The sequence below is a fragment of the Rhinolophus ferrumequinum genome, chromosome 11 (genome assembly GCF_004115265.2).
Source record: "Rhinolophus ferrumequinum isolate MPI-CBG mRhiFer1 chromosome 11, mRhiFer1_v1.p, whole genome shotgun sequence".
In the NCBI taxonomy this organism is placed as follows: domain Eukaryota; kingdom Metazoa; phylum Chordata; class Mammalia; order Chiroptera; family Rhinolophidae; genus Rhinolophus; species Rhinolophus ferrumequinum.
This window is the reverse complement of record NC_046294.1, coordinates 36,263,908-36,377,079: the sequence shown is the minus strand read 5'-3', so window position 1 is coordinate 36,377,079 and position 113,172 is coordinate 36,263,908. Positions and strand designations below refer to the sequence as shown.

Sequence of the window (113,172 nt, the reverse complement as noted above, 5' to 3'; positions counted from 1 at the left end):
TTCCTGACTCCTAACTCATTCTCTGACAGAATGAACCAAACTTTGATGAATATCCCTCGTCCAATTCTTCAGCTTTTTTGTACCCTCCTTATTAAATAATAATAGTTTGAAAAATACATTGTCCATCCCAGCAGACATTTTCTGTCTTACAGTTGTTCAAAGGAAAAAATATTTTTTGGAATAGAAAGACCAATACAAGAATTTGGCAATCTCTGAGTAGAAGAGAAGTAGCGTCGTTTATTGTTTCTTCATTACTTTTGCCTGGATGATATGAGTTTTAATTAAGTTGTTTCCTCTCTATGTACTCTCCCATTTTCCTACTTTTGTATTGGCTTTTCCATTATTGTGTTTCTAATGCACCTCCCCATCACCAGAGAAAACTTGGAGGGATTTAGAATGTTGCAGCACTATTGTCAGCTGTTTTAAAGTTTCATAGCCACCAGCTTCATGAGGTTTATTGTCAGGCCTTTCAAATGAATTCTCTCCTTTCCTCACAATCCCAAACTATCCATCTTTTCTGTAAGAGAGTGTTGTATTACAAATTAAGATGCAGAGGTGACTTTATTAAAACAGGATTAATTTCCAAAAGATTTATATAAAAGACAAAATACAGGGTAAATATTTTACTTTAAGGATAATAATTTGAAGCCAGTTAGTGCTAAGAGTGACTATTTCATTCTTTTGTGGTGGCTCTGGTGACTTCCGGATAGTTTTATCTGCATCTCTCTATCCAGTTTCAGAGCCTAAGAATGAAAGAGACTTGGAGGCTGAAATACTGTATATGTAGCCAAGGTGGAGGAAGGAGACCCTTTTTAGTATAAGGGGCTTTTTTCTCTGAAGCTATTAGTCTAGGATCTATTAGCACATCTGAAAAGTTATAAGCTCTTGCATCTTTCAAGGTATCTGTCTGTGTACCAATTTATATAGGCTCTAATTGAAATACCATATTTTAGGAAGAAATACATGTGATCAAAAAATATGGTCTGTTTAAATAAAAAAAATATTACAACAAAAGACACATTGCAATTACCCCCTTCAAAATACTCCCCCTCACTTCGAACACACTTATCCCATCGTGTGGCAATATTTCTTGCCACTTTCTGAAGCAGTTCTGGAAGTCCTCTTTCGTAAGTGTTTTTAATTACACTGTTGTGGCTGCCTCGATGTCCTGAATAAATTCAGAACATTTTCCTTTCATGGTCATTTTGACTTTGGGGAAGAGCCAGAAATCGCACAGTGCCAGATCCAGTGAATAAGGCAGATGAGGACACACTGTAATGTTTTTATTTGACAGAAATTGCTGTACCAGAAGCAGTGTGTGACACGAAGCATTGTAATGATGGAGGATGAAGTAAAAACACGAAAGAGGACTTCCAGGAATGCTTGAGAAAGTGGCAAGAATGCTGGGATAAATGTTTTCAAAGCAAGGAGAGGAGTATTTTGAGGGGAATTAATGGCAATGTGTCTTTTACTCTAATAAGTTTTTTTTATTTAAACATTCACTGTATTGTTTGATCATACCTCATATGTGTTTATACATAAGCTTGTGCCTAAAGTAGGTCTGGAGGGAAGATGATTAGTTATTCCACGTCTTCTGGAATTAAAACATGAAAAAAATTTTTTTTCTTTGTTTCTTTTCCTTTTCATGAAGGAAACCAGTAAATATTTATTGATAAATAAATATTTATTAAATAAAACCAATAAATACTTATCAATATTTATTATGTTTAAAAAACATTTAATAATGATGGTTTATACATCCTATTTTAAAGTTGGGATTTTAAAGACCATTTATTTTATTTATTATTACTACTTTGGGGGATTTTGAAAATTTTTCAATTTACATGTTGAATTAAAAATTTAACCTTTTATAAATGTGTGGCCAAAAATGTTTTGTTAATTTTAAACTTTGGAAAGAAATTTTATTAGTGTGGAGTGTACTTAGATTTAATTCTTCTTGGTTTATTTAAATAACTGGACAATTTTTAAAACTACAATGAAATAATTAGATTTTAATTTGATATCAGGAAGACATAGAGACTTTATACAAATTTGTTATATTTCAATTTTTTGACTATGTGTTGTGAAAATTCTTTCAGTGCAATATTTGTTGGAAAATATTCTAATCATTTGTATAGGTTCATGTTTAATTACATTAAATGTAAAATTAGAAAAATATGTGATTTTTAAATAATTTTCTGGAGAAAAAGATAAATTTGACAATGTTTGCAAAACACTAACATTATAAAGTCATAGAATCAGGGCCTGAGAGATCAATGAAGGAACTAGCATTTCCCAGGAGACTCTTTATCCCGTCCCTGCTTCTAATCTTCTAGTGATAGCACTAAAGTGGAAATCGCAGTGGTTTTCAGGCTTGTCTGCATGTTGGAATCACCTAAGAGCTTCAGAAAATACAGATGCCTTGGTCCCATCTCCAGAGATTGTGATTTCTTTCATTCTTCTGTAATGTGGTCTGAGCTTTGGAATTTTCAAAAGATCTCCAGGTAATTCTAACGTGTGGACAAATTTGGGAAGTGCTGGTAAATCGTGTGGAAAACCATATCAAACCTTTTTAAGATTAGAGAATCTACAATGTGTAGGAAACCTGACTGATGATAGGAAGGTTCTTCTATAAACATTCAGATGTCACTTCAGAGGATTTATAGCTACACACATGCACACACCCGTGTTTGTGTAATATGTAGGAAACATTTATTTCCACTTACATTCAAGAACCGTGTAAGAGGAAGATATCACAGTGTCAGAGAATCTGTAATGATGGTGTTGCAGAAGGTAGTAGGGACTGGCTGTTAGGACTCTGGGTCTGTCATTTTCTAACTAGAGTTCATCCCTAAACAACATGGGTTTGAACTGTGCAGGTCCACTTATATGTGGATTTTTCCCAATAAATACTGTAAATGTATTTTCCTTATGATTTTCTTAATAACATTTTCTCTAGCTTACTCTGTTGTAAGAATACAGTATATAATACATATAACATCCAAAATATGTGTTAATCGACGGTTTATGTTATTGGTAAGGCTTCCAGTCTACAATAGGCTATTAGTATTAATAGTTAAGTTTTTGGGGAGTCAAAAGTTATATGCGGATTTTCAATTGTGCAGAGTGTTGGCGCCCCTTGCATTGTTTAAGGGTCAACTGTATGTGATTTTTTTTTAGAGTCTAGAGAAAAAAATTTAGGAGTTCTGGACTGTGAAGGTTTAATTTTATTCTAAATTTTCAATTTAAAATTATTTCAGATTTACAAAAATTTGCAAAAATAGTACAAAGAATTTCCATATTGCCCTTCAACTAGCTTCCCCAAATGGTAATATCTTACAAAGTTATTAAAATTAGGCAATCAATATTAATACACTTCTACTAACTAATCTGCAAATTTTTCCAATTTTCCCAATAACATACTTTTCCTAGGCCAAGAACTAACCCAGGATCACACACTGCATTTAGTTGTATGTGTATATGTGTGTCTGTTAACTTTGGGGGAAAAAAATCAGACCTATTTAAAAAAAATTACAACACTAGTACAACTAATTCTAGCATGCCCTTCCTTAGATTTATCAATTGTTAGCATCTTGCCACATTTGCGCTAGAGCTCTCTCTCTGTATGTTTTTTTTTTCAATTGAAGCATTTCAGACATAATTGCAGAAATCATGGTCTTTTAACCTAAATATGTGAGTGAGCAACTCCTAACGACAAAGACATTATTTTAATAACCATTTGTAATGATCAAATTCAGGAAATTTAGCATTGTCACAATACTATTAATCAAACATATGGTCCACATTCAGATTTCACCAATTGTCTTAATACTGTCTTTTATCATAATTTTTTTCACAATCCAGGATTTAATCCAGGATTAAGCTTTGCATTTAGTTGTTCTGTCTTTTTCATTTCCCTTGACCTGGAATAACTCTTCAGCCTTTCTCTGTCTTTCATGACATGGATAGTTTTGAAGAGTACAGGTCAGTTGTTTATAGAATTGCCCTCAATTTGCATTTGTCTAGATCAGTGTTTCTCAAAGTCTGGTCTGTGACTGGAGCTGGTCTATACATCAATGTTACCCACAGTGAGGAGTCATCATAGAAATTGAAATTACTTATGCCTTTGGATATAATTTTATATCAGTTTAATAAAAATTGGGGGCTTATATTTTTGTCTTTTGAATTCATTTTTCTAAGAATTCATTTTTATTGTATTTTACAAAGTGTCAATCCTAAATGGGTTGGACATTTTCTTTAAAAAGGGTCCTTCATTACAGCTATTTTGAACAGCACTGGTCTAAATAAGCTTTTTGAGGCTAAGGCCTATGCTGTACTCACCTCTGAATCCATGACAGACCCTACTAGGCAGAATTCAGTAAATGTTGCTGTGGGATGACTTGAAATGACCCATTTCTTTGTTAGAGAAGCTTTATCTTAATGGAGTCAAAATCTGTCTCTCCATAAATTCCACATAGGAACCTTACTTTTGCCTTCAAAACCATCATTTAACTTGTCTACTCATATATTTAGGTGATAGCTTCTCAGAGATTTAAAGACTGATATTGTGTCTTAAGCCCCCAGCGTACTCCAAGCAAAACTGGCTCCATTCCTTTTACCATTTGTAGTGATTAGGATGAAGTTCTGCTGAAAATGAGAACACCTCAGGTGAGGGTGGATTATTGACTTTGTTTCTGATGTTCTACAAGTTCAGAGGTACCATTCTGGGCTTGTAGGAAGTTTTACAAGTCATCAGAGACCCAGCACCCCAATTTGTTGCTGTCCCATTGTCCTCAATGTGTAACTTCTACACTATGGTCCAAAATGTCTGCTCAAGCTCTAGCTATTATATCTGCATTCCTGCCAGCAGAAGAAAGGAGGAAAGAAGAACACATCCCTCCCTTTAAGGACAGTTCCCAGAAGTCACACAAAACACTTCCATTTTTATTACTTTGGTCAGAACTTGGTCATAGTGCCACAATTAGCTCCAAGAGAGCCTTGGAAATACATCTTTTACTCTGGAGATCCCTGGGCTCAGGAAGAAATTGGTGGCTTTTTTTTTTTTTAGCTATAAAAAAAAGTTTATTAAAAAAATAGACAATATGTAAACATCTTTTTCACTCACAAGGCTTCATAATACAGCATATTAGGCCCAGGCCTCACCTCTGCAGTGGGAGCACCTTAATTGTTGACTAATAGAAATCAGCTTAATTTATCTTTCAGTGAGCTATTAAGTCTATATGAAAATAAATAACCAGATTCTGCTAAGTATACACAGGAAAAATCGCAAATGTACAATAGATCTCCGCCAAAAATAGCTATCTGCAGTAACATGTGAGAGCAAGTCCTTAAATTGCAATTATCTTTTTAAATAGCTTCATTTCTAAATTAATTACAATGTAGAAATGACTAAAATAAAGCTAAACAGGAGCAGGCCAAGAGTAGAGGGACAAGACAGATGACATGCTGCAGGCCCCCCACCCCGCACAATGTTTAGTAAAAGCAAAACTGAATCCAGTTTCCGTATCTCTTCTTTCATGTATATTGTAGGCACCCCCTCCCTTCACTTTTGGCTGGAACTTACGTGCCCCGAAATGACTCAGTACAAAGCACTGGTGGCTTTTTTAAGGGAAACAGATACTTGTTGACAATATCTACCATCTTTGCTATATTCTCCTTGTATGCATGTTATTGTGTAATATGATTACTTGTTGGATGTTTTCATGTACTTAAATATGGTTCCAAATTGTATGTGACATCCCAAAAGCAAGCTGGACATAATGTGTCATGTATAAATGACCTCAGTGTTAACCAGCATTTGAGTACTATGTCTCAACGCTATGCAGCTGTAAAGGACATGCATAGTCAAACTTCCATAAACCCCTAAGAATATATATTCATTTGTTTGAGAAGCACTTGTGAAGCTTCTGCTGTGTGCTTTGGGGTTGAATGAAAAATTGGCAAAAGTATTAAAAGATATGTTTCCTTGCATGTTTACAGGAATTCAATAGAGGTAAAATTAGTAAAAATGATAACATAAGTATTTAACATTTTATGTTTAAATGTTAATTTAAATGCTAAAACCTGCTAATTTTACTTTTTTTTTTTTTGTACTTTCTTTGATTTCCTACAGGGTGATATGTATGTGCCACAACTTTGTGAATTACCATTCTGGGCAAGTATAGAGATTCATTTTATATTTCTACTGGGGATATGATTTAATGAGTCAGTAATAGCAAAAGAGGATTCTCTTAGAGTAAGGCTCCCTGGAAGACGTAGCAGTTGAGAAGAGGTGTAATTTAGCATTTTAGAATTCTATAGCTGGACCTAAACTTGCAGAGCTCTACTTGTTAAAACTGTAGCCCAGAAACTGTGACCTTCTGAAGGTCCCTCAGCTAGTCTATGTCACTGTGGGTACCCACTTATCAACCAGTTCTATGTCTTTCCACAATGCATGCTGTTTGTTTGCAGGTAAGTAAGAATGTAAATATTTGCTTAGTGACTGCCAGTTCCACTAACTCTAAATTCACTATGCCAATAAGACTACTCTATATTGGGGATTTGCTCCACACCCTACCTGATTCTGAAGTCTTACAACAGCTTTTCAGGGAAGATACGACTCTCGCTTTTAAAGAAGGGAAACTGAGGCAGGGGTGTGAGGTAACTTGCCCACTGTCCCACAATCGTCAGATGACATATCTGGCATTTGAGTCTAGGTCTTCCTGTGGTTTTCTGTAGATTACACTTTTTTAATGATGTGAGACAAAAATTAAGTAGGATCAATGAGACTACTGTAATGCAAGATACTGGAGAAAGAGGAGGGTGCATTTATAATAATAGTAATGCCACTTGTGTTCTGAACTTTGTAGTTAAATTGATTATAAAACTGGTCTAGAGGTGGTAAAGCTTCACTTGTGAATGAAAATTTTGGGTTTTGCTTGACAAGGTCACAAGCCACCTTTTGGTTAGTAAAAGGAGGGGAAATTAGGGGCTGCTTTCAGACGTGTGACCGAAGCTTCCTGGAAAAAATAAATTTAGCTTTTGGCTGAAGTCACATAAGCTTTTTTGGGTGGAAACCAGCTCATATTTAATTGTGCCATTTTAAAATTGTACAAGTGTTTTGACATCTGCTCCGTCCCCCCATATTTAATCCTTCAAAATACAAGGAAAACACCAACCAATCACAGTTGTAATGGGTTTTATAAGTTTACCACTTCAGTTCCTATTTGCAGCACCCAGTATTCTTTTGAAACACCAGACAAAATCAACAGTGGCCAACAGTAAATTTCAGACGTCCAGAATTTAAAAGTTCAGGTTCTCTGAGCATTCTGTGTTGCAGTGGCACTTGTCCAAAATTGGTACCTCCCTGTACTTGGGGAACTTTAAATGTACCAGTGAAAAAAGCTTTTTCCCCTTCAAGGGGAAGAAAAATCACTCTTCAAAACCCTGCATATCTGGCTGAGATCTTCTTTTCCATCTCTTCAGGCTTGCTTTTTTTGTTGTTTGTTTTTGCTTTTTTTTTTTGCCTTTTTTTTTTTTTTTCCCTGCTGTGGAGCAGGAGAGACCAAAATTTAACCTGAGTTACAAGAAACAAGACAGCGAGGTCTATAACGGGAGTGACCAGGAGCAATTGAAATATTCCTTTACCTCCCATATCTAATATATGTACTTTACAAAAATAAAAACAACAGGTCCACAAAATACAACAGCTAGAATTACAAAATCCATTCATTCAAGGATGGTGGAAGGCAGGAAGGGGAGATAGGAGGGTAAATGGCACAGTGAGAAAAAATATTCCAATCAGTCCAGTCCTGGGGCTGGCACATGCTAGAAAAGAGCCCCCGAAAAACCTGTGGTCCTTTCAGACTCACAGATGTTAAAAATCCACATGCTGGTCTCAGGAAGATTGTGCCTTACGTGCACAAGAGACAAAAATCCCAATTCCTCAGAGAGAAGGGAATATGCAGAGAGCCCTTGGCATAGTGGGTCCTGCCTTCTCTGGTGGGGGAGGTTAACAAGAAAAGAGCTGTACAGCTTCCTTCCAATCCCACTCAGCCCCTTTGGGTGGCAGGTGACTCAGGGGCCTGCAGCAGCCTTCAGTTGGCAGGAAGTTGATTCCGTGAAGGGAACTTCGCTGCAGAGGTGGAGGTTCTCAGGGCAGACTGCAGGTAGACCATCTTGTGTTGCTTAAGAAAACGACAAGGAAAAGAGGAGCAAGTGGAAAAGGTATGCTTTGCCAGGTGTCTTTGCTTCATTGGTGCTGATGATGAATATAGGAAAAAGAATAGGGAAGAGGCAGCCACTGATAATGTAAGAGGACTGCATTGCTGTGAGGAAAGCCAAACCAAATCCAAAGTAGTAAGGCCAATTCCTCTCCATGTTTGACAACTGTTGGTGCATTTCAATTCCTTCATTGAACCAACGATATTCAAAGCAGGATAGTGAGTGGACAAGGGACATATGCGGGAGACTAACCAGCGGACCAAGATGGATAGGAAAGAGACTCACAAACATCCCCAGGATGAGGAAAAGAGCCTGCAGCCAGAAGTTTGAAAAGCGTGTCAGCAATGATGTTGCTGACACTAGGGAATGGATGAGGCTTCCTCCAAGGTACCTGAATGCCACATCAGCTGTATTGAAATCAAATGGCATTCACAGCTTTGCTAAGCACAAACGGGAACTACCAAGAGCACTGAAAATTGACGTGATGAAGAATTCCAGTCACGACCAAACATCTCTATGTAGTAATGGATCACCAATAACTTGGGCAGTTACTGACTGAAGCACAGGAATAAGCACTGGATAAAACAAGAGGAAACCGAATGAGAATACTCCGCCATTCCAAGCGCAGCACTGGAAAATTCTAACAACAGGTGGCTCACTCTCTTGCTTCCTCTCTATGCTCTGGGCTCTCTGTGCCAGGACAGTACTTGCCCTTCTTCCATGCTCCTCTCTCTTTTGTGGAATTCGAGCATCTAGCTTTGAGATGGTAGAAATTCCCCAAATGGAGTCTTTGATTCCCCTGACAAGGTCCTGGAGAAAGGATTTGACACTGTCAGCCATCTCTTCACCACCTAAACTACCAACTACACAGAGGAGAGAGAAGCATCTTAAAATCTTTCATCGTGAAAGAGCTGGCACCTCTGCTGATGCTGGTTCTGGTTCTCGATCCGGCCCAGTCCAGCCCCGCCCTGCAATCTCGGCTCACTCCTTGGTGCCTGACCACGGAGGCCCCCTGCGCCACACTGGGCATGCGCCAGACCGGGCGCCGCAGTGGGAAGTCCTGGGTCTCAGAGCCCAGCCGCCCCAGCTTTTTTTTAAAATAAGTAATGTAAGCTTATGCTTTCGGTGGTAGGAACAGTCACCCCCATCCCTTGTGTAGTGCTCTCCTACGGCATTCACTAACTGGTACCGACCCCAGCCGCCCCAGCTTTTTTTTTAAATAAGTAATGTAAGCTTATGCTTTCGGTGGTAGGAACAGTCACCCCCATCCCTTGTGTAGTGCTCTCCTACGGCATTCACTAACTGGTACCACCTTTAGAAACGATCCTCATTGGTGCAGGCCCAGGGCTGCGTCAGGGCTTCCTCCACTTGAAAGGGCCGCGCGCACACGCCCTCCAGCGCTCCTGGCTCTTACGCTCCTGCGATCCACCCCTCCAGCGCTCCTGGCTCCTACGCTCCTGCGATCCACCCCTCCAGCGCTCCTTGGCTCCTGCGCTCCTGCGCTCCACCCCTCAGGCGCTCCTGGCTCTTACGCTCCTGCGCTCCACCCCTCCCGCGCTCCTGCGCTCCTGAGCGCCTATCTTCCTACGCGTGTTTGGAGGTCTGTAAGGAGGTCTACATAGAGGAAACGAAATGAAGTCAGCGATTGCAGAAAAGGCCTAAAGACGTAGGAGTACGTCATTAAGATAAATTCTTTCTACAAATTGCGACACCGCATAGAAGAGAGTTTCTTCCGCCAGCTGCGTCTTCCGATCCCCCCCCGCTTTTCGTGGAAGCTTGCCCAGCACGGTCCAGGCGTGAGCCCGCGGGAGCGGGCGTGGGCCAGCGGGAGCGGGCGTGAGGCGGCCCAAAGTAGTCATGGCTGTGGATCTAGTAGGCCGCATATCGTGGGGCTTCATGTTAAAGCTGCTGGTTCTGGTTCTCGATCCGGTCCTGTGGCGCACGCTGCCCTCGGCAGGTAGGACTCTGACGGAGTTTGGGGGACGGGGAGGCGGGTGGGGTGGTGGTGGTGAGGTTGGAGGCTGGGGAGTGGGAAGGCAGCGGGAGGCAGGGGTGGTGACTGTGGTGGGGATGGGGGCTGCGGGGAGGCAGGCGGGGCGGGGGTGAGGGGTGGGGGTGGGGTTGTCACCAGGCAGCCCCTCGGAGTCAGCGCTCTCAGGTGTCCTGCCAGAGGACCTCAGTTATACTTTAAAGATCCCAGACTCTGAGCTCTCCTTTGTGAAATTGGATTCATCTATTCATTCAATAATTATGTATTGACTCCCTCTATGTGTAGAGTAGGCACTTGTAGGAAACTATGACTGAATGGCTCTTACAATTTTGTGCTGAGTGCTCCGCTTAAATTTCATCATCCTAGATCAGGGGTGTCCAAACTTTTTTCATCGTTTTTCACCAAAGGCCATATGTGGTAAAATACACAAACAGCTGGGCCACTCACTGGAGGTGAAGTACGAATTGCCTCACCTGGTTTATTTAAATAAACTAAATATATTTTTCGAATTTGCTACAGGCCAATTAAAAATGGATTGCAGGCCGCAATTGGCCCGCAGGCCGCACTTTGGCCACCCCTATCCTGGATGCTGGAACTGAGACGTATAGGTAGGGGATGAAATATGAAAAATACTCCACCTTCATATCAATGAAGCATTTAGACTTTTACTATAGTCTTTATTGAGACTGAGTGGTGATATTCAAACATTCTCTTTTTACCTTTTCTGAGAACACTGATGGGCAGGTTACTAGTTACTCAACAGGAAACCAAAAGCCTGGAAGTCATATGAAGAGATATTGAAACTCAATTACTAACCAGAGAATAGAAGTTAAAGCAATAAGCTATCACTTGACATTTATTAGACTGGCTGGAATAGGCTGGGGATGCCAAGTGGTGCTGGTGGGGATGTGGGAATCTAGGAGACCCTCTGGGGGTCCATCACCGGGGCTGTAGGTGAGCCAGATGTGGATGCTCACCATGGAGAACTGGGCAGCAACTGCAAGTAAAGGACTAGCTGTACACATAGCAATGTGGAACCTTCTGGAAAGCACAGTGCCAAGAGGGGAAACAATGACATGTAACTTAATACCAGTTCTGTAAGTTTGAGATACAAAACAAGATGGTTTTGAAGAACAAAAATGTAGACGTTAAACATCTTAGACTGGTTGCCAGATGGGGGAGGGAAATGGAAATAAAAAAGAATAAATAGTATTTCTGTTAGGTTGGTGCAAAAGTAATTGCGGTGTTTGCAATTATTTTTAACCCTTAAACTGCAATTACTTTTGCACCAACCTAATACACTTGCAATGAGCAATCCGAAAATAAAATTAAGGAAACAATTCTATTTACAGTACCATCAAAAAGAATAAAATTCTTGGGAATAAATTTAACAAGAGGAGCACAAAACCTCTGTACATGAGACCCACCTCCCCCCAAAAAAAGGAATTTGTTTTCAATTACATGGTAGTGTTTGAGAATACAAGGTCTATATTTTTACCAAGGGTTTCCCATAACTGAGTTCTCTTACTGTCACAGCTTTCATGGAGGTGGAGATGGTAGGGAGAACTCAGAGCGTGTTCCAGAATGACAATGCCACCATCGACTGCAAGATCCCTGGTTCCCCACAACTGGACATCAGAATTATGGGTGTTACCTGGTTTAGGAAGAATCAGGTGAATGAACCAGAGAGCAAGGTGTTTGAGTTTTTTGGAAACCACCAAGCGGCATTCCGACCAGGAGCCACTGTGTTTCTATGGAAGCTGAAGAGGGGGGACGCCTCACTGCAGCTTCCTGGAGTCCAACTAAAGGAAGCAGGACAGTACCGATGTGAGGTGGTGATCACCCCTGAGAAGGCACAGGGAACAGTCTGGCTACAGGTTGTAGGTGAGTGCCTGATGGCAGTGCCCTGTGGTTCCCATGGTGATGGGGTATGGGGTGGAGATGTGGGTGGGCCAAGTGGAGCAGAAGTTTACAGAATGGGCCTAGGAGTCAGATAGACGTGGGTTTGAGTCCTGGGCTTCCATAAACATCTGGACAACTTTGGGCAAGTTATTAATCACTCTGAACCTCAATGCCCTTCGCTCTAAACAAATGTCATGGTACCTACCTAAGAGGATTGGTTGTAGGAAAGAGTACAAAAAATGCAGGTAAAATGCTTAGCATATGCATAGTGTTTGGCCTATTATTAGTGCTCAGTAAACGATAGCCATAATTTACCTAGTGTGTGGGCATTTTGTTCAATGAAGAGGTGCATCTGAAAGGTAGCTGGGAAAGGAGAGAGATGCTATGCTCTGGCTCCACAGATCTGAATCCTGTTCTACCTTTGCTGCTTCCAAACTGGGTGGTTGGGCCAGTCATTTAACATCTTTGGATCTTAAATTTTTCACTGTACAAAATGGGGTGATCAATCATACCTGCCTCATAGTGTTCCAAGGATGACATGAGACAGTGTATGGAAATGCCCAGCTGAGTGCTGTTGTGAGGTAGGTGCTCAGTCAAGACTTATTACAACAATATCCCCTAAATACCTCTTTGAGCTCCACTTTCTTATATTATAAATAGGTCTGATAATACGTGGATGAGCTTGGGGGTTGTATTAGTTTGCTAGGGCTGCCATAACAAAATACCACTGACTGGGTGGCCTAAATGACAGAAGTTTATTTTCTCACAATTTTGGAGTTGAGAAGTCTGAGATCGAAGTGTCAGCAGGGTTGGTTCCTTCTGAGGCCTCTGTGGTTGTAGGTGCCCATCTTCTCCCTGTGTCTTCACACGGTCCTTCCCTCCGGACATGTGTCTCTGTCCAGTCTCCTCCTCTTACAAGGGACATCAGTCAGATTAGGCCCCAACCTAATGACCTCATTTTAACTTAATAACCTCAATAAAGACCCTACCTCCACATACAGTCACAGTCTGAGGGACTGGGGTTAGGACTTCAACACACGAATTTGGGGGCGAGGTCCACAATTCAGCCTGTAACGGGGCGGGGGGGGGGGCAGTGTCTGGGAGCCCTCCAAAATTGTACTTAAGACTTTGAATGTTTTGTATATATTAATTTTGGGGATGGCAACGTATATTAGGATTCATTTCCTCTGCAACTGACAGAAAGCCTAAAATAAAAGATTTTTTTTAATTAATAGACTTTATTTTAGAACAGTTTTAGATTTATAGAAAAATTGCAAAGATAATAGAGTTCCCATATTACTCCTGCCTCTGCGTACTACTTTTCTATTAACATCTTGCATTAGCATGGTATATTTGTTATGATTAATGAACCAGTATTGATACATTCTTATTAATTAAAGTGCATTATTTATTCAGATTTCCTTAGTTTTTACCTAACATCCCTGATAATTTTCCTTGTTCTGAAGACTCCTTTGAAGTTCATAGAGTTACTCCAGCTTTCTTTGAATTAGTGTTAGTATGGTATGTCTTTCTTAATCCCTTTCATTTTAATCTATTAGGGTCTTCATATTTTTTTTTTCTTTTTCTCCCCCTTTTTCTGCCTCCCCCTCTGCCCCACTCTGGTTCAAGCCGTTGTTTCTCAGTCTAGTTGTGTAGGACACAGCTCTCTACACTTGCTCTTCTCTTTTTATGCCCTCTCTGGTTTTACATGAACATTCCATGGTTCCATTTTCTCTCTCCTCTCTTTGTATATCAATTATACTTTAAAAAATTTTTTTAGTGGTTGTTCTAGAGTCTGCAGTGTACTTTTACAACTACTCTAAGTCTACTTTGAAATAACACTGTACTGCTTCATGGGTAGTACAGATACTTTATAACAGAATATTCCCAATTCTCCCCTCCCACCTCTTACAACATTACTGTCATTCATTTCACTTATCCATATGCTATACCACTCAATATATTTTTGCTATTATTATTTTGAATCAAAAATTATGTATTAGATCAATTAAGCATAAGAAAAATAAAGTTTTATTTTACCTTCATTTATTCCTTTCTGACACTCTTCCTTTACATAGATTCTAGTTTCTGACCCGTATCATTCTCCTTCTCTCAAAAGAACTTCTTTTAACATCTTGCAAGGCAGATATGCTGGCAACAAATTCCTTCAGTTTTTGTTTGAGAAAGCATTTATACTTCACTTTTGAAGGATAATTTTTCTGCGTATAGGATTCTAGATTGGTGGATTACTTTCTTTCAATGCTTTAAATACTTCATGGGCCTCTCTTGCTTGCATTTAAGCAGTCTAGTGTCATTCTTAACTTTGTTGCTCTATAAATAAGTTACTTGTTTTCTCTGACTTTTTTCAAAAATTCCTCTTTGTCTTTTGTCCAAAAAAAATGTTTTTGTGCATTTTGAGCATGATATGGTATTTTCCTACTTGGCGTTCTCTAAGCTTCGTGGATCTGTGCTTTGGTGTCTATTATTAATTTTGGAATATTCTCAGCCATTATTTTTCAAAATATTTCTTCTCCTTTCTTCCTCTGGTATTTCTATTACATGTACGTTATTCTTTTTGCAATTGTCCCACCGTTCTTGAGTATTCCATTCCCTTCTTTTCTCCCCATTCTCTTTGCTCTTTGCATTTCAATTTGGGAAGATTTACTGACGTACTTAAGCTAGTTGATTCTGTCCTTGGCAGTGTTAAGTCTACTGATGGGCCTGTCAAGGGCATCCTTCATTTCTTTTATAGTGTTTTTGGTTCCTAGCATTTCCTTTTGATTGTTTCTTAGAGAGTTTCCATCTCTGCTCACATTATCCATCTGTTCTTGCATGTGGTCTGCTTTTTCCACTAGTCCTCTTAACATTTTAGTTATTTTAAATTGCCTATGTAATGATTCCAAAATCTGTGTCATACCTGAGTCTGGTTCTGATGCTTGCTTTGTCTTTTCACACTTTTCAGCATGCTTTGCAATTTTTTGTTGAAAGTCAGATATTATGTATGGGTTAATAGGAACTGAGGTAAATGGGCTTTTAGTGTGAGATTCTTTGTTAATTTGGCTAGGGGCTGGGCCGTGTTTACTGTCAATGCCACAGCTATAGGTGACAGGGATTTCAGTTTCCTCTAGTGTTTTTTCCCCCCTTCCCTATTTTCTTTGAGTTTGCCTATGAACTTCTTCTTAAATAGAGTCTGTATCTTCCAGCTCTCCAACTTATAATCTACTGTTATACTGGAGCCCTGTTGGTGTGGTGGTAAAATGGTGTGGAAGGGAAGCAGTCTTATCATCTTATTATTAAATCTCATTCTTTGAGAGCATACTTTGTTATGGGGAATTCACTGTTTCCTTTTCCTCTCCTAGCTCCCCAAAACATGAGGGTATTTTTCTTGCAACTGTGAGAACCTTGTGGGTTTCCTGGGAGAACCTTGTGGGTTTCCTGGAGATGAACCCATGAAAACCCCGTAAAAAAAACCCCACTAGTTCTTACTCCTGCTAGTCCTCCCTCATCCTTTAGTAGTATGTCAAAGCTGCTTCTTAAGTGCTTTACCAGTTTATGGCTCTAGCACCTTCTGCTTCTGCTTAAGGAAATATGACCTTGGCTGTGGTTCTCTTAATCTGCCTGTCTCTCTAGTTTTCGGGTGGTAGTTTGCCCTGTCACCTCAATTCTCTGATGGATCTAAGAAAAGTTGTTGATTTGCAATTTGTTCAGTTCCGCTTTTTTCTTACTATGAGGCTAGGAGTGGCAACTTCCAAGGCCTTTTCATGTCAGAGGGGAAAGCAGAAGTCAACAGTGGCTTTTGAAAAGGTAGTTTACTTTTCTTTCAGAAAAATGTAGCCAACCTAGGGCAGGCTAGGTTGCCTAGGCTGTGATCATCTGGGACCCAGGATCTTTTTATCTTGTCACTTCGCCATCCTCCACCTGTAGCTTCCACCTTGTGTTTGGAAAGGGCTTTTCCATCTTACCCCATCACATGGTATTCCAGCCCTTCCATAGGAAGGAAGAAGGGGAGAGGGAGAGAAGGGCACAGTTCTTTTCTTCAAGATACCCTATTCTTTAAAGATACTTCCTGGAGGTTGCTCTCGCCACTTGTGATTATATTCAAACTACTAGACCCTGAGTTCGCATGGCTACACCCGGCTGTAGTAGAAGTTGAGAGCTGTAGCTTTGAATGTGTCACTGGAGAATGGAAATGGGTAGCAGTTAGCAGTCTCTACCACAAAAGTGTTCCAAGGCTTCCCTCAGATTCTCAAAGGTTTCTGTGATACAAAGTGGCTGAAGACACTGCTTTACAAAATGGCTGTGACAGTCGGGTCATGGCCTTTCAGCACCCTGCTGGCACTGAGACCAACGTACGCAGAATATGTAGCCTAAGCAGAATCCCATTTGGTTCATTCACCTTTCCTGAAGGCTTGCTATGGGTCAGACACTGAATTGATACTAAGCTAGTCCCGACCTACACTCAAGTCAAAGCATGACTTCTCTCTCTTGGCAGCTAAGCCAGTCTGCAGTTTGTTTCAGGATCCAGCCACAGTGAAAAATAATGAAGAAAAACATATTTTGTGTAAGGCAAGTGGGTTTTACCCAGAGGACATTAACATAACGTGGACTAAGCGGACCCCTGAGAATCCCCAGTATGTGGAGTTTTCTGAGGGCATCAGCACTGGTCCACCCGTCAAGAATGAAGATGGCACCTATAATGTCACTAGCGATTTGAGCCTGAAGTCCTCTCTGGAACCCAGTGTGACCGTGCAATGTGAGATAAATCACATTTCCTTGTCTACGTCCGAGAAGCGCAACTTCACGCTGCCTGGGATAGGTAAGCATCCTCCTAGACGTCTCCCCTGCTCTCCACCTTGAGGGGGTCTGACATAACAGTCAGCCTCGCAGGCAGTCTGGGGGAAGACGGGGCCAATGGGGAAGGAGGGAAAGCGGTTTGGCCTCACTCAGCCCGCGTCAGCAGTCCTCACTGAGTCCCTGAGCCAGGGCAGATGGTCTGCTAGGCGGAGACGTGACAATAGTCCTCAGGGGGAAACAGGGCTACTTGTTAGCTTATGGCAGCTTGAGTGATCTGGGTGGTGTGTATGCCTTGGAGTGGGAAGCTTGCCTGCTGCTAGGAGAAAGGGGTTAGCATCCTGTCCATGTGCCCTGAGAATACGGCTGTATCGGGGGCCAGTCACCAGACACCCTGCCAGCAGCTCTTCTGGTCAGGCTGCAGGTCCACTGCAAACAGTTGGCTGGTAGTTCTGTGCGTAAGCTAGTGAGGGGATCCTGCAGATACCGAGGCTCTCCCCAGGCACACCGGCTCCTCAGCTGAGGATAACGCAGCTTACTTCAGAACCCCTCCTGCGGGTGGGGTGTGATTCACTGAGCTTATATCCTGGCTTCTGTGGTTATGGCTCTGGTCCTGCCTGGGGATGACCCGGCTGGTCAGTGCATCTGCCTGGCACTGAGGGGTTCGGAAGGCAGGTGCTAACTAGAGGCCCTGGGGACGTGGTTTGGCTATGCCAGATGGGGCTGGGATGATCCTGGAGGGGGAGAGGAATTGTTCTTGGCAGGAAGGGCCAGGGATGTGTGTGGGTGGTGAGTGCACGGAGGTGTGCAAGGTAAGGGGGGCATGGGGACTATGAAATGGAAATACGCAGTATGTATATATGGTACAAGAGGTTTGTCTGGGTGACGTATATGTGCCTTAGTCTGTTTGGGCTGCTACAACAAATTGCTACAGACTGGGTGGCTTATAAACAATAGGACTTTATTTCTCACAGTTCTGGAGTCTGCAAGTCTGAAATCAGTGAGCTGGCATGGTCGGGTGAGGGCTCTCTTTTGAGTCACAGGCTTCTCATCGTGTCCTCACGTGGTGGAAGGGCTGAGGGATCTCTCGAGGGTCTCTTATAAGAGCACTGAAATCATTTATGAGGGCTCCACCCTCATAACCTAATGACCTCCCAAAGACCCCACCTTCTAACACCATCACATTGAGTATTAGGATTTCAATAGATAAATCTGGGGGGGACACAGACATTCAATCTGTAGCGGTATACAGTGATGTAAGATGGTGTAGTGTGGAAGTTTTGAACATGTGCATGGCATGTATATGTGGTATGTGGTGTTCCGTATTGCTGTTTATTTCTGGCAAGTGCTAAACACACTGTTTGTTGGATGGAGGTGTATGAGATATGAGGGGAAGACGCCAAGACGTGCAGCAGAGGATTGGTGGTTATAGTAATGTCTCTGACAGGGAAATGACACACAACCACACAGCTCTTAGCAACGGTTGTGTAGGTCTCATTGGCCCCTGACAGTAGGTTTCCTCTTAACATTTTCCTTTTCTTTCTCTCTGCAGATTCTAAGAAGTCACTTATCTGGAAGATTGGTCCTGCTCTTCTCTGTGTTGGAGGAATCTTAATTGTACTGTTATGTTTTTTTTGCAAAAGGTAAGAGTCCCAAAACAAAGTTTAGCTCTCTGTTTTAGCCCCAAGTTTAGTATTTTGGATTTTGCTCTGGGAGTTTAGGGATCACAGCCAGTGGGTGGTGTTGGGGCGTTCTCTGGATTGAAGCTGGGGGATTGTAAGTGTGGCGTGTGTTTATGATATGTGGCTTTTCTGATGTTGTGTTGGGGAAGAACTTTCTCATCTGATCTCTATGTGGTGGCTTGTGATTCTAGAGATGCATTGGAAAGCCCTTCTGCCTCTTCATAATATACAGTCTCGTTGTGAACCAAACCTCACATTATGAGTTCAGACCACGCCTTTGAACCATATATGGGCTGCATTATTATTCTCACACATAGAAACCATGGCTCAGATGGGAATTCCTTCCCCCAGGAGCTCATATTTTGTTAGTAGCTCAATGGGATAACTTACCACAAGATTTCACCAGTTGAACCAAGAATTTCCTTTTTTTTTTTTTTTTTTAAAGATTTTATTGGGGAAGGGAAACAGTGTCTACTTCCAGGCCTTTTTTTCCAAGTCAAGTTGTTGTCCTTTCAATCTTAGTTGTGGAGGGCGCAGCTCAGCTCCAGGTCCAGTTCCCGTGCTAGTTGCAGGGGGCGCAGCCCACCATTCCTTGCGGGAGTCAAACCGGCAACCTTGTGGTTGAGAGGACGCGCTCCAACCACCTGAGCCATCCTGGAGCTCAGCGGCAGCTCGGCTCAAGGTGCCGTGTTCAATCTTAATTGCAAGGGGCGCTGCCCACCATCCATTCCTTGTGGGACTTGAGTTGAACCGGCAACCTTGTGGTTCAGAGCCCACTGGCCCATGTGGGAATCGAACCGGCAGCCTTCGGAGTTAGGAGCACGGAGCTCTGACCTCCTGAGCCACCAGGCCGGCCCCTGAACCAAGAATTTCTAATCGTCAACAGGTATTTCCAAACTAAGACATGTTTCCAAACATGTTTATCCCTAACTGTGGTCCAAATAGCAAATAAAACAGCGGAAGCTGTAGAGGCCCAAGAGACCAGTGTAAACATGTTGGTTAAAATTATTCTAGATAATAAAATTGCCTTCAGTTGTTTATAGGTCAGCCAAGGCAGAATCTGCAGTAGCTGATACATCTCATTTTAAATGCTTTAAGAAAAGTAGAATAATCAGTTAGTCAAGGTAAAAGGCTGTTTGTTTATCTAAAGGTGTCCAACTGATTCATGGGACTTGTTCTCCGGATTGTACTTAGGCCAATGTAAAAACTGGATGTAAAGTGGTATTCAAATGTTTCAAATGTGAATGTTCTCACATTTCTTGCCTTCCTCTGGCTTCTGGTATCCAGGTCCTGTCGTCGGAGCTGAATATTGGACAAGGATACGTATTGAAAAAAGAGACTAAAGCCTTCATGACCTGCCTAGATTCTGTGATGGTTTGCAAGGACAGCTCCAATCCGTCACCCTTCCCTATATCCCTTGCCATGTGACTGCATTGTCATCCAATCATTGGCTGCCCCTTAACATTTGGCTCAACCTTGTGACTGCCCTGACCAGTACGATGAGACGGGGTGGAAGAGCGCCAGTTCTAAGCATAGGCCTCACGATGCCTCGTGGATTTCCATTTGCTTTCTTTTGTGCGTCTGGTATTAGTGAGAGGAGAACATGTGCACGCTAGCCTGCTGGGGGATAAGAAACACTGGAAGCTAGAGCTAGTTGCTCTAGCAGAGGCGATCTACAGGAAGTCCTCACTTAATGTCGTCGATAGGTTCTGCAACTGGAAGCAAACTGACGTATAATTAAACCAATTTTATCATAGGCTAATTGATATAAACAAGAGTTAAGATCCTACAGCATTTCATCAGCATTATAATGAGACGACATTGAAGGAAACCACATTATTTGAGGACCTGCTGTAGATCAGTACAATCGCCCAACTCCCAGAGATGTGACCAAATTTAGCTGAGCTCATCAGTGCCAACAGAGCCAACTCTCAAATGTGTGGGCAGTAAATACTAATTTATTTTAAAGCCACTGCATTACACAGCCAAAGCTAACTGATACATCTCCTCAGGAAGCTGAGTTTTGACCAAAACGTGTGGTTGGTTGCCACGGAGATGTGCTGCTGAGACGCCCCTCCGAGAGAGCCTGCTATGAAGAGGGTACTCAGCCAACATGCTATCTCAGGGACCTGCTGCACTTTTCAAGCTTAATGCCATGCTCTCGTTGCGCAGCTCCAGTCAGTGGCTGAACAAAGCAGGAATCTTTGGAGCTCCCTGCGGGAGTGGCTTGAGACTTTCTCAGAGTTGCATTGTACTCTGAGGCTCTTGCTGCCCAGTTCTCACTACTTCCTTCACAGACATCAGACCTACATCATCGTATGAAGGCTTTTCTCAACTACTTGTGCACCTTCTCCCCTTCATCTTTCACAGGCCTTATCCTCAGTAACTCTCGTACTCTAACACCATCCTGAAAACTGCTTCCCGGAAGACCCAAACGAACACAAGGAGTGACTGAAGAATTGTAACGGTGCTTTCATTATGGTGCATTCACGGCTTATTCAGATGCAGGAAACACTGGGACGCTGCCAGTTCTTACAGAGAGAGACAGCACAAGGTGTCTCAGAGAATGTGTGAGTAACTTCAAATTAGTTTTCCTGATGACCCAGACAGCTTGCTCAAGAGCAGACTATTCGAGCTGCTCTCCTTGATAGCCTGCAGCCAATCAGTCTGCCCAAGAAAAAGAAAAAGCAGCAGTTACCCAGAGAAGAGATACACATAGCCAACAGGTACATGAAAAGGTGCTCACCACCATTAATCATCAGGGAAATGCATATCGAAGCCACAGTGAAACACTACTTCACTCCTGTTCGAATGCATATTATCAAAAAGACAAGAAATAAGAAGTATTGGCAAAGATATGGCGAAAAGGGAACCCTTGTGCACGGTTACTGGGAATGTAAATTGGTGCAGCCACTATGAAAAACAGCATGGAGGTTCCTCACGAGATTAGAGCTACCGTATCATCCAGCCATTCCATTTCTAGGTATTTATTTGAAGGGAAGGAAGATACTAACTTGAAAAGATATCTGCACCCCCATCTTCATTGCAGCATATTTATAATAACCAAGACATGGAAACAACCTGAGTGTCCACTGATGGATGAATGCATAAGGCAAATGGGATATAGTCACGTGTCCCTAACAGTGGGGAGACATTCGGAGAAATGTGTTGTTAGGCGGTTTGGTCATTGTGTGAACATCATAGAGTGCTCTTACACAAACCTCGATGGTGCAGCTTACTACACACCTAGGCTGTATGGTGTAGCCTATTGCTCCTAGGCTGTAAACCTGTACAGTATGTTACGGTACTAAATACTGTACACAGTTACAGCATATGGTAAGTATGTATCTAAACATAAAAGAAGTACAGTAAAAATGTGGTATGAAAAATGGCCCACCTGTGTAGGGCACTTACCATGAATGGAGCTTTCAGGCCTGGAAGTTGCCCTGGGTGGGTGAGTGTGAAGGCCTACGACATTTCTGTACACCACTGTAGACTTCCTACTGTACACTTAGGCTACATTAAGTTTATAAAACAATACGAAATGAAATTAAGCACAAGAGAAAATGACGCAATCAAGACATGCAGTAAACTTGAGGCTGCCGCCAGCATAGTGTTTTAAGTATGTAAGCTTATAAGTAGGAAGAGTATACCCTAAAGTAATAATAAAAATAGCACAGTAAGTATGTAAGCTAGTAATGTATTTATTTATGATCATTATCAAGTATTGTATTATACGTAGCTGTATGTGCTACACTTTTGTGAGACTGGAAGCAACAGTGTGTTTGTTTACACCAGCATCACCACAAACACGTGAGTAATGCATTGCACTACATGTTAGGATGCCTGTGATGGCACTAGATGATAGGGATTTTTCAGCTCTGTGAGTTGCTGGGACCACTGTTGTATACTCAGAGAGTCTACTGTTGACCAGAATGTCGTCATGTGGTGCATGACTGCATACACAACGGCATGTTACTCTCTCATCAAAGGAAGGAAATGTTGCCATTCATGACAACACGGTAGACTGTGAAGGCTGTATTTTAAGTGAAATAAGTCAGGAAAGACAGATCATAACCTCATTTACATGTGGAATCTCAACAAAACCAAAAAACCTCATAAATACAGAGAACAAATTGATTGTTGCCCAAGGTGGGTGATAAAGGGGTTGAAATGGTAAAGGGGTCAAAAGGTACAGACTTCGAGTTTTAAAAGAAGTAAGTTGTGGGGATGTAACGTATAGCTCGGTGAGTTTATAATATTATACTGCATATTTGCACATTGCTAAGAGTAAATCTTAAAAGTTATCATCACAAGAAAAAAAGTTATGACTGTGTGGGATTTCTGGATTTTACCTGGATTTATTGTGATGATCATTTTGCAATATATACAAGTATTCCATCTTATGTTGTACACCTGAGACTAATATAATGTTATATGTCAATTATATCTCAATTCAAAAGAGGAGAAAAGCAACCCTTATTGTTTCCAGATTGTGCCCCATTTCCATTTCAAATTCTACTTCTTTGTTCATTGAGACCCCGCTGTACAATCCATATGTGAATAAAAGCGGTCAGTTGCACTTTAAATTTAATGTCTCTGAATTATTCTTTGATAGAAGATAAGTGACTTGCCCCTCATGCATGGTCTCATGGCTAGTAGAGGGAAGAGCTTGGTTTTGTGATCAGTATACCACCAAGGAAGAGCCAGGGTGGGGTTGGGCTGTGAAGGAGAAGCTTGACCGTTAGGTCCAGAGGAGAGGCTCACTCTGTACCGTTCTAGTCTGCTCTTAGGCGCAGGGACCACAGATTGGGTTGTGTGGCCCGTGCCTTATTCTGTAAGTGAATCAAGGTGGCTGATGCTATTCCTAATTGGGTATAAGTATGGGTACTTCATCCAGGACAGAGGTTGACACGGCTGTGGAGGGTGTGATGCCAGGTGATGGTCGGGGGTAAGATACAGTGGTTCTGAGTGCAGTTATCAGGGAGAGGCAGTTGTATTTCACGACCTTTGTGGGGCAGAGAAGCCCTTTTCCCTTCTCTGCTGGAAGTTGGAGTAATGACTCTGAGAAACAGTTCTGAGATCACTCAGGAGGGGCACCGAGCACACGAGGATAACTTAACATGGAAGTCTCTTGGCTTAGAGAGATGAATAGAACAGACTAGACTCCCCATAGCTGTTTCCACATGAAGGTGATTTAGAATGCCCTCTTGTGGCGGCACACGGGGATTGCAGCATCTAGTTGGTGCCTATTAAAATTAGAGGAACCAATAAATTTCAAAGTGGAGAACTGGAAGGAAGCATATGGCAACAGTTGGGACTATGGAACAAATGAAGTAGTCCAAAGCTGTTTACAGTGGTTGAAAGAGAGTGGTTGAAAGAATGACACCCTTTGGAACAAAGTAGAAAAGCAGTTGAAATTTTATAAATTTAGTGAAACAAATTATAATTTTGTAGAGATTGTGATAGAATAGTAAAATACAAGGGAAAAAAATGAAATACAATTAGATGGGAAAACCACAAATGGGATCTTTTTATAGGATGATGAAAATACGAGAAAGATGTAAAATGTGGGGGATTGTTAAATGGAGATTATTCATTGGAAGAGAATCTATGATGTAGAAAAAAACAAAAGGCATCAAGGAGTTACTAAACTCTGAGATAAGTATGGTGGGCAGACCTTGAGAGACATGAAGAGAAGTACAAAAGAGGCAGAATAATGGGGTGATTTTCATTGTTCTACTTCCATGATGGATAGGAAACCATGGCCACAGCAGGAATTTAACAAAAGAATCAAAAAGCCTCGGAACTGTAGTGCATTTACTTCTCTGTGGGTTTCCCTGGAGTAACTTCCCTTCCCCAATAATAATAGCCTTCTGAGAACAACTGGAATTGATCTAATGAAGTAAAGGGGACACAGGCAGGACTACCCCAAGTCTGGTTTCCTTCACTTTGGGTGCTAATGGTCTGCAGAGAAAGTTTGGGATGTATTTGTGCTGCAAAGAATTATACCCTTTCATGAAGGGAGGGTGGATGACTAACAAGAGCTAAAGAAAGCTCTGGGTACTGTTGAGCTGACCTGTACTCATACACCCTTGCTTCTCCCACTGAAGGAAATAAATTTTGTAGTTGCATATGCACTTTGCATTACTCTTTCACTCTTGGGAATCAGTGCCTGGAAGGACCTGAAGTCAGAAGGAAGGCAGAAGTTTGCACTCCTGTACCTAAGTTGGCTAGCCTAAGTGACCTGCCTTTTGCGTCACTTCAGAGTAGAAATAGAATAGGCTGTAGGTGGCACCTGCTTCCCTTTCCATGAATATATAAATTGCTCCAGGTAGGCGGACCCGGCAGAGAGGATGCCAATAATTTAGATTCTAGACCCCCTCTCTGGAACCCAGTTCTGACTTGAACCCCAGTGTCCTGCTTTTCCCCAGCTTCTTTCAAGCTGGAACAGATCTATTGTTCTTCATACCTGCCACAGTGTGGGGTTAACAGGACTTTGGCATGCAAAAATTCGTATCTTCTTCCCCAGAGTCTTCTGAATGTCCTGGAACAAGATAGGGTGTCTGATACCTGGACCTGGGGAGACATCAGAGGTGAGCCCCGAGACACATAGGGATCCGGGGCTACTCTACTCCTTGCAGCACACTCCCTAGGAAAGTTCCTAAGGAAAACGGTGGAGTTCAAGTGCAAGACGGAGCTGGGAGGATGCCACCTGTGGAGAGTGGGCTCTGTAGAAGCTGGGTGAGTTCTCTCCAGCAGAAGGGCCACGTGTGGGCCTGCGGTGACTGGCTAGAGATGCCAAATCCATAGGCATCACCACAGCTGAGTCTGTCATCAGTCTCATATCTGGGAGCTCAGAGGGGCCAAGGGGCTTCCCGGGTTACACTTTCCCTCTTGTTCTCGATCTAGAGACAACTGTCTCCCTGTGGTGGATTTGACGTTTAGGAAAGGTGGCACCCTTGGTAAAAGCTCAGGTCACTGGGACTGTGCAGCAATCTGAAACAGACTCAGGTCCAGATCTTCGGACCCGATCTGCCATTAGCTAGCTGTGAGATCTCAGCAAGTGAATGTCACTTTTGATCCGGTTTCCTCATCTGCAAACTCAGCAAACAGCACTTCCTTCAACACGGGACCACAAAACAGTGCCTCCCTCAGCACCGGACCACCGTGACAAGGTACGTTGGTCCCCTTTCCAGGGGGCCTGGAGGAGAGCCAGTTCTGCACAGCGTGGACTGGCAGGGACTGCTCTGTCTGCTCTTATGTGATGTCCAGTGCTGTCTTGGAGGCAGAATACCAGAAACTAAATTCTCACGGACGTTTCTGCTGGACTGAGGGGAGCTCAGGGGAACTTCCTTGGCCAGGTGAGTCCTTAAGGTGGAGGGAGCACTATCGGTCAGCAAGAGCATTCAGAGGGGTCAAGGAAGACTTGGTCCAGCTACCTCTCTGTGCCTGGAACTTTCCAGCTCCTCCCTAAGCTGAGCCTTAAAGCTGGGGCGGGTGGCATGGGGGGTGTTGCTCTTGAGTGGAAAGCCTAGGACCAGTGGCCCTCATTTTCTGGGATCAAGTAGATCTTCACTGTGGCCAGCAGGTGGTGCTAAGCCCTCACTTCTGCCAGTTCACTGTCACCAGGGGCTAAAAGTCTGTGAGGCCTGGTGGAAGGTTACTCTAGATGGGGTCCCAAGGATGGTGCTGCCAAGGGGTTTCTCAGCGAGTCTGGCCCCTCCCCGGGCCTTAAGGACAGCCAAGCTAAGTCCCAAGAGCCAGGCTCTGCCCCCAGAAAGTCTGGGCTGGCTCTGAGTAGTTTCTCATCCCTTCCTCTAAACCAGAAATGGGTCAGCTCAGCAAGGAAGGGAATCAATGCTGGGGGACTGTGTGGTGCAGGCAGGGGGCAGCTGAGAGCTTGGAACCGCAGCAGCAGCTTCCTGGCCCCTTAGCCCTGTCTCTGGATTAGCCTGGGACAAACTCTCACGGATCCAGCAAAAGCCCTCTGCAGGCCTCAAACACAGCAATAACCCTGGTTTCTCCTGCGCACCATCCATCCATCCATCCATCTATCCATCCATCCACCCATCATCCATTCATTCATTCACTCATCACTCACTCAGTGCCAGGTACAATGCTAAATCAGAAAGTCCCTGAGCTCAAGGAGCCATGAACTTGGGGAGGGGGACACAGACCTATAAATACAAGCAAAAGTAGAATGCCTACAAACACAGAGGGACGGGACCATCTCTCTCCAGAGGAACCAGGGAAGGCTTCAAGGAGGCATCATTTGGACTTTTATGGATTTCAACAGGCAGAGATGAGGCCTGGGTAGTCCAGGCAAAGGGAGTAACAAGCAAGGCTCGGAGGCAGGAGGGCCAATGTTATATGCAAGGCGGGGATAGGACAGCAGCTAGGGGAGTGGGAGGGTACACAGGGTCCTGGCAAGAGAACTGTGAACTGTAAGGCTAGAAAGCAGCCACAGCCTGAAATGGCTGGCCCTGGGATCTAGCCTTGACCCAGAAGGCGACGGGGAACTACTGACATGGGAGGGGATCACAACCCTTTTAACAAGACCACTGGTGGCTGCATGGCAGATGCACTGAGGGGGTGAGATGAAGACAAGAAGACCAGGTAAGTGGTGCTGCCACAGCCCCTGTGATCAGCTGGGAGGGGGCATTGTGAAGAAAATAAGACCAGGCAGAGAAACTCATCACTGAGGGCAAATATAATAGCACCTTCTCTCTTAACATTTGCTCGGTCGGTTGTCTCATCCTGTGACTGATTCAACAGCAATCACTGTAGTTAACATTTATTGAGGACGTATTATGGACCAGACACTTAAGCATTTTACATGTTTCTCATTTACTCCCACAACAATTCTGAGGTAGGTGCTATTAGTATACCCACTTTATAGATGAGACAACTGAGGCACACAGAGGTTGTTACTTGACCAAGGTCTTAGAGCTAGATGCCAAATCCACAGACATTACCACAGCTGAGTTTGTCATCAGTCTCAAATCTGGGACTTCAAGGAGGCCCAGGGCTTGAACCCAAGCAGCTGGCTTGAGAGCTTATGCTATAATCACTACACTAACGCATGTGACCACCCGCCTCTCTCCCTGAGCACCTCAGCCTTCCAGCAGATTCCTGAAAGTAGAGGTTGGGCTATAAGCCTGGTGGGTGCCCAAAGGTTGAAAGGCGGGATGGCAGGGCTGGGCTACCTGAGGCAGGAGAGGAAAGTCGCCCTGAACTGGGGAAGAGGGCCAGACTCAGGTCCCTTCCCAGTCCTGCGGACTATGGCACCTCTGGAATAGGGGCTGGCAGCTCCAACCCCTGCCCTCCATGAGTATGCCACCTGCCTCCCCAGCAAGAACAGCCCAGTATTTAGGTCATGAAAGAGGGAGGCTTTATTGACAAGGGAAAAGGCAGAATTCTGGGCAAGTCCACATAGCACTGTTCTGCGAGTTCAGGCTTGGGGTCAAGCGCTTCAGGGCCAGAGGCCTCTTTGCCTCAGGGACCTCGCTCACCCCCACCATCCTGAACTTTCCAACATTTCCTTTCTGAGGAACCCAAACGCCCTCCACGGTCATCCTCTGGACAAAGTGAGTGGTGAGGGGCAGCCACTGCTGGGAGCCAGGACCAGAGTTTGGTCTGAGACCCACCGAGTGTGTGGGCCAAGGACCCCCATCTCATCAGCCCCTTTCTGTGAGGCATGACAATGTCTGCCCCCGCCCACGCCAGCCTCTGAGGGTAGGGGCCAGAATGGGAGCAGACAGGTACAGCAGCCACAGCCCATGTGTTAGGGCGAGGGCTCAGGGCCCATTTCCTGTTCCCTGTGCCTGAGCAGGACTCAGCGAAGCTGAGCATCCTCATGCCATTTCCTCCCCGCTCGGGCCTGCTCATGGAGGGGAGCCCTGCCAGCCTTAGCTTGTCCCTGTCTGTGTAGGCTCCACATAGTCCAATGTCCGCTGGAATGTGCTCCCTCACGGTCTGCCCTTCCCACGTGGCTGGGCCACTCTTTAGCTCATCACGTTTTCAGGGACAAGGGCTTCTAGGGCCTGACCACAGGCACATCTCAGGGCCACAGAAACACAGCAGCAGGCCTCCGACCTTGGGAGTGTTCTTCCCCAGCCATCGGCCCAGCCTGTGGCCAGTCCATCATGGAGATCCAGGACTAGCTGGAGACCCAGCTTCAGGGCCTGACACTTCCCACAGCTTCCCCAGCCTTGGGTCAGGGGAAGGGGACCAGCCAGTCCTGAGCTGGGGCTGGGAGGAGCAGGGACAAAAATAAACCCAGTATAGGCTCCTGCTGCGGCCAGAAATAGCGTAGTGACAAGTGCCTTGTAGCACCCTGGACGAGCAGCAGGGGGGGAGGCTGAGCCCGGAAGAGCCCAGCCTCACCTCAGGTCCTGGCCTGGCCAACAGGCCCACACTGTGTCCACTCTGCACACCACACCACACTGCCCATGTGCACACACAGGATGTGGGGGCTCAAGGGACCATGGTTCAAGACAGGGAATCTGGAGCTATGCTAAACCTGGGCTTGGCCTTGGCCACGGCCACGCTACGCTTGCGCAGTGGCCCACGGGCTGAAGCGAGGGTCAGGGCGTCCAGCAGGCTGCGGTCCTCATCGAGTTGGTGGGCCGTGCAGAGCGGCGTGGGCACTTTGATGGTGTTGCCAAACTTGGAGTAGTCCACGGAGTAGCGGCCATCCTCCTCGGCCACAATGGGTACAAAGCGCTGGCCCCACAGGATCTCGTCGGCCAGGTAGGAGGTGCGGGCTTGGGTGGTGATGCCCGTGGTTTCCACCACACCTTCCAGGATGACGATGATCTCCAGGTCCTGATGGTGGTGCAGGTCACCGGGCGCCAGGTCATAGAGCGGGCTGTTGGCGTCGATGACGTGGTAGATGATGAGGGGTGCCACCAGGAAGATGCTGTTGCCACCCACGCCGTTCTCCATGGGGATGTCCACCTGGTGGAGGGGCACCACCTCGCCCTCGGGGCTGGTGGTCTTGCGCACCACCTGCATGTGGATGGTGGCGCTGATGATCATGCTCTTGCGGAGGTCGCCCACGCGCAGCATGAAGCAGAGGCGGCCGTGGCGCAAGGCGATGACGGCGTGCTTGCTGAAGATGAGGGTCTCAGCCCGCCGGTGGGCCTGGGCCGTCTTCATGAAGATGCAGCCCAGCATGATGGCGTTGATCATGAGCCCCACAATGTTCTGCACGATGAGGATCAGGATGGCCAGCGGGCACTCCTCTGTCACCATGCGCCCGCCGAAACCAATGGTCACCTGGACCTCGATGGAGAAAAGGAAGGCAGATGAAAAAGAGTGGATGCTGGTGACGCAGGGCACCGTGGTGCCCTCGCTGGGGGCCAGGTCACCAGGTGCCAGGTCACCGTGGGCGAAGGCGATGAGCCACCAGACCATGGCGAAGAGCAGCCAGCTGCACAGGAAGGACATGGTGAAGATGAGCAGCGTGTGCGGCCACTTGAGGTCCACCAGCGTGGTGAACACGTCCTGCAGGAAGCGGCCCTGCTCCCGGATGTTCTTGTGGGCCACGTTGCAGTTGCCCTTCTTGGACACGAAGCGGGCCCTCCGCTCACGGGCGCGGTACCGGGGCTCCGCAGGGTCCTCTGCCAGTCGTGTCAGCACATACTCCTCAGGGATGATGCCCTTGCGGGACAGCATGGCTCCAGCGACCCCCAGGCAGAGGCTTCCCCCATGGGGGGTGCCCCCCTGACCAGCCTAGGGCCTCACTGTGGGGCTCCCTCCCTGAGGACCCTTCCACTCTGGGACCACCCTCAGTCTGTGCTGGTCTCCCCAACCAGACTCATCCTCTCTGCCACTGGGACCCTGCTTCACTTCTTTATACCAGCCTCACACCTCAGGCCACCTGCCCATTGCCTAGTGAGCCCCCACCCTGCCTATTCCCCACCTGGCCCTGGATCTCAGCTCAACCCTCGTCCACCTGCTGACCATCCCAGGGCCACGCCCTAAAGCCCCTTCTCCCCACCCAGCCTTCCTTCTCAACCCCTCTCCCACCTTGGAACTTAACACCTCCGATTATTACCAACTGAGCAGATCTCACACAACCCCAGTGTCTCCCGCCTCCCCCATTTCTGTCCCCGGCTCCCCTCCAAGCTCCAGTTTCATGTCCTGACCACCCCCCAGTCTCACCTCCTGGTATGCCCCCTCCTTCCTACCCCACACCCCGTAGCTCTCGCCGCTCTTCCGATCCCCCTCCAGCTTTCGTCCTTTCTGTCTCCTTGGGATCCTGCGCCCTCCAGAGTCACCACCCCACCTGGTTCAACACCAGATCCCCTCGCCCCCCGTGCGACCAGGCTCGGCTCACTACCGAGCGGAGTCCTCCCGGCTCCCGGCTCCCCGCCGGACGCAAGCACGCCGGCGCCGCGCCCCCGCCCCGCGCTCCGTCCCTGCCCAGCCTGCTAGTCGCCGCGGCACCTGCTCCTGCTTTTCAAGCTGCAGCCGTCGCCTCCCCGCCCCCTCCTGCTGCGCGGTCGCTCGCGGCGCGCAGTCCTCCTGTCCGTCTGTCGGTTCGTGGAGACAGACTAGTGCTAGGTGGGGGCAGACGATAGAAGGCAAGGGGTGTCTGAGGAGTGGTGTGGGGGCAGAGGGGCCACCAGGGGGAGTCCGACCTATTTGTGAGCTGAAAGGAGGCGGGCACAGGCTCAAGCCCCGCCCTCCTTCGTTCACCTCCCTCTGTCTGACTTCTGACTTCTCCAGACTCACAATCTTCCTTGGGGGGTTGCGCACTCTGATGTACCAAAAGAGGTCCCTCCTGCCCACGGTCTATGAATTAGGGCAGGAGCGAGGTGAAGGGAGTCGTGACCTGCCCTGCCACTCTGGGGACAGCAGCCCCTGTCGCCCTGGCTGCCCTCCCCAATTTTCCCATTCTCAGTTGGGTCAATATCCGCCTCTCGGCGGCGCAGCACTGGGCTCTGCCCCCAGAGAAAGGAGGCACGGAGGGGCTGCGTAACCAATTGGGTGACGGGGAGATTAGGAGGCCCGAGGACTTCTCAACTGACTGCTCCTTCTCTTTGGGGCTGCTCGTCACCTCTTCTGAGTCATGGCTGCTTTGAGAATAGTATGAAAGCCATGGTCTCCCTCCCCAGAAAAACTAGTGCGTTAGAGGATGTAGGAACACAGTTTAGCAGCTACTACAAGGGAGGCTGGATGCAGCAGCCCAGAAGCCTGGGTGGTTACATTTTCTCAATCATGACTGCCCCCCCAACCCCACCCCTGCATTTTAAACAGGGTTTGAGCTACTGACACTTGCTTTACACCTACAGCCTGATTTCTTCTACCTTAGGTGATGGGAGGCACCTGGGTCTGAGGGGCTGTATGAGGGCGGTGGCTTGGGCACTGGGGAACCCAAACTTTTGGCCTGGACACGACTGGTGTTTTTACTACAGGCATCCGCCTAGCGCTGCCCCAGGGCTTGGGCCCCAGATGGAGAGCCCCCTGTTATCAGCTGACGGGAAAGCCTGCTAGGTCTCTGTTGTGGCAGTAATGGCCCCAGTCCCTCTCTGGGGGCTCAGATCCTTATGGAGAAACCCCTGACCTATGTGTGTCTATTTGTTGGAGTGGGGCTTGAAGCAGGGGCTGGAAAGATAGGGACAGTGGGCATGTGGGCCACAGTAGGGCAGCGTGTGACCTTTACATAGAGTTTTCCTTTCTCTCCCATACCCACCAGCAGGCATAGTGAACAGTACTACTCAGGATAAGTGTGATCTTGGGCTATATTACTAGAGGTGCAGTGCCTAGGGTGGGGAGGGGAAAGCAGGATGAGCAGAGTGGGGAGCTCAAGGAGGCAGGGTTATACAGGAAACCTCTGGGGCAACTGCAGCTGTTTAGCCATCAGAAAAGGAGGCTTGAAGAGCCCCCCAGGGAGTTTGGGCACTATTGCAGAAACCCTGGGGGTCCAAGGAGGGTGGACTAGTAGTTTTGTGTGGCCCCAAGTGTAGACCCAGTATAGACACTGTGTGGAACAGAGGCAGGTTTTGGTTTCTCATATAGAAGAGTCAGTTCTAATAACCAGAGATAACTTACATCAGTAGGGTATCCAAGTCAAGGTTGGCAGACCATCAGGGACGTTATGGAGGGGTTTGGGCTGGGCCGGTCTTGGGCATCCCTTCAACACTTCAGTGTGGGCCCTGCCCTGCCCTGCCCTGCTACTTCCCTTCAATTCCTTGAGGGGTGGTGGGCATGGGAGGGGTGGGAAGCCTCTTCCCCCTCCCAGACCCTGCTCCTAGGAGGCCCCACAGTGGAGGGAGCTGCTGGGCCCCCAGAGGCATCTCAGAGCTGGAAAGGCCATGCTCTGCCTCCCAGTGTGGCCCTGAGGCCTCAGCTATTCCCTGCTCCACCCTTTCCAGGAGGGTGAACCCCCCCTACCCAAAGGGTTCAGCCTCCTGCCCCGCTCCATCCTTCACCTCCTCATACTCATCTCCTCCAAACACCGCACTTGGCAGGCCCCTATCTCACTCAGAAAACTTCTTCCTGTCCCTTTTGTTCAGAGGTTTATCCCAGATTCCTTGTCTTGCGATTCAAGGCTCTCTAATCTTATGCCCTCCACCCCCACCACACACACACCCTCCATGGGCCCTTTTCTCTAACTTCTCTAACTCTCTATCTAATTCCTACCCTTCGCATGCCCATGTCAAATCCTGCCTCTCCCAGGCAGCCTTACAGGACTCTCCCTTCCTGAACTCTGGCTCCTGGAATATCTACAAGGATTTGTTTTGTGTTGAACTCCTCTCCAATGATTGGTGGTTTTTCCTTATGTTGCCTGGCTCTGACCCCCTTGTAAACGAGAAGGACATAGGCCCAAGACGCCTGGGGCTGCCTGCACCCCAGGGCATGTATAGCGAGTAAAGAAGGCAACATGTAATGATAATGAAATGCTATGTAAATGAGCACCTGCCATTTCTTGGGCAAGGGCAGGTGTGGACGCCTGTTTTATGATGCAGATGGAGTCTGAGAACAGTTGTGGTTTTGGTCTCCCCGGTGTCTGGACTCCAGCATCTCCCAGCCACCACCTGGCGGGCTTGTGGTATATGCACGGTGCTTTCCCTCTGAGGGACCACCCTTCCCCCGCTTCTGAATGCCCTTGTGGGGGGGGGGGGACACAGAGACGGGGACATGTGATTCAGTCCTAGCCAATCAGTACATTCCAGCCCTCTGACCACAGCGATTGGGTGGGAGTGAGGATATGACCCAACTTGGTCCATGGAGATTTGCTACCAAGATTTTTGTGGGAACTATTGGGAAAAAACATCTTTTTTTCAGAGGGGTAGGATATAAGCTGGAGCTGCTAGTGGCCATCTGTTATCGGGGAGGGAGAGGAAGATGGAAACTAGAAACAGACACATCCCTGATGTCAAACACCTGGATCCAGCCATGCTTGAAGTCGTACACCTCCTGCCCTTCTCAGTCACATATGACAATAAATTCCAGTTTTTGTTTAAGCCACTTGGAGTTATGTTCCTGTCATTTGCAAGGGAAATAGTGCTAATCCAGGATACTTGGGGCCCAACAATTTTAATCCAAGAATTAGGAGAAGAAAGGGGGGCCAAGCTATATAGAGATCTGCTACCTTATCTGATGAGATAATCACAAAAATGCTACAACTCTTGTTATGGACTGAGTTGTGTTGCCCCCCAAATCGTATGTTGAAGCCCTAATCTCATATGTCGATCCCCCCAATGTAACTATATTTGGAGCTAGGTCCTGTGAAGAGGTAATTAGGTTAAATGAGGTAATAGGAGAGGAGCCCGAATCCAATATGACTGGTACCCTAACAAGGAAAGGGACACCAGGATGTCCACACACAGAGCAAAGGCCGTGTGAGGGAGGCTACAGCTGGAAGGTGGCTATCCAGAACCAAGGAGAGAGGCCTCGGGAGAAACCAGATCTGCGACCTTGATCTTGCACTTCCATCCTTCAGAACTGTCAGAAATACATTTCTGTCGTTTAAGCCACACACGCTCTGGTACTTTGTTATGGCAGCCCTACGAGACTAATACAACCCTCATTTCACAGATAAGGAAACCCCCTGTGCCCACGCTCACAGCTCCTACAGGTCTGCCTAATGCCCAAGTCACGCTGGCTCCACCGGCCCCACAGTCCGCTCCAGCCCCTGCCCACCAGGACCAAGGCCTCGGGTAGGCCTCTGTATTTATAAATCTCTTTATTAATAAGTGATTTACAGTTTGAAAACCAGGTGGGAGGTGGGGGCAGGGTGGGGCATGGGATGGCACTTGGGCTCTGGCAGGTCACTTGTCTGCGTGGACGAAGGAGGCAAAGACGCTGTCCTTCCGGCTGAGCAGCTTCTCTGGCTTGTCAAACTCCAGGATGGCACCGCGTTTCAGGACAATCACCAGGTCTGCGCTCAGGATGGTGTGCACACGGTGCTGCGCCAGGCAGGAGGGGGCAGGTCAGGGTGGTGGGGGACGGGCGGGGCAGCTGACAGCACCCCTCCTGTAGCTTGGAGGAGGAGGCATGTGGCCAGAATGTCCAGTCTCTCTGGGGACTGCCCTTTCCTGGGGTGGCTGTGAGTCCAAGCCCTCCATCCATTAATAACCCCTTCAGCCCTCAGCAAGTCTCAGCTTTGCCCCAACCTCCAGGTTTCAAGTCTCAGAGATCCCCCCGCCTCCATGTTACTTCTATGGAGAAGTAACCCTAGCCTAGCGCACAGGGCCTTGGGACAGGGGTGGCCTTGGAACCTGGAGAATGAGACCGGAGGTCTGAGGGACATGTAGGTACAAATCCTCCCTCCCCCAAATCCTGCAATTCAGGCTCCCTGCAAGCCTTCCGGACTCCTTGCCCTGCCTAGCTCCAGGGTCCTTTGATTACCAGGCCCCAGTGATCCCAGGGCCTGCCCACTGATGACAGCCTCAGGAGGCCGGCCCTCTCTCTGGGTGTCCCCCTGCACCCCGCCAACAGGCCCCTTACCGCGATGGTGACCACCGTACGGTCCGCGAAGGCTGTCATCACCACCTTCTGGAGGATGTTTTCCTGCCAGGTAGGAGCAGCAGCTGTTGCTCACCTGCCTGGTAGATGGGGTCTGGCCTGGCTTTGGGGATGTGGGGCCCAGGCTTGCGGCCCAGCTCCCATCTGACCCCAGTCCTAGCTCTGCCCCCTCCCTCTGTCCAGCCCTAGTCCCCATAGGATTGACTAGGTTCCCAGCACTAAGGGCCGGATTCAGCCTGTTGGGAGCTCAGCTCCGTGCATGGATGTATGCTGTGAGTGTGTCTGGGGTGTGCTGTGTGCCGGGGTGATGGGTGTGAAGTCTCTGTGGGTCTGTGTGCAGCTTGTGTACATGTGGGTTATGAACAACAGACCCTAAGATGAGCGCGAGTCAGGGTTCCGGCCTTTTGCCCTTTCTGCCAGAAATGGCCCTTGATGCTAAAGGCAACTTGAACTTCAGGACGATTTTGTGCAAACTTCTCCCTAACACCCCCATAAAGCCCTCTCCAAAACCCCCATCCCATGGACGTGCCCAGGACCAACCGTAGCCATGTCGATGGAAGCCGTGGCCTCGTCCATGATGAAGATGCTGGTCTTCTCACGAAGGCCCTTGCCAGGCAGAACAGCTGCCTCTGGCCCTGGCTGAAATTCTCCCCGCCTTCTGTGATGATGGCATCTGAAATCAGCCCCAGGGAAAGGAGCAGGGCTGAGTGACTCCTGCGCTGAGTAGAGGCGATGGTATGGCTTGGGGGGTGTAGGGAAATGTGTGTACGGTGCCCATCTGTGGGTGTGTGTTGTGAGTAGTGGGGGTTCCTGTGCCTTAAACGACAACACGGACTACATGCATTACAAGGAGAAGAGCACGCTCTGGAGCTGCATGTGTGCACTGAGTGTGTATGTGCTTCATGTGTGGGGGCCGTGGTGGGCTGATTCTCTGAAGTCAAGGCTTGGCCAGCCTCTGCTGTCACAGGGGCTGCAGCAAATACACCAAGGCTCTGCAGCCTGCTGGGCTGGGGGCACAGTTGTCCTAGTAGCCTCGATGAGTGCCTGGTGCCCGGGATTTCCCAGTCTTTCCTCTCCTTCGTCTTTCGGGCAGCACTGGGCATGCAGGTGGCCAGGGAAGGACAGGGCTGAAAATACTGCTCTGATATCAGGGACTTGCAAGTTCCATCTCACAGTGACCCCTGTTTCCCGCCCCTGTGCCCTGCAGGAGGGGTCAGACCTTGAACTGACTAGTTGTATGACCTGGGGCAAGTCAGTTGACCTCTCTGAGCTCTTGTATGGTGAAAGGTGGGACTAAATGGTATCTGGAGTCCTGCCAGATGCCAGACTCCAAACTCTGGGAAAACCTAAGACCTGAGTTTTCCCACTAAAGGGGGGCCTGACCAGCTGCTCAGCCAGCAATAGTTACCAAGGCCTCCTGGCAGTGCCTTCACCACCAGCTTCAACTGGGCTATCTCCAGGGCCTCCCACAGCGTGCTGTCAGAGCACTTCTTCTCTGGGTCCAGGTTAAATCTGGAGGGTGACACAGAAAGCGCCCTTAGGGAGGGGCTCCATCTCCATGGGACTTTCAGGGAGTGAGGCTGGGAAAGCGAGCTGTGAATGAGAACTGACTGACTTGGGCGCCTGGCTGTGAGGGGGCACCAAGATGGTGGCATCTCAGACCTGCGGGTTTGGGGTAACCCTACCGGTGCCTGTCTAAGTCTAATGGGAAAGCGAAGGGCATGAGTGTGAGACTCCTCTGGAGAACCATGCCAGCCCGTCGTGCCTGAGCCTGAGCAGGACTGCCTGCCCAGGGAGGTGGGCATCCAGCTGAGTGCTCCTGGCCTCGCCCAGCCCCCTTCTTTGGGCTCCAGATCCCATGGAGCTGAGCCCAGTCTGGGGCTGTGGTGGCCTGCTGGCTGGGGGGACTCACCGGATGGTGCCGCTGAAGAGGACAGGATCCTGCAGGATGATGGAGAGGCGCGAGCGCAGGGTGTGCAGTGGTAGTTTGGCGATGTCAATGCCATCGATGATGATGCGCCCTGCATGGGGACAGTGTCACGGGCAGGGCACCGCTGAGGGGAACGGTGGTGCTGGGGCATGGTTCAGTCTGGGACACGGGTCCCAGTGAGGATGCAGGGGGAGACAGTGATTGCTGGGCCTCCTGTAATGTCAGAACATACGCCAGGACGGAGGTCCCGTCTCATAGCTGTGGGTACCTGTGGTGTGCCCACCGTACCACTCACCTTCGAACATGTCCACCATGCGGAAAAAGGCAAGAGAGAAGGAGGACTTCCCACTGCCCGTGCGGCCACAGATCCCGATCTAGAAAGAGAGGGGCAGGTATGTTGTGGAGGCTCTGGGGGTGGTTGGGAGCCTCTGCTGCTAGCTCTGGGGGTGCACAGGCATGGGAAGCCATAGCATGTCTTCTTGTCCTGGTTCTCTGACCAGCTTCTCTTTGGTCAGGGCTGAGCCCTGGGTTGAGTTTGTTTCCTGCAGTGGGCCCATGGGGACCCACAAGCAGGGGCAGGATGTAGACGTCCATCTACCTGAGCGTGGGGGTGGGCCTGGCTGTGCCTGATACTTGGCTGCAGGGGAGTTGGGGCACTAGTGTTCTGTGTGCATGTGTGGCAGGAGGGCATGGGGTGGCTGAGTGCCGTGTGCAGGGATGGGTCTGTTCGTCCCACTTTAAACTGGAGCCATCTCTGACCCCATCACTTCCTGGCCCTTGGGTACCAACTGAAATGACAATAAGGGACCAGTACAGAGCCAATGCTCATGACAAAGAGATGGACCGAGATGGGCAATGGCAGAGAGAGCAGAGGTGGAGTGAGGAGGGAATCAATCAGAAAGGTAGGTCAGAGTGCCAGACAGTGGCTCCCTCCCCAAGACAAAGGCGCCCCTAGGCCCCTGCTCTGAAGCTCAAGGGGCAGTGCTCTGGGAGAGTCCTGACCATACACAGTGTGTGTAGGGGGCTGACAAAGCCCCTCAAACCAGGCCAGTCAGGTGCCTGTCTCCTTGGTGGCTGAGTGAGAGCAGCAGGAGGAGAAGGAGTGAGGGAGGGAGGGGGCAGGTGGGCCGAGCCTTGTCAGTGTGAGTGGCCCAGGGCCAGGAGACTGGCTGTGCGGCATGCAGGGCCCTGGAGGGCCATAAGCCCTGCGAGGCTGCCAGCCCTGTGCTCTTCCATCCCTGACCTTCTGTCCTGGGGAGATGAGGGCGTTGACGTGCTTCAGCACGGGCTTCAGGGAGCTGTCGTAGCGCACGCTCAGGTTCTGGATCTGAATCTCCCTTGGTCCGGCCAGTTCTTTGGGATCAGCGATGGTTCTGGGGGCCAGGGGCGGGTCAGCCAGCAGGCATGGGCCACAGCTGTATCCAGGGGTGCTACCCTACCCCCAGGCTCCCTTGTGGTCCCCCTCAACCCAAACACGCCCCTCGTCCTGGCCGTCTCCCCAGAAGCCCTCCTGTACCCTCACCCAACAGCCCCTCGTAGCTCTCTGCCTCAGTTTTCAGGAGCCCGTGGATGCGTTTCACGGCCCCCAGCTGGATCTCCATGTCCGCCAGGTTCCTCACCATCCAGTTGAGATAGTTGGAGACCTGTGGGAAGTGAGCCGGTCACAGGCAGTGACCGTGTGGTTCTATCCGTTGTCATCAGGATGCTCTTCCTACAGCTGAGGGAGGGCCGGGGACCCTACTGTCTTTTGCTGCCCCCTGGCTGGCTGTTCGGGGTGGCCCTTCCTGGAGGCATGGAGAGAGTTACAATGAACTTGCCTCCACACCCACCACCCGCGTGGGCCCTGGGCCCTGGGTGAATGCCAGGACCCTGAAGTCAGCCCTCCTGCCCCATGCTCCCTGTGGCATCAGACTCAAAGTAGCTTGGGGTAAGGCTTGGGCGGCGTGCGGGGTGGGAGTCTCATTTGGGGAAGGTGCCCTGGGATTCCCTGGGTGCTGATGCCTGATGCTCCCCTGCCCCAGCCTGCTGCCACTCACCATTAGGGCATAGGTGAGGCCCAGGCCCACCAGGCCAGCAGAGAGCTCCCTGTGCAGGGAGTTGGAGATGGAGGTCACGGCGGCGATGAGGACCACACATGCACCAATGTACTCCTGTGGAGGGATGGCGGCTAGCCTGGGCCCTCGGGGTGAAGCCACAGTGTCCCCCCAGCCCCGTCTTCAGGGCAGAGCGTAGCTCAGCGGAGACAAAACTCACGTACATATGCAGGAGGCCTGTGAAGGCTGGAACTCCAGGAGACAACACGTGCACACAGCTTAGGCTCCCCCTACTCCCCACACACCTGCACACAAGCCTCACCGGCTGGCCCACACATGTACGTAAGGTATGTATCAGACACACACTTCTCACAGGTAAACACACACCGATTCTCGTTATTGGCACACACCTCAGATATACAGCCCCCAGGCAGTGATATGGAGAAGATGGGACTCAGGGCGGATACCAGGAGGGCTGGGAAAGCGGAGGGCTCTGTGCCCGCCCTCTGTGCACACGTGAGCTGGTACTCCACCCTCTCCTCCCACCTTCTGGTCTCTGTTGGCCCTTCCTGTGGCTCCACACCCCTATCAGAAACCCGTCCTGGGACCCGACGTGGGGTGGGTGGCACTTGCCATGCGGACTTCTAGCCATCTGTTGGCAGCTGTGAGGAAGAGGGAGGCGATATTGTTGGAGTCCGTGTACTCGAGGAGCTTCTGCTGGAAGCGGGCCTCGTACCTGGAGGGAGGGTGAGGAAGGTCCGAGGGAATAATCTTGGTCCAAGCGGCCCCGGGAACCTTCCCTAACCCTCTAAGATACAAGGTAGCTCTCTGCACAAGGGATTCTGGAGGCCTCTTTCCCACCCTCGTGCCCTCATCACACTCTCTCCTGAGTTACTACGTGTGGATCTGCCTCCTCTGTCTGACCAGCCTGGGCTCCTGGCATCGCTCTCCTTGGCCGTCCCTCAGACCTGGCGGGCTTGGGCCAGGCCCAGAGGAGGTAGGAATTCTCATTTGATGACGAACGATGGAATGAATGAAAGCCATCTCAGCTCTGGTCTCAGTGACACAACTGAAAGGACTCGGAGGTACTCATGACAAGCCTCGTTGGGCATTTGCTTTTTGCTCCTGGAAGATGTTTGTTCTGCTCTGATTCTTTCTTGGTGGAAGGCCTGTGCATGAACCATGTGTGTGAGGAGAGTGAAGTGAGTCTCTGAGGTGTGAGGAAGGGTGTGATTGCAGAGCCGCAGGGTGGATGTATGTGGATGGGTGAGGTGTCGGAGGCAAGGGTGAAACCATACACCCAAAGGGTTTCATTAAGTGTGTGTTGAAAATGTGTGAGTGCACGTGTGCGTGACGGGAGAGTCTGAGGGGTGTGTGATTGGCCTCAGGGGTGACTGGGCATGAGGGTGTGTGTGAGCTTCTGTGTGTGATCGGTGCATGACGGTGCGAGGACGTGGAAAGAGCCCCTGCACTGGGGCCTGCAGACCCAGGCTGGAGTCCAGTCTATTGCTGGCTTTGTGTCAGACTTTTTCCTCATCAATACATGGGGATAGTAATAGTTCTTACATGGACTGAAACAGCTCTGAGCCCAATACTGCAGTGCTGGGTACCATTGGAACATTGTTTGGGAAAAAGCAGGGGCTCTTAGAAACACCACAAGGTCAGACAGCTCTAGGTTCCAGCCCGGCACCAGCTTTCACTGGCTGTGTGGCCTCAAATTGGTTGCTCAGCCTCTGGGGGTTTCTTCTCTTCACTTTAGAAGGGGGCTAAAGTAACTGTGTCGTGGGGCTTTTGTGAGGATTAAATGCAACGAAAACATTTAGCACAGGGCCTGGTGCAATCAATAAATGCTACTTAGCTTTCAACAGGGCTGCTGGGCAGAAGCCAATGAATTAAACACATCCATGGGATGATTAAAAAGTTCATTCATTTAAAAACCATTCCCTGTGTCAATGCAGGATGGAGGAGGGCTCGCTGCATAGCAGTTCCGCTGGCCGACCACAGGCCTGGTCTGGGGCTGGTCGTAGGATGCTGCGATCCACTCGTGTCCTACCGAGAGGGTCTGGCCTCCTCTAGGAAGCCACAGTTTCTCCCCTAAGGCCCAGCCCGAAGGCCTGCAGGACTCCAATTATAAGAAAGACTTCACCAAAACTTGGAGTTAGGCCCAGGGGTATTGAGGGACCTGGAGGTTGAAGGAACTGGGGAAGTTCAGTCTTGAGAAGAGAAGGAGGCTGGAGGAGACCCCTGAATCATACTCCTGGCTCCAAGGAGCTTCTTTGTGGAAGATAGCACAGGCTTGCTTGGGAGCAGGGGATGTCCCAGGAGCAGAGCTAAGGCTGGGGCCGACTCTGCTTTGCATTCTTTACTCAGAGAAGATCTGTAAGAGGACCTTCCACTGGCCCCAGATGCCCTAGGGTGTGAGCAGGGGCTGCAGGGCTGCACCAGGGACCCAGGCACCTCTCCCAGGGCTGCAGCTGGACTTTGGGTGTTGGAGGATTTCAAACCTCCCTGGACCCTTGATTGGTCCTTGAGACCTAGGGTTACTCCTGGACACAGGGATTGGTGTAGCATGGTTACCGTCACACCCTGCACAGCTGTGCCATCCTAAAAATAACCTGAAATCACTCTCTCAGTGAGGCTTAGATACCAGAGCCCAGCCATCTGGGTCAGGGGGCTGGCCTGTCTGGATGGAGGAGAGATGCCTTAATACATGAGATGGAGACTGGGGCAGGGAACAATAGCACCCCTACTCCCCAGGCAGCCTCAGATGCTCCTGTCCAGCCCAACGTCACGCCTCAGGGTGGCAAAGGATGGGAGAGCCGCTGAAGTTTTCAGAGCATTCCTCCTGCCTGGGAACTCTTATTACCCTTTGAGTCCTAGCTCCAATGACACCTCCTGCCTTCTCTATGATGCCTTCCATGACTACTCCCCTTCTATGCTTGCTGTGTCCCCCTTTCTTTCAGTAACATGGCTTGTCTTGGCCTGTTCAAAGCCTGGACTGTAAACCACCTCCAGGGCAGAAGTTCATCTGACTCATCTCTCTCTTTTTAGTGCCTGGCAGGGACTCAGTATGCGGTGAATGGTCGGTAAAGGTTGAATGAATGAGCAGGTTCAAGTCTGGTCTTTGTGGGACCTTACACAGAGCAGTTATATAACCTCGCTGAGCTTTAGTTTGCTTAGCTGAGAAGAGGGCGCAACCACAATCACCACCTCAGAGTACAAGTTTGAGAATGAATGACACTGGCATGGAAAGTACACTGCATAGTATTTGGCTCATAGGAGATTCTCAATAAAAGGTGGCCTCAGGGCTGGCCCACAACGATGTAAGGACTTTCTAGCATTGGTGTGTGAGAACTTATTCCAGCCTTGTTTCTTTTGATGTTCTGCCTTAGTTCACAGAGGCTCTGGGCACGGCTGCAGGGCTGAGGTTTTCCTCTCTGGATCATACAGTAGAGCACACCTGGTCTGACCCCCCGGTGGACCTCATTTGGGCCTTGGGGACCGAGGAGGGGTTGGGAGAAGTGTGTCCTGGGCCTTCATAAGTGGAGCCCTGAGAATTGAATCTCATCACCCGTGACCCTGGTGCCCCCACCCCGCCCACCCCCATCCTGGGGTGAATGTGGTACCTGAAGGCCCGGATGGTGGTGAGGCCTTCCACAGTTTCAGCAAAGTGTGACAGCAGCGGGAGCTGGGTGGTGTCATCTAGCTGCTGCAGATCCCTGTGCCAGGGGAGCAGAGCGGAATGGTGAGGAGGGCAGGCTCAGGGCTCAGCCTGGGGCTGAATCCTAGCTCCACCCCCACCACCGTGTGGCAAATGGCTGCACCTCTCTAGGTCTGTGACAAGGGAAGACAGTGGTACCACGCCATCAAGTAGCTGTGCAGACTGGACAGCTCATTTACATAAAGTGCTTAACTGGAAGGCTGGGACAGGGACTGCATTCCTGGGCGTCACCTACCACTCATCTGTATCTGTTCCCCGTGCTTTTGCCACACAGCCTCACTCTGCGCTAAGGCTGGGCAGTCAGTGTTAGTTCCCTTTCCCTGGTGAACAACCTGAACCTTGGGATAGCTGGTCAAAGGAACAGAAAAGCCAACTCAAAGCTTTCAGTCCCCTCCCCAATAATCACAATAGATTTCAGCATATCTCCGGCCAGAATCTAAAGGGCTTCTTAAGGGGGAAAAGGCCAGCGGTTTCCATGGCAACCGATTTGCTCCTGCTCCCCACAGCTGCACCTTAGCAAGTGCGTTAGTGCCAGGGGAGGCCAGGTTGGGACGCTGGAAGCAGCTTTCTTGGACACACTGTCTCCAGGGCCAGGGTGGGTGCCAGGGGAACAGGGCAGTTTCTCTGGCAGAAGAAATGAACTTTGCAGAACAGCTTGTACAGTATTTAAAAAGCTGCTGTGATTTTGTGAATGTCAACGTTGTTCCTTGTGGGTCGCAGGGGATCCTGGATCATCTAGGCAGGAAGCCATTTATACAAATCTTGATCCTTGTGTGCAAGATGTGTGGCCAAGATGTATCTAAATTTAATTATTGTTAGGGCTAATCAGCATTTTGACTCATTTCTAAACAATTCTGTGCACTTGGGAAAGGTACTTAAGCTTTCTGACCACAACCTGCAGTAAGAAATACATTTTATATCACAAATCAGTATACACACACTGTGGGGACAGAGTCCCAGGGAGCAGTATCCAGGCTCTCAGCCTCACGTGGAAAGGTGTTGGCTCTGGTAACAGCCATCAGCTGTGACTAGTTGGCCATCAGCTGTAACCAGTTAGCCATTAGCCACTGGAACAACTGCCGTGGCTAAGCTAGTAAGCGCGGATTGAAGTTAGCAAGGGGTTGGTCGGTTGGTTGGTTGCTTGCTTGGCTGAGAAGCAGACGGCAGATTGCGGATCTTGTGGTTCCTGCTTCCTGTGTCTCCAACCGAGCCACCAGCGAGAATATAGTGGTATGAACCCCCTATCTGTGGCTCCGTGGGTGTTCCGTTTTGGCCTCACCATATCCTGTGTTCTTGTGCGGGGAGCAGGACTAGAGTCCCTGCGTGACACACACACATACCCTTACACCACCCAAACAAAGGTTTCATGAAGCAACACTGACTGTACTGTGTGAATACAGTCTGATATTTTTTGTTCTATTTCATTTTTTTAAAATACTGGTTGCCGATCTATGATAATAATTTCATAACCCACGGCGAGGTTGTAATTGGCAGATTGAGAAATGCTGGTCTAGAAGTTCTTTAATAATTCATCCCTATAATTCTTGATCTATGAGTTTAACAGAATCATTCTGTGGGGACGGAGTCCCAGAGAGCAGTTCCAAGCTCTCGGCCTCATGTGGAAAGGTGCAGGCTAGATTATTAGATGGCCATCAGCTTGTAATCAGATGGCATCCACTGTGGCTGGGTGCCATCAGCTGTTACTCGTTAGCCATTAGCCCTAATATAACTGTAGTGGCTACCTTGGGGCGTTTGCTTGGTTGGCAGAGAAGTGGATGGCAGCTAGTAAGTGCGGTTAGCAAGGCAGATTGCGATTGTGTTGTCCTACTTTCCTGTGTCTTGCCAGGCGCCAGCGAGATGGGGGTACAAGAAAACCCCTCGTTGGGGTCTGGCGGATGTTTGCTTTTGTGTCTCGACCACCGCCCTCGAGAATATAGTGGTATGACTCCCCTATCCATGGCTCCGTTGTGGTTCCTTTTTGGCCTCACCATATCCTGCGTTCTTGTGCGGAGAGTGGGACCAGAAGACCCTGCATTACACACTCCCAGAGAAAATTCCTAGAGAATGTTTCTTACAAAAGTTGAGTGGGAAAGAAGCATGGAGGTATCCAAGGCTCATGCGGTGTTGAGTGAATGTGATGAGAACGGCCGTGAGGGGATCCCTGGCATCAAGGCTTCCCGCCTTGCTCGGCACCCACGTGGGCTGGAAGGTGTGGTTTATCATAACATCCCTCACATCGGGTGCCCTCTGCCTTCACGCATCAGCTATCCCCCTGATCACTGGAGTCCTACAACCCTCCTGAGAAGTATGATGACAAAATGAAGTGAGAAAGGCCTAAACACATGCATACACACCGACCTAGCAGTTCCATTCCTGACCATACCTCCCAAGGACATAGGTCAGGCGTTAACTGCAGCAGGCGTGTGCTGGCAGACAGTTACATTAGGGTAGCGGAATAGGAATATTTCATTTCCTTCACGTCTATTTTCCTTTCTTGGGGAACCATGACTCTACTACTTTTATGATGACGACTCTCTCCAGAGTATTCAACTGCCCACTGCAAAGCCCCTTCCGTCCCCCACCCCAGCCCCAACCCTGGAGGCGGGCAAATGCTGCCATCACCTGGATGCCACCCGGAAGTACTTCTGGATGAAGTAGCACACGAGGCTAGGGGAAGAGGGCCACGAGGAACACAGGTGTGACATAGGAGATGACCGGCCCAGGGCGGAGACACAGAGCAGGGTGGAACGGCTCAGGCACTCCAGCGTGGATGGGATGTGCTGCGGGAGGAAAGGGTGGAGAGAGGGAGGTGAGTTTTGGTATTTGATGATGTTCAGCGGGTTCCCTGCACCACGTTTTCCTCTCTCACATATTGTAGGCACATGTCTGAATCTCTCCAGCTACACTGTAGGCTCCCTGAGGGCAGGAGTCAGGATTTGTTTTCTTACCACCTAGTAGATGGTAAATAAAAAACACAGACTGAATCCAAATAAATAGTCTCCACAAAAATCAGTCAACTTGGTTCAGAATATGCTGGAACCTTACGGAGTGAGCTGGGGGGTTCTTCAATGAAGCCAGAGGGATGTGGTTTCTCTCAGCCTTATGAGGAGGGTCTCACAAGCGGGGCTCAGCCCTGAGGCAGCATGATAATCAGATTGGAGCCCACTGGGTTCCCTCCCCAGGGCTCTGGTCCCCGGATCTGGGGAAGCCAGCAACAGACAGGGGCCTGGCCTCTCTCTGAACTGGGGAAAATGGTCACAGTGCTGTCTGTACCCTGGTCAATGGTGTTACAATCAGATGAAAATCTGTTCAGGATGCTTCCAAGGGGCGTGGTCTCAAAAAACCTAAGAGGGTAACCAGAAGGTATTCATTCGTTCAGTGATTTCATTTCTGTTTATTGTAAGACGGTAGTTATTTCTTTCATTTTGGTATTTCTGGAGTCATCCCAGCGGCGACAGCCTTTGCAGGTCATGGACATCTGGCCTGTTTCCCTGGGAATCCCCACAAGCAGCCCAAAGGGGTGCTGTGGTCCCTCATTAGCCTCTGTGACACTCAAGCCCATGTGTTTAACCACCGCCTCCCTTCTCAGCTGCTTGCTTGGCCTGACTCACTCAGCAGCTGTCCTCCCAGGGACACAGAGTCCTCTCCAGAGGGACAACCGGCCAGAGGGAACAGGGACCCAGGAAAGCCTGTCAGCTGGTTGACCCTGCGAGGCACTCTGGCTGTCTTCCTCTGTCTGTGACCCAGAGCCGGCCCAACCCCAACCAGAGAATTTCAGAACCACAAATCTGGACAAATAGAGGGTAGGTAAACGTTGAGGCCATGTCTGTGGGACACAAAGAACTCAAGAGGCTGAAAAATAAATGATGTAGTCAGATGGGAAGGCCTGGCATTAATGAGGCGGGGCCAGATGATCTGTTTGTCTGTTGTGTGTTTAAACCAAATAGGCCAGCCCATTGGGCAGTGACTTCTTTCACACCAAGCGGCTTTTGGGGTTTTTATCCATCTTACTACAGAAGATAAGAACAGCTACACCATGACCTCAGTGTCAAAACCTGCAGGGAGACGAAAGAGGAGGGGGAGAGCTGAACGCGGGGGTGGAGACGGGCAGATGTACCCGTCTAGGGAAGAGAAAATAACATTTACGCAGAGGCTGCAGACATTCACTCTGAAGGACTGTCGTGACAATTAGATGAGCTAACCCTGTCAAATGCCGAGCACCGTGTCTGGCTGAGTACATGCCAGTTTCCCTCTGCTTTCTGCCCTGAGCAGGGCACTTGCAACACATTTGGGTCTCCTTGAGTGTAGAGATTGGATATCACCGTTTTACAGATGGGACAACTGAGGCCCAGAGAATAGTGACTTGCCACAGCCCTAGCATGGCCGAGAGCCCTCTCCTGTGCTGGGGGCTCCCAGCGTACCTCATGGGAGCCAGGATGATCCGGTTCAGCAGGCTGCGGTGCAATCTCTTGGCCACCTTCAGCCCTGTCCACTCGACTGTGACAGAGGTGACCAGGCACAGCACGATGCCCAGGCTGCAGAGCACCGTAAACACCATGGCATACACTGTCTGGTCCAGGGAGCACTCCTGGCCGGGCAGAGAACGAGGAGGGTCCCGGGGGTGTCCATGGCTCAGCCCCCTCCCCCCAGCGCCTGCCCTGGGGCTGCCAGCCCCACCTGGCTGAAGGAACAGTTCCTGGCCATGGGGCTCAGGGTCAGGGCGCTGTCGGTCCACTTCGCCAGCCAGTAGTCGATGGCCACCAAGACCATGTGCTTGAAGCAGCTGGGAGAAGACGAGCAGCGACAAGAGCAGGATGCCAGCCGACGACAGATACTTGGCGCAGGCTCGCCACGGGATCTTGGCGCGCTGATGCAGCACCGACGACAGATTGTCCTCCTCCTCACTCTCGGCTACCTCCTCTGTAGGCCGCAAGAACCCACCCTGTGGCTTCACAGTTCATATCCCTCTCAGGGTGAACCAGGGGCTATGTTGTTCCCACTTACAGATGGGAAGACTGAGGTACACAGAAGGGAAAGGATTTAATCAAAGGCACACTATCTTACCACCCTCAGGACCCTAAACCTTAGTGTCCTCGTGGTCGATCGGACCTCAGGCCATGATTTCACTCCCAGTCCCGCTGTCAGTACCTTCCTCCTCTTCTCATCTTGTAGGAGGCCATCTCTTGAGGACATGGCACAGGGCAGACCCTGGGGTGGCTCTGGGGCTTTTCTCTCCACGACGGTCTCCTGAAAGACAAATAGGCCTGGCCAATGTCCTCAGGGTGCACAGAGGGGAAAAGGGAGAATGGGGGGTAAGCACCCCTGGTAATGATCAGTGTCAGTTTCCAGATTGCCCTTGCCTGGGGAGGGTCCAGATGGACACATGTTTGTCTTGCCAGAATTTACTCCTTCCCCTTCATCAGCTAACAGCACACAGTGTCCCTGTGGGAGACCACCTCTCCCCTATTCTTATTCTCTGTGATTCAGGTGTGCTGGTCATTCTCCCTGGCTCCAGGGGTGGGCAATATTCTCACATTCCACATCCCTGGCCACCATTATTTGTTTAGGGGTGGGCACATGACCAAATTGGACCAATGAGAGTGAGCCCTGGGACTTTTGCTAAAAATTGTGAAAGAGGCACTCTCCTTTCTGGCAGGTTGTTGATCTGGGAGAATGTAAACCTGAGACTGCCAATGGCCCTCACTGCTACCGTGGGAATGAAGCCAATTAAGGGAGGCAGAGCCAAGGGATGGGGAGAAAACAGATTCCTGATGACATTGTTTTACTGCCTGGATCCAGCTCCACTGTAGCTATGACATCCCTGGACTTTTTGGTTTTATGAGCCAACAAATCCTTAACTCCCACCCCCACCACGTTTTAGAATTTGGTTTAGCCAGTTTGAGTTGATTTTCTGAAACTTTGTAAACTAAATGATATCTATTTCAGGATAAAAGGAAGGCATCCATCTGATTGTGCCTTGGGTAGCTGGCACAGGTACTGCTTCTCCTCTGGCAGGAGTAAGTTCATGTGCAGCTCCCATATCTGTCCTTTGGGGGGTTTCCTGGGTCCAGTGAGGGCAGGAAGACCTTTATGAGTTGAGTTCTAGAAGAACCTTCCCCTCAGGGGGTGGCTGCCTGGCCCCCAGGATATACCGACTTTCTCAAGCTCTTGGTCCTGCCGGTTCATGAGGGTCTTCCAGTGCTCAAAGAGCTGGCACTCAGACCTCTGGAAGTCCTTGAGCGTGCCCTCCCTCTGGATGGTGCCATCCTTCATAGCGATGATCTGGAAAGGCAGAAATAAACCCTGCTGAGGGCTGGCTGGGGATGGAGAAGTGGAGGCCACACCCCGCCTGACCGAGGAGTCTGAGATGGACATGCACACAGTCTTTCTCCTCCACAAATGACCTTTGGATCACCTGCTGCTGTGAGCTGGTAGTGATAACCTACTCTCACTGACACTCTCCCAGGATTTAGAGCTTGGTACCTGGTGTGGGGGGGTAATTCTCAATGGTCACAAGGTTGTTAAGATGATAAGAGAGTTTGCAGAGCAAATTAGTGCACCCTGCTCCAGCTGTCTGGTTATCCACAAGAACTCCATCAATGGTCACTGCATTCAAACACTTAACGGAATAATTGCACACTACCCTTAACTTCTCCTGACGGCAGGTCTGAGAGGTTCTACCAGTGTGTGGCAAAGCCCCTGTTGGTCTAAATGTGTGTGTCCACCCCTCTTTGAAATTAAGAAAACATTTTATTTGAAACACTCAGTGTTTCACACTGAGGTAGGCTCATCATTAATTCAGACACCCACCCCTGCTTCTCTCACCCCACCGACCCCATGCTGGGGTTTAGGGAGGGGTTTAGTGGAGGGTACCTATCCACTGACACCTCAAGGAACCAGGCATCTCCGCGTGTACCTCTTTTGGGCTAAGGATTGTCTTGCACTGTCTTGCAGAGTCACCACTGAAACTGTGACATAAGCCTGCACCTGTTTTAATAGCTTTTTGTTTCAATATGGATTTTTTTCTTCTTCTTCATAGTGGAGGGAGGAAATCACTACACATAGAAGGAGACTTATGTGGGGTCAGCAGGGCTTTTTTCGCACAGGCCTGACACTCCAGGAGGGCCTCAATTTTCAGGGGCAATTTTATATAGGGGTCAGGCAAGGCCAGATTTCAAGTCACATGATTTCCATCCTAAAAACGAGGTGCTTTCCAATTAATTGAAAAGTAACTATATCTGCCTGTTGAGGAGTATGGAATTTAGTTCTTGTGGGTTTCACAAAACTTCATTCCACTCATAATATGGGAGTAGTTCTATTACGACCGCTATTGTTTGTTTCCATCTTTTCTATCTGGTCTTAACTTGAATCCGACCCACTGAGGGCAGGGAGATGGTTTTCCCATCCAAAGGCCAGGGGATGAGCCATCCAACTCGGCAGGAAACAGAAGGTAGGAACTGAGTGTCTGCTTCTCTCCTTGTGCTACACACAGGGGCCCCAGGCCAGGATAGGGTATATCTGCAGCTCTCGGTGATACCAACCCTTGGCCTGCGCAGGTTTCCCTAGTCTTTCCCTGCCTGCACAAAGCCATCCTGGGCTGATCTCTTCTGCTTGGTAGCCCTCAGCCAAGGCTACGAGATGTCTGATTGACTCCTTTGAGATGTGAGACTGCTTCTCCCACCTCAGCCCTCTGCAGCTTATGACCCCTCACCCAGTCTGCATGTGGCAGGTACTGTAGCTTGTGGGTCACAAGGACCACTGTCCTCTTATCATCTCGGAGTAGCTCAAGGATCCCGGCCTGCATCAGGTGGTCACTCAGATGGATGTCCAGAGCAGAGAAGGGGTCATCCTAGGTAGAGGGGAGAAGAAGGGGACAAGTATGGGGGGAGGAGATGACAGTGAGTGTAAAAACCACCAGTTTATACCAGCTTTGGTCTAGGGTCTGATGCTAGTAGCTGTGTGGCCTTGGGCAATGTACCTAACCTCTCTGGGCTTAGTTGCCTCATCTTAAATAGGGCTGTTATTAATTATCCCTCTCAAACAGATTAATAACAAGCTTCTGACTCCTCATCCTCCCATGGCTCCCCAAAGTCAATGAAGTCTGAATTCCTTAGCGTGGGAATCCAGGCCCTTTACAACCTGCTCAGTCTTCTTTCCAGCCTCACTTCTCATCTATCTTGTCCAAGCTCCCTACACGCCAGGGAACTTGCCGTTCCAGGCCTCTGCCTAAGGCGTTCTCTCTGCCTAGAGTGCTGATTTGTCTTCTGTGTGCGTGGTGAACTCCTACTTATCCTTCAGTGCTGCAGCCAAGCACTAGCTCTTCCCATGACCTTCCCTGACCCCTGCACCTAGCCTTCCCTCTTCTCTGCTCCAGTGATACCCTGTTGCAAAGCCAGATCTGATGGTGTTGCATGAGGCTCCTAAGAATTGAGACCCCTTGTGCCTGTGCCTGGGACAGAGTAGGAGCTGAAGACAAGTCTGCTGAAATAAACTGAATTATCACTGTACTTCTCTAGAACAAGGTTGTTTAAAGCTCACATGGATCATGAAGGAGCTCGTACTTCATCAAGCGCTTTGCATGTGTCAGATGGTAACAGACTAAGGCCTGACATCCATGAATGCTTTTCTTTAGTAGGGAATGTTTGTGTGTGCTGTTGGGGGAAAGAGAATCAAGCTGGGATCAGAGACCTGAGGTTCCTTCTTTTAACTCTCTGTCCAAATGGCCTCCCCCTTTCCTTCTGTTTAACTGAATCACATTGCAAGGCCCTCCTCTAGGAAGCCCTCCTGGATTTCTCTAGCCCTCCCAGTTGTCTTCCCGGACAAGGCCCTTCCTGGTCTGTGTCACACAGTTCGGCTTTCATCTGGGCTGTGGCTCTTGAGTGTGGGTGAACTCTGTCTCCCTAAGCAGACTCTACATGTTTGAGGCCAAAGGCTGGGCCTTAGAATTCTTCAATATGAAGGCACCTTACACAGAACTTGGTATGAACGAGGGAAAGGATAGCTAAGCTTTATCTCATGTTTGATTGTGAGTGGTTACCTGGAGTGCTGTGTTGAGAAGGATTCTGAGGCCACGTGCAGTGTCCGTGGAAAAGAAGCTGGAATCAATTGGCAATGTCTGTTTCGGGCATGAGATGGGAAGTGGCAGCACACAGGCCATGCGCTGGCCATTCTTAAGGTCAGGCTAAAATAAGCATTGCTAGGTCGAGGCTCTCCTACAGGGAAGTGGCTGTAACTACTTGCCTCCCCTCCTGGCTACTGCAGAGCTCATCGTGAAGCCCACAGTGGGTCATTTGCACTATCCTTGCCTCAGTTTCCCCATAAGTAAGTAGGTAATACCTCTGGCAGAAGAGGTTTGCTCCTGGAGAGGGAGGGGTGTGTGTGTTGTGTGTGTGTAGGGGAGATAGCCAGAGGAGGTGCCAGTTGGTACACTCACCAAAAAGACGACGTTGGTATGCTGGTAGAGGGCTCGGGCCACACTGATTCGCTGGCGCTGACCACCAGACAGGTTGATGCCCTGTCGCCAAAGGGGAGGAAAGGTCATGCCCTCATAGCCCTTCAGGAAAGACTGTCGTGGCTCCTACTCAACTGTGAGCTCTTTGGGATAGAGGCGTGGCACCATCCAACTTCTTTGTCTCTCCTCACCTTGCAGAGAGAAGGAACTTGTACATGTTACTAAACTCACTGGAAGTGGGGGAGTATTACCCCCAAGCCTTTGAAGATTCATCATGTAGGTGCTAGGGACCACCTGATCAGTGAAGATCAAGACGGAGGAAGTAGGGGTTTAATCGTACATACAGAGGACAGCTGCCATCGAATCCTACTTGTTTAAGCTTGTGGAGCAGGGGCCCCACCTGGAGAGAGAACAGGAAGAGCATAACCTGAGCCTCGCACAGTGCCAGGGGGGCTCTCAGCATATACTTGGGGCATGAATGAAGGCAATGTCGCCATCTGCAGCCTGGGAGGCGCTTAGCTGACCTTTGCACCAAGCAGGGCTGATTGTCAAGGACAGCCACCAGCCCAGGGCTCAAGGAGATCATTTTGAACCCACTGCAGGCAGCTCTGCAGCCTCCATCCTCTCATTTCCCAGGTACCTGCTCTCCCTGAGAAGGATCTCGGGGCCTGGTGGTGGTGATGGGTGGGGAGCAGGGGAGGTTGAAGGCCTCGGCTTTGAGGAAACCCCTTGGAGGCTCCACTAACCCGTTCCCCAATCTGGGTCTGGTCTCCATGGGGCAGGATGTCAATGTCTGGCTGCAGGGAGCAGGCTTCGATGACCATCTTGTACCTGCAGTGGGATGGGGCAGGGACACAGAGGATCAGTCTGGCCAGATTGGGGCCTGGGCACGTGCAGAGGGTTATTAGCCCAGGGCAGCTGGGCCCAGGGTGAGCAATGGCTTTAATGGGCCTCTTGCTTGGGTGTAGCAAACACCACATGAGCTTAAAAAGAGCTGAGGGTGGCACTTGACATGGCCTTGGAGCAAATTAAATATTTGAAGGATGAAATTAGATGGCAGCAAATATGCCACATAAGTGACAAGAGAGGGCCCATGGTCCCTGTGCAGTGAGAAAAGCGACAGTCAGAGCCCAAGCTCAGGGCACTGCCAGGGAAAATTACTGCTGGTTGGTTTAGACAGTAATGATAATGGCTGCTCAAATATTTGCCCAGCCTGCTCCTCTCATACTTCCCTGGCCAGCTCTACACCTGGGCAGGTGCCAGCCAGGGTGCATGGAGGAGGCATCAGAGTATCCTGGTGATATGTACTTGGGTATCAGACAGCCTTGGATTTGAGACCCATCTCTGTACTAACTGGCTAGGCGGCCTTGGGCAAGTTACCTAACCTTTCTGAGTCTTGGTTTCCTCATCTGTAAAATGAGATTGCTACTGGGATTGTGGTGAGCATTAGGGGAAATCGCATGTATAGAGCCTGGCACTGAGCCTGGCACCTGGTAAGAGCTCAGTCAATGTTAGCGGTTATTATTATCACTGGAGGGAAAATAGTGCACAGGTCGCCGAGCTGGGGGTAGGGAATCATGAGTGCAGAGAATCATGGAGAGCTCGGTCAGCCTTGCTGCCAACCACAAGAGAAAGCAGCAGGGCTCCTGCACCTCCCTTGCCTCCTGCCCGCTCACCCACAGGAGTTGGACTGCCCTGACTCCCAGGCACATCTGGAGCGTTTCCAGATGGACCATATGGAACAGGCTAGAATCCAGATAAGTAGGCTGGAGAGCAGGATGGTGGGTGTGGGAGATCAATGGAGGGGCAGGCCAGCTGGCTAGGGCTTGGGGACGGGGCAGGTGGCTAATGCTGCCCACGACCAAGTTCTCCCCTCCCCCAGCCCGCCTCCCTCTGAGAGGCTTTACCGTTGTTTATTGAAGGGGACTCTCAAAGGTATGTTTTCCTCCACGGTGGCGTTCAGCAGCCACGGTTTCTGAGAAGCGTAGGCCACGGGACCTCTCTTCCTGGGAAAAGCCAGGAGGGAGTAGAGAGGCATTCTCAGGGGTTCGTTCTCAGGGACAGCTGTCAAGATGACGGCTTAGACCAGGGCAAGGGGGTGGACAGTGCTAAGACAGGGGTGGGGTGGGGGGGGTTGTGCAGTTGGCAGAAATCAGCTGTGTGTGGCCCCTGGTGGACTCTCCTTCCTCAGGGCCTGAGTCAGGCTTGGGTGCCAGGTCTTAGCTGACTGGGGGAAATGGGACATCAACCCCTCCCTGCCCTACACCCTACCTGCCCCACCCTTGCAGTCTGTACTCCTTCCTGAGTCTCTAACCCAGAGCCAGGAAGAAACCAAGTAAACACTCGATCCCAGATTTCCTCCTTCCTTGAGAAGCCCTCAACTTTGACATTAGCAGGTAATTCTCCAAATGACTTTTTTAAAAAGGAGAGCCAAGGAAACCACATTTGGTGTGATATAGTTGTTGAAGACAACCCCTGCCCCCCAAATTAAAAAAATTAAGGAAAAGATGACCGCCAGAGAAAAATGAGCTGGGTTAAGGAAGCAGCCTGATGTACAGAAACAGTAGTGGCTTCCGAAGCACCCCATAGAGCTCAGAGCCCACCCTGGCCTCCTCCCTGCAGCTGGGCTGGGGTCTGGGGGCTTCCCCCAGAGCTCTGTGGCTCTCTTGGCCTGACAGCCCCGCTGAGGAAGCCTGCCTGGAGGCAGGTTTCCCAGGACACAGTACCTGATATCCGAGTCGGCCACTGGCTCCCGCTCTGGGCTGCAGCAGGGGAGGAAAGACGCACCTTCAGGGTTCATATGAGGGGACGAAGTTCTCCTATAGATACCCTGAGCTCCCTCAAACCCAGCCTGAGTGCCTTTATCATCCGTGACCAAGTCTATAGCCACAAATGCTGTATAGAGAGATGTGGGAGTGGGGCGTAGACATCCTGGGGAGCCTCCACTGCCTGAACCTAGTAGGGTCCAGAATTCATGTGGGGTGTGTGAAGAGGGCTCCGGGGGGACCCGGTTAAGGTAAGAGGGAAGATGGGGGGAGGGGAGACACCATGGAGTAGGTCCTGGGAGTGGATCTTCCCACATCAGAAGAATTCAAGGCCCAACATGTGGCTTCTCCAGACCCTGCCTCTGCATCAGGGTTCAAATGCACTGGCCAAGGTCTCAGGCTGACACGCTGCACAAACAGCCGGACTAGGGCGTGCTTTCTGGCCAGAGGCAGGCTGACATCGGCGCCTGCAGTTTGTGGGTAGGAACCTACAGCTGATAGAACTTGGTGGCACCTAGAGAGCCAAGAAGCGCTCCAGGTGTGATTTGCAGCCCCATGTGGCCCTCTCAGAAGACAACCAAGGAATCTGGAGCATCTGCCAGGAGAGATGCAGTCAGCTGTGGTGCCCATGTACCCTGGACTGACCCAAGCTGCTCCAGTGTCGACTCTTCTGTCCCGTTTCTGTCATCCACACATGCAGACTTGTCACATACCATGAGGCCTGATTTCTGGCTCAAGAAATATGATCACTATGGCTAGAGAGGCTGGGCCTGTCATCATACCCTGGCACTTAGGGACAGGTAGGAGAAAGAGCAGAGAAAACATGAGGAAGTACAGCCTCTTGGTGTTGGAGAGTGAAGGCCAGAACTTAAACTTATTTACAAAGTGGAGCCAACCTCCCAGTCCTGACTTCCTACCACCTCCAAGGTGTTTCACATGTTTCGGGGAGACATGCAGTTAGGGAGGGCGTTCAAGGTCTCAGAGCCTGATTCATCTGTTTCACTTGCACTTTGTAGACAACAAGCACATAAAGCACATGAAATAAAGCAGCAAGACCACATTTTCTGTCTGGGGGACAACTACCTCCTCTCCTTATAGCCGTGTTTCTCAATATTTTTTTTTTTTGCCCATGATCAACCCCTAAGGTCATTTTAGACAATTTTTTTCTACTGGTCCTTTCTTTGTCACATCTCTTTTCCAATTCAGTGTTGTTTTTTTTAATATTCACAAAGTTGTGCAAACCATCATCCTGGTCAAATTCATCGCCCCCAAAAGAAACTCCGTACCCATCAGCAGTCACGCCCTCGCTCCCCATCACTCTGCGGCAACACACATGTCTTTTCTGACTCTATCCACCACGAAGTTTTAATACCACAGATATACGGTATATGTTTATATATTATGGCCCTTTGGAGGGCCACACATCATTATAATGTCTAAGTTTTTTTCTCCCACGAACAAGGTTTTACCCTTGTTGAGAATATATGCCTTATTATGAGGTCTCATGCCTCGGAAGTTGCGTAGGCTGCACACCCCTGAATCCATACTCAGTATCCTCACCCCAAGTCTCCCCTCCCGGCCCACGCTCAGCCCCTTCCCCTTATCAGGACCCGCTTCCAACCCGGTCCCAAGGCTGTACCCTGGGGTCTTCTCCCATCTCGCTGTCAGGAAGGCTGCTGTGGGCACACGTGGGGAAAGAAAACAGCAGCAGTTACCTCCCATTCCGTTGCCTTTCTCTCCATCACACTGGGTCTTTGGGAAGAAGCGATCCCCACAGTCCCAACCCCCACCCATCCCCAGTGTACCCAAGTAGCTTCCTTGGGGGCAGAAACTGCTCTTCTCGATCTCTGTCCCTCCAGCAGCACCTGGATGGTGACCTTCCAAATAGCAAGGGTTTAATCAGTGCTTAATCAAGGGCACGACCCAGAGCAACAGTGAGGCTGGTTGGGCATCAAGATTGTTTTATAATTGGGAAAAACTAAAGCTCAGAGAGGGAAAGTGACTTTCCCAAGGTTCATAACCATTTCATATAGTGTTTTCAAATGGTGGATTGGGACCCATTAAGTGAGTCTGAAATAAGTGAATTGCAAATGGATTGAAAAGAAAAAGAAAACAGTGTGCATTGCATGTGATGCAAGATTGTATTTTTTGTGTGAAATTGTTCTCTTCTCTAGCAGTGAATGCATGAATTTAGTAGACTGTGATATAAAATGCATTTCATACTGTGGCTTATAGTAAAAATTTTTTGAAAATCACTGAGTGAGGTGACCTGAATTTTGGTGCAACTTTGCCAGTGCTCTTTCTCCTGCGCCAGGCCACCTCTCAATATTCGAGAATCAGCTCCTGCCACTGAAATGTGTCCTTCTGACATGCACATTCGGGGAAAAACAATCGGCTCTGAGTTTTCACAGATCTTATTTTAATAATACTAAGCCAGCTAACATTTATTGAACTTTTAGAAGCACTATGAGAAGCGCTGTAAGAGTATTACCTATTTGAAAGCTCAAAATAACCATATGAAAGAGTTTATTTTGATTATGCCCACTTTACAAATAAGTGAGGTGCAAGGAGGCTAAGTAACTTGCCCAAGTCGCACAGCCAGCAAGTAGCAGGGAAAATAGGTTTGTTTGACTCCAAGCTTCATGCTCTAAATGACCATGCTATGTTTCTTCACTGTTACGGCCCATGATATAGCTCTTATAAGTACCTTCTTGTCCAGAAAACAACGATGGAGAAAAACAGAGATGGATGAAGGCTGAGGAAATTCTTTTCTGTCCTCTGCCGAGGGGCAGAACTGAAAGGAGACCCTGATGGATACGTAATCATTAGTCCCCTCTGATCCTGTTCTCCAATTTTTGCGGTTTCATTTCATTCTCTCAACTCAACCTAACTTCGTGTTCCCTAAACCATCAGATAGCTGTAATTTATGGACAAGCTGGTAACGTGAGACATGTAAAAAACCGAAGCTTACAAATTCCAACTCTGTGCCCATATCCCAAATAAGCTTATCTGTGGAATCTCCTGCCTAGACAGCTTCCAGAGTTGCAAAGGCTGTAATTTATCTGGAGAAAAGAGCGTCTGCGGCCTCCCTGAGGACCTAGGCACACAATGAGCATTCTCGGCCCTAACTCAGTTTGCACCATTGTCTAAGCTGCTCAATTAGCCCTTATAATGGACTGTTTTCCTCTCTAATCAGCTCCTGTGTAAGTCTTTTATCCCCGTTGGGATTTTAAGGCAGGAAGAGCATTTTTTTCCAGCTCCCACAGTGCTGAGCACATGATAGATCTGTAATAAATGGAGGTTGTTAACTAACATGTTAATCATTTGGGAAGAAGGCAAGAAGGCAGGAAGGCAGAAAGGAAGGAAGTAAGAAAAGAAGGAAGGAAGGAAGGGAGGGAGGGAGGGAGGGAACTAGCACACAATGCGGGTGTCCTCATGCCAGGCTGTGGGACAGAGCCAGGGGAACAGTTTCCAGGATCTCGGCCTCACGTGGGAAGGTGCTGTCTCAGGTAGTAAATGGCCATCAACTGTGATTGGATGGCCATCAGCTGTGGCCAGTTGGCCGTCAGCTGTAACCAGTGAGCCATTGGCCACTAATATAACTGCCGTGGCTACGCTGGCAGAGGATGGTGGCTGGCAAACGCGGATTGCTATTAGCACGACGGATTGCAGTTAGCAAGGGGTGGGTTGGTTGGTTGGTTGGCAGAGAAGCGGATGGCGGATTGCGCATCGTGTGGCTCCTGCCTCCTGTGTCTCCAACCGAGCCGCCTGCGAGAATATAGTGGTATGACTCCCCTATCTATGGCTCCATTGGTGTTCCTTTTTGGCCTCACCATATCCTGCATTCTCGTGCGGGGAGTGGGAGCTAAGACCCTGTATGACACATGGTGCAGCGAGCAGGGTATGGTGTCAGCCAAAACTCTCCGAAAGGTAACGGAACAATTTATACGTATGAACACTCAGTCTCAGGAAGACCAGGAGGAGCATCTGCCAGAGAGCTGGACCCCTGTGGAGGAGTGGGAAGACGTGGATGGTTCGCCGACCAGCATAGGAAAAGCCATGCAGCTGCTGGAGAGCTGTACCCTGTGGAGGAGTGGAAAGACACGGACAGTTCTCCAACCAGCATAGGTTGGAGAAAGCAAAGGTCGTTGCGGCCCTGTGGGCTGGGAAGTGCTTGCTGAGGCAGCCTGGATGTGGGATTTGTAGTCCCAGGAGGAAATGCTTGCTGAGTCCTCGGTGGGAAATGCAAGTGAGGTCAAAGTTGTCCCTCACCCCAAGGTTGGGGAGGACTTGGAGCCCTCGCCCTATGGAAAGGGCACACGTTATAGAGCCGGTGCACAGCCCTGGCGAATGACTGTGGACTATAGGGAATTGCCTTCCATCCCTGATTTGATGGACCACTTGACTGTTTGCTTGGGAACACACCACCATGGAGTGGAATTGGCGGATGTTTGCTTCCTGTGTCTTGCCCGCGAGACTGGTGCAGGAAGACCCCTTGTTGGGGTGCAAGCGGATGTTTACTTTCTGTGTCTCGACTGACTGCCATCGAGAATATGTAAGCACCTTGGCTGTGAGACATTATTATTCCAGCACAATACCCTGAGAAACCCTGGCTATGTCCAGGAAGACTGGCTGTGCCCAGAGAGAGTGGCAGTGCCCTGAGATGCCCTGGCTATGCCCTGGGAGACTGGTGGTACCCTAAGAAGCCCAGGAAGTCTGGCTGTGCCCAGAAGGACTGGTGGTATCCTGAGAAACCCTGGCTGTGCCCAGAGAGCCTGGCTATGTCCAGGATATTGCATTCACCTCCAGGCTCCTCGCACAGGGCCCCTTGCGGAAGATGCTTGTCGCGTAGATTGTGAGGCGAGACCCTGTAGGGGTAGAGTGTGGGGACAGAGCCAGGAGTGCAGTTTCCAGGCTCTCAGCCTCACTTGGAAAGGTGCTGGCTCAGGTAGTAAATGGCCATCAACTGTGATCAGATGGCCATCAGCTGTGGCTAGTTGGCCGTCAGCTGTAACCAGTGAGCCATTGGCCACTAACATAACTGCCGTGGCTATGCTAGCAGCGGATGGTGGCTGGCAAACGCGGATTGCAGTTAGCAAGGGATTGGTTGGTTGGTTGGCAGAGAAGCAGATGGCGGATTGTGCCTCATGTGGCTCCTGCTTCCTGTGTCTCCAACCCAGCCACCAGTGAGAATATAGTGGTATGACTCCCTATCTATGGCTCCATTGGTGCCGTAACATTGGTGCCACAAGAACATATCCTCCGTTCTTGTGCGGGGAGCGGGAGCTGAGACCCTATATGACACAGGCACTGTGTGAAATTGTTTGTATTCACCATTTCATCCTCACAGCAACCCTATAAAAAGATGTTAGTATCTCCATTTTACAGATGGGGAAACTGAGGCTCAGAATTTGCATAATGTGCCCAATGGTACAGAGCTGGGAAGAGGGGAAGCTGAGGTGTGAATCCAGGTTCATCTTCTCTTTCCAGTGTCCCTAGAATGAGCCTCCACCAGGATGTTGTGTGTCTATGTTTTAATTTGAAAAGTAAAGAGTGGGTACATGTGGCACACACTTTGTCTCACTGATTGCTGGACTCTTAAATGAGTTTGGGGCCATTTGATCCCGCCTCTGCCTGCATTTTTGGGACCAAACACTGAGCTGAAAGGACAATTCCTCTCCGTTCTCTAACCCCACATCCTTCTCTCTAGGTAGCCCGTGTGTGTGTGTGTGTGTGTAGGCATGCACCAACCTAACTCAAGGCTCAGAGCTTGCTCTCCAGGGGCGCACAGTCTGGTAGAGTGAATCAGACAGGTACTGAAGTCAGAAAGTTATAAAGGCCAGAAGAAAAGTAGGAGCGAGAAAATATTATAGAAAATTTGGGGGAAAGTACACACAAACACATACGCAAATGCCTAGAGAAAAGACTGGAAACTTCTGGGTGATGGGATAGTAGGTGGTTTTTATCTTCTTTATAGTTGTGGAGCTTGTCTAATTTAATGTACATCCTTTTAGAATCAGAGAAAAAATATAATTTTTAAAAGTAGTTTGGAGGAGGAAGAACTTTGTGAAGGTGAGGAAAGGCTCGTAGGAAGTTACAGCTGAGCTGAGCCTTGAATGGGGAAGGCCTGAGAAGTGGAGGTGGAGGGCGGGGAGCACTAGGCTGGAGCAGGAGGCAGCGGAAGAGTGCAGGCAGCCTGGAGAAGTGCGAAGAACCTGGGCTTTAAAGGTTTATATCCGAGGGGCTTCTCTGCTCAGAGGTTATGAAGTCTTAGGCAAGTCCCTTTCCTTAGGGGAGCCTCAGTTTCCTTATCTACAAAATTGGGATAATGGTGCAAATCTCACAGTGACACTGGGAAAATATACTGTAAATATAGCTCGTAGCTGGTGGGAGGAAAGGACATGGAATTGGAGAACTGGGGTGGGGGGACCATCCTTTCAGCTCAGTGCTTGGTCCCAGAGGTGCAGGCAAAAGAGGAATGGAACAGACCCAACACTCATTGAAGACCCCAGCAATAAATAAAAAGGGAAGAGGTGGAAACGGAGGTTGGAAAAAGAAGCTAAGACTTAGAAGTCTCTACATTCCCTTCAGCCTGCCCTATACACGCTTGCTGCTTTCCAATTGATGTCACTGGGGCCTAATGCCAAATTTCTAAGTGAGGAAAGGGTTTTCTCATTGTCCAGATGAGGAAACTAAGCTTCAGAGAGGGGAATTAACCTGCCTAAGGTCACACAGCTAGTGAGTGGCAGAGTTAAGACTACAACCACAGACCACCTGGTTCCCAAGCCTGGCTCCATGCAGTGCCCCTTCTCCTATCTGTCTACCATCCCCCCACACCTGCCTCCTCCAGGAAACCTGGGGTACACCTGAGCCCCTGACCCCAACTGCATAAAGGCCCCAGGAACTGTATGGGCAGATGGGACCAGAGGGTACTCCTGAGAGGAGTCTATTTCTTAACCCTGAGGAATCAGGGGTCTCGGGAGGCAGGCTTCACACCAACCAGGCCACAGTTTTCTGAGGCAGGCCCGGGACAAGCAGGGCACAGGCCTCCTGAGTGGGCAGATGGAAATAATACATAGTTGACATGTAGAAGCCCAACAGGTGGTGGGGGCAGGGGGGGCAGCAGACAGCTCCAATGAGGCCCACCTGCGGTTCCTCATGGGGCGGTGGGCCCTTTCTCCCTGTGGGGACAGAGTCCCAGAGAGCAGCCTCCAGGCTCTCGGCCTCACGTGGAACGGTGCTGGCTCTGTTATTAGATGGCCCTCAGCTGTAATCAGATGGCCATCAGTGGCTGGGTGGCCATCAGCTGTTACCGGTTAGCCATTAGTCACTAATATAATTGCCGTGGCTACTCTAGGGGGTTGGTTGGTTGGTTGGCAGAGAAGCAGATGGCAGATTGCAGATCGTGTGGGTCCTGCTTCCTGTGTCTCCAACCCAGCGCCAGCGAGAATATAGTGGTGTGACTCCCCTATCTATGGCTCCGTGGGTGTTCCTTTTTGGCCTCACCATATCCTGTGTTCTTGTGCAGGGAGCAGGACCAGAGTGCCTGCATGACACACCCCACCCATGCTTTCCTTCAGGGCCCAGCTTCCTGCTAGCTCTCTGGGGACGTTTAAAATTATTCTACTGCAGACATTAACGGCCCTATTTTCAGGGAAAGGATTTCACTTGAGTATATCTGTTAACATGGACTTTTTATCAAAATATTTTCCTCTTAAAGATTAAGGAGAGAGTTTGTAAATTCCCAGGTGGACAGTGCACTGCAGCAGAGAGCCGGGCAGGGACAGGTGACTTTTATTAAAGTGAATGTTTGGGAGCTACTTGGTTCTCCCTGAGACCTGGGCCCAGGGCTGCCACAGTAACTCTCCTGTCCGGAATGCGGGGTCTCACCCAATGGACACTCCACACCTACCCTAGGGCTCTATCTGCAGGTTTCTGTCCACCACGACTGGTGAGCTACCTGAGGGCAGGGGCCAGGCCTTCTCCTCTATTATTAAATAGTAGTCTGCACAGAGCAGTTCACAAAATACACATCCTGTGCTGGGCAGTGGTGTACACTGGGGTACAATATAGAATAATCCTCCAGCCCCGTCCTCAAGGAGCTCGGTGTTATGGGGGAGACAGACCCATCTGCAGATAATCACAATACAGTGTGAGACGTGCTGATAGGATTCACTTATTCCAAATGTTGGTGGAGAAGGTGGGTGGGTGGTGGAATTCTGGGGTAGGGGAATATTTGGGCAAATGCACACAGGAAAGAAAGAGATGTATTGCCACGTTTATAATGACAGTCTCTTGACGGCTATAAGCGGGTTTTGATTTACTCATTTAGCAAATGAATTCATTTAGCAAAGGCACTGTGGATACAGAGAGACAGAGAAGATATGGTCCCTGTCCCCAGGGAGCTCCCTACAATCTCTCTAGGGAGAAAGACTGGAGTACAATTAAAGAGCAATAGGAGAATTTTGTTCCTGGCATAGGAGTACATTGCCAAAGAGTACTATTTATAGTAATATTTATAGGGCACTTACTACATGCTAGGTTAAGCCCATGGGTAATAAGGGGAAACTGGTACACAAAGGTCACAAAGTTTCCCAAAGCACAGAGCCCAGATTTGAACCCAGGCAGCCTGACTCCAGAGCTTGCTCAGCCACACTGCTTATTTGTTCATTGAAGACATAAATGTACAGTTGTACAAACAAACCAATCTCCCCAGAGCATTCTCCATTCTGCACCTCCTAATCCGCCAACTCCTGGCCTTGTGGCTCCTGGAACTCTTTCTGGCTGCCTGGTCACCAGGCCGTAGCCCTGGTGAGCATGAAAAAGCATCAGAACAGCCTGGCATCACCCTTGCCTCTGGCTGCAGACAGGAGGGGCTGCCAGCTCCAATGCCATTTGGCTCTTGGCTCACGATGCAAGTACATCATCCCCCTGCAGACCTGTGGTACAGTGTCTGAGGCACGGAGCTCCTGTAAGTAATGGAGGGAGGCCCTCAACACACAGCCCAACACTTAACGCATTGCCTAAGATAAAAAGGGCTGGACAGAGCTGCGTACATTTCCCGGGTTTTGAGAGACAAACAGCATGTGAAGTCACTGACATGTCTGCCCATTCTCCTCCTTGTCCCAGCTATGGTAATGTGTTCCTAACTGGTCTCCCTTCCTGCAGCCGCTCTCTCTCTCGGCTGCCTCCTCCTTTATCGCCAGCACGATTCCTCTACAGCCTTCAGGCTAAATCTTATGTCCCAGACCCGGCATATAGTGTCTGAGCAGAGCTCAGCCCACTTCTTGAGCCCTGTCTCCTCCCGCTGCATCTACATTCCCACTCTTCCGGGTACCAGACCCATGTACCAGAACTTCCATCAGCAGGACTGTGCCCAGGCCGGTACGCCTGCCTGGAACACCTTTCTCTCCCACCCGTCTTTTCCATCTGAGGAAACCACACTCATCCTTCAAGGCTCCAGCACCATCCACACGAGCCTTCTCTCCTTGATCGCAGAGTTCATTGTTCTTCTGCCAACGATGACCCTGATCGCCTTTCCCTCCCTTAGACACAGAGGCCGTGCCTTAATCATTGTGGCATTTCTATTGCTGTGCCCAGGGTCTGGCACACAGCAGGTGCTCAGTAAAATGGGGTGTGTGAATACATCGAGATAGAGAAACTGGAACATGAGTTGAGTCACAAACAAAAGCTCACAACTTCCTCGGGTGGGTTGCAAGCTACCCTGATGTGCCTCACAGTGCTTGGGAGGGAAGCTGCACCACGGAGGACGGCAAAGTGGAGCCTGGCAAAATAAGAACCGTTTCACCACCTGCCCCTCTCCCAGCCTGGAAGAGAGCCAGAGGCTGGGCGCAGGCTGCCTGCGGAGGAGAGTGTAGATGAGGACCCAGCAGTGAGCACTCGCGTGGTGGCTGTGCCGGGGAGGTCAGGGTGGAGTGACGGCCATATGGGCTGCCGGCCACTGGACTGTCAGGCTAGCTATTTCTTCATGTTGCCCTTGTGCCCCTTCTCCCAGCACACAGTGGAAAGCCCATGCACGTGAGCACTGGGTGCAATCCCACTCTGTCATTTTAAGAGCTGGGTGGCCTTGGGCAACTTGCTTCACCTCAGTTTCCTCAATGTTAAATGGGGATGACGATACCTACGTCACAGTGTGGTGAAGACTGACTGGGACAGGGAAGTAAACAAAGTGCCTCGCACAATGTCTGGCTCACAGAGGTGCTCCAGTGTCCTGGACAGGTCCCTGGTCTGAGGTTTCTGAAGAGAGAGGAGGCAGCAGTCAGACCCTGAGCGAGGGGTGGCACAGTGTGGAGAAGAGGTGAGGGCCAAGGTCGGGCTGAGTCCTTGCTAAGCATGTCTGCCACCACTGCAGAGGACAGAGAGGTGCTGCTGCTGGTGTGAAGGCACCCGAAGGGGAAGGGAATGGGAGGAGATGAAGAAAGTGTGGCAAAGGGACCAGGCTCAGAGGGGTTTGACTCACGTGGAGTGGGACACAGCCAGGGGAGTCCAGGGGTAGCCCCCACCTCTGTGCTCTGTAATCCCATCTAGAAAAGGCCTGTCCTCAGAGTGGGCCTGGATCCAACTTGCCCTCTGCATGGACCTTGGAGAATAATTCCTGGGACTGGACCCAGGGGACACCAGCCAGGAGCCAGGGAAAGAGCCTGGGCTTGGGTCCAGCTCCACATGCTGACCTGTAAGTCACCCGACTTCTCTATCCCCAGTTTCTACTTCTGTATAATGGGGGGAAAACACCCAGTGGGAGGTTTAGCGGGAAGCTTCAATGAGGTCATGCTTGCAATGCCCTGAGCAAAGGGCCTGGCCCACGGCCGGTGCCCAGTCAAAACTGGCTGCTTTCTTCAGTTCACAGTTCATGGTGGGCTCCTGCCTTCCTATCACAGACACGCACTGTCAGCCAACAGGCAAGGGCTCCTCACTCCATTAGCGACGGGCAAAGGGACCTCAAACCTAATACCTGGACTTTCCCAGTCAGGCTGTCTTAAGAAACTCCCAAAGAAGATGGGGAATGGAGGCAGAGACCCCTCTAACCCCAAACACACCACAGTCCCCGATGGAATTAAGGCTCCAGAGACTGAGTGTATGGGAAACCCAAGGGGCGCGTCTGCCAGCCATAGCCCCACCGAGGAGGGAAACATGCCATCTATGGGGTGTACCATTCAGGGACATTTTGGAAAAGCAGCAAAAGGGGGTACACGCAGATATTCAGATACTGGGCTCAAAGTCTTTCTCTCTGCTCAGTTCCGCACTCACGCTTATGAAAAACCTGACACCTGAATGATAATCTCCCCCTAGGAATGATTGCTGGGAAAAATTTGCCCTCTGCTGAAATGGCGACAGTCTTTATTCCTGAGCAAGCTCTGCAATCCTCAATCAGGTCCCTCTTTCCCTTGGCTACTGGGGAGCTCTGAGCCAGGCTGTGTCTTGACTGCAGTAGTCGTCTTCTGCCCAGGTTTCTGAACACCTTGTCCAACCTCTTCATTTCTTGGTTCCTCTTTTCTTACTTTTCAAAAAAGCTTCTATTTTATATATATCTTTTCTCAACTAGTTTAAAGTGCTGTTTGGAAATAGGCGGGTAAAAATAATAGAGTCTGGGGTTCTGGCTCTTTAATTAAGGATAGTGATCTTTCCCCAGAAACCCATGTTTATCTGGGTTATTTTTGGCTCCACAAAACACCCACTGGATGGTCTCTTCCAGCTTTGCTGATGATTTAGCCGGAAACCAATGTCTGTGTTGCAGTTCCCCACAACGGGAGGCAGTGCTACTGAGCGAGCATGGGCTTTGGAGTCAAACAGAACTGAGTTCGAATTCCAGCTCTGCCACTGATTAGCTGGGTGAATTAGGGCAAATAGTTCAACCCTCATCTATAAAATGAGAACTGTCAACAGCACTCACCTTGCTGTCTGCCATAAGGATTAAATGGCATTATACATGCAGAGGACTCAGCAAAGTGCCTGGCACATAGTAAAGGTTTAGTAAGTACTAACGACGGTGAGAATAGCAATTCACAGCATTTACTGAGTACTCACTGAGCACACAGAACGCACAATACATTCTCAACTGGGCAGTAGGATTGAAAGGAGGACTATCCACCTGCCCACTGTGAGTCTCTCCCCACTAACTGAGCCCCGGGGATGTGTTTATTACCTGTTCCAGAAGACGGCCCCTGAGATCTTCTGCATTTCCCCCAGGGTGGCAAGGAGGAGTGAGGACTTGCCACAGCCCACCTGTCCCACGATCATGGTCAGCTGGCCTGCAGGAAGGGAGGGCGACAGATGGGGGTGGAGCCGGGGAAGTCTGAACAACCACTGCCCAGAAAGACAGACAGACAGGCTGGCCCTGGCCCCCCGTCCCTTGTGCTTTCCTCTCCCTAGAATCCTCAGGGAGTCCTTCCCCCTTTGAGCCTTTCCTTCTGGAAACCTCTTTTTTCCTTCTGACTCCCCAGGTCCTTCCTCATTACTGACCCCCCCTTTCTAAGCACTTGTTTCTCCCTTCTGTTGCTCCCCAGGGTGAACCCAACTCCTCATGGTCCCAGTGATGCCACCCTGGGTCCCACGTCCACCCCCTTCCATGCTTTGCTCATGCTGCTGCCCCTGCCAAAATGGCCACCCTGCCTTATGGCCCAAGGGACCCTGCTCATTCTCAAAACCCCCCACCTCTTCCACAAAGCCTTCCCTGGCCACTCAGGCCTGATCTTTTTGTGAAGCGCCCAAACTCTGCAACCGCTGTTTTGACATCAGGCCCCCTGTCTTGCCGATCCTCGCTGCAGCACTCCCACCTGGCACAGGGACTCCTCAGGGATGAAGCCCCCCGCCTCTCTAGCGTTCGTACCCCAGAGTACGCACTAAGGGTGCCCATAAAGCAGGTTTCAGTGAATGCTGGTTTTTCCTTCTCTCTCCATGTCATTTGGTGGGATATGGGGAGGGGGCACTTCAGACATGACTTGGAGGGGGCTCCTCCAGACCATGAGGGAGGGGTGAGCTGGGCCACACCTCGGGGGATGCGGATAGTGATGTTGGACAGTGTGGGGAGTCCATCCGGGGTCCAGGTGAAGAAGCCTCCGATGATCTGCATTGCCACACACCACCACCCGGAAGAGAACAGAAAGGCAGCTGGATTCGCAGTGGGAAAGTCTCTTGCCTCCCTTCCCCAAGAAGGCCAAAAAACACCGACTCCTGTCCCTGAATCACCTCTAAGGCAGAGGAGTGGGAGAATAGCATTCTCAGGCCGACCCTTGTCTGAGGCTCCCTCCCCAAGAGGGCACCTATGGTCCCCCCCAACTCGGTGGAGATGGAAGAAGTGTCCCTGGCCCCAGGACTCCTATGGACCCTACAGGCAGGCAAGGTAACCTTGGGGCAGAGGTCTCTGGCCCTTCAGGTGCTGAGCTCCCTCCTGGACATGCTGCTGGGGAAACAGACATGGGGTACAGGGTGTAGGACTCACGTGGACACAGCAGTTGTCAGCATCCCCATCTGCACTGGGGGCCAGCCTCTGCAGTGGGCCCGTGAGGCTCTCGCAGTCCTCCCGGGCTGCACGCTTGCGGTTCACAACCTTGAGGGGCTAGGGATAGTTAGGAGGAGATGAGGACCCGTGGGGCTGGGGAGACCCCTTTCCTGAGAGGAAAAGCTGAGGCAGGATGCCGCAGGGCCCGAATAGCGAGGGAAAGATGGCCACTCACCACCGCCTGGTACTTGCTGGCTTGGCCCTGGGGCACAGGCTCTCGGGGAGCGCACTGCTCCTCTCGGATCTCTGCGCTGGACAGGAACTCACTCAGCTTTTGCACACTGCGGAGGAAGCACAGAGACACCCCTCACCCCTGCCAGGGGCAGAGGGGAGGGAAGAGGGGAGAGGGCACAGCCTGAGAAAGCAGCGAGGGGAAGGTTCCAGGTTCTGGGGTACAGCCCCTACAAAGCCCCCAATGGAGGGGGACAGAGCCGGGGGGCATCCGTGGTGGGGGCAATAGATGTTACCAGGATATGTCAGGGTTGATTTGTCAGTCAGTCAGTCAGTAGAGTAGGCTGGGGTCTGGATTATGGTGGATTTGGTTAGTTTTAGGGTTCATTTAATGTTAAGGTTGGTTAGATTGAAGGATGGTTGGTGTTGGGCTTTACCAGTTGCTGTTAGAGTTAAGGTTGGTCAGTGTTAAGGTTAGTTAAGGTTAGTAAGATTGGTTAGTAGCAGTAGGTAATATTTATTTATTGAGCATGTACTATAAGCCAGACACTGTGTTAAATGCCTTATAAGCATATAATGTCATCCTGCTGGGAGAGTTGTGGGGGAGGTGGTATTGTTCCCAACGCCCTCCCCACCAGAGAATTTCCCTATGGGCCCAGAGGAGGCTCCAGAAGTTTCTGTTCATTCTCTGTCATCCTTGGGGGTATGGACGGTATCTGAGGAAGCTTGAAAATTGTTTCCTCCCTTTTGTTAAATGTCCAACAGGCCTGGAGCCAGATAAGCCCTCCAACTCTCAAGGCAAGAACAGTCTGGGCTCTAAACAGGCTGTAGTTCCCGGTTTCTGTTCTGTGCACGATCCTCTCTTCCCTGACCAGGAGAAGCCTGCCCCTGCCTTGTTCCCCTGTCTCTCCTTGATCCATCCCTCTCTCAACAGCCGATGACTGCGAAGGGGGAGCGGGCCTTGTGTCCTGCTCCCACCTTTAGCCCGGAGTCTGTTCTCCCTCTTTAAATAGGCCTCAGCTACTCTGGTGACCGTGAGATTAGGAGAGTCTGCATATGGAAATGCTTCTGCATCAGCACGAGAGATTTCCCACAGGTGCAGCATCTTGAACCTGTGGTTTCTACACAGAATCACGGAGGCTGGGGTGGCCGTGGGGGAGGAAGGGTGATCGTTAGATGTTACAATGCTATGGCCAATAAAACTGAGTCAGCACAGCCAACCCTAGAAATGGGAATTGATTTTTTTCTGGCCTGTTACTCCCTGAGTAGATATTCCTTTGACAACAGTTTTGCTGAGTTATGCCTTCTTCCATCCTTGAACCCCTGCCAGAGCTGCCAGACCAATGGGGAGGTGTGTCCTAGGACCAGACAGGTGTGGTTGCAGTGGTCACTAGAGCAAGTCCTAGGGCCGCCACGTGAGCTGCCTGTGCAGCGCCCTGCTGGGCCCTCTTCTCACCTGACCAGAGCTTTGACGGTAGACCGGACCACACTAGACAGCAGGAACAGTGGCGTCACCAGGATGTGGAAGAGGGAGAGGGAGGCAAAGGCCACTGAGGGCGAGAAGTCAGCCTCTTTGAAGAAGCTGACGTGGCCCACGAAGGTCTGTGGACAGAGGCACATGTAAGACGGGGGTGACTCAGAGCGTGGGCCCCTCCCACACTGGAGACCCTCAGCCCATGGGAGAGAAACAAGAGGTCTGGAACAGGGGACCCAAGGAGACCTGTCAGTTAGAGACCCCTGTCCCATCCTTACAGTTATCTCCTGTCAACGCCCCCAGCGTGTTCAGGACTTCAAGCTGGAGGGCGGGGGCTGCTCCCTCCCGGTCCTGCCCCCTCCTTGCCAGGACTGAGCAGGGAGGAGCCCTCAGCTTAGAGCAGCTCTGCCCCTTCTCAGACAGCAGTCCTCAGTCAGGAACATGAAAACACAAGAATTGCTAACCACCTGTCACAGTGCTTGCCCCCGACTACCTGGCTGGCTCAACTGCCTATGTTACCCAGAGTTCCTGGAAGAGCCAGGCCAGAACCAGAACAATAAATCATGTCAAAAGTGAATTCCCAAGTATGCTTGATGGGCTGTAAACTCGCCACAGTTCAGGGACACTGGTCCCAGGGGAAATAACTGCATCTTTTTAAAGAACTGCAGCCATCACAGACCCAGGGATGGGAGTCCTGGGTGAAGGGGCCGTGGGCTGGTGAGGGCCCAGGCTTTTCTGTAGAGGCACGCTGCGGGCCCCCACCGCTGAGCTCACACACGGCTGTGGTCAAAATCTCTTTACGAAACCTCCACTGTAATTGTTAATGACGTGGAGAATTGTTTGGGCCATATGCTTACATTTCAAAAGGCAGGTTGCAAAACTGCATGTGCAGCGCAATCCTCTTTTTGTAAAAAGGTCACATTATGTGCCTTAAAAAGAGACTGGAAAGAAACACATTAAAAATACTGCCAGGGGGATTATGGGTGATTTAAATTCTCTCTGGCCGGTCCTTTCTGAATTTCCCAACATTTCTGCAATAAACATATTTCACTTTTATAAATTAAAGGTTTTATAGCTATTTTAAAAAGAAAGCTGAATTTCTTTAAAGACTAAGCCTCACGGCTTCCAGGCCCGGAGGTCGAGGCCCTTGTCTGCTTGGAGTTGGGGAGGGACCCGCCTCGTAGTTTGACTTTCAGTCCATTGCCCAATTTTCAGCCCCAACTCGGAGCCATCTTATGAAGTCCCTGTGCAGAAAGGCCAAAGCCTGGGTGGCCTCTCCCTCCAGACAGCTGCCTGCCCCTCCCACCAGGAGATGGAGGGAGGATCCACTTACGATGAGGACGGCGGCAATGGGGATGGCCGTGTTCATGAAAACTGTGGAGGAAGCACAGAGGAAGCTTAGTGGGAGGATGAAACAGCCCAAAATGAAGGCGCTCAGGATGGCCTGGAGGCCGTGTGGCCGGTGGGGTCCCTTCCCCGGCTTGTGCGAGGGCTTGGGGCAGGGTAAGGGCAGAAGCCGAGCCCTGTGGCACCTCCAGCTCTTCACCGGTTTCCCTCAGGACTCTTTTCCCATGTCTGAGGCTTAAGCCTTTAAATAAAGACTTAAATGCTCCTGTTCTGCTCCAGGTGAACAGTGTGGAAGAAGCCCATGAAAAAGTGGTGGGAGAAGGGATCGGAGAGTTGGCTGCCTGCTGTCAGCTGTGAGGTCCACAGCTTGTGTGTCTCAGGCCCTACTCCTTCCTCTGCCTTTGGTCTCTGTCCCCCCAGCTAGGTTCTCTTGGAGGCTTTGAAGCTTCCTAATCTCCCATGGCTCTTGGGAAGGACTTCAAATTCATTCACACTGAGGTATCAGTGACTAAGGACGGCTTAAAACACGGTCTCCCTTAGCTCTGAGGCTGACAGTCCATACCAGGTGGGGCATTGCTTTGCTGCAACAGAGGTCCCCTTCTTCTTCTGTTTAAAGTGTAGCCCTCAGACCCTTCACAGGGACACCAGAGAAAAAAGAGAGCTGGACTTATGGTCAGAGAAGGGTGGAGTCCCTGTTAGGTATAAGCTCTGTAAGCCTGGGCAGGTCATTTCTTTTCTCTGTGCCTCAGTTTCTTCACCCGATTTCTGTAAACTTGTACTTACTTGTTCGCACACGCTGGCTCTCTCCGAGGGGAGAGAAGATAATATAGGGAACAGGCTCTGTGAGCCCTAAGTGCTCCCTCAGTATCACACCTCACTAGCTACTAGCTTAGCTACTACCTGCTCCACAGGTAACTGCTCCTCTGGCCCAACGGGTGAGATGCCCGAAGTTTGGGCACGAGGTCCTGGACTTCCAGAGAGAGCAGCCCTTCTAGTGTAAGCGACCGTTTAGCTAGCCATATCATCCTCCTCTTTCCAGGAGCTTCTTCCAGGCCAGCCCAGAAAGGAGTCTGGTTCTGTAATTAGCCAAATGAAAGCAGAACAAGCCAGGAGCCAGGAGCCAGAGGCAAAGGGCTCAGCCTGAGCATATGGCCCCTGCCTAAAGAAAGGCCAAGTCTCTGACATTCTGAAACAGCCCAGATGGCCAACATTATTCCAAGAAGCTGACTTTCCACTTACTCCAAGAATCCTGTACCAACTAGTCCATACACAGTGTGTGCCAGAGATGTGGACCCCCAAGTGGGTGAAAAACATGGCCCCTGCCCTCAGGGGGCTCCTGGTTTGAGGAAGGAGACGGAACTATACTCCCAAGAAGGTCCTGATATACTGGGAGAAAGGGAACACGCCCCTAGGGAGTTCCCAAACAGGTAGGACAGACATTGTGTGCCTGTCTTGGTGGATTCCTAATCTGCTGAGGGGGACGCAGACCCTGTCATTGCAGAGCTTCCAGTCTCACGGAGGAGATGCGGCTGGAGCTCTTGGGCCATTGCTAATCTCTCTGACCACAGGGCTTTTTATCAACACCACTCTCACACATGACCGCGCTTTAACTTCCCTTCCTGAAGAGGGCGCCATGTCTCCGGGTGCCCACTGCAATGCCGCAGTGCCTGGTAGTCTTTGGCAGGGGCGCTAGATGCATTATTGGGTTTTCCTGCAGTAGAAGGGACCCAGATCTGGGACTTAGGACACAGTACAGCCGTCACTGGTTGGGAGAATGAGGGGGATGAGGACTCCTAGGAGGCCTGGGCCTTTGACCATCACCAACCATATAGCTCTAAACACAAGGCAGCCTTGCTCCTCCCCTGCAGGGCCAGTTATTCCAGAGTGTTCCCTAGGGCAGGGGCCTCATTCTGTTCCTCCCCTGCCCACCCCATCAATTACCAAAGAGGAGTGATTCAAGCTACGGAAGGCACCTGTGCACCACCCCTTGGCCCCCTGCTCCAGGCCAAGACCTCTCCCATACAATCTGGAGCTCAACTCCCCCACTAAAGAATAGGCTTGGAGTTAGATTGTAAATCGGTACAACTCTGCTTGGAAAGCATTCTGGTGCTTTGTAGCTAGAGTCACACCGAAGTTTAGGACTTCTGATCCTGTAATCCCTCTCCTGGGAATTTATCTTGAATACTTAACCACTCAAGAGAAGCACAAATCCCTCGGCAGGATGGTGTTAGCGGTAGCACTGTCACAGTAAAACAAAACCACAACCACAGCAACAAAACCACCAGAACCGAAATCAACTGGCAACAACCAATAAGAGGGGCTGTTTGAGTAAATGTGGTACATCAACTCTCAGGGAGATTCTGCAGTCAGGAAATGTGTGATAATTGATATAATCCCTGGTCGGGATTTTTTTTTTTAATTTATATTTTTTCTATTTTGTTGTCTGTATTCTTATAGCTGCCTGAACTCCTTTGAGGCATGAGACAAAAACTAAAAGTAAATTTAGAAATGAGTATTCCAAAGCTGATGCAGTAACAAGGGGAATACATGTGATATAACTAACTTCCACCCTACTCTGGCTGTGGTATGGAGCCGCTAGAAAGTGAAAATAAAAGTTTCCATTCCCCTCACCTTCTCCTGCAAGGATGGCCTTTGTGCAGGGAGCTCCGGGTCCCCTTTGGGGTGGGGGATGGGGGAACGGAATCACCAGCTGCTTGTGTTTTAAAGGCCTCTCTCAAGATCACCCCACTGGGTCATGGCTGGAACTGGGGATGTCAGTGCCAGAAATGGGAGGCAGGGGAGGCTCTGGCACCTCTCTGAGCTCAGCAGACACCCCTGTACCCTAATGAGGGGGGTTGGGAGCTGGGCATCCCATCTGTCACGGGTTGAAGACGTGTGGCCTTCCCTCCATGTTCCTGAATCACATAAAGCCCTGTAAAACGTGAAAGGTGATGGAGGGGTAAAAAAAAATATGACCAAGAAAGGATTTCTCTCCAACTTTGACATGGGGTAGGCTGACTCACTTGATTTGATGTAGGAAAGCCAAACCCCCCCCCAAAAAAAAACCCACAAACAAACAAAAAAAAGAACATGATAATGCTCAAATCTTGAATGTTAGGGAGCAGGAAATCCTGTTAAGTAACACTAAATGAAAGCAGAAAATGACAAAATGATGTGTAAATGTGATGCTGTTTTGGAAAACTTTAGTTGCATGTAGGCAGGCCGAACAGGCCCTACCTTCGAAAGCAACAGCCTTTCTGTAATGGTGCAGAGATGTGGGTAGGTGTTGTTTTAATCCTCTCTCCAAAATATCCCTTAAGAAGTATTCATTCAAAAAATATTTTTTGAGGGTCTCCTCTGTTCCAGGCATGAGGCTAGGTTCTGCGGGTACAGTAAGGAACAATGTGTCAGCCTTTCCTAACCCCCTCCGCAACGAAACAAAACCACAAATCAACAGAAACCAAAGCTGGGCTCAGATGTCCACTCCCTGGGCTTTCTTTGCTTCAGGAATGCTCCCTGGCCTTGTGGGTGACAGCACACACCACAATACCGGCAGCTTTCTATTTCCAAAGCATTGATAAATATTTCAGAAGCCACATGCCAATCATCTGTACCTCTACCAGCGAGAGCTACAGGCTCCTAGTCCGGACCTAATTGCAGGTTGCACCATGGGGGAAGTGTTTTTCGAAGTGCATAGGGCTATTTCCCATTCAGTCTGGGTGTCATTCTGAAGTCAACAGAGAGGGAAGGAAAGCAGGATGATGGTGTGTCTGGCTCTGGCAGTGCTGGGAGCACCCAGGAGGCCCTGCAAGTCACAGATTTCTGCCTCCTTAGTTGATGAGCCTTCCCAGCTCTCTCTCCTACACCTCCCTGCCCAAGCAGGCCAGGATATGCATCAGCAACCCAGGGTGGCCGCACCAGCTGGCAACAGGAAGGGCAGATATAGAGGGAGAACGTCAGGGAACCTGAAGAAGGAAGGGGGATCAGGGCTGGAGGTCACCTTGTCCCCTGACACTGCTTGTTCCGAGTCAGGGCCTCCAGCAAGGAGGACAGAAGGAGCATAAGTCTTAGGTTGTGAAGAAGAGGTGCCCTGTGCTGCAGTCTCACCAGCACCATCTTGCCCCTCCCACCCCCACCCTTGGCAAAGCTGGGTTTTGGAGTTCGTGTTTTGTTTTGCAGGATGTGGTATGAGGTCCGTCGCATTCATCTAAGGAGAGCCCACCTGTCTGTGGTTCAGATCAGATTGGAAGAGGGAAGACCCCTGACCCCAGAACACTGGAGGAGATGGTAAACACATCTTCCCCTGACTTCAGGAGAAAAGCCAGGGGCCTGAACACAGGGCACAAGGTCCTGCACGATCCGGTCTTATTGTTTCCCTCTCCTCACCAAACTCTGTTCAAATCTAACACCTATCGCATCCAGGCCTTTGTGCCTGGAACATTCTTCCCCTCATCTGGTTAACTTGTAGCCATTCTGCAGGCATCAGCAACGGGCCTCACCTCTGACAAAGCTTCCTTGACACCCACTGCCCCTAAGACTACGCTGGGTACCACTCTCATGGGTGCCTAGAATACATCCCTTTTTGTTCCTGTCACTCATGACACAGTTTTATGTCTGGTTTCCCTACTAGACTGTGAGCAACCTGCAGGCAGGGACCATCATTTCTTCTCACCACTGCATCTCCCATGCTTAGCACAAGTCCTGGCACATAGTAGGTGCTCAGTAAAGAATTGTTAAATAAGTGAACAAAAGAAATTAAAGAGCCGGGGCCCGGTGAGTGCCACAAAAGAGAAAGTGGGGCACTTGGAACTAAGCCCGTGGTTTGGCCATATGCCTGGCCACTGTTCATGGTATGGTCCCCCACAAGGATGTGAGGCTGAGGACCATGCCTGCTTCCCTGTTAACCCTCAGGGCCTCAGTGGAGGCTGGCACAAAGAGAAGGCTCTGAAATCGGTGCTGCACAAAGGACTGAATGAACGGGCAGCATGCTGGTTGGTTGACTGGTAGAGTTTAGAAACCCTTTGTCACTCCTGCAAAGTTTGTCCTCAAATACATGGCCAGGCTGGGTACCTAGGGTTATGCTGCTTCTGCAAGCAAGTAAGGATTCTAAGGGGAACGGCCCCAGCACTTGCCTCCAGCTTTTTCCCACTTTGTTTGTTTTCCTACTTTACTCACTGAAATCCTGCACATCTTGCAAGGTGTGGCCCACGCCTCCTCTTGCATGAAGCTCTGTGTGAACTCTCAGTCCACATGGTCTTCCTTCTTCTCTGTTCTCTGCCTTTTGCTGGTTGAGGACCTCAGTGAGTCATTTCACGTCACTAAGGCTCAGTCTTCCCTGCTGTAAAGTGGGACCCTAGACCTACACATCTCACAAAGTTGATAGGAGGATTAAGCGCAGTCAGTTTAGTGCTCCCTGCCACACTGTTTCATGTGTGTTAGCTCTGACTATTCAGCAGAGTATAAACTCCTCGAGAAAGGGGAGCACATCTTACTGTCTCTTGCATCTTTCTCAGTGTTTAGCACGGGGCTGGTCACCCTGGGCTGGGCTCACTCAATACCCACCAAGTAACTTACATCTGTTTTTCTTTGATTCTGGATTTTGATCTCAGGGAAACTGCCCCCGTTTCCTGTCCACGCCCACCCCTCACCCCCACACACTTGCACCAGCTCAGGGCTCTATACACAGGAGCTCTCAGTGATGCTGACGGTGAGACCGTCAGAGAGAGTGTCCGGGTAACCGATAGCTTGACTGCCTGGCGTAGGATGACAGACTGAAAGCCCAGGAGGCAGCCCCAGGATGGGCTCCATCGGGAAATGTGACTCCAGGGCTCCTCGGTGGCGCCAGGACCCCATGGCTGGCGCCAGGGGTGAGTAGAAAAGATGTCCCATTACCTCAAGCCTAATGACCTGTGTCCTGATCCCTGGTGACAGAGAGCAGAAGGCAGGAAATCCGGGAGGAGATAAATGAAAAGCACACTCAATGCATATACCTGCAGCCGGGAGGTGCCTCCACCCCACCACCCTGTCTCTCCCCCTCTCACTGACTAACACTAGGAAACCCGTCCCAGGAAGGGCCAACACTGAGCAAACAGCGCGTGGCTTTCAGAGCTCTCCCTGAGTGAGGGCTCTTCCCTTTCCCTCCTTATGCCTTTTCCAGGGACCAGCCTGCGCTGCTGTTTCTCCTTCTAGGTCGCTGAGTCCTAGACAGTTGGGGGGCCCTGGGCAGACCCCTTCTTGGCTCCAGAGCCCCTCACTCCTTCCAGCTCTTGACAACAGAGTCTCCTTTCCCCAGGTCCTCCCGGTCCCTTCACAAAGCCTTGGTTTGTCTCCTGAGGGCCCCAAGGGACAAAGAACACCTACTAGATAGGTGTCAGTGGGCTAGCCTGGAACCTAGGCATCTTGTGATGTTGTTCACCTAGGAAAATACAACCCAGGTTGCAGTTTGGAATGCAGGAAATGAGCATACTGACAAATAAGTTCACAAACCTTACACCATGCAATTACACCGTGGAAAGTTCGCAAACTTAATTGTCAAGCCTTCGTACATCTCCTAGAAGCAAAGTAGCTGCCACCTGCCCCCATCTATATGACTCAAGGTTGCCCCTACTTTGCTGCTGGGAATCTTGAGGACCCAGTGCCCCAGTTTCCTTGCTCTCCCACTGCAGCAGTAATGAGCCTGCCCACCCTACCCTGCCATGTTGTTGCTGGGAGAGGAAGTCACCTGGCTGTGGCAGGAAGCCCTCTCCCACCTCAGCAGCTGTTCCCTCTGATGCCTGGACGCCAGGTGTCTGTAACTCAGAGGGCTATCCACAGTATGGGGTTACTGTTAACACAACCAAACCCAGGGGCAGGCAGAGTTGGCAGAGAGAAGGATGAAAGGATCTGGGTCTGCAGACACCAATTTCTGAGCTCCCTAGATGTCCTACGGAGTGCTTAGCCGGAGGGTCCGAAGCCACAGGGTCAGGGATGAGGGTGAAGGGATGAGACCAGCAAGGTGTCATCTGTCCTATGAAGTGTCTTAGCAAGGAATTCAGGAAGCAGTGGCTACCCGCCATGCTCACAGCTCCCTTCTGAAAACATCAGATCCTAGCAGGACTTTCCACAGAAAAATCCTGGTGCCACATATGGTGGATAGCCTGGCCACCGCTGACTGGACGAGGGTCCATGCTTGAGGCACAGGGCACCAGAGTCTGGCTGGACACAGGGAGGCAAGACGCTTTGTGCTCAGTGCAAGCCCTGCCCTGTGAGAACCTTTGGGTTGGATGGCGGTCGCCTGGCCACACTAGACCCTCTCTGGGCAGAATGAACACAGGGAACACACCGATGACCTGAGGGACCCTCTCACTGTCTGTGAACCAATCTGGAGACACCTCCAGCACACCGTCCACGATGGCCCCACTGCCTGCCACCCCCAGGTGTGTCTCTTCCAATTTCAGCTAGAGGAGGTGGTCAGTCTGGTTCATCTCTTCGAATTTCCTTCCTTGTTTCTCATTCATTTCCGAGCCGATTCTAGATTATTTCTCTTCGATTAAGAGAAACTCGCCTGGAAACGGTACCTCATCGTGTCCTAAGTCTTTTTCACCCCACATAGGTTTCCAGCTCCGTGAGCAAAACAGTTTCAAGGCCGGGAGTGAGAGACTCCGGAGATGGAGTGTGAGCCATCTTCCTGAGGAGCCTTCACCTCAGAGAGACACCCCGCTCTGGGCCTCACTTTCCCATTTGTAAAACGGTTCTCCCAATTTAGAGAAAACATTTTCCATTTACCTCCCTTGCCACGTTCTGTGTTTTTCACAGATCTATCTTTTAATTCATAAATTCTCTCTTCAGCTATGTTATTTCCTTTAACCTGTGCCCCGAGTTGTTTCCACCTTGTTTTTCCTCTCTGGGGACTTCCTCTTGGCCCTTCGTACCATAATGGCTCTTAAACTGGACAGTCAGGGAACAAGTGTGAGGTCTGCCAGCTGCTAAATATCCACATCCCAATTATGCACTTGGGCAGGAACCACCACGGGGGCGGGGGCGGGGGCGGGGAACAGGGCAAGGTCCATGGAACCATTAGACCAACGGAGAGGTAAACCTGAGCCCTGAGCCTGGACTCCATCGATCACGTGACCTCCACATGCCTTGACTCTGACCTGGGGACTATTATCTACTGAGTTAATTTCAAATAACTAAAATTTTAATTTCTAGGAGTTCTTTTGGCTTTCCTTTCCCCTCTGATACTTTCCTGGTTGGCCTTGTAGGTTTTATACCTTCTTCAGTTCTTTAATTATTTCATGCATATTAATTTTAGACTATTCTATCATCTCCAAGTACCGAGGGAGGAATTCTCCTATTTTTTGCATTGGTGACTCACTCTGGTGGTGCAGTTTTCTCTGGTGGATTTTAATTTCTTTATTATTGGCTCATTGTTCAACAGGAATGTTCACCACAGGAACCCTGTGCTCTCTGGAAAGAGTATCTGCCGAGACCCTAGGAGCTTCACCAGTTTTTTTTTTTTTTCCCCTCTCTCTATTTTCTGGGCTTGGGGTTCCCAAAGCACTTGATTAATGTAAATTCAGTTCGTGTAACTACACCTGTGAGGACCTCAAACTTGAGCGCCTATTGTTTAAAGCAAACGCTCCTTCTCAGGGCCCCAGATAAATGGAAGCTTCCTGTATCCTCCCCATGGCAGTGGCAGCTCGGTCTCCTCACACTTAGGAGATTCAAAACTGTTGTTACTTACTCAAGTTTCCTGCTGCGTCTCACTAACGTATCAGCTCGATAGCATAGCAAAGACCTCATCTCTCTTTCTCGTCACTGTGTCCCGAGGCCCCTCACAGAACACGCTCTCAATACACATTTGCTGGACAAGTGACTGAAGGACACTGTGATTTCTGGGGGCTCTGGCTTACACGAGACAGTTGGAGGATGACCCCAAAGCCCATGGCTTCTGCCCCCCCCCCCCCCAGGCCCTGCTACCCTATCCCGGCACAGGGGCAGCAGCACGCAGCGCTGGCTGGATGGGGGGACTCACTGGAGATGGAGGTGTAGATGGCGAAGGCCCTGAGGCTGGTCATCTCCTTCTTGCGGGTCATCTCCACCCGCGCACGGAAGATGTTCTCCCAGGCGTACAGCTTCAGCAGCTTGATGCCACGGAGCATCTCGTTGGTCTGCTTCAGCCTCTCGTTAGAATACTCCTGCCAGGGGTCATGGAGTCAGAGAAGGCTTTCCTCTGCTCCCATCTCACCCAGAGGAAGGAGCTGAGTCAATGTTCTCACCATTTCACAGAAAATACCCAGCTCCTGTCCCCAAAGGGATGCCCCCTGCCTTCTCCATTAACCCCATTTCACAGACAAAGAAACTGAGTCCTGGACAGGTAAAGTGTCATTAAAGTCAATGACAGTGTGGATGGGTGGTGGGGGCTGTTTGGTGGCATCTGAGGGAAGAGTGAGGACACAGATGAGAGGTGAGGGAGCAGGCAAACACATGGGGAAGGATGCACAAAAGGGACAGGTGCACACCTGGGGACACTTACCAGGGTGCTCCGCTGGGCCTGGGAGAGCTTGGTGGCCACGAAGTACTGCACAGGGGCCAGCAGAATGATGACAGCTGCCCCAATTAAGGCACTGATTCCAAGGATGTAGTAAAGGAGAATCACACCCACGATGATCTGAAGGAGAGTCACGGGGATGAGTCCCCTCGAACTTGGTGGCTGCCCTGCCCAGGATATTGACAATACCCACCCCAGTCCCCTAAAGTGGGACATGCCTTGGTTCCCAGGTTTCTAAATTGTCTTGGGGGGCAGAGGAGGAGGTGTGACAACGCAATTTCAGAAGAAAGGATTAACATGATGGGTGGTCACACAAGCCGAGAATTTCTGAGCTGGCAACCAACTGCATTTATCTGCAAGGCTGGCTGAAGCGCTGACTCTCCCCAAGTCTACTTTCCAGATGGAAGTCTCAGAGCTGAGTTTGCCCAATGAGTGTGACAGCACCGTTTGTTCTGTTTCCTGGTGACCAAAGTTGACATTTCACTCTTATGAAAATAAGTGATACATGAATAAAGGGGCAAAATTGCTGCATCCATGCCAGACAACACCAGTCCAGGATCTGAGAGTTCATTCTTATGCTCCTGGCAGCTTTCATTTTTCAGTAAATCTGGAAGATAGTCTCTGTTTCTAGCTTTATGTAAACGACTGCCTGCTTCTGAATATCTATGAGAAGGTTAAGTGACTCTTGCCAGTCCCCAAAGCATCAAGATGACAGTTTCTCAGGTTGCCTTCAAAAGCGTTTTAGAAGAACAAATGTGCTATCTTTCTTAATTAGAAAAAAACATCTGCTTGGGTTGGCCCTGTGCCCCCTGAGCCCTACACCAAATTGGCATGAAGCTCCTTGCACCATCTCAAGGACAGAGAAGTGGGTGGGTGGCTCTGTAATCTCTGTCAATGACAGAAAGCCTCCTGCAGTAGGAGGTTCTTAGGGGCTGGTAAGTGACCCCTTCACCACCTGCCTCCCAGTGTTAGCTGATGTTAAATGCAGGCACGGATAGGCAGAGGAGCACATGAGGAGATGAAGGACCCTGCTGCTCCTACGGGGCCCAGCCGTCATCACCCTCCAGGAGAATTATCCCTGGCATCCAGTCTTCCTTAGCTGTCCTCAGATGGGAGCAATCAGGGTGTTGTTCAGCAGCTGGGGTTGAGCCGGACACCAAGGAGCTCCCAGAGCACTTCCAGGTCACCACCAGGCAGCCTGGCAACTGAGGCCTGCAGCCCCACCACTTCTAGGTGCCGGCAGCTACGGGGACAGCAGCTGGGGATGCAGCATCTGCTGCTGCAAAGGCTGTCCTCACACTCTGCCTAACCCTCCTCATGCTCCCCAGACTCTTCTGTCTACTCTCTTCTGCAGGGGTCTGAATGTACCCCGCAGGAGAACATACCAGAAACCAGGGATTCTGAGTGTGCAGAGCAAGTGTGGGGAATCAAAGAGCTATTTGATCTCCTACTCACAGGTTAGGAGAGCAATCCAGTGTAGTAGGGAGGAGATCCTCCCGACACTTTCTGCAGTCTGCAGCCCTGAATTTGAACGCAGTCTCCGCACGTACTAATTATGCAATCTTGGGCAAGTTACTTAACTTCTCTGAGTCTTAGCTTCTTCATGTCTCAGCTTCTTTAAAGCGGTGCTTTTAATGCCCACTTAGGAGGATTGTTGTGAAGATTAAATGAACATATATAACAAGTACCTAGAATAGTACCCGGCACAGAGTTGGAGATCAATACAATGTGGCTTACCCTCTTTCTTAAAAACAAACAAACAAACAGGACTCCCTGTCACCAGGGAACCATAGAAAGGAGATACCTGGGTTTGGAGCTGCTACCAGCTTGCTGTGTGGCCCAGGGTATGCCCTTGCCCTCTCTGGGCCTCCGATGCCCATGGTATGAGGAATCACGGAGGTCCCCACTATGGCTGAGTATCTTAACATGGTATCCACAAGCTTCCGGGGGCCCATAAAGCCCCTGAAATTGTAGGCAAAATGTGTGAATGCACATTTGTTTTTCTGAGGAGGTTTCATTCGATTTTCAAAAGTATATGTAGATCAGTGGTTGCCTAGGGCTGGGGGAGGCGACGATGAGTGAGCGCCAGTGGACATGGGTTTCTTTTTGGGGTGATGAAAATATTCTAAAATTGTGATGATGGCTGCACAACTCTGTAAATATGCTAAAACTTATCAAATTGTACATTTTAAACGGGTGAATTGTATCTCAATAACACTGTTGTTCTTTAAAAAGTATATGTGACCAAAAATGATTACCAACCATGGAGAGCCCTTGGGGACAAAGGAATGGGGCTCCTGAGCTCATGCCAATATTATTAAAAGCTTCCTGGGCCTTGTGGCCAAGCAGGCGGCACACATAATCCTGACCAAGTCAAAGGGATCATGTTAACCCCAGGTGGTAACACGGGGTCTTGAGGGCCGATCAAAGCTGTAAGTGGCAAAGGTCTTTGAGAAATTGAAAAAGGAAAACCAAATAATGCTTCATGATAAATAAGCAACGGTGAGTCATTAGTGGAGATAAAACGTTCCCCCACCCCACATAGAGGTTGTGAGAATTCGCAAGTGAGAGAAAGCCTGGGGCAGAGCCAGACACAGGGTAAGGCTCACTAGTTATTACTTAGTATTCGTATTATCAGCACTGGTGCATGTGTAATAAACATTATAAATAGTAGTAATGACAATAATGCAGCAGGCTCGGTAGACAAAATCTTTTGAAACAGGTTGTTCAAGGGGACATAACAGAAAGATAAAAGGCTGGTGACTATATTAGATGAGTTCTCCAGACCATGCTATAGCTATCATAGTCACTGATCCATCTTGACAGAGTGGAGGGGGGAACAGGGGCCTGGGGTGGGTGAGGAAACTGAGGCTCAAAGAGGATGAGGAAACTGAGGCTCAAAGAGGTTATTTGAATCAGCTTGTCTTACCCAGGTCCAGACACTTTCCTCTAGACCAGAAAGCCCCCCAGGAGCCCGCAGGCCCTCTGCGAGTGGGTTTGCGATTTCCGCTTCTGGCCTGAGCACCTGAGTGAAGATTTATTCCCAGCTACAGGACAGGACAGGACAGGACAGGAAACACAGACTCCCTGGTGGAAGATGAGAACTGGGGCAGCTGAGGCCAGGAGTCAGGTGAACCATGGATAGTAGGGTACTCTACAATCGTCCGAGGAGAATGCACCTCCTTCAGAGCCAGCCTCAAAGGTTGTTTGGTTTTAAAAATAGTCATGCTTTTGATTTTCAAAAATAATACATGCTTGTTGGAGAATTTAGAAATGCATAAAGAAAATAAAAATCACTTGGGACCTTCCAGTTCTTTCTTCTATGTAAATCTGTGCAAATACACACACACACACACACACACACACACACGTTCCAATTTAGTAGGGAGTACACTAGACATACTATTTTGTAATTTACTTTTTGCTTAAAAATATATCAGAACACTTTTCAATGTAATTAAGCACTTTGCTACAACATAATTTTTAATGTCTGCAAAAGTATTCCACATATGATCATTCCGTTGTTTTTTTTTTTTTTTTTGGAAAAGTTTTTAAGGTTTAAGCTGCATTTTAAAAGTCTTAATGGCACTGTCTTTTCTGATCATCAAGAGAGATGGCTAGATATTTACAGAGTGTGAGACAGTATAGGGACCCAGGGGTATTCCCCGCGGAGACCCCAGGGGAGTGGAAGATACAGGCCAACATGGAATGGAAGATGGTGAACTCTTAGTCACTGAGCATGTACCAGCAGATTCTGGTTTTGTGTCCCCTCTCCAACTCCCCACCAAAGCAATGTCCCTTACCTGTACTGGCATAGCCCAGAGGTTTGGGCACAAGAAGAAAAACCACATCAGCTGATTGGTGTCAATGGCAACCAGGTTACAGATCTGCCCAGCAGTCATTTCTCCCATGGATAGGTTGGAGGTGGACAGGTGCATAATTTTATTGTAAATCTTGGTCTAGGAATGAGAACAGAGTGTTCTACATTTGTCATCATTTTCATCCTAATCACCACCCCAGAAGCCTGCCATATGTCTATAATGTGTCAAGGGCTTCTCAGACATTCCCACTTTGGAGCACAGAGCAACCCTGCATTATTGTTCCAATTTCACAAATGAGGTAACTAAGGCTTGGAGAGGTAAAGGGCTTTGATGACAGATCAGGCAAATCAGAGAGGCAGATCCAGTGAGAAATCCATGCCAGCATGGCAAGCCTCTTCTCAGACAAGCAAGACTTCTCCCTTGGGGACAGGACTTAATTAGCTCTTAAATCTTAAAAGCAGATCTTCATGTTCGTGATTTACCAGAGGCCAGGGGAGAGCACACTTCAGAGCCATAAAAATGATGGAGTGGGGCAACCGTCTGTTTTAGTGTGGCCATCTCCAACCGGGGGAGCGGAATGCAAGGAGGCCAAGTCCTGTCTTAACTGAGCCTTGAAATAAAACAAGGGTTTACACTGTGATCGTCCTATGTGATATACGACATACGTGTGTCAATCAGCTCCAGCAGCATCCCAGAGTCCAGCCACCCTGAGAACCTTGCTCTGCCTCCCCGCAGGCAGATGGGAACAACCATAGTAATGGCTCTCTATGAGCTCCGAACCTAAAAACTCTACGTGCAGAGTGATTGTACCTCCCAGAAAGATGGCAGTTTCCAGGCTATGCGCTCTTGAAAAAGTTAAAATGCTTTCCTGTCTGAAATGTCCTTGGGATGCCTGCTCTCAAATGAAATTTTATCATGCCTTCTGTCGTAAGGCTAATTCCCAGCACTTAGTTCATCTTTTGTGTAAAGCCAGGCTTTTCCGTGGGTCAGATTTGCTTAAAGCATAAACCTATTCTATGTCTTTTTGTGATTTTATATACACCATAGATAAGGCTTAAAATAATGGCAATAACATTTTTGGGCAAATCATGCACATCCTAGGTTACGTGAAATTGGTCTTCAAAGAATAATAAACCTAGTGAAGCAGGAACATAGACTCCTACCAAAGTAAGCATTATTAAAGATCAGGATACTAGAAATACACAACCATCTGATAGCTAGTATGTCTGATAGCTCTCTGTCTCTCTGTCTCTCTGTCTCTCTCTCTCTCTCTATATATATATATATGTGTATATATATAAAATACAAGAATTTTGCTTAATAACTTTTCATGCAAGAAAGGTGATTATTCTCAAACTCATGAAGACACAGACCTTTATCTATACTTTTCTGTAAATCTCTGAAAGAGAGTTTTCTAATTCGTTTCCACAATTAATGCTAGAATTTCCTTTTGGTGGCATATGAATCACTCTCTCTTATTAATGCAAAAGATTCAGACAGTTTGATAAAAACAATTACATGCTAATACATTAAAAAACCATTTTTGGCTCTTTTAGTATAATTGGAAAATATCGGGCCAGAGTGCGAGTTATAGATGACTTACAAATCAAAAGTAGGTTTAATTACAAAACTGTTTGACTAAAAAATTGGCTGTTGTTTGTGGTGGTGCATGCCTGCCTGTCACTGGAGGGGTCTGCGCAGAGGCTGGGATTTTCAGAGAGGTTTTCTGAACTGAGCAATAACTTGGTTCTTTCTAGTTCTGAGCCCCTATGAATCTTAGAGGGTCTTGGATTTTCCTGGGCTCTTTCCACCATTCTCACCTGATGACATTCCTGAGGAAACGGCTCTGCTTTCTCAATGAAAAACCCCTGAGGATGGGCGGTGATGTCATGTACCGCTGCACAGCTGTGCACTACACATTTGTAGGGGGTGCCATCCATACACACACGTAGTATACCAAGATAACCGGAGTCTGGGTCCTGACACTGTCCCTAGCCCAGGCTGTCCCCTTCTTCTCTCAGTCCCTTTTCTGCAAAGCCTCTGATCCTGGCTCCTCGAGGACCGGTCAATGTTAATGATTCTGAGGAACATTTCTGAAGAATGAGGTGGCTTTGGGATCTAGTCACAACTTCCTAGTGTTTTACTGACATCAGAGGAATTGCTGGATATGGTGGAATCTGGAGTTGTCCTCCAATAGCACATCTCTCCTTTTCACAAGAGGAATCTCCAGCAGGTACATACGGCTGTCAAGAATAAAGACCACACTTCTTAACCTCTCTAGGTAGGGCCATGTGGAGAATGTCTCACTAATGAGATAGAAGAGAATATGTGCAACTTCTGTATTATGATTTTAAAAGAAGGCAGCATTCCCTCCTATTGGCCCATCTTTCTTCTGCTGGTTTAAATGTAGACACAATAGTGGCAATTTCAATAGTCATCTTAAACTATAAGACAAAAGTAACTGTGAGAAGACTGGCAGAGCAACACTGCAGAAAGAACCAAGGTCTCTGATGATTATGGAGCTGCCATCCCAGCCCTGTGAAAAAGAAACTTCTATCCTATGTATACCACCATCATACTGGGTCTCTCCATGCCAACAGCTGAACCAAAATTCTCATAAAAACACTGGGACTTAGATAACTCTCATCACTACTTTGCGTAAAGGGATCCTGAATCCTCCTTGACTTTGCTCATCCTTCCAACTGACTCTGAGAAGGAAGGAACCTGTGGAAGGCAGGAGCAAGAAGCTAGACCCAAGGTACCTATCAGACCAGAAAGGTCTCGTTCCTTATGACCCAGTATTTAAGATCTCCAATATTTAAGATCTCCTTAGAGGCTCTCTAGTCCTGGTTGCCAAACATGTTTCCTGTTTTGCACCCAAAGAAGACTGTCTGGTAGCAGAACTGTGAGACAGTATCTAGAGAAGGATCCTGAGGCTGCATTTACATTCACCAGGAAAGAGTGCTGTGATCGATTAGTGATGTCTGTCCCATTCAAGGCTGGAAGATGCGGAGGTCTAAGGGCTGACATCTGGGGTGTAATCCAAGGCAGAACCAGGGCTAGAACTACATTTCCCAAGTCCAATCCAAGGCACTTTCCATGATCCCACACTGCTTTGTCAATGGTCATTGTTTCAGAAACACAGTTAAAGAGCCACACAGAAAAATAAAGTCACAGCAGCATTATTCTTGAGTGCCCATGAGGACACGTCATGTGGTTCTTATTATGAAGTGAAAAAAATAATCATCCAAGTACCTGCATTGCTCCTCTTAAGTTAATTCCGGTTTCAATGGCGACATAGTAGGATGCTTGCAGAAATGTCCTTTGCAGTAGGAGGGCAAGAAACAGAAGCACGGCTAAGACGTAGGCATTAGCAAGGAACTCTTGAGATGAGACAAAATAAACCCCGAGAAATTGTGTCTGTTGGAAAGAGAAGGTCAGAGGTGGTTGTCATTGCAGCACAAAGACCACCATTCATACCCGTTACTGTGCCATAATGGCCATTATTATAGGACCCTTCATGCTTGCAAAGCCTTGTGCAATTGTTGAGGAGTGAAAAATCAGACTGATAAATCCAACTAAACATTCTTTCAATTATAGGGAGGGCTGCCTATGCCCTCTTCATCATCCCTCTTAGGGGAACAGAATGCGGCCCAGTTCTAACCTCACGCTCATAAACATGACTTCCTGCATTGTGGCCACCAGGCTCAGGGGAGATCACTCTGAATGGAACGAGAATAAATAGAGCGAATCACAGAGCAGCCAACGCCAGGAGTGCTAGAACAAATCCCACGATGTGTGTTCTCTGCCATAAAAACAGAATCGGGGGGTGGGGGGAGGGCTGGTTAGCTCAGTTGGTTAGAGCGCAGTGCTCTTAACAACAAGGTTGCCAGTTTGATCCCCACCTGGGCCACTGTGAGCTGTGCCCTCCACAACTAGATTGAAACAACTACTTGACTTGGAGCTGATGGGTCCTGGAAAAATACACTTACAATAAATAAAAGTTAAAAAAAAAATCAGAATCAGCTGAGGCCTTGTCGCACACTCACCAACAGCCTGCTCTGTAGTAATTTCTGGGCAGAACAGACCAGTGGAAAACATGACACTGTAATGCTTCCGGGAGAGAGACGGGAACTCATCTATCAGCCGATAATAAACTGAAAAGACTTCAGACCCAAGCCTCCCAGACTTGTGGGCTCCCAGGACCTCCTATTAAATTTAAGTTTCCCTTGCTGCACCTTCAGCCAGATCTCAGATGATAAGCAGTGGGAAAAAACAAATGTTTTGACTTTGTTGCTAAAGATATCAGGGAACAGCATCATGACTGTTTCCAAATTCAGCATCAAGAGCTCCCAAGAAAATTTTGATCTCGATTAGGTTCATGGCTCCCCAGCAGAGCCCCATCTATATTTCCATGAAGACAGAACTCTCCCCTTTCGGAGACTCTGCCCTGACCTCTGCAAGCTACTTGGAAAGGTGTGGGAGCTGCTGCAGGGTAAGGAGTGGTGGGAAGAAACTGAGGAGAAGTTGCTGAGAGCATGTCCATGACGATGGTCAGGCTGAGGGGGGCAGGAGTCCGAGTGGAGTCCTTTTCTTAGAGTCAGAAATTCCTGGATCCTGGATACAGGGCTTCCTGATGGGAGAAAAGATCTTGCCTCTCAGTTCAACAGGGCCCTGTAAACCAGCCGTCGTGCTCCGTGGAGCTAGTCCTGCTTACTACTGTCTCTCCCTTCCTCCGTGGGACAGCGGTCTCTCCCTTTTGGGGACAGCAGGAAGCAGACACAGCGAGACAATGGAGGGATACAGGCAGGACTCTTAGATGAAGGTTGACTGAGGTCTGAAGGCCCCGACTCTTTGTCATTTGTCAAAGTACCAGAGGGAGAAGGTAGTGGGTAAGAGTGGGCTGGAAGCAGCAAAATGGACCTTAACATTAGGCTGCAGTGTTGCGGGGGAACCAGGGGCAGGACACAATATTTATCAGGACACAATAATATTATCAGAACACCATCCTCATAGAACCATAGTGGGAAGGGTACCAGTATTAGCCCAGTTTTATACACGAGGAAACGGAGTTTCAGCACAGCTAAGTGGCTGGCCCCAGGCCACATGCTGGTCAGGGAGAATATATGAACATGAACCTGTGTGATGCCCAAAACTCTACTCCAGACCCACGGCCTAGACCTCATCCAGCCTTTTGACCTTGAGTCTCTTACTGTCAGCTACAAGCTCGTGACTTGTCGGGGACAGAAACATGCTCATTTGGCTGGTTCTGAGTCAAAAATGAATGTATGAGGGCTTGGGAAAACCTGGTCCTGTTTAACTCGCCTTGGAATTCTGCTCTATTGTCCTGGGCAGAGGCCCAGCTCTGGAGAATGGAGTCCGTTATTTTAAAGCAACAAAGTACATCATGGAAATGCATCCCAAAGGAAATAATATAACAAAGAGATGGCTGTATATTCAAAGATGTTTTATCTTTGGATTAGAGCAGGCCAGAGTGCAAAAATCCATGTAAATGTCCAACCATAGGAAATGGTCAGGTATATAATGAAACTCATGGGAATTCTATGTACCCAAGAAATCGATCATCGTGAAAGCTCTTGAGCAGCGTGGAATGCCCCATGTGTGCTGTGTCACAATGATCAGAAAACACACAGGCTGGAGAATGTGGGCTAGAAAAATCAATGGATCATAAATGTTGGTTAGGCTATGGATGGTATTTGCTAAATGCATTCATCAATATTTGTACATTTTTAACAAGGCAACAGATTCTTTTTTTGAAGTTCTAAAGGCAAAGCCTTTCCCCTGCAACACATACACCCTAGAGTCAGAAACTTTATTTCTTTGGATCAACAATTTTGTGACCTGTTAAAATAAAAATCTCCCTGCAGGTATAAGTTATTAGGTCGTTATCTCTTTTCAAGGAGACAGCTTAAAAAGCATGGCATCTATATAGTTAAGTTTTGAATAAGGAGAGGGACTAGATTAGCCAAAGAGGGTTGGGGTGCTGCCCGAGATGGCAGGCCCGGGTGAAGCCTGGTGAGAAGAGGGCCCTGGGGAGCTGTCAATGGGTGTGAGGGCACTGGCCACTGCCCAGCACCCTGAGGCATCATGGCAAGAGAGAAAAGTCCAAGGATCTACAACTTAACATTTGGTGGAAGGTAAATGCTTTGGAAGATCGGATGCCCTAGTCTCACATTTCTATAATCTCTCAGGGAAGAAATTGTTTGTTTCCAGGGATTTCCTAGTTGTGCTCAGTAAGTATTTTTTAAATTACTCAATGCATGTGATCTTCATCCCTTATCTACTTTCTATAGAAATTATTACACATTTCCTCATTTTGCACTGAGCCAGGCAAGGCCTTCAGAATGTCGGTGACTGCTGAGGAGTATAAGGCGAGTTTGTGGCAGAGGTGCACCTAGAACTAGGATCTGAGCTTTTGATTCTACAGTTCTGCTCCCCCAATACCCCTCCCTGGCCAGAGGTGTGACTGGAAAGACTCCCTTCCCTTGTTCTCTGGAGCTTAAAGGAGAGGTGGTCCCTTGGGCTCTTGCTTCCAATTTTGGCCGGGGCCAAAAGGTGAACTGGCCATGGGTCCCGGACCTGGATGGCCATGGGTGAAAACAATGAGGGCTATCTTTGACCACGCGTGGACCAATACACCCACCCACTCATGTCTACAACCATTTGACATGGTGTTATAGCGCCTAGACTTTGGGGCAGCTGTATCTCAGTAAGAGCCCTGACTCATTATATATTAGCCATGGTGTCCCTAGGTCACTGCTCAACTTCTCTGAGCCTCAGTTTCCTCACCTGTAAAATGAGGCCATGAAGGGCTTCTACTTCACGGAGTTGTTGGGAAGATTCAATGTAACAGTGCAGGTTTAAAAAATGAGTAAGTGTAAGCATTCAATAAATGCTAACTTCTGCATTATTTGTTGAAGAATCATTTCTCTTGTGTGTCCCGGGTGTCAGGCATGGAGCTGGGCTCACAGAGGTGGGACAATGCAGTTCTTGTCTTAGGGGACTCAGGGTCAAGTCCAGTAAGGACACAGGACTGCTTTGATGGTACAAGCATAGGATATTATGGGAGCACAGAGGCGGCTCATCTAATTCAACCAGAGGAGGGCTTCCTGGAGGAGGTGACATAATTTGAGCTCAGTCTTGGTTGCCGAGACGGGGTTAGTGAGGTAAAGGGAGGCATGCCCGGCCAGAGAAGGTGCCGGGATGTTGTCATGAAGAGACGAATCCCCACACTGACATGACAAAGTCACAGAAATACATGCACATTCACAAAGTCACCCATAGGGAGAGTCACAAATACAGGCACCCAAGTGGGGACATGGACACACACGGAAAAAGACATACCACGAGACATAGGGGCAAACAGAAGGATCCACATACAGAATCATAAGCAGTTCCCAGGAGAACTCATTCAGAAACAAAGACATACACACTCACAACCCTACACACGTTTTCCTGCTGAGATTCAGAGGCCGTTCAAAGCTTTGGCCCTGAGATCACATTCAGAGTGTTCCTTCTTTCTCTGCTCAGCTGACAGCCTAGAGGAGCGCTGGCAGGTTTCAGACACCCGCAGTTCTTTGTGATTCCAATTTCATCACCCTTCAAACAGATCAGTGGCATCCGTGGCAGGTGACAGATTGTGGGTGGGGGTAGGGCGGGGCTGGGGGCTGGAAAGAGACATATCGTGGGCTGTGCGCCTGGGTCACAGCTTTTTCTGGGGGAGTGGCAGGGGGACAGGAGAGTCAACAATTTGGTAGGCCATGAGACACTTCCAATAATTAAAGAAATGAAAAATGTTTGTCCTTGCAGATGCCACGGGTGGTATGATTCTTGCCAACTGCTAGTGTCCTGGAAAGGGAAGAGAGGACAGGGCAGCCACTGACGATGAAGTAAACAGTGGTGCCTGCCTGTGCTGCCTGAAGCTGGGTAAATACTGGCTGAGTGGAAAGAAGGTCTTTCTCACTGAGAGGCTTGTTAAACACTAACATGCAGCTGGAGCCCTCCCCTGCTTGTAGGTTCATAAAGACCAGAATAGCTCCTGTCTCTCTGGGGTAGAGCTGCTGCGAGGAAGGGGGATCAACCAAATGACCTCAATAAATGACCTCTTTCTCCTATTTTCTGGGCCCAGAAGCCCAAATGAGAATTAAGTCATATCCCAGGCAACCGCAAGAGTGAAGATTCTCTGTTGCTGATATTAGAGACTATATTTACTTTCAACTCTTGTTTCTATGTCTGTAATTTGCTGATTGTATTTGGGCCGCAAGGAACAAATATTAAATCTGGTAAGGCCTGCTGCCACTGAGGCAGGGCCATCTGTCTCGGGGATTTACGTGCTGACAAGTAACTAGGACAAGAGCATTCCAGTGAGAGGGCAATAAAGCCCAGGGTTGGTGTATAAATAAAAAGAGAAGTCAAAGCTAACATTCAGAGGAACTAACATATTCTAAGTGCTGTTCCCACATCTCTTTGGTGCATCCTGCCTCAGAGCTGTCTCCTGTGGAGAATCCCACAAGATTTTTGGGAAACACAAGAAAAAGACAATACGGGCAAGCAGATAAGGGCTCTAGCCTGTGTCACTTCCTCCTAATATTAATAACTGGCTCCATGAAGCTGTGGGATTACCAATGTAGAGTATTCTGGGATCACTTATGGTCAGACCTAAGCTAAATGGTTGAACAGTCTTATGGAAAAGAGAAGCGGTCTTTTCTCCCTCTCTTTTTGGGCCAGGTAAAGTTCACAGACTCGAAATCCAGAGAAGGCCTCAAAAGCCATCAAAGTCTAAATAAGCAAAAAGAGTCCTCACATACTTGATTAAGCAAGAAATCTGCCCATCTTAGCCCGGTCAACTCCTATTCATCTGTTAAGGCCCCATTTAAATAACTCTCTCCTCATCATGGCTGAGTTAGTCACTTCCTCTTCCCAGAGTTCTCTGTATATACCTAAGTGTAGTATGTAACACATGATATACAATGTCTTATTTAGATTTTTATCTCCTCCATTGGATATCACAATCCTTGGAGCCAGAGGTGATGGCTTGATAATAATAATAATAGTCAAATTAGCATCATGATTGTAAGTGTAAGACCATGGAGTGAAAGAGACTTGGGTTCAAATGCTGACTTTATCACTCACTAGCTGAGCAAACCGGTAGGAAGTTACTTAACCTCTCTGAGCTTCTAATTCCTCATCTGTAAAACAGAAATAAAAGTACCCACCTCATAAATTATGTGATATGTGAATCACATCTCAATAAAACTGGTACAAAAAAATAAAACTTACCCAAAGGGTCGTTTCAGAGGTTAAATGAGATAACACACGGGTAACTCCTGTACACAGTCAGGCATGTATTAAGCAGTCAATAAGTGTTGTTACTATTGTGAATAGTCCTTATCGTAACCATTGCCTCCGTATTCCCACAGCCGAACCCAGGTCTGGCACATACAGCAGTAGCAGTCAAGAAACGTTTGCTGAATAAATCAAATGGACGTGGAGTGTTTCATATTTCTGACCAAAAGTGCTCAGCTGATTAATTATAACACAGGAAAAAAATTCATATAAACCTCCGGAGGATGAAATGTTATCTGCGATTCTGAAGCCCATGAGATAGATAACATTGCACAAGGGAGTATCATAAATTACTAAGATCCCTAATTAGTAATTCTCTGCCTCATTTTTGGACTCTCTGTTTGTGGTTAAAAGGTTATAATGATGTTCTTGCTGGGAAAATAAAACTGTGAGTCTCATTAGAGATGAAAGGTTTTCCATTTTGTGGCCATCTAAACCTAAGTGGCAGCAAAGAAACAGATGAAAGAATTAAGTACCCCACCCCAGAGTGGATGCTATTGCCCCAAGCAGGGAACATAAACCCCCAGAAAGATTTTTCTGTGTCTTTTTGTCCAACAAATTTCAGTTTGTAGCATCTTTAAAGCTGGAAAGGCCAGGGGATATCATCTAGTCCAGTGAGTTTCAAGTATTTTTAAGACATGAAACTCTTTTTGGAAAGGACATTTTAATGAAAAGTCCAATGTATTAAAACTGGGGCAGCTCTGAATGAATTTTGGAGTGGGAGGAGAAAAAGCCCCGTGCATGGAGCTTTCCCAGTCCCCTACCCCCAAGATGCCCCTGTAGAACTTGGAGTGCTATGCATATACAGAACTGAGGAAGCCATATCCCTGAAAAGGTATTTAGAGTCTATGAAGATGACAGGACCTAAAAGCCAATACATCACAAAAGCCCCAGACACTGGCTAGTGCACTTCCTGCAACTTTCTCAGTGAATAAATAACTGGGAGAGGTACGATGGTGGTAATGGTGTGGAGAGGAGAGCAGGGAACCAGAAATCCTCTCGGGGCACAAGCTCACCTCTTGGCGTTTCTCTTGATGGGATGCAGAGCATCTTTGGAGGGGGATATTTATTGCCAAGGGCTTTGCGTGTGTGTAAGGAGCTGTCCCAGTGCAGCCACAGATCACACATTTCAGTCTCTGGCACATTCACACTCACTAGACAAAACCTCCCAGAGGATGCCCTGCTCTCCTCCTGGGTGGCCTACCTTGGGCTGGAAGACGCCGTTCTCCTTCCCAAGGTGGTCCACGATTCCAAAGATGCACAGGGGCCCCGCGAAACCCAGCAGGTCGGCCAAGATGCGGAAAGTGCTGCTGAGGACCAGGCGTCTCCCAAAGGAATGGCAGAGTGCCTGCCAGATGGCCCGGGCCCCCTGTGGGCTCTGCATGTCCTTCTGCTGCCCAGAGAGACCCGCAGTCAGGTCAGAGTGGCTGAGGGCCCGTTCAGAGCAGGGCCCAGCATCTCAGGAAGCCCCTGGCTCCTGCTGCCTGGGGACACCCAGTGGCCACGTCTGCTACAAATAGGGGAACTCCAGGATGAAATGGAGCCCCCAAGGGCACGGTTGGGTGGGCTTTATCAATGCCAACATGGTTCAGATGGGGAAACTGAGGCCGGGAGCTTGATCAAAGTCACAGAGCTGCTCAGGGACTATATGATGAGCGTAGCACTGTAGTGAGGGAGTGACATATGCTATACTCACTTGTTACCACCTGCCACTGCAACCGCCTCAGTGTTTCCCCACTGCGATAGGGCAGAGGCAGCAAAGGAGCACGTACTGGGAGCCAGGTCAGCTCCGCCACCTGTCAGCTGTGGGCCAGCTCTGGGGAGGTCATGGCTTTTCTCAGCGCCTTAGTTTCTTCCTCAGTGATATAGGGAGAACTTTGCCTGGCCCAACTCATAGAATTATTGGAAGCATCAGGCCACTAATGACCCTGCTCTCTAAAACGGGTGACAATCCCCACCTTTACAGTCACTGAGCTCCAGAAGAGCGAGCACAGGGCCTGGGGAATTCAGGGGGGTCACTTCCCTTCTCAGGGCCTCCGTTTCCCCACCTGGACAATGAGGGTGTTAGACCAGATGACTTAAGAGCCATTGCAGCTGTGACAACTTGATGACTCTTTGGTCCTGAACTTGTCCCTGGTTCACTGTGTGACTTAGGGCAAGCCTCCTTCCCTCCTTGGGCCTCAGTTTCCTTGCCTGTCCCACCAGGGGTTTGACTCGATGCTTTCTGAGGTCCCCATCTGTGACTCTCCACCAGAGGGCAGGGAACGGGCCGTGTGGCTGTGCCCACTGACCGCTTGGGCATCGAAGGCCTCGCGGAGCCGCCGGTAGTTGGTGAGGGCCCTCATAGCGATGGGCAGCTTGCCGATGGCTCGGAGGTCAATGGGCTTCCTGTGGGCCGTCTTGATGAAGGCGTTCATCCACCAGTAGGTGCCTTTGGACAGCAGGTTCACAAAGGGCTGCAGGAAGCGCACCCCCAGGTCCTGCAGGTCCTCAGGGGGCTTCACCTCCCTCGGCGTCTTGAAGAAGACGTATCTCTGTGGGGCACACAGGCCACTGGGGATGGGTAACTGCAACTTCTCGCCATTCTCCAGTGTGTCCCAGTGCAGATCTGGGGTTATGACATCCCACCCTTGGCCTCTAACAGATGAGGCCATCGTGGGCCTATTTCCAGGAAAAGAAACATCAAAACTGCTTGGCCACCAGCACCAGGGCCTCCTGACTTGTAACTCTTCATTGAGGCTTGCCCTAAATGCCGTGGGCTGGATTGGGTTGGCTTCCAGTCGGGTGGGGGAAGAGCAGAGATCTCCCATGTACCCTCTTCTCCACAAATCTGAGTTTCATGTACAGCCATGTAGACCCGGGTTCGAATCCTGCGTCTTCCACTTAATAGCAAGGTGTATTTGAACAAATCTCATCTAAAATGTTTCCTCATCTAAAAAGGGGATGATACTTGTATCACCGGGGTGCTACAAGGGTCAGTTAAGGCAGGGAATGTATAAGACCTTTGTACCCTGCAAATCAACTAAAAGCAGAGGAGTCAGAGGAATGCAAATTAAAGTAGCATTTCACACTCATCAATTAGATGCCCGAATTAGAAATGGCTATAACCTCCACTGCTGGCTGGAGGAAGGGAGGGTTGTTTAATTCGTTGCTGGTAGATTACTGCTTTTCTGGAAGGCAACCTGCAACATTAATTAAAACTTAAAATACACAGGACCTTTGAACCAGCAACTCCCCTCCTTGGACTCTCTCCCATAGAAATAAAAGCAGCAATACATAAAGACACAAGTATGTTTAATATACCATTATTTGCGAAGGCAAAAACTTGGCAACAAAGTGAATCCCCATCAATAGGGTAAGAGCTGAATAAATTGTGACTCATCCACATGATGGAATATTATGCAGCCATTAAGAAAACTAAATTAGCCATACCAGACTTGGAGGGAGTCCTAAGAGATATCTGTCGGATGAGAAAAGCAAGATGCATAAAACTGTGTATGTGATCCTATAAAACAAATATTGAGAGAAAAAACTGTATACCTATATTTTCCTATATGTTGAGGAAAAAAACCCCTGAATAGATACAAGTTTATGGTATTATAGTATTATAGTAATAAAAATAAGGAATGGAAGAACACATATTAGGTTGTTAATCTGGGGAGGGAAAGGTCAGGGAGGGGAGGGTAGAAACCAGAGAGAGGAAAAGGGGGCAAGCAAAAATAACAACAAAACAAAAGACACGTATGCAGCCGCCTTTACTCATTCATGTATATGTGTAACTAAATGAATACATTAAAATAAAACACAAGCCTCCCCCAATCAAATAAACTCGGAGAAGCCGGTACCTAAAGCTTTTATTTTCTCTCTGTGGGATTAAACCCAGAATCCTGTAAATTTGGCTAACACATCCTTTCACCTCCTCTCCCTCTGGGCCGCTGGGCCAGATGGAATAAACTTCTCCCACTGGCCTCAACTCTCCTTTGGGGGTCAGGTAAAAAAAGCTGACTCCTTCTAGGGCTTGGTTAAGAAGCAGGGTGGCAGACCACGCCCCGGGGCAGGACACTGGTCAGAGCCCCGCTCTGGCCCAGGTGGGTGGCAGGCGGGTGGCAGCCAAGGAGAGGCCTGCTTACCCTCACCCGGATGACGTTCACCTCCACGAGCAGCAGCATCCCGTAGAGGATCACCAGCAGCCCCGTGAGGCAGAAGCGCAGCTGCGAGAAGCCGATGTTGTGGTCGTAGAACTTGACAAACTTGATGGTCTTGGTGATGAAGGCCAGGGTCCAGTACACCAGCAGGGCTGCCGAGGGGGGACAGAGAGAGAGCACAGAGGACGTGTGTGCACAATTGCTGCGTGTGTGTGTGCACTCGTGTGTGAGAGTGTGTGGGAGAGGTGAGGAAATGTGTGTGTCAGAGACGAGGTGTGCGTGTGAACAAGCAAGTGTTATAGATGTGAGGCTGCACATTTCTGAGCAAAGGGATGCGTGGATGTGAATATATGAGGATGTCAGTTGTGAGATGACGTACATCCATGAAAACGTTCAGGACAGGCATGCTCAAAAACATTATCTTGGAAGTCAAGCTGGTAACCCTTTATAATTAAATACGAAGAAGAAACACAGGGAAATTATTTCTTGAATTTAACTAAGCTGTAGGTGCCGTGCCAAGTAAGCACTTTAAACATATGATCTTATTTCTTCCTTACAATAACCTTGTGACAGAAGAAGAATGTCACACACTCAATTTAACAAAGGAATCGAGGCTCGGAAAGATTAGGTAACTGACCCAAGGTCACATGTGGCAGGGCTGCTCGTGGGCTCCAACCTACAATGGCTTCCTTGTGGATTTCCAAGCTGGGAATATCTTAATGGCCCTTCATCCCAGCCCTTTCATTTTATAGATGAGGAAACTGAGGCCCAGAGAGAGGAGATGACCTGCCCAAGGTCACAGCAAGCTAGGAACAGAGAAGGTGAGGGCTTAGGTCCCTGGCGCCCCAATCCAGAGCCCACTACAGCATGATGATGCTCCCCAGGGGAACTGGGGGAATAACTCAAGAAAATGAGTCACAGACCTGGGAGGCAGTGTATACAGTGATTAGAGCTGCGCTCTGCAGCCAGATACACCTGGGCTCAGATCCTGTGACTTAATAGTTATGTGGCCTTAGGTAAATCATTTAACCCATCTAGGCCTCAGTTTCCTCATCCATAAAGTGGGTATAATAGTAGTACTACCTCAAAATGTGGTGAGCAATGTATGGAAAGTATTTAGCACAGGGAGCCTGGTATGCAGTGGGTGCTCTTTGGACATCAGCTGTTAATATTTATATTATCTCTAGATTTCAGGCCTGTGACTGTAAACATCAGAAGCTACCAGTAAATTCTATCCTTTCAATTCCCACCACCATCACCCACTATAAACCACTGTCAGCTGGCAACAACGACAAAACAGCATTAAGTCCCCCTTTAGAGGAAGAACTAGCAAGGAGCTGGACAAAGATGCAAATCTAGGATTTCAGCACAGGCAGCTGCTTTCCCCCCTCACTCCTTGAGCCACCTGCAGATAAAGTCAACCCAAATCCCCTAGAATTCCTCTCTAGAGGAATCACAGAGAGGAAGGAGACCTTCACTCTGCCCTCCATCCCTAGGTGGGCCTGGACGTGGATGTCAGGGCATCTTTGGGGACAAAAGCTGGGGTCTGCCTCAGCCTGGCTCTGGACTGGAGACTAGGTCGAGGCATTGAACTTGCCTGGAAAGGGGCAAATGCCCTCTATCTCAGGTCCCTGGGTGAGAGCACTGGGACAGGGCAGAAACGTCTGCTTTCTGGTCCCAGCCCTCAGGACTAGGAAGATGTCCTCTCAGCTAGGTCTGGTCTCCAGGTCATGAGGAACCCCACAGCTGGAGGCCACCCCTCTGCCTCCACACCTACACTCCCCCAGACCGACTCTAACCCAGGCTCTTAGTGACGATCACCTACTGGGACCAAGACTTGACAATATGCCTCACACTGGTCTTGCCTCTAACACGTAGCAGACACGGTCTGATCTGATCTCCACAATAACCCTGTGACTTAGGCAGGGACTTGCTCTTCCTGTCCAGACAGGGAAACAGGCTCTGAGAGCCCGAGTGTCTTATCTAAGGGCACACAGGGAGTTCATGGTGGACGCAGGACTAAGCCCAGAGTTATTTCCACAGTCCCATCCTAGACGGCAAAGCCCTCGGCCTGCTGCCAGACACAGTAGCCCAGCCAAAGTTTCATGCTTGACTGAGAAAAGGGGAAAGGAAACAGGGGCTGCTGAGGAGGCTTAAGCTTGGAATTCCCATTTCTCCTGCTTCTTCCCTCCCTTTTCTCTCCCGCGGCCCCATATTCTACTCATGATCAATACCTGTCTATTTTACCCTCTACCTTGAATCCATTCACGTCTTTCCATCCCGGGGGCCACCTGGGTCCAGGATGCCATCACAGCTCCCCTGGACCACCTTGAGAGCCTTTTCATGGCTTCCCCTCCTCCAGTCTAACCTCCACCAAGCAATCAATTGGATCAACTATGAGCTCAACGCACCCTTGTTCAGAGCAGCATTAGTTATTCACAATCGCCCAATGTGGAAGCAACCGAAGTGTCCACAGACAGATGAACGGACAAACAAAATGTGGTCTATACATACAGCGGAATATTATTCAGCCTTAAAAAGGAAGGAAACACTGACACATGCTACAAACATGGGTGACCTTTGAGGATATTATGCTAAGTTAAACGAACCAGTCACTAAAGGACAAAATAGTGTATGATTCCACTAAGATGCGGCACGTAGAGTAGTCAGATTCCTAGAGACAGAAAGAATGGTGGCTGTGAAGGGTCGGGGGCGGGGGGAATGGGAGCTACTGTTTAATGGATACAGAGCTTCAGTTTGGGAAGATGAAAAATTTTGGAGATGGATGGTGGTGATGGTTGCACAACACTATAAAGGTACTTAATGCCACTGAGCTATGTACTTAAAAATGGTTAAAAAGGTAAAATTTATGTTATGTATGTTTTATCCCCCACACACACACTCACACACAAAACCCAGTCCTCAATGGTTTCCCCTTGCCCTTGGGATAAAGACCGATGCTGGTGATGACGTGGTCTTCAAGGCCCTGACTGGTACACGCCCACCTGCCACTCCAGCCTTCAAAGTTCAGTTCCCTTCTCCTCTGCACAGCAGCCACTGGTTTTCTTCCAGCTTTCCCAGTGTGCTTTGCCTCTGTCACCTTAGGGCCTTTGCACATGCTATTCCTTCTTCTGAAGCACTCCTCTCTTTTTCCTCCTAGCGAGTTCCTACCTATACTTCAGTTCGTAGCTCGAACATGACTTTCTCATAGAACATTTCCTGAATCTCACCTGGGGCCCCAGAATCAAGGTCATTTTGTGGGACAATGTAAGCCGCATCGTGGTTCACCGTTCCGTGGGACTCTAGACCTGTGACCAGACAGTAGCCTCCTGAGAGGCCCAGCTATGCCCCCACGATCACTGCCCTCTATCCCTGCAGCTTGTTAAGTATATCCTCTCTTTTCCCTGTTCTAGCACTTCTGGCTCTGTGGAGAGCAAAATTCTATCAAAGGGTAATGGAGGGCGTTAGTCTGTGTTCCTTAGAGAAGGACTGGTCCATCCCTGGGTAGTAATTTGTGCTTTAAGGAAGGAACATTATGTGCTTCCTGGAGAATGAGAAAATGAACTCACCAGATGCCCAGACAGGGTGTTTCCGGGGGCACCCGTCATCGTGACCCTGGTGGTTAATGAGAGGTTCTTTGTGCATGAGAAGCTGCTTCAGAAACCGGAGTGGGGAGGCTCTCTAAAGCCTGTATTTAACATCTACCCACCTGCTGCCCCCTGGTGCCCCAGCCACACTCACATGGGGCCCCTGGGGTGGAGGGATCACCTGGATGATCTTCATGGAACCCAGTTCCCACCTTACCTGGGAAGGTAGACCTGTGATTAGCTCAGGAAACACCCTCTGTCCCCTCATGACACTGTACTATCTCTGGCTTAGTATAGAGTATTCCAAACTCCAGATGTCAACTAGAGCCTGTGACTCCTAAAAATCACAGTCTGACCACAGCCAGATGAACAGCCTGACCTTAGCCATGCACACTGAGCCCAACACAGAGGCAGACCTGAGGGTTTATAACTCTGGCCCGCACACAGCCTGAGGATCCTTACACGTGCAGTCTCAGAAACGGTTAAGAGCCTGCTGGGCTGCCCGACTCCTGGGATCTAAACCTGGCTCTGCCCTTGACTAGCGGGGCAGACTAATGCAAGTCACTTAACCTCTGAGCCTCAGTTTCCTGACCTGTAAAGGGAAATAATAATGATACCTGCCTCACAGCATTTTTGTAAGGATCAAATGAGTTAATATAGGTAAAATGCTTAGGACAGTATCTGACAGACAGTAAGTGCCAAACAAGTATCCACAGTTAATATTTTTAATCTGAGTTTCAGTGTCCACATCTGTAAAATGGGATAGCAATAGTACCAATAGGAAGATTGTGGGAATTAAGTGAGATAATGCATGTAAGGAGCTTAGCACCGAGCCTGGCACTCAGTACATGCTCAATAAATGCCAGAAGTCATCGCTATTGTTTCTGTCTGGGACCGCAGCCATACAGTGTCAGAAGCTCTAAGCTGGCATTCTTTACTGATTCTCTCTCAATGTTGGCAAATACAATTTCTGGTCCTGCGGCCTTTCTCTTCTCTCTCCAGGCGACAGCATCCAGGCTCAGGCTTTAGACGCCACCTACAGCCCTGACCTCCTGGATGTCTGACTTACTTATTTGACTGCCTACTTGATGCTTGAGTTGCATCTCAGCGACATCTCAAACTTGACATGCAGACAGAAAGCTTGATCCCCACTCCACCCCAATTCCTACTCTTTTGCCATGTCAGTTATTAACACCACTATTTGCCCAGGCGCTCAGACCCAATGCCTAGGAGACTTTCTTGCTCCTCTCCTGGCCCCTGGCCTCATCTCATCCTTGCTCATTTGGTTCACGCACACTGGCCTCTTTGCCAAGTCTGTTCCTATCAGAAGGCCTTTGCACTTGCTGTTCCAGCTGCATGGAGCTTCTTCCCCCAAATATATGCATGCTCACTCTTCCCTATCAGACAGCAGCATCGCCATCACACTCCACCATTTACCCAGTTTTATTTTCTTCGTAGCATCGTACTACTTGTTCGTTTGTTTATTTATCTACTGACTCTGCCTGTCTGTCTCCACCACACTCTATGGTCCACGGGGGCAGGGATGTTTTTCTTCTCTACTTCTGAACGTCTAGCACTAAGAAGAGTGCCTGGCACAGAGGAAGTCCTCAGTAAACATTATCTGAAGGAATGAATGGAGGTACCCATCCCTCCTCCCCCACCCCCCCCCCCGCCCCGCCTCTTCCCCTCCCCTACCAATCAGCAGTTTGGGGAAGTTGGAGGTCTCAATGTTGTGATAGTAGACCACGGAGGTGACAGCAGCCATGAACGCCATCCCAGCCGGCATGTATAGGTGGAGATGGCGGGATTCAGTCACCCTGAGATTGGAGCAAGAGAGAGAGAGAGAGAGAGAGAGAGAGAGAGAGAGAGAGAGAGAGAGAGACACAGGATGTAGATGTGCTGAGTATCCCATCAGAGCTGCCCAGGCCTCGGGCTTAGGGCTCAGCACACAGTGGGGCCTCCAGGACACATGCGCAGCTCCACACCATGTGTTGGCAACTCTGCCCACACCCCCAAACATGCCTGTTAACTAGGGGCCCAGGAGTTCACACAGAGATGCTTCGAGAGCTTGGTGCTCAGGCTTTGGAATTCACGGCCTCCTCTCCCTAGGTTCACGCTTACAGAACACGGCATAGGGAAGCCAGCCTTGATAGTTGCAGCTGCAAAGGCTCTGGCCTGGAACCATTGCTTCGGGAGTGAATACAGCTTGGTCTCTGTCCCTGAGGTCCTCTGGGCAGTACAGGAGCCTGTATACCACAACTGTCTTAGGGACAGTCCCGTTTAACAAGAACAGCGTAAGTCAGCACTGGCACCCCTGCCCAGGAGGTGTAATGACACTGATAGCCAATATTTACTGAGCATTGACAGTGAACCAGGCACTGTTTGACGTACTGATGTATGTTAACTCACTTCATCTTCCTAAAGTCCCATGAAGTCGATACTCTTGGTCTCCTCATTTTGTGGTTGAGGAAACTGAGGCATAGAAAGGTTAAGCAACAAGCTCAAGGTCACTGTCTTTGTTTCCTCCCTCAGGATGGGGATGGAAGCAGTCAATACTAGCTCATCCACTCCCCACTTTAACTTACAGAGGCCTCGGTGCATGAGCTCTGGTTGGGTGATAATACCATAGGGAGCCAGAGCTCTCTCCCAGATCTCAGGCTTCCCCACGACCGGTGAGGAATCTCACCTTACTTGGCCCTGATCACGCCGTTCCAAGGCTCCCTTCTGTCGATAGCAAAACCCACAGCCTGGCACCAAAGGTCCAATGATGGGGCCTCAAACCATTGTTCTAGCACTGCTCAGCTTGCTTTTTCTACTGAAGCCACACTGGGACTCCCTCCATTGCCAGAATGCCTCCTCCTGTCTCAGTGCTGCTCTTGCCTGCACTGTTCCTTCTATCCAGCATGCCAAGGGTCCCTGCCCTTGAGAAGCTGACAGTAGGGAGGGGGCAGCCAAGCTGAGACTTAACTGTCTGACCAGATAGTCTAGGGAAGTGATACAGTAGATGGACAGAAGGCTGAGGGCACAAAGGAGGGGGTGGGCAACCAGGGAAAGCTTCACGGAGGAGGCAGAACTAGGCTGGACTTTGAAGGATGAGCAGGAGTTCAACAGACAGAGTGGGAGAGCCATGGCGGAACCCCAAGTGGTCTGGTGGGACTAGGGTGGAGGGTGCCGGGTGAGCTGTTCACTAAATAGCATGCTCCTCTCCTTCCTTGCACAAGTTTGCTCCAGTAGCAATGCACCAAGCCCCAGGGAATGGATGGTGATTGGTTCAAGCCGCCATGCAATTCCATACCCCTTTGCCAGTGATTAGTCTAAGGGCGGTCATATCATCCAACTGAGGACAATTGAGATGTAAAGGAAAGCCTGCAGAGGATGATCTCCTGCGTACGGAAGAGGTATATGGGGAGCATGACCCCTTTGCCCTTGCCTGAGTGATACCCGCAGCTGGGCAGCCATCTTGTGACCATGGGGGAAGATATGACTGACATGCAGAGGATGGCGTAGGAAGATGGGAAGAGGCTGGGTCCCTGATGCCATCACTAAACCACCATATCAACTGAAAAAGGCGACCTCCAGATTTCTTGTTAAATGAGACCATAAATGTCAATATTCTTTAATATTTGATTAGTGGATATTCTCAGCAAAGTACTGATGCAGGAGGAAAAGGCAATGAGTCACTAGTGGGGATACTGGAAGCAATCAGCACCCTGCCCGGGGTCTTGCCTCTGTACTCTTTGAAATAATTTTGAAAAATTCTATACCGTTTCACACATTTTTAAAGTGACATCTAAAATGTTATATCAAGTTTAAATAAATTCTGTTTTCTTGCAATTGGAGGTAGAAATGACAAACATTTTATTAAATGAAATAAGATGAGGAAAAAGCATAATTGAAATAAACATTTCATGACATGACTTCATAAAATAGGTTTTGGCTGCTTTACTGAATAATACCCACTGAGTTAGGTAAGAAGTCACCTAAGTCAATAAACGCCAGAAGTCATCACTATTATTTCTGTCCGGGACCCCAGGCATACAGGGTAAAAAGAAAATTTATATATGGGCTTTATCCAGTGTACGGTGGTCTGGGAAAACATTCTAGTTATATACATATTTTTAAATATTTCCTCATTAACCTACACCACTCTGGTTGTTCTGACTTCAGGGCATCACATACAGAAATAATACCCAAAGGAAGGCAGGAAGCCCTGCAGGTTAAAGATGCCTTGACTGATTAACCCTAAACTAAACCTGAGTTTGAAGACAACTGCTTTAACCAGCCCCACTCCCACCTGTCCCCTAGATTTCCAGGGTGGTCTGCAAACCCAGGCAGGGGTGGGTTGGGGTGGCACAGGGCAGGATCTGTAGCTTCTGCTCCCTTCCAATGCCCCTCCCTCATGCTTGCTTGTCCAGAGGTGTGTGCCCACAGATGGAGGCCAGCAAAGACCAGGTGACAGGTGTCCAGTTCAGGAGCTGACCTGCCTGCTGGGGAGGAAATGGTAGTTTGCACTCAGCTGCAGAGGTTTGGATACAGGTGCAGCCCACAGAGGAGGGGCTGCTGGAGAGCCACAGGAAGGAGTCTTCGACTTGACTGATTCGGTCTCCCACATTCTAGGAACGTACTATCTGCCCAGGGCTCTGCCACTCCGCGCTCGGCACCCTCTGTGCCCTAATTTCAGTCCCTTCAGAACTGTGAAGCAAGCAAGGCAGGGATTATGATGCTCATGTCCTAGGTAGAGAAAGTGAACTGGACGGCTTGTCCAAAGTCTCACAGCTGGTATGTAGGTAGCAGAAGCACTGGCAGAAGACCCAGGTCTACCTTCCCCATAGGCAGTGTCTTCCTCTCTGTCATTTGCTAATTATAACCCAGTGAGTATTTCTAACCTGGGGGCTCACAAGGCATCCTCCCCTTTCTAGCATTTGTGTGCTTTGGAAGGGGTGTTGAGGATGGTGGGGTGGGAGGAGGAATTGTCGCCTGTTAGTTATGTGGCAGTATGCATTCTGGGCTTCTTGCTGGTCTGGGGACACTGATAATCAGGAGGAGTCCCAAGGCAAGCAGTCATCGCAGAGATAACTGCTGAAGCCAGGATGCAGGGACGTTGGGAGTGGAAGGGTGAGGGAGTGTGTGGAGAGGTGGGGGGTCCCATCCCCCTACTGTCCAGCTGCAGAAGCCAGGCCTGGCAGGAGTGGAGTCTGGGCATAGTCTGATTCCGGTTCAGAGGGGCTGGACCTTAGATATTTAAGCCAAATACCCCCGCCCTCCTCCACCCCCTCACCCAAGCAGCCGCAGAGTGACTTACTGATTCTTTCCTTCTTCCTTAGGGACATGGCTGCTTCACCTCCTCCTCTTCTGCATCCCTAACTGCTGACACACCATTTCCAGCTGCTCTTATCTTTCACCTAGACTACGGCAATCACCTCCCAAGTGCGGTTACTACCTTCAGCCTCTCCCTGCCTCCCTGCCCTGGACACCGCCTAGGAGTCTCACCTAAAAGTGCGATGCTGATTATATCTCTCTTCTGTTCCAAACTGCTGATAAAATCCAACCCAAACACTCAGCCTGGCATTTGAAGCCCTCCTGGAGATGCCCCTAACCCAATTTCTAAGTCTCGGCCTCCATTGCTCTCCTCACTCCCCTGTTGTGATTCATGCTTCAGCCCTGCTGCACTGATCCCACCCCACCTACTTTTCTAGGTGGTGCCTTTGTTCCTACAGGCAGGAAGAGCTGATTGTGAGGACCCTGGATGCCAGGCTGAGGACTTGGGACTTTATATACAATTGGGAACCAAGGAAAGATCTTAAACAAGAGTTGCTTTTCCCCCAAGAAGGGAACTCCAGCAGCTTGTAGAAGAGGTTGGGCATCTTCCACAGGAGTTAGGGCACTCTAATAAGCTCTAGGGTTATATCTCTGGGTCATGGCATGCAGATCCAGGTTCCCTCCACTCTGCTGCACTGACATCAGGCCCTGGGTCTCACTTGTGTCCAGTGCCTGGCACAGAGAGCTTGGCACACAGGAGATGTTGAGTAAACAGTTGCAGAATTTATTAGTAAATGATACTGGATCATGGAATGCAGGTTAGCTGGGGAGGGGGGTCTCCCTGAGCCTTTCAGGAAGTACCCTGGACGAGATCCACTCTCCTTCGTTCTCAGAGGGCAACTCACCCATCAGACAGGATGCCCTCCGCGATTTCACACACCAGGACGAAGAGCAGCATAAAAGTCAGGATCCAGCGCAGGTCGTGCCCAGGAAAGTGGAGCCACGTGCTGTGGTGGATGTGTACCTTGGAGCTCTGACTGCCCCATCCTGGAAGGAGAGACAGAAAGAGGGGAGATGCCTGGTGCACTGGGAGGAGAGTGCATGAACCCCAGGAGGGTGCTTAGGTAGTAGGTCCTTGGTGACGGTGAGGAGTGTACCTATTTGAACATCTGTGCATGAAAATGCCCACATCTGGTACACACGAAATAAATGTCCAAGTATGAAGCCTAGACCTTCCCAGAATCACCTTTGCAGGTATCCATTTTATATGCTGATCTCTTGTATGACAACTTATCCGAAAATAAACCATTTGTTTGAGAAGAGAAGTGTAAATGCTGGTATAATTTTTGACACACACATGAGCATATATTGCATATGCTTCCATCCTATTTCTAACTGTTTTTGTCAATAACTAGCAACTCTTTGCTTCTGCAGCATCCTTTTCTTTTTAATTTTATAACAATCTGTCCTTTCTTCCCAAAATCTCTATGTGAATTTTAAGATTTGCTTTTTTTCTTAGAGTGAATTAACACGTATGGGGAGGTAAGGGGACACCCTATGAGAGGAGAGAGTTAGCCAGCTTGAGAAATTCAAAGTCTTGAAGAGAGATGAAGGGGACCCAGTGAAGCGGTACCCACGATTGTCCCGGCGGTGGCACCCAACTTTGCAGAGGGCTTTCAAGCAGGGGCGCTGGGGGCCGCTGGCGTCCACAGTCAGGGGCTGCGCTGCATGGAGCCTGAGAAGTTGCGCTCTGGAGTCCAGATTGGGTAGCAGGGGAAGGGGACCAAATCCTTAGCTCCTGCATCTCCTAGCCCAGGGCAGTGGGACCCTGTAATTGTTAGGGGCTACTGACCCACTGTCTGACTCAGCCCCAGGGAAACACAGGGGTTCCATCCCCGCCTCTGAGGCGCAGGCTGCACCTCTACTGGGCCCAGTTGCGGCTGTCTGGGAGGGTGCCTTGGGGGAGGGGTGACCCGGCTCCCTGCGCAGCTCCAAAAAGGGTGCAGCCCGACCCCTCCGGACCTTTCCAGGGCGTACAGAAACCTCCGCTTTCCCCCTTCTCCATTCCAGCCGGGCCCTGAGATGGCAAAACTTGGGGGAACCCTACGTCAGGGGCATCCGCTGTGTTTGCTGCGGGTTCAAGGGAACTCCGGGGAGTGAGGGGACTACAGGGTAGTACACAGAGCAGGGGACCCTGGGAGGAGGGCGAGCGGCGGTCGCGGGGGCCGGAAAGGGACAGCCAGCGGCGCGGAGCGCGAAGCCTCCTCCTCCCTCGGTGCCTCTGCCCTCCCCTCTCCTGCCACTGCCCGCGCGCAAGCTCACCGATGAAGAGGATGGGGAAAGTGATGAAGAGCAGGAAGACATGCGGCACCACGTTGAGCGCGTCCACGAAGCAGCCGTTGTTGAGGACGCCCTGGTCCACCCGGTAGGCGGCCGAGTGGTTCTCGTTGCCGCAGAAGGCCAAGGGCATGGCGGCGCAGGCGGGCGCGGGTTCGGCTGCGGCTGACTCCACGCGCCTCCGCGCCTCTGTCCCTCGCGGATCGGCTGCCGGGCCCGGCCGTCAGGCTCCCGCCCCCCCACTCCCGGGCCCCGCCCCGCCCTGCCGGCGCTCGGGTTCCCCTCACCCCGCCCTTCTCCACTACCTGCGGGGCCCCGGGGAGAGGGGGCGGCCGGTAGCCCGACCGGCCGGGCCTCGCCGGGCCCGCGTTCCAGCGGTGGCGCCTCGCGCGCCCAGGTGTGCTCGGGGACCCTTTGTGTGTGCCCAGCTGAGCGCGTGCGCTGGGATAAAGAAGGCAGGCTGAGTGGGTGGGCACACTCGAGTCTGGGTAGAGCAGTGGGGGGCGGTGCAGAAGAGAGGAGGAGGGTTCACATGGGTCCCGAGTGGGCGCGCTCGGGGTCTCGAATGTGAGCTCACTGCCCAGGGTCTGAGGTGTGGGCTCGCGTGGGCGGGGCGCGGGGGTGGATGTAGTTAGATCGCAGGGTTCTGGTGGGGGCAGAGTGGAGCTAGTCCCCACCCCATATGGATAAGAAAGGAGTGAAGAACATTAACGTGTGTGTGGGGGGGTGCTTGGAATATTTTCAAAAGTGGTCCCAGGCGCGGGGCACTCATAGGTGCTTTACAGCGTATCCTCCGCTTTCACAAACCGAATCTTCGAACACTTTTGCGTGTCGTAATCTCCTCTCTCTCTCTCTCTCTCTCTCTCTCTCTCTCTCTCTCTCTCTCTCTCTCTCTCTCTCTCTCTCTTTTTGCTGATGAGAAAACTGAGGCTCAGGGAGGTTACATGACTGACCCCAAGTTTCACCACCAATAAGTGGGGATTACTTGAACCCAGCTCTTCAGATCCCCAGCCTTCTTCCCATCTACTTAAGGCATACATGTGATACACTGAAACCTCCCCGCGACTGGCAGGTGAATGGGTGGAACGGGTCCTGGCCCAAGGCTGAAAAAGAGGCTGCCTGTGGAAGCGCATCCAGCGAAAGCAATTGAAGGCAGTCAGGAGGGGTGGAAAGAGAGAATGTCATCCTAGGCTACCTCCGTAATCTGACACAGACAAGTTTAAGGAGTTGGAGCACCTTGTGAAATTGTAGACAACGGTTATGCATTCCCATACTTTGGAGAGAATCTCACAGGTCCATGGCCCCCAAACTTTACGTCTTCTGAAGAAAGAACAGAAAGGGGGGTTTTAGATTAGCTTTTAGAAGAGTTTCCTGTGTTAGGGGTATGGAACCTAAATGCATATGTTCGCAGGAGGGAATGGAGGGACACCAACTGTTCCTCCGAGCTTCTCTGAGCCTGTTCTGAGGCTGCTTTCAGGCTTGGAGCCTCCTTAGGACATTGTGGGGTAAGGGTTCAGCTCTGCCTTGGACCCTGGAGGCAACCAGGGCAGAACCTGGCAGGTAGGGTTGAGTGGCAGGTAGGGTTGAGTGAACAGCCTGGGGAGGGCAGGAGCTCAGGGTCTCAAGGCCTCAGACAGTCTCTGACTTTCAGGAATCTCTCCAAAGCTGAAAGATGTTTCCTGCAGCATTAGCCAAAACAGTGAAAACTTGGTGGCAGTAAATGTTTAGCATGAGAGGCAGGAGTTAATTAATCTGGTGAATGCAGCCTCTGAAAAGGCGATTGCTGATCTAGCCAAGTGAGAAAAGCTTATGAGATAACATCAGGTGAAAAAAGAAGAAACAAAATTGTGTGTTTCCTATGATTACAGCCGTATTGAATATGTATGTTTGAGTACAAGCCTGCCTGGGAAGCTCAGAGTTGCAAATTTCTTTATGTAAAAAAATGAGACAACTGAGGTTCAGAGTGATGAGATGGCATGCCCATAGTTACCTAACAAGATTCTTTTTAGGTGTTTTTTTTGTTTTTGTTTTTGTTTTTGTTTCTGAATTTTTTTCACTTTCTGCCATTGTTGCCATTTCAGTTTTTCACTTTCAGCAATGCGATTTCTCCTTTTAGTAGTAATAATTTATGTATTTTTAAAAAACAAGTCCCCAACATCCATCCACTACTGGTTGTGAGATGTTGGACAAGTCACCCTTCTATGCTTCCGTTTCCTCCTTTCTAAATGGGGAAGATAGTAATACTGACCCCAGAGGATTAAATGTGCTTTGTAAGCCAGGAAGGTCCAAGCGACTTCATCCCTGGGGGGCACACACATGGGACCCCTTCCATCAGTGAAGGTTATCTAGTGGCCCTTCCCTTCCTTGGCACTCAGTGCCAAGTGCCTGGCACTACCAACACACTTGCCTTTTCCAGGCCATTTGAAATAGACAAAGAGCCCAGTCCAACCCAAGCTGGACCCACGTGTAAAGGACTTTTAAGGGATCATCGAGGGGATGAAGAGAGTGTTGTTAGGTCTGGAGGATGGAGAGGGGCACTGCGTCTGTCATCTCTAGCACAAACCTACTGTGTGACTGCGGGTAAATCCCACCCTTCCCTCCACCTAGCTTTATAGTGACGATGCCCAGCACACTGCCCACCGTGAGGGTGCCAGACTTGCCAGACTTTGAAAAGTGTGGAGTCAGGCGCACAAAAAGACATGAATTGTAATCTGTAGCATGGATTGTCATCTTGTAAACAACCCAAATGTTCATCAACAGGGGGCTGGTTAAAACAAAACAAACAAACAAATGTGGTATGATTCATCCTGTTGAATACTGGGAGGCAAGGACAGAAAATAAAGTAGGGTTATACATACTGACATAGATTTCCAAGCCTGTGCTCCAGAAAACCATTTATTTCTACAAAAGAAATAGACACGGAACTACAAATGTCTCTGAGGGGAGTTTTCCTGCCTCCAGTGATGCCTAGCTTCCGATGCAGAGTGCTAGAAGGACAGGTACAAGGATCTTGCTCTGAGCCGGTTATTCACTCCTGTTTGAGAATTCTCAGCCTTCCTCCGGACAGCAAGGAAAGCCTGGCTTGGATTTGCGGGACCTGGATTCCCTCCCCCGGCTGGCCCACTGGGTGGGTGTGGCCTAAG

At 49.3% G+C, this 113,172-nt stretch overlaps 3 protein-coding genes and 1 pseudogene across 3 annotated transcripts; 1 reads left to right on the top strand and 3 right to left on the bottom strand.

Annotated features, from left to right (window-relative positions):
- Nucleotides 1-8,076: 8,076 nt before the first annotated feature.
- On the bottom strand, nucleotides 8,077-9,099 carry LOC117029674 (etoposide-induced protein 2.4 homolog; annotated as a pseudogene).
- Nucleotides 9,100-9,791: 692 nt separating this feature from the next.
- NCR3LG1 (natural killer cell cytotoxicity receptor 3 ligand 1) lies at nucleotides 9,792-21,664 on the top strand. The gene is made up of 5 exons (XM_033119211.1): nucleotides 9,792-10,180; nucleotides 11,750-12,097; nucleotides 16,608-16,931; nucleotides 18,459-18,549; nucleotides 19,876-21,664. Exons 1-5 carry the CDS (start codon nucleotides 10,081-10,083, stop codon nucleotides 19,892-19,894), a joined length of 882 nt encoding a protein of 293 aa, XP_032975102.1. The 5' UTR covers nucleotides 9,792-10,080; the 3' UTR covers nucleotides 19,895-21,664.
- Nucleotides 21,665-26,708: 5,044 nt separating this feature from the next.
- Nucleotides 26,709-30,817, bottom strand: KCNJ11 (potassium inwardly rectifying channel subfamily J member 11). The gene has a single exon (XM_033121927.1). The coding sequence runs from the start codon at nucleotides 30,268-30,270 to the stop codon at nucleotides 29,083-29,085; it is 1,188 nt and encodes a 395-aa protein (XP_032977818.1). The 5' UTR covers nucleotides 30,271-30,817; the 3' UTR covers nucleotides 26,709-29,082.
- Nucleotides 30,818-34,811: 3,994 nt separating this feature from the next.
- Nucleotides 34,812-110,257, bottom strand: ABCC8 (ATP binding cassette subfamily C member 8). The gene is given in 45 exon segments (XM_033121709.1): nucleotides 34,812-35,012; nucleotides 35,554-35,616; nucleotides 36,112-36,167; nucleotides 36,170-36,244; nucleotides 36,980-37,083; nucleotides 37,484-37,592; nucleotides 37,797-37,875; nucleotides 38,745-38,836; nucleotides 38,839-38,874; nucleotides 39,024-39,144; nucleotides 39,538-39,651; nucleotides 40,168-40,270; nucleotides 43,161-43,253; nucleotides 45,878-45,925; nucleotides 45,927-45,970; nucleotides 45,973-46,035; nucleotides 46,515-46,599; nucleotides 47,677-47,843; nucleotides 47,933-48,031; nucleotides 48,033-48,175; nucleotide 48,332; nucleotides 48,404-48,502; nucleotides 49,412-49,537; nucleotides 50,967-51,104; nucleotides 52,689-52,769; nucleotides 53,453-53,537; nucleotides 54,614-54,712; nucleotides 55,433-55,468; nucleotides 57,112-57,147; nucleotides 67,635-67,740; nucleotides 68,480-68,555; nucleotides 68,931-69,047; nucleotides 69,166-69,271; nucleotides 70,618-70,763; nucleotides 71,969-72,009; nucleotides 80,999-81,161; nucleotides 81,500-81,634; nucleotides 85,318-85,473; nucleotides 88,591-88,755; nucleotides 95,906-96,094; nucleotides 96,993-97,235; nucleotides 98,832-98,998; nucleotides 104,129-104,250; nucleotides 108,598-108,739; nucleotides 110,015-110,257. Coding segments are annotated over 45 exon segments (4,755 nt in total). The 5' UTR covers nucleotides 110,163-110,257; the 3' UTR covers nucleotides 34,812-34,874.
- Nucleotides 110,258-113,172: the final 2,915 nt, after the last annotated feature.

Coding starts and splice junctions, on each gene's coding strand:
- NCR3LG1 (XM_033119211.1), top strand. CDS start 10,081: ATGGCTGTGGATCTAGTAGGCCGCATATCGTGGGGCTTCATGTTAAAG. Junction 10,181..11,749: donor GCGCACGCTGCCCTCGGCAG/GTAGGACTCTGA, acceptor TTACTGTCACAG/CTTTCATGGAGGTGGAGATG. Junction 12,098..16,607: donor AGTCTGGCTACAGGTTGTAG/GTGAGTGCCTGA, acceptor CTCTCTTGGCAG/CTAAGCCAGTCTGCAGTTTG.
- KCNJ11 (XM_033121927.1), bottom strand. CDS start 30,270: ATGCTGTCCCGCAAGGGCATCATCCCTGAGGAGTATGTGCTGACACGA.